This window comes from Passer montanus, unplaced genomic scaffold, assembly GCF_014805655.1.
Source record: "Passer montanus isolate IOZ18808 unplaced genomic scaffold, ASM1480565v1 scaffold22, whole genome shotgun sequence".
NCBI lineage: Eukaryota > Metazoa > Chordata > Aves > Passeriformes > Passeridae > Passer > Passer montanus.
In genome coordinates, this window is record NW_024366815.1 from 12,666,098 (window position 1) to 12,789,417 (window position 123,320).

General features: G+C 39.5%; 2 protein-coding genes across 5 annotated transcripts; both read right to left on the reverse strand.

Moving 5' to 3' along the window:
- Positions 1–17,839: 17,839 nt before the first annotated feature.
- On the reverse strand, positions 17,840–63,765 carry CMYA5 (cardiomyopathy associated 5). The gene is made up of 13 exons (XM_039709751.1): positions 63,508–63,765; positions 45,570–55,791; positions 42,742–42,837; positions 41,853–42,086; positions 40,088–40,110; positions 38,027–38,148; positions 33,954–34,103; positions 32,887–33,033; positions 29,379–29,523; positions 21,266–21,399; positions 20,402–20,501; positions 19,272–19,448; positions 17,840–18,428 (listed from the first exon to the last, which is right to left on the reverse strand). The coding sequence occupies exons 1-13, from the start codon at positions 63,663–63,665 to the stop codon at positions 18,176–18,178; spliced, it is 11,961 nt and encodes a 3,986-aa protein (XP_039565685.1). The 5' UTR covers positions 63,666–63,765; the 3' UTR covers positions 17,840–18,175.
- Positions 63,766–64,347: 582 nt separating this feature from the next.
- On the reverse strand, positions 64,348–109,972 carry TENT2 (terminal nucleotidyltransferase 2). 4 transcript variants are annotated; one of them, XM_039709757.1, is made up of 15 exons: positions 109,842–109,972; positions 108,170–108,361; positions 107,426–107,563; positions 105,941–106,196; positions 104,752–104,866; positions 104,539–104,630; positions 103,692–103,758; positions 98,364–98,433; positions 94,775–94,851; positions 91,388–91,516; positions 89,219–89,262; positions 83,210–83,346; positions 75,854–75,945; positions 70,311–70,390; positions 64,348–68,477 (listed from the first exon to the last, which is right to left on the reverse strand). In XM_039709757.1, exons 2-15 carry the CDS (start codon positions 108,322–108,324, stop codon positions 68,403–68,405), a joined length of 1,527 nt encoding a protein of 508 aa, XP_039565691.1. In that variant the 5' UTR covers positions 108,325–108,361; positions 109,842–109,972; the 3' UTR covers positions 64,348–68,402. The 4 variants fall into 4 exon arrangements, 3 of the variants coding, with proteins under 3 accessions (XP_039565691.1, XP_039565693.1, XP_039565690.1); XM_039709759.1 differs by having other exon boundaries at positions 107,426–107,554; positions 109,595–109,956; XM_039709756.1 differs by having other exon boundaries at positions 109,595–109,954.
- Between the last annotated feature and the right edge of the window lie 13,348 nt (positions 109,973–123,320).

Here is a 123,320-nt window from a genome sequence, read left to right on the forward strand (position 1 = left end):
GAAGTTAGTCTAGTAAAGTCTTACAGTGGCATAAAGGTGATACAAGAACATTGATTCTGCAGAGAAAAGAGGAGAAGGTTCTCAATGTTTATCTCTGTAACAGCTGCAGTCTGAATTTTCTTGATGCCCCTCTAGTGAGGTCTTACCCTTTTTTGTGATGTGATTGGAATGAATTTGTTCTGTTTTGTTCCCCTTTAAAATTACTGATTGCAGTAATTTTAAAGGAGAACAGAAGCAATTAGAAAAAGAAGAGCCTTGTCATTTCCCTGAGTATTTAGGCTTAAAGAACAGGATGTTCATCCTTGAAAAATGCTTCTTGAAAATTCAACTAGACTCTTCTGCTTCACTCACTGTTCTTTGCCTCAGATGAACACTTGTCCATGTCTGGCCTGTAATTACAGTCCTGCCAAATTAAACAAATTGAAGGAAGGGTACAAAACATTATAACAAAACTAGAATACAAAGCATTTGATTTGAGGAAGCATCTTTTGATTTGCAAGGTGAAGGCTCCAAATGCTTGTTTACCTCAAAATAGTCTCCCTTTGGCACCTGGCAAACAATAAGTTTTTAACTGGTGCAATTTGAAATGGACCTTTTATGTTAGTTTTAGAAGCAAACCTCTTTTTAAACGTGTCATAGGCCTGCCACAGAAGAATGGTGGGAGACCAAGCCAGCATAAATGGCTAATAACTCAATTGTTTTAAATAATAAATGTACCACAGGAGAACCACTTGCTTTACTTCCACTTTCAAAATTATTTCCATGTGAATAGAAAGCAGCTTTAAAGAGCTGTGACTACAGAAGAAAAAGAAGACAAGATGGTCTGGATTTGACACAGATTTTGTGGTGGCCACCAAGGCAAGTAATGCACTGACTTAAGACAAGTTTAGCCGGTCCTTCAGCTACCAGTTGTTCATCATTAGATGTCAGTAAAGAGAAATACTAGGATTTTTGAAGCAAAAAAAATTTCTTACAGGCAAAACATGTTTCAGTAGGGTTTACATTTTGAGGGCAGTGGTTTAAGTTAATAACAACTGAGCTTTTCAGAGCAATCTCTGGAGAAGAAAAATTCAGCTTCTTAGACACACACTGACCTACAAAGAAAATGTCTTGATGGCTGGAAACAGAGTGTATTTTAGGATAAAGAAAATAACAGATCTTACTATTTCTATTTACTTCTTCATCTTCACAACAACAACCCCTTTTCAAACATCATTATAGCAAGATTGTCTAGCTCTTGCACATATAGACTAGTAATGAAATGAATCCTAAGAGGACCAGGGAAGGCTTCCCACTGACAGTGTATTTCAGCACCACATAATCTGATTCTGTTGTACACTGGTTACTGAGAAACAAAATTAAAAGAAGCAACTATGAATTAGAAAACCCCAGAGCTGTTTTTTTTTCTGCAGACAGGATGGGCATTTCCATTCTACAGGACAATCAATTGCATTAGCCTTTTGGTTAGTCACAGTCCCAGTGCAGTGGGAGACTCATTCTAGGCTCCTTTCTTCTGGCCAAACTGGTTTTGGGTTTTGGTGGGTTGGTTGGTTGGTTATTTTTTGGTTCCGTTTCATTTGGGGGTTTTGTTTTCTTGGGTTTTGGGCTTGGGGTTTCTTGGGTTTTTTTTTTGTTTGTTTGTTTGTATGTTTGGGGTTTTTGGGGTTTTTTTTAGGAGGACCATCTGTTCTTCATATCAAATTCATAAGCAAAAATTGTTTTCAGTCTTAGAATTTTAAATCACTTTATCTCCCTCTTCTGTTTCCTTAGTATTCTTGTTAGTTCTAATTTTAGAGATATATTTGGTATTAAGACAGAGAGTATGTTGAAGTAAGGAGTTATGTGGCCAGTTAGGGAGACTGGGTACACTTAGAGTTTAAGGATATATCTTTGGACCCAAATCCTTCGGTGGCCATTCGGCTTTGGTTCTCTGCAGCCACAGCAGGGGCAGTGTGAGGGGAAGCTTTGCAAAATCTCACACAGAGGTCTCCTGAGACCCCCTGTCCAGACCCTGGTGGGAGGCAGGGACGTGGGTGTAGCCATAGGACAAGCCAAATAAGAAGAAGCAACTACTTTGCATAACATGTTACTGGGGCTAAAGTTCCAGACTAGGCTGCACAAATGTGAATCCACCTTCTCTTAAAAGGGCTCACCTTCTGTCAGCACAGAGCCTGGCCTGGATTTTCTGAAGCATTTAATGAAAAGTGGCATAAGAGAAGACTCAAATGGAGAAGTAAATCAGAGCTCCACTGGTGGTGATTACCATGCCTGGGAATGGTAGAGGGTCTGAAAACAAAAATAGGCTTTTGCTGTGCAGAGGGGAAAGGACGTTTAGCACCATGGAGTCTAAAATGTCTTTTTCTGTACCTGAAGCATTGGGGCATAAAAGAGCTTTCTGTCACATGGCCCATCCTGAGCCTTAGGAAGTTGTGCTGTTCTTCACACCAAGTTCTCCAGTTCTGAGGAATGGCAGAGTAATTGGGAGGTCATGCCTCTCTCATGCTATTTTTCAGAAAAGGAATGAATTTTTTTTCCCAAATTGATGATCAAGACTGACTCAGACTGTCTGGCATTTCAGTGATATTGGGAAGCTGGCCTCTGTAGAAGCTAACAACTTTACTCATTAGCAGAGTAAAGATATCTTTTGCCACTGTTCCTGGAACACATTCAGAAACATTACCATACACCAAAATACCTAAATAGTGCAATTTACTCAGAATATCTTTCAGATGACAGCAGCTGGAACCAACCAAAACCTATTAGAGACTTCCTTAGCAGGTGCAAGTCCTGGCCCCCAGTTCATAACTACTGTCCTCAGCTCAGTGAATCCGGTTACAGATTTACCCCTCACATCTTTCAGTCTATGACTAACAGAAAAGTAGAGACTACCAGGGTCTCCTGTGCATATTTTTCCTTCTGGAACTATTACACAGTGTCTCTTCTTACATATCCTATTCTACATGTTTTTCAGGACAGGTTATGATCACTGTTGTTATCTGTCAAAGAATGATGTAAACTGCTAGTGCTGGTGCCCATCACTGTGACACAGATAAAGGAAAGAGGATATGTCTGGAACATCATTTTTTGGCTAATCCCAGCTGTTAGGAATCAGTGGCTTCCGTCCATAAGGCTTTTTTAATTTTATGTGAAGGATCAGGCTGGTTTAGGAATAGCAAAGTCATATATGAGCTGGAAAATTATCTTTCCCTCTTCCCCTTCTATACGGAGCACTGCTATGAAAGCATAAAGGTGGATGAACTGCCAGTGAACTGACATAGATTTCCCTTTCAATACCACTGACAGGACATTCCTCTTGTAATCTCATCCACTTCTGGCAAAACTATTTTTCCAAAATTGTATAGCTTCAGCTGAACGATGTATTTGTACTACTATCCTGTTTGTCATACAACACATCAAAAAGAAAAACAAAAGTTGCCATTTTCTCTTACAAATAACTTTTCCTCTCTCTAAAGACAAATGCAGCACAACTGTCCCAACTGAAGGCCATAAGTGTGTAAAATAAAATGAGCTTCTCAAGAGCTGTGAGACATCAATAACACCATAGGTTGAGATCCTTCAAATTCCTTCCCTGATGAAGAAAAAGCGGAAGAAACTGGGTGGCAAAAATGCACCCGGTCTTGGGTTCTGACAAAAATTTTCTGTGCCGTTCATTTCTTCTTGCCACATATTGCCCTGCTATAGAAAATAGGTGACCAGAAACTAAGTTTATTCTTGAAAAAAATGTATGATTATAAATGTTTTAATTCAAAAATACACATTTCTCATCTCCAAAATACCCAGATGAAAGAAGGAATTGTGACTCCACTGCTATTTCAGAATAACTTCAGTGATTTGTATGCTGTTCCAGGAATCTACATCTGAGCCCAGGGACAGTCATGGTGGTGTAAGAGTGCTGGAAGACAAAAGCAGAGTGCAGAATAACCCTACCCTACCTGAAGAAAAAGAGAAAAAACCCTTGGGTAAGAACATATAGTTACATGTGCATAGGAAGGGAACAGTAACGGCAGCAGTAGTTCAGGAATGGGTCTGTCAGCTTCACTGTATTATAAGCTGTATTATACAAATATACAAAAGGGAGCACATTTTATGGGAGTACGTAAACATAAGTAAGAATTCTGGGCAAATACTCTTCTTGACTCAGTACTAGTTGGTCTCTATTTCTTGTATTAGTCAGTAGATGTCAGGAAAAAACCAAACTACAAAAAGAGTACAGCAGCTGGGGAGCATACAGAAAATGAAAAGTTGCTGTTCAGAGGTGTGGAAAGATAACTTGTGAGAAAATATATTACAAATCAGATTTATGCAAAGATGATATTGTACAGCGACACAACGATGTAAACAAGTATCTACAAAATGGAAAGAAATAGATCTTTCTGCATGTCACTTGCTTATAGCATAGCAAGGAACATTTACATTTGGCACAAGGAAAAAATCTGGAGCCGCAAGGAACATCAAGTACCAGATTGCTTTTCAGAGAGCTTATAGAATTTAAAATTTTATTGGACAAGAGAACTTCCCTGAGCAAAATGATTGTAAAGTCTGCATACCATCCTTAAAGACTGTGGTCCTAAAAATTGCTCCAAAATATTGCCACAGATCATATAACATGCTGGCCAAGACTGCCTTAATATTTGTAGAAGAAATTCCAAAGCAACCTCTTAATATTTACAGAAATGACCATAAGAAGATGCAGAGCAATGTAAATCCACATCAGAATGCACTTATTAAAGGACAATGAAAATGACAGAAAAAACAAGAAGCGTGAGATAAGTTAGCAAAGGTGCTATCAGAGATTCAGAATCAGCTTTTAGCATAGGGAACATCTGAAACACTGCATATTTTTTCCATTTTGTCTCCTCTTTGTATACAGTGTGTTGTTCCCATGGCTGGGAAACCTACAATAACAGGGAGAGGCAAACAGGACGTGTTTGCTATCCTCCAGAAAAGGTTCAGGGTATCAACAGGAGTCCAACTTTAGGCAGTGTTAATAACCCAGGACAAGCATCCCTTTGGTAGTGGCCGGCAGCTGTAGCATAATCTGAATGGACTGTGTCAGACAGGACTGTGACAGACATCTCTGGATGTGCCCATCACTCACTAGAAAATAACTGTTACTCCTGGACTAGTTCAGCAATTTCTCCTTTCCTTCATCTGTCCATTTGCAAAGACATTTGTAGAGCTCTGAAAAATCAGCAGACACTGCACCCTTTGGAACAGGTTTCCTGTGGTAATTTTGTAGGTGAAGGGACAGATCCTCATGGTGACAAGCAAGTACTGAGCCTCAGTTGGCCCCAGATCCCCGCTAGGTTCATAGCCAGTATTCCTCAAGGCTAGGCTAATGCTACCTGAGCTGAGGGAATTAATAAATTTTGGACAGACGTTCAGAACAGTCTAGGTTCTGACAGCAGGAGTCTGTTTGCAGACCTGTAAGCAAAGATTTTTGTAAGGAAAGAAATGAGCCTTCCTTATGTCCTCAGAGCACCAGGGAAGTCTGCAAGGCAGTGGTTGGCTCTGAGCTGTGCTTGGTTCAGATAGCAACATAGATAATGGGGTGAGGCACAAACCCATTGGTATCTTCTTGGAAATGAATGAGCCATGAGCCACTCACTTTACAGTTTCAGCTCTCCTCCTCCTTCCTGGATGGAAGTCAGAGCAACCAGCTCCCAGGCTGCAAAGGATTTGCTTTCTCCTAAAGAAGCTCTTGGTTGCTAAGCAGTATCTATGTGGGCATCAGACCTCCACAAAATCTTGGGGATCTGCCTCACCAGAATGTCATGGTGAAGCTCAAACATCCCACTGAGATGTGATTACATGCAAAGTTTCCATTATATAGTGCTAATTTTACTGCGGCAGCTTAAAATAATTTTTTGAAGGGGTTACAAAGGATACTTTTGTTACAAGCATGGGCAGGTGGATTCAGCATGGTGATCAATGGTGTAAGGTCGAGTTGGAAGCCAGTACTTGGTGCACACTTGGTGCACCTCAGGAATTCAGTACTGGGTCCAGCATTGTTAAACATTTTTATTAATGAACAGGATGATGAGGTGCTGTGTACTTTCAGCAAGTTTGCCAATGACACACAACTGGGAGGAGTGGTTGATATGCTAGAAGTAAAGCTGCTGGCCAGAGGGACCTTGACAATCTGGAGAACTGGGATGAAAGAACATCAGCTTCAGTGAGGGGAATTGCAAAGTCCTGCCCTGGGGAAGGAGCAAGCACCAGTGTGTTCAGGGAACTGGCTGGCTGGAAAGCAGCTACACAGAAAGGGACCTGTGGGTCCTGGTGGTCTCTCAGAACTGTGGACCCTCCACTGGGAACACTACCTCTGTGCCAACACCACCTCTGGAGTGAGTGCCACTGGGATCTTCCAGCCTTCCTCTGCCTTCCCTGGATGCCTCCTTCAGTACCCTTTGCTTGCTTAAGTTGTGGTGCTTTTGGGGAGAAACAGAGTGGGTAGGGGTCATGAGCTGTAAAGGAGCTGAGAAAGATAGGGAGGGGTGAGGGCAGTCCTTGGGGCTGGCTGTCCCACAGGGCTGCTTCTGCTGCACTTTTCATCCTTCAAGGAAGCTATTTGTGAAGCTTTGACTCTCTTCTCCCACCTTTTTCTGGGTCTTTCTTTGCTTTTGCATTTGTAGTGCCAAGAAATCTCTAAATACCCCTCTGGGCAGGACATGGCTTTGTGTGCTGAGAACAAGCAGGAGCTGAGCACCTCTGCTGCAGCACCACCAGCAGGCAGCTGCAGTGGGCAGGGCTCACTGCCTGAGTGCCACCAGAAGGGCAGCCCTTGTTGCTGGATGGTTCTGCACCTTCTGCTTCCACTGCTTCCCGCCGTGACAGCTGTGACTGCCCTGCAGGCAGCCTTTCAGCCACATCCTGGACACTGTAAAGGCAGTCAGCAGCTTCATGGAGCCCGTGGTCAACCTGGCCTTCTGCTGGAAAAAGGCTGTGGCCAGGGAGCAGAACCCTGCAGCAGCACTACAGCCTGTGCCAAAGGCCCTGGCCCTGCTCTGAACCCACCACTGGGAGAAGGGGCATTCAGGGAGGTGCCAAGCAGCTCCACAGTATCCCAGTGTGTCTGTCCAGCAGACCGCAGGGTAGAGTGCAGCCAGTGCAGCAGATGAACCTGAGAGCTGCTGTGATCTGCAGTGGTGAGAGGAATTTGAATAAAGATGCAGAAGCTTTTGAATAGCATTTGTTTCAAAACCAAAGCACACGCTACTGCAGGGAATGCTTTCCAGTTGCCTCCCCTCTCTCTCCCAGCCACCAGGCCAGAGCTGTCTAAGTATCTCAAGCATCTGCTGGGCCACCTGTCCTGAAGGCCTGTGAAGCAGGGTCCCCTGGACAGAGTCCATGCTGACAGCCCTGTCCTTGCTGGACCCTCTTGCTGTTACCTTTGCAAACAAATAGCTCCTGTCATCCTCCACTCACAGCCCTCCAAGCCTTTTCCAGACACTTTTCTAGAACAGAAGCCTGGCTATTGCAGCTCCAAACATTGCATGAAGGCTCCACAGGGCTAGGAGGCAGTAAACATCAGGAAAAATTTTGTTACTTTGAGGGTGACAGAATAATGGTACATGTTGCTCAGAGAGCTGGTGGGGTCACCATCCTTCAACAGCCACCTGGACATCATCCTGGGCAGCCAGTAACAGGGCCCCTGATTGTCAGAGAGGTTGGACAAGAGGCCCTACAGATGTTCCTTACAACCTCAATAACCATTCTGTGATTCTATGATACAGGTGATGGACCTTTTATATTGGTAGATCTTTGGGATTCAATAGGATATGGCCCTCTATTCCAAAGCAGAATATAGAATGAACGATATCAACCCATCTTTTTTAGGTTACTGAGTACTCAGAATTATATGGCTTAGTAACATTACCCTGTCTTCTCCTGGTCTCCCTGAAAGTTCCACACAGCCTTTTTAAAAAATTAAATGGTCTTCCCCTTTCCTCAGTCTCAGTAACAAGAACTAATGAGCTGGCATAAAATTGTCCAAATATTCATCATTTGCACCTGGGTCATTCCAGGAATGCAATCAGAGGAAAAGTGTTTTAAGCATTTGTCAGTCCTTGTGAAGCCATACTTGCATGATATACTTCTACACACGCATGCTTTGACTGTAGATTAAAAAAGAAGAAAGTGAGAGTGCTTCTCACATTGCTGCAGTCACTGAATTAGACACTTGCACAAACAGAAATCAGTGCTGTCACTACAGCTGAAGGAGAAATATGAGAGAAAATCTAAGACTTGCTATGGTTACTAGTTTCCTTACTTGTAGATGTTGTATCTACTGGCTGTAGATAGAGTCATAGAATTATTAGAATCATTAAGGTTGAAAAGGATCTCTAAGACCGAGTTCAAACAGTAACGCAGAACCACCCTCATGTTCACCACTAAACTATTTCCCCAAGTGGCACATCCACACATTTTTTAAACACTTCCAGGGATGGCAACTTCTCTATTTTCCTTGGCAGCCTGTTCCAATGTTTTACCATGCTTTCCATTATTTTTTTCCCCTAATACCTTATCTAAACCTCTCCTGGCACAACTTAAGGCCATTTTCTCTTGTCCTACCATTGTTTACTTTGGAGAAGAGATCAACCCCTGCCTGTCTATCTCCTTGTCTTTTCTTACTGTTTCCCCCACAAACAACTAAGGATGGAGATTTTCCTTGGGTTTGCTTCTGTTGCTGATGCATTTCTCAGTTGCCCAGAAAATTTGTGGATGCCCCACCTCTGAAAGTATTCAAGGCCAGGTTTGATGGGGGACTGATCTAATGAATGGCATTCCATTGCAGGGTTGTTGGATAGAGATGATATTTAAGGTCCCTTTCAAACCTTTCTATGGTTCTATTGTCTGCCAGCTTCTTGTTGTGACTTTGCAGCTGCCCACCTGGAAAACCAGTAGAAGGTAATGATCAGTGGACTGTACCAGTCTGGGGAGTTTTTTGGTGATGGCCCCAGGGAGGCAGCACACTTCCCTACAGATTGGGTCCAGTCAGCACTACATGCCCTCTGTACCTCTCAGAAGGGAGACACCAATAACTACCTTTTTTTTTTTTTTTTCCCCCCCTTAATTAAGGTGATCATGATGGAGGGGGTTGATTGCCCTGCCCTAGGAAACTCCTCCAACCTGGATGGACATTCATACACACCAGAGTCCCACACCTATTGTATAAGGGCATCTGGCGAGGTGAGTAAGATCAGGAGAGGATCTGCCTGCCATTGCAAGCAGAACCTCATTTCAATCACCTCCATCTCTGATGTCCACTCCTTCTGCCTGGTGGTGAGAGGATAGAGGATCCATTGCTTCTTGTGATGTGGATGGCAGATGTGTTTGTGCAAGGGGTGGTAGAGTACAGCTCCTTCTCAGAGCCCCCAGCCTGAGGGGCAGCCTTTCTCCTTATTCTTCCAGCTCTGCCACCAGGTTGAACAGATTGTCCACATGATCACATCTCACACAACTGTTTTCTCTGCTGCCTGCTAACAGCAGTGTCTCTTCCTGCAGCTTGAGACCTGGACAGCTCCATGTTCCATGGGAGCTCCATCTGGGCCACCCTGTCCTTTTTGGTGCACGAAGAGGATGTGTCTTTTGGCTGAGTGGAAACCAAGCTTCTTCAGTGAGAATGATGACCTCTAGGTGAGCTAAGTGTTTGAGCTGGCAGTCCTCAGCACGCACCCAGTGCACCCTTCCTTGTGAGCTGCTGCACCATGATCTGGTTGCTTGCACTCCCTGGGGGTGGCTTTTGTACGTGTGGGGGCCACTGTCACTCTTACTGCCACCCACTCTGAGTCAGAGCTGCCTGTGACTCAGGGCTCTGCTGCTTCCTCCATTGCTCAGGGCAGAGGGAGCTGGCGTGCCTCTCTCTGCTCTGTTTGGAGCTCTTGCCAGTTTAAGAAAGCTCCTCTTGCTCCTTTAGCCAAATCCTTGCCTCCAGAGCACATCTGTCCATGCAGTTTGCCCTGGAGTCTTCCAAGATATTAATATTGGTGGGAGCAAGGACATTGTAAACAGAGTAGAAACATTTAAAAGCAAAAAGCAGACATGTACAGGTTAATCCATGAAAGGTAGAAGGGATTGAACAAGTTACTGGTTGCTTTACCACACCAGCAAACCAACCAACTAGTCTTTGATAGTCACAAGCAGGCACAATTCAGTGGGGATGATGTACCATATACTCTGGTACCATACCAGAGCTGTTCTGGATTTGTGGTACAAGCACCCTCCCCACCTGGGGGAGAACAGAAAAGCTCATAGAAAGGATTATAGATGGCTAGTTGTACACCACAAGTCAAGAATGTGCTTAGAAGTATTTTTTTCATTAAAAAAACCACCTGCTTGTCACAGCTGGACTGTGCATTCTCATACATGTTGCTGTGAAATTGCTGTAAGTCAAGTACACATCACATGTAGTTACCATTTTCAGCTGTGTTTAGGAGCTGTTGCTTGGAGGGAACTAGCTGTTCCATGTGCCAGCACATTCTGTAGTCTTTCTGCCACCTGATTTGGAACTTGCCATTCTGCCATTCCCAGTTTTCTTTTACCATAAGCATAGGATAAAAGGGCTGAGCGGGGTTATTTAACAGCTTACCCTGCTGCAGCTCTGTAGAGTTAAGGAGGTGGAACTGCACTCCAGCATCCCTGTCCTTTTCAGTGGCTCCTTTGTTGGCAGTCCCAAGGAAGCCGGCCTTGCTGGCAGCATTTGACTTTCTTCTTGGTGTTAGCTTTATTTCTGCAGTTGGGCCACAAGCCACACTGGAAATCTCAGCTGAAGCAGGCAGTGAATCAAGAATGGCTGTTCTACAGTTCTCAGCTGGAGTGGGGTATCCAAGGAACCAGACTATGTAAAGCCATAGTGTGGGAACTGTTGCTCTGGATTAACTTCAGTGCCAAAAGTCTGACAAAAATGTTTGCTTTTCCAATGCACACATATATGATCCACTGGTTTCCAGTTGACAAATATGATTAACTGTACACTGAAGAGTTTACAGAATCACAGAATTATTTAGGGTGGAAAAGACCTCTAATATTATCAAGGCCAACCTTTGACTGATCACCACCTTGTCAACTCAACCATGGCTCTGAATGCCACATCCAGTCATAAATGTGCTTTTATATGTCTTACAAGTTGACAAAAATAAGACCTGGTCCAAACATCAAGCACATCTCTCTTTCCTATTTACTCCTTTCATTGTGTGATAAAAGTCAGAATTCACATATTCCTTGGGTAACATCTGTAATTCTCAGTAATATCTCCAATCATTTGCTTCCCTATGGAATATTTAAACATTTACATATTTGTGGCGCCAGTCATGGACTTATTTTTCTTTTTTTTGTTTGTTTGTTTCTTCTTGATTGTTGCAGCCTTTAACCCATTACTTCAGAAACTTTAATGTCCTCCATAACCACTGCACTGCTGATAATAGAGCTGCCTTGCAGCTACTATATGAACAGAGCGTGTGTACCACCTTAAAACCCAAACTAAACTGTAAAAGGCAGCTAACTATTTTAAGCTTTGAAAGCTAAAGCTAGCCTGCTTAATTCAAGATCAAAACTATACTAGTTAAGTGAAGAGTTTCACTAATGTGAAGATCTTAAATTATTTCTAGTCTTGTTTGAACAACAGTGTAAAAATTGTGCCAAAGACAGAGCTCTATATAAATTCTTAGGATTTCTTGTAACTCATTTTGCTGTTAGCAGAGATCCTGCTGTTTTAAAGATGAGAAATACACTACAAAGTGGTTGGAAAGACAGCATTCAGTAACAGAACACCAAATGGTTCCTTACAGTGGGCCACAACCATGAAGTACTTGGTAGAGTAGATGGGGAAAATGACCTTTTTAGTCGTTTAGGGTTTTTCCCTGGTAAATTCAGTGTGACTTACTCACCTTTGTCTTTTTAACGAAACTGTTAACTTTGGGTATGATTTAAAATGCGAAGTGAGCTTCTCCAGCTTGAATGTCTTCTGAATGCAGCAGGAATATTGTTCAGATGGATACTAACTGCTATGCTTCTTCTGAACAGTTTTCCAGGGTCCAGCAACTGTGCAAGAGCAACTGGAAGTAAAGCTGGTGGCATTTTTACACCATGCAGGTGTCCTAGAAATCTCATACTTTGAGGAATTGTTTGGTTTATTGCTCTTTACATGCCCAAAAGAGCCACACGTGATCAGCATGCCCAGTCTACTCAGGTTCTACTGAAGTTTCTGAATGTGTGCAAAAATAACTGTAGTGCCAGGCATCAAGGCTGAGCCTTCTGCATTGAAATCACAGAACATAGCACCAATTTATCCCAGAGAAGCCTATTATACATGTATATGACTCTGAGTTAAAAATGTAAATTTTTCACTTGGGGCTTCAAAATAATTTTGTTAATATTCAAAATAATTTTATTAATATTTGTTTCAGAATAAAACCCTTCACAGGAAATGGGAATGATACTGCTAGGCAGTGTGGGACAAGTGGATGCTGTTGGAATAGATGCAAAGCACCTTTCTCTTGTTATAAAGTATTCAGAGATAACTTCTCCAAGCTATCCTTTTTTTCCCCCTTCTTTTCCTTTTTTCCCCTTCTTAATTTTGTTTTGGTTTGGTGGTTGTTGTTTTGTTGTTGTTTCTTTTTTTTTTTTCCCAAAGGCTGCTGCAAGTATAATTTTTTCATTTTTATTCTTTTTTTTTTACGTGGGAAGATAAGATAATGGGATAGACAAAGATAGATATACATATCTAAAACATGGTACAGAATTAGGTAAAATAATCTCTATTGATTTTACTTCAAAATGTAATTTTCCTCTCCACGCTGAAAATGAAAATAAGAATTATGGGCCTTCATATGCACTGTGCCTTCTGAGCAGGGCTTGTGCAAGGACATGAGGCAGACTTTTGCATCCTCAGAAGGCTGGGCTGTATGAAGTCATGCTCAGAGGTCTCCTTTTGCCAGTCCCCTGTTCAAAGCTACTCTGGCTTGTTTCCTGCTCAGCAGAAGCCAGTTCTCTGCTGAGCCTGTCATGGCCAGGCCCAGCTCTCCATCCCTCTCTCCCCAGCAGTGTGGTCACAGCCTGGCAGGAGGAAGTTCAGCTAACCACTGCACTGACCGTGCCCTAAATTACTCCCCTGCTTGCACCACTGCTTCCTCAGGGTTCAGAAGACTATGTGTTAGAAATAGAGTCTGCTTGTAAAACAAGTCCTGAAAAGGACAGTATTGCAGAGGTGATTCCACAGGGGATTCCAGAGTGAAATTCACTTGAAAATTTGCTGCTAACATTAAGCTGCTAACACCAAGCTATGGCTTGATGTTGAGGAGCATCCTCTCTGGGGAGGGAGGGGATGCCATCCAGAGGAATCTGGATAGGCTCGACAGCTGCGTGAAACTCATGAAATTCAACAAAGCCAAGTGCAAGGCCCTGCACCTGGGTCAGAGCAATCCCAAATGCAAGTAGAGGCTGGGTGGAGGATGGATAGGGAACAGCCCTGACAAGAAGGACTTGGGGACATTTAAGGACAAGAAGCTCAGCATGGCCTGACAACATGCACTTGCAGCTGAAAAAACAGCTACATCCTGAGCTGCATCAAAAGCAGCATGGTCAGCAGCACACCAGGGAGGTGATTCTGCTCCACCACTCTCATGAGGCTGTGAGCACTCTGCCTGCAGTGCTGTGATCATCTCTGGGGCCCATTCTAGTGAACAGCCGGAGCAAGTTCAGAGGAGGGACACAGAGCTGATCAGAGGAATGGAGCACCTATGCTGTGAGGACAGGATGAGAGTGTTGGGATTGTTTAGCCTGGAGATGAGAAGGCTCTGGGGAGACCTTATAGCACCTTCCAGTACCTGAAGGGAGCCTACCAGGGAGCTTGTAGAGGGACTTTCAAACAAGGCATGCAGTGACAGGACAAGGGGGAGTGGTTTAAACTGAAGAAAGGCAGGTTTAGATTAGATATTAGGAAGAAATTTTTTATGTGAGGGCAAAGCACTGGAATAGGTTGCCTAGAGAAGTAGTGGATATTGTGTCCCTGCAAGTGCTCCAGACCAGGCTGGATGGAGCTCTCAGCAACGTGGTCTTGTGAAAGGTATCCCTGCCCATGGCAGGGCAGTTGGAACTAGACGATCTTCAATGTTCAGGGTAGAAATCTGTTCCATTTCCATCCAGCCTGCATCCTGCAGGAACTGTTCTGCAGAGTAATCTCTGGTCAACAAATACTACTTTTCATTGTGCCTTAAGGACTGGACAAACTTGCCATGAAAAATAGCAAAAACTTTACTAGCTCAGTATCTCTTCCATAGCACATGGCTGGAAGTGGAAGAGTTCCTCTCTATTCCTTGGTGGTTCTGTGACTGTCAACATACTGGGATTCTCTATAGCTAGTTAAATCCATCAGCAAAATGATAGTAATGCAATTGTGATTACACCACAGAATGTGATTTTTCAAATCAAACTTATACTTTAACATGCTACAGGTCCTACTTGTTAGTCTGAAGTGAGAATGGTTTGAAAAATCCTAATTTCACATTACTCTTAAATCTGTTTTTACATACCTATTAAATGCTAATATGTCACATGTGTATCACAGGCAATATCACAGGACTGTGGATTTAGCAACAATTTATGGAGTATTTGTCATACAACAGATTTAGTGACAATATGCACACAGTTTTCAACAACGATGGTCTGGAGGGGGTTAATGCACCTGTTTGTAAAACAAGGCATTACCTGACCATTTTCAGTACCAATCATAGTGAAAGAACAGCTAGCTCAAGAGCAGAGGTGTTCTGCAAGCGCAGAAGCAGCACACGTGCTGTGGTTTGCAGACGCACTGCCAACGTCTGCCTGACGTCTCATGGAAGCATGAAATTCTCTCTGGGGCAGACTGACCTAAGCGAGGTTTGTGGATCAATACCACTGATAGTAGCAGTATTTCTGTTCAGTCTTATTTTGACAGCAGAAATAAATGATTCTGTCTTTACAGTCAAGCCTATATTCTCATTTCACTGCACAGGCATTTACAAGCCTAATATAAAATCTGCTGAAGTGAGAGGAAATTGTTCCTGCTAATGAAATGTGTTTCAGGTCAGTCCAATTATTTATTTAACAATGCTTACATTGTTAGGCATCAGCTTTTGTACTTCAGAATGAAAATAAACCCCAAATTATTGGTGAACTATTTTAAAGATGTTTGTTTAACTCTTAAAATGTTGTTCTAAGCATAGAATGATGACTAGACTGTGTACAGACATGACACAACACTCTCAATCTTTTCATGAAGTCTTAGTGATTATCAGCCAAATTAAGTGACATTATTTTCTGGGTTTGAGGTATTTCTAAATGCTAAATTCATCAAGCACAACAAAAATATAGTGACTGGGAGTTTTCTGCATTTTTCTTCTAGTATACAAGATACAATGGTCAGGAAAAAGAGAGCAACAAATGTCAAAGTCTCACTGCACTGCACACTGAAATGTTGAAGGACAGTCACCTTCTGGAAAGTAAGTTCCTGAACTTGGTGCCTGCCCATCAGGAAAGTAAAATATCACAGCAGATGTACCTCTAAGCTTTCCAAGGGCAGCAGAGTTTGCACCCTACACTGCAAGTCCTAGCAGTTTAGCCATGGCTTTCAGGGTCTGCTTTCTTCATTAATATGAATGTTTTCTTTATTCTGAATCTTAACTTGTATATAGTTTCCTATTTAGTGCACACTTTGTTCCATTTTTCTGAACAGGACTTCTTCATCTGGCATAGCTTAAAGCAGACCAGATTTAGACATTCAAATGAGTACTGTTTAAGCTCTTTGAGTGACACTTTCTTTTTAAAATAACTTACCCAGCTTTCACATAAACAGTAAATACATTTTTTGGACACTGCTCAATAGAAAAGGTGGACCTTATATAAAATTCATCAAGAACACACCCATTTTTTTTAAAATTAACCAAATCTTTCTACGAATGAGATGCCTCCAATAAAAACATTTTGCCAAGCTCAGGTGCTGTGGTAGTACCTGAGTGATAATGTCTGGCAATAGACAAAGCTTTAATTTTTCATTTTAAAATCACTAATCACTACTAATACATAGTTGCCTTTGACAAGGCAATTGCTTCTTGTCTTCAATGGAAAAAACCTTCAGATAATTTCCTGTCATTTTGTTCTCCTTTTATCACTGTCTCTCTCCTTGTCAACATTGGTGTCCATGAAGCAATCCCACTTTTGGAATGGCAGTGATCAGGGTGATCAGGATGAGGAGGGCATAGGTAAGATCAGCCCAATACTGGGACATTTGAGGCTTACTTCTAAGAACCAGATTAAGATCCGGAGGTAGTCAAACCTTTGGTGAGCTCACTGGCTGCAGGAGCTTGAGGAACACACCCTGCTGACACTACTGACCTGCGTCTTAGTTTATCACCATCTGCTTTGTGTGAGTTTCCAGCCTACCTTCTGTCGCCTCCTCCGCTTCAGCCTTCAGAGTAATGCTACCCCCAATACCCTTTCTGTCTTTCTTTCCCAGTTAATCCTGGACCTTTTCTCACCATCCTCCACACCTCTACAAAACTCTCACTTGAGCCAACACGGCACAATCCCACTATTTTATTCCACTCTCTCCCTGACAGGGACTCAGAACTGGCACTGTTTTATTGAAATGCCAGTAAGAGCTCCAGCTTAAAATGAGTGGTCACAGAATCCTCTGTGTGTTGCCTTAACCAAGCTCAGGCTTGCCTGAGCTTGCTATGACAGTCTGGATTGTGGCTCTCCTGGGACAACAAGCATATAGCAGGCTGGAGCATAAAACACATGCCTTGGTGGTGTTAAATCATAAATAAACCAACAGCAGGCACCTACTCTGAGCATAAGAAGCAGAAGCTTCATGGTAATTCATTTAACTCCTCTTTTCAGCTGCAAACTCTATTACACTCCTGAAACCCATCTTAATTCAGAGTACTGCTCTTCAGCTGAGCTCAAAAATGAGTCTGGCAACAGTCTCCTGAGGCAGAAATCTCCAGAGCAGGCATAGCATGAAAATATTGCCTGCCTGCTTTAAGATTAATTTCCCTTAGCACTCACTGGAGTTCAGCACCACTGGCATTTGTACCTTCAGCCCGAGAGGCAGGAAGACAGCCATAGCACCAATGTATATGAAGTGCTTAGGGAATGGTTTGAAAAAGCTGAGGAGAAAAATCAGCATCCTATTCCTGTGCAGACATAAACCAATTTTAGCCTGCCTGTTTGGTGGCCCTGAAACACTGCACTTCACTGTCGTGTTGCTGGTCCTAGTGTGGATAACAGTAAAGAGCAGGGCAGATGCAGGAAAATGTACACAAACCTGAAATTAGGAGCATCAAATTTCTAAGAGCAAAGGTAGAAAGCAGTGACAGAAAAGTAGTGATCCACAAGGTCCTGCATAGCAATCTTCCTTTCAGTATCAAAACCACTGATCTGACACACTGAGGATGAAAACACAAGGGAAGAATTTTACCAGTACTATCAAGTTTCCTTGTATCTTTGTTACTGAATAGCTACTCACAAGTACAGTATTTACTGACACAGTCAGGTAGCTGTTAGTCTGCTGTGAGCAGGGTAGGTAGGTGCAGCATACTCAGACTCAATATGGCTGACACAGAGAACTAGCTTAGGACTCCCTCATTTTGCAAACGTGAGGATCTCTACATGACCAACTTTGCTTAATTTGTGCATTAAAGATTTGGCAAAGAATGGCGCAGGGTGTATCAATCTGAAGCATGTTTCGGTTGTTGAAATTTTTATACATTTTCCACGCACATCATCTTGGATTCAGGTTCTGGCTGTCCTGGCAAATGATAAAGCAATGACTTTCATGTATTGCAGTGAGAAATGCATTTATTTCATACACGGGTTCATAATTAACTTTAAAAAGACAGCTAGCACTATCGTATCTAACAAAACTTCTTTATCCCCTTAGAAGTACTTCTCTGTGTATTACTAGGTGCATGCTCCACCTGAAGGAGTCAATTTTCTTCCAGGCTCAGGGTGATTATCTCTCTGAGCAGAAACTACAATTGCTGATGATGTGAAGGAGAGCTGTGCGTGTAGCATTCATCAGTGAAGACTACCTATCCCTTCCTGCCATACCTCTTCCTCTTTCTATCCCCTGATGCTGTATTTGCCAGTTTTCTGGAAACTGTGAAGCAGGAGATTAGCTCTGCTTCACAAACTCTGGTAGCTCCATTCCCGTGCGCAGGGTAAGCACTCCTGCCTTCTCCAGGGCAAAGGCTGGGTGAGCAGCATCAGTGAATTTGTGTCTGATGGCAAACAGCACCAGTCCTCTCTCTGCATTGAAGAACAATAGCCTTCCACTACTATAATCCAACAGGATGCCAATCCTGGCCAGGTGCTCCGTCACATGGACATCACTCATCACACCAGTGTGAAGAAATCTGTAAAGAAAGCTGCAGGAAAATGGAAACGAGAATACAATTAGCCTCCCCATAGCAATTTACCAGAAATAACCTGCAACTCAATTCCAATCTATTAACAGGTGGCTGCATACAGCAGCCTGTCACGTGGCTGCAGCATTTTGCTCAGTACATAGGCAAAGCAAATGTGGCATCACTTCAAGCCCTGCCTGGCATCCTGACAAGCCTTTTCACTTGGCATCTTTGGACTCATAGGAAAAAAAGCCTCTCAGATGTTTCATTTAGCTAGTAATGTTCATACATCTGTATGATTTCACACTAAAAAAAGCACACTTGTTTAGATCAAGAGCAGCTTTACAAAGTAGCAGGGTGGTGCCTTACAAACCTCCAAGCAGCCCGGCACTGGTCTGCTACCACAGACTACCCCAGCACCCTGCAGTCCTGACACAGTGGCAGGTGGGGTCTATTGCTGTGAAGGACAAGGCAGGAGAAAACATTCCCTATCAAGTCTTGCCATCTCCTACAAATGGAAGTAGGTTCTGAAAAGGCTGCATTTATTGAAATAAATACCCTTGCTGGGGTTTAGTGAAGCAAATTGGGATATGAGCAGTAACAAACTAGTTCTTTAAGTTTTAGTCACTGTTTGGATAAAGGGTGCTAAAATAATCTATTTTGAGTTTATTTTTTAAGGTGCTTTATACTTTTTAAACTGAGAGGAGGTCTAAAGATCTTATGGAGATAGTCTTTTCTTATTATTCAAATTTACATAAAGGAAGCTGAAGAATCCTTTCCGCTTTCATGATTCTTGTGTCTGGCCAGCTTTATTTTCATGAAGGAGTAGTAACTTCCCAAACTACCGGACTGAATCCTCTTTACCTGGTTTGTGTAGGACAGCACCTCATGCACCAGGAGGTATCACTCAACCCCAGGACACTGCTCTGTGTTACTGCCTCATAGCAAATCCCAATCCTGTAGCTTCTGCAGGCAGAGACAACAATTTCCCAGTAATGACACCCTTGAGCAGGCAGCAGTTCACCCAGGACTGAAGGAAACCTGTTTGTGGAAGAGGCAATCAGTAAAGTGTGGTGGTATACAAACCATATTGTGATATTTCTTTCAGTCAAATCATGAAGCATCACATAAAATTACTAATTAATTGCACTCTGTTGTTCCAAGTGCAAGGTTTTATGAAGGATTTAACTGAGAGTCTTTTCATCTTTGCACTGAGATGGACTTATCTAAAAGACCTCAGATTTAGAACGCTTGTTTGAACTAGACAGTCTGGTGGTTTTATACATACACAGTACAAACATATTGTGTACATTCAGTGGCAACAGCAACAAAAAGTGCTTAAACCAGTAATTCCTCATCACATTTTAAGACGCCATATCAGTATAGCGCAAGTTATATAAGGGGACCTGTGCTTGTCCTAGGACTGATATCAGTATGTCCACCCCACTGCAATGTTCTCAATGGACAGAGCTAGCCTGGTACAATCTTGTTAACATATCCCAGGAGCAATTCCTAGTTCTCCCAAGCCACAAATACTGTGGAAAACACTACCAATAATATCCTCAGGAGAGAAGCAAACTATGGAAGATGGATTACTTCTATCCACAAAGTATTAAAAACTAAGCCCACAAAGCTGACCTTCTCAGTGTAGCAAAAAATTGCTTTGAGACTTGGATGGATTAAGTGGTGACCATGGGTTGAAACAAATCGAGCAGTCCAAGTAGGTACCACTACCTTTGACTTCCTGGCCATTCCTTAGTGTGACACTGAACTCTTCCGAGTACATCAATCCCACCACTGACTTAGTACTGGGATTTCGCAGTGTTTGAAAGTGGGGTTCAATTGCATGAAGTCCAGAGGCTGCATGACCAAAATGATTCAAAAAGTTCTACAAAAGTAAGTGTCGTGTGAAAGATGCCTATTGGCAAAAAACTGAAGTGAGGGATCCATCCTGAACCCCACAGGATGGTTTTGCTCATCATACTGGTACTCACCCAGTGAGTTTGGTTTTTTCAGGAAGGTGGATCACTGTTGCATTAGAAGAGATTTGCAATGCAGGATGTGCTGTGTCACTCAGCAGGCGAAATCGAGTTCCTGGTACAATTAATGACAAAGAAACACCAGATCTGAGAGGCTGGCTACATTAACATGAGGTGAATCGTAAAATGTTAAGCAACAATTACAGCTATCTCAGCTGGACAGGGTTGTGTCTGCTGGTGGGTAGGAGTGACAGAAAATTGGATGCAAATGCAAGGAGTCTTCCAAACTGAGACAGCAGTCTAGTATTCAGAAATGCAGATAGGTGATAAAGAGGTCTTTTAGAGTATGTAAGAAGTTTGAATAATTTTCAATCAATTGCTTTTTTCAAAACAGCAAATTTGAATTTTCAGGCTGATTTGGAAGAACCATACATAACATTATTTATCTGGAAATCTTAGAGTTTTAAAACTGCTTTGCATGCTTCCTTGCCACTCAAACTTCATTATGTTTTAATTGTGAGGGGTTTTTTTTAGGGTCATGACAACTTTTATTTGATTGTGCTCTGTCAGATTCAAGCAAACTTAGATCCCTGGAGAATACTTAATCACTTCATCTCTGACAGAATTCAACATTTTTTGCTTCTGAGGTCACACAAGTTTTACACAGGACATAAATACACAAACTTCAAGTGAAGTAGTCGTGATTATGCTAATTTTAAGCAGGAAAAACAGGAATATAAATTTGAGTTAACAAGATAAAAACTTCAATAACTTGGTCAGCAACCATATTGGGAACTTCAGGTATAATTTCTAAAGAAAAATGTTTGGCTACTTTGCCCTTCCAGCCCATTGTTTCGACATCAGGAAATTATGATCTACCTTTAGTTGAGATGAGAGCTGCTTCACTTTGTTCACTTGTCCCAAATGGGTTGACAGCCCTCAGGTAGAAGAAATAGTTCACATTGGGCTCCAGGGATACTTTCAGCTCAGGTTTCTTTATACCAGCAAAAGATCTGCAAATGTTGAAGATACATTAAAATGTATGCAGGTATCCAAACCAGGGAAGACTGTTTTATGCCAACAGTTAAGTTCCCTAACCATATTATTTATTACTGAAATAACAAACACCATACAGAAGCTCCAAATAAGAAAGACAAACATTGTTTTCACAAACAACTGGGTTATGTAGGAGCTTCAGCATTTCACTTGAGGGATTGTCTTTGCTTTATCTTAATTATCACCCAGTGTAGTCGTTAGGTGCAATGATCACTTCATGTTGGTTTTGTGGCATAATTCATCACATAAAATTTAAGCAGCACAGAGTCAAATCCTCATCTGTCTCCTGTGAAAAGTCTACTTCTTCTTTACAAAATGAGCAAGTTTCTGAAGGAAAAACCCACCTTTTAATTAATTAGTTACGACACTGAATACACCTGTGCTTTACTATCTGGGAACATGCTACAAATCCAAAAGAATTGATACCACTATCTGAGGCAGCACAGAAATCATGCTCTTCATCATAAAATCATCATAGAGTGGTGATTAACTTCTTATTAGGAACTCCTCTCTCACAAATCCTTCAACAGCTAAGCCTGGGCTCTGTCTTTGTTGTGGTACCATGCACTCTAACAGGGCAGTTTTGCAGGAGGCAGAGCAGAGGAACTACCTTCACACAGTTCCTTGCTTCGACTGCAGTCCCCAGTGCAGTGCCTCAAGAACTCCAGCCCTCACATCCTCTACCCCTGGTTTCTTCACACACTGCTAGAAAGCAGGAGTCAGCACCCACTCAAATCTGCTTCACAGGTGCTTTTAAGTATCAGTGAAATCATTTTGGAGGGCTAGAAAGATGCCATTTTATTTTCAACACTGACAGCAGATTGGCTTAAAAAATTCTCTTGCACATGATTCAAGGATCTTGATTTTCCTCATTTTTGTGCCTCTTATGATAACAGCAAAGCCAGACAATATACATGCTCTGCATTGTATGTCTGCAGGTAAAGACTGTTTATCTGTATAAAGTAGGTAATTTCCTCCCAGAAATGCTTTTAGGAATCTAAAAGGCAAGTATTTAAATTCCACAATGGGAAAGTGAGCAAGACACTTTCCCTTCCATCTCAGGAGAGTGGAGCCCACGATGATCTCCCTCCACAGTAGCAAGCAATGCCCCTGTGAGAAGCTAGACTAAACAGACTAAATAAATTACTTTTTCCAGCATAAATTGCTGTGACCCCAGAGGAGGTAAGGCAAGCGAGTCTGCAGTCAGATCAGATCATTCTATTCATTAGGGGTTACTGTTTTTACACACATATCCCACCAGAGAGCACTACAAACTGACGAATAATCAGTGCTCATCCATCGGGATTTTTCACATGCCTGCTTCTGCTGCATTTATCACATCAAGGTAAAATCTCACAGCTCTTAATACACCAGATTTCTGCTTACACCACAGAGATCTCTTTCTAGGAGGATGGCATCTTCAGAAAAGACTGGTGTGTCATCCTTATTAGTCTGTGACAGGTACTTTGCACTGGCAGTTGTCATTAAGGGCAATTGAAAGCTTCGAGAAAAATGCACTGGCTGCTTCTGGGATCTGGTCCTTCAATTTAAAAGACTTTCAGAGAGTCTCGGGCTCTGGCATGATCAGCACAAGACTATACTATTTTCAGGGAATGTGTTACATTAATGCTGCAACTAATGTAGTAAAGACAAATGGCAGAAATTGCATAGTTTGCTTCACCCTCATGACTCACCAGGGCCCTGACCACAAGACCACTTCAGCTAGACACTGACAACACAGCAGGCTGAAAGGTTTAGGGAAGAGGTGTAACCTGATGAATTCACTGATGAGAACACAACCTCTTTAGACTTGAGTATAGGGGATGAGAAAAAAAAAGATGGATTGAAGAAAACTAAAAGATGGGAACTGAGAAAGGCAAATATGAAAGGGGAGAAAGGACAGAAGCAGAGGCAGGGGAAAAGAGGTAGGCATCTAAGCTTTGAAGAAATTTGTCCATGCTTCCTAGGCAAGGCTCACTCAATCTGTTCCTTAAAAGCAGCACACTGACATCTTTGATGTGAATCCGAAGCACAGACCACCAGAGAGGAGTTTTGAGCAGAGTTACAAATGACATGAAAAGAGGATATGGTAAGCTATTCCTTAAAAGCTGTCTGTAGCACTATGTAGATCAGCATGCCTTAAGCACAGTGATGCCCTGTACATGGCTCCTTCTTCTGTCTTCTGGAAAATGTCATGTAAGTCAGTATCCTTCCAAAGAAATTAGGAGATCTTCTTTTTCACTATGTACTATTTATCAGATGATTAAATAATAAAACACAAAATCAATTCTAAATCCAATTAGATAGTTACATTGTGGTATAATGAGTAGACTTGGGGTATTCATAATCTGAAGTGTAGAAAACATGTTTGATCCAGTCATTTTCAGAATAGGATCAGCAATCGAAATTCAGACTTTGGTCTCTTACAAATACTAAATTCACCAAATCAGAATTTGGATGCATGTTTAAATCAGAGGGCAATAGCATGCTGCTTTTCAGTCATAATAGTGAGACAGAAAAATCTTGACTTCAAGCAGATCTGAACAGTAAAACGGTGATCAGAATTTTTGAAAGCATTATCTGCTTGGTAATCTATTTCAGCCAGCTTTAAGCTGCCTAAGAATAAGAGCCCATCAATTTTAGCTATGATTAAGGCTTAAAAACAGTCCTGCTGCTGCCAACTAATGAAACAGAATATGCTGACAAGAAGGAATTTCATTTGCTACATTCTGAGCCAGATCCAAGAGCAAAAGAAGCTGCATGCAAAGAAGAAATAGGTCTTGTTGTCTGTTGCCTCTCCTGTCAGGGTAGGGTGAAGGGGCAGAGCGAACTGAGGGGTCCCCAGCAATCACAGTAGTTTATCATGCTTTAATTGACTCCACAAAAGCAAGGATGAGGAGAAGGTATGATTAGTGCATAGCTTACAGCATACAGGTTATGTGTAGGAGAAGGCGAGGGAAAATGCATCCTGACTGTGTTGGTGGAAGGCTGTTTCATTTCTGATTTCTTGTAACAAGCATTGCAGATGGATCTTCCTCAAGCTCACCTTAAGTAGCGAACTGTAATTTTGAAAGAAAAAGAAATCCACCTACAACACTTCTAATGTCAGATAGTTTCTACTTTATATACACCTGCCCACTTTAGAGATGATTTGAGATGTAATAATGTTGTTATCAAAGTGTGAGGCATCCTGGTCTTTAGATTAAATGTTATCTTACTTGCACTGTCCTCTCAATTTCTTGGTATTGTTGATACAGAAATTAGTGCACAGAAAGTCAAGAAGCATTCAAAGTTAAATATTTTAAGTATCTCCTTCCAATCTCTCCCATTGTAAGATGAATCTGTAAGACTGAAAATCCACTCTTCAAATATCAGGTACACGCTATTTAAAGCAGAACAAAAAGGACTTGCATGTTCCTTCACCTTTAACTTGCCAAGGAATATTATAGTAGCAGTTTTATGTTAAATCTGTGATTTCTCTGGTTTTAGAGACATCTGATACTGTGTTTTCATGCTCATTTTTCTCATCAGCATCCTTATTTATTTAAAGGAAACAACATCTAGGGGATATTTTTTAATATTGCCTGAACCCAGCAAACGATATGCCTTGCAGTGATTCACAACACCCTCTGTGCTATAATTGTCATTCCCACCCCCAAGATCCCACTGAAACAGTACCTCCAGAGCTGTGCTGCTATCACTGATATGGAGTTAGGGTGAAAGTATGCAAGCTTCTCAAGATACATGTGGAAGCATACAGAAAGGGTGCACCATGAGTGGAAAAAGGCTCTTGAAGCTAAAAATAAAGAGCAAATAGCTCTGAGTTTGCTCCCAGCTGTGCCACATGCCTCCTTTCCTCTTCTCTCCTCTGTCCCAGCTCAGGCTGTTTGGGATTAGGTCACCAAAACACCCCCTGCTTGCTGCTATCTGCAATTGGCAAGAGTTAGAGAGAAGGAAGGCTCTGCGTTTCCAACACCCTGTTTCCTGAGCTACCATGACTACCATGTGGGCAATGAAAGAGGAGGGAGACTTGCTCCTTTTGTTCCAGCATTAGACTTGCTTCATAAGGAACCTAAAAATTTCATTCCCTAGAAGTGCTGGTCTTGCACTGTCAAAGAGGATGACATTCAGTAACTTCCACTTTCACAAGCTCACCACATACTGCACTTATTTCTGCCTCCCTGAGTCTTACGAATTTCTCAAGATGTGACACAGGCTTTCCATCTGAACTGCCTACATACCTAATCCCTGGACTACATTTCTCACAGCTTTCCATCTTCCACCCACAACTCCATTGACTTCTCAACACAAAGAGGCTGAACAGTAAGAAAATAGCAGAGCTCTTGAAAGTGAAAGAAACATTTCAAAGCGTCACTCATAAAGATTCTGGAAAAAATATTAAACCTGGGAAAGAGCTTTAAAACCACTGCAGCAGGCCAGGGACTCATTTTCGTGGAAGATTTAAGGTGATTTTATATGAAATTATGCCCCTCAGGTGACAAGCTGGCAAGAAGACAGAAAGGAGAAGGGAAAATGTAGATTTGGGTGGAGATTTTTTGGTTGCTTGGTTGGTTTTTTTGTATGTTTTGGTTGGTTGGGTGTTGGATAATACCTTTTTCTTGACTTAGACATGGGGCAACTGAGAGGCGTTTTAAAACTTTTATTCCATTTTCAGTCTCATGAGAAGGGTGAGACTGTGGAAGGGAGGGAAAATGCATCATGACTGCGATGTGATAATTGACGCCTTGTGATGTGATAAATGATTCTGACTTACAGATGTGATAATTCACGCCGCCATCACAATCAGAAGCCGATTCTTTCCTAATTACAATACACTGTGTACATTTGTACATTGTGTAAACACAATACAAGTGTTTCTTGGCCTGTCAGCTTTTTGCCACACTATGCTGTAGATGCCTTAAAGCAAATCATCTAAAACTACCCCTCATGGGTCCTACCACAATACAGCTTTCATAGTTCTATTTCTCCAAAGTATCTAGTCTTATTTGCAAGGCCATCTTTTGAAACTTTTTTCTAGTTCCATTTGTCTCTCAACAATATCTGTCCTATTCCATAGCATTTCTAAGTCAGCATTTCTTATCTCAAAGTTTGCATATGGATGCATACTGTGTGGGCCTTCTACAAATGTATTTCCCACAATTGGTGTTTTGTGGGGTTTTTTGTTTGTTTGGTTTGTTTTGTTTTTTGACAGTATTTGAAAGGAAACTTTAGTGAGGTTTCATTTCCAGATGTGGTTCATATTCTCTCCCTGGGGAGCCGGGATTGCTCCAAGGATGTTCTGGGAGTTAAAAACCTCCTGGGCAACTGGCTCTAGGGGGCCCTGCTTGATCAGGGGTTACTCTAGGTGATCTCCAAAGGTCCCTTCCAGCCTCAGCCACACTGTGATTCTGTGGCATGCTGAAGTTTACATGCTGCTGACTTAGACGACGTCTCTAGCTGTTCAATGAAGGCCTTTCTCACTCTTTGTTCCCTTGGCAGTGTCCTTTACCTTGGGTGAACCTTCAGAATGACAACTGTGAAAGCAGCCTGATGGGGATGGGACCATGCTGCCTTCTCCTGAACTTCTCTTGAGTGTTCTTCCCTGACCTCTGCTTTCACACTGTGCCTGCAGCAGCAACTGAATGAACCTTCTAGGGTTGCTGAGAAATGTGTTTGAACTCCCACCCAGGGACTGGGAAATTTCTTAGCTCCAGGGCTGCTGCTAGCACAAAAGGCACAGGCTGTGTGTGAGAGGGCGCCACATTTGGTCGATCCCCCATGTTGCTCAGGAAACCTGTGAAGGATAGACTCCAAGCTTTCAAGGAAAAAAAAACCCCAAAAACAAAACACAAAAACCCCCAGGAGACTCTACAAGATTTTAGACCAATATTCTGGGTGTGTATAGAATCAGTTTTATTCTACCTTATATAGGTACTTGGCTTCTAGTCAAGTTGATTGACTTCTATTCAAGTTAATTTCTAATTCTAAATTGCACCTTTGGGGGCCTTGGATACGAGTTCAGGCAGTTCTCCACCTACCAGCAGGCTTTCCCCCCACCTCAACTTTATCTAAAATCTTAAATACAAATCTTTAAAATAAATTTCTCCATCGCTGTAACAACTTGTGACACTACAGAAGATTTCCAGGTTATTCCCAGGGGGTAGATTTAGGGGAAAAAAGAGGGAAATTGTTTTCAGGGAAAGTAAGTGATAAAACACTGTCTTTGACATACAAAAAGAGGTCAAAGCCCTTCTACAAATAGAGAATTTTAAGCTATAGCAATTCTGAGAAAATTCATTATTTTGTCCTGTGGAAAGTTTTCACACTTGTCTCAGTTAAAGGCCAGCTTCTGCTGACAGGGAGGCCAAAAAGTCAAATGTGACTCAGAATAATTATAAACACGTTAGATTTAACACAAGGTCACTTGAGAAAGCAAAGGGGCCTGTTCTGGAACCTTTTTTGCCACATTTATCACCACACAAGCAAACACTTGGTGTTACCAACACCTTGCTCATGGATTGCAGAAATCAGCACAGTTTTTGGTTTAGTTTTGAGAAAAAAAAGTCAATTTCAATAACAGCACAGAAACTTGAGGACAAACAACCAGCATATGTTTCAGCAGCAGCTCCATTATCTTTGACCAACAGTGACTTTGGCAGGTTGACAGGGACCTGATGGCCTCACAAAATAGGTACGAAACACAGCAAGCCTCTTCAAGAAGGAGAACTGGGCGAGACCTCTCCTTGATTGCAGTAATGCAGCACACTGGTACTGCATGATAAAAAGTCTCCCACCCACACAGAAATTTTTAATTTCAGTTTTCAGCCTACTTTTGTAAGGAGCAAGGCATTCACAATTTCACAGTTATACTTTTCTCCTACAAAGCTAAGAATGCTTCAGTCCACTTAACTAATTTTGACTGCAGGGCATGAAGCCCTTCCCTCCTCTTCAAGGAGCTCTTCCCTGTCTACCCCATCTTCATTATGTCCATGTGAACTAGCTCATAGGTGAAGACCCTAATCAAGCTTCTCAGGAAGTGAAAAAGACAACCTCAGCTGGGCTGAGGCTCTTCCACAGGGCTCTGTATGGCAAGTCACCCCTCTCTACAAAACTTCTGAGACCTGTGCAGCTGTATTTTGCTGGAATATTGTCACTGTTTTTATAAGGCAAAACAAAGACTCCCAAGCCCTAAGGACATGCAGACCACCACATAATTCCCTGCCTACAGCTGAGGGGTTGGAACTAGATGATCTTTAAGGTCTCTCCCAACCAAGCCTATTCTAAGATTCTACGATTCTCCAACAATTTTCCCTGCATTTCCGCAGTTACCCAGCTCAGGGGGCCAACATCCCTCCTTGTCCTCTCCTCCATGCAGCACAGCTTAGCATAGGGCAAAGCAGAGAAGGTGTGGCACAAACAGCCACTACCCTGAATTTCAAATCTACTCTTTGAGCTTTGTGGCAGGCCTGCACAGCCAGGCAGCACCGAGCTCAGCGGTGCGTTGTGAGGCTAGACAACACAGATGGGTCACCAGTATTACTGAGACACCCGTATCACCCTTGCTACGCCCAGAGATGACGTCCGTCTGGCTCTCCACAAAGGGAAGAGCACACTGCCCATGCTCCTCCATCACTGGCCTTCCCGTGGAGCTGCCCTGCCCTGCCCTGCCCCGCGCAGCCCCGAAACTTCGGCAGACAGCGCATCATCTCCGCCCTTTTGGCCCCAGATCAAAGGGATTGTCCGGTTAAGCAGAACGAAAAGGAAGCATTTTTATGTCTCAGCCTAATTGCACAGATTAGTGCCTGCCCCTTAAATTTCTCAGCACACAGAAGCAGATTTCTTCCTTGCGCGGCTGCAGGCAGAATCATCTCCAGCGTAAGGAGCCGCGGCCTGCAGCACGGCGCTCAGCAGCCGCCCCTCAGCGGCGCGGACTGACCTGAGGCCTTCTCCTTCCGGCGAGTGCTGCCGGCAGTACTCCAGGATAAAGGACTCGGCCGACGGGGATGCGGCGCGCCAGCGGACGGTGGCTGTGTCCCAGCACACGGTGCAGTCCTCTGCCTTGATGGTGGGCACAGCGGGTGCTGGGGACACAAGGACATGTTAGCTGTGCTGCGAGGAGGGTGCCCGAGGGGCATCTTTGGAAGGGAAGGAACAGTCACCTCCGTGAAAACCCACGCGATAGATTTTTGCCAATCCAGCAGTGATCTTTTGCTTGTTTGTCTTTGAATGGCAGAGGGCTACATTACAGGGAAAACAAACAATAAAATCACGCTGGGAAAGTCATTGTGAATAGTTGTGCACTTGCCACATCCTTAGAATGGTAAATTGCTTTTCCTCAAGCAATGTTTCCTCATTTCTGCCAACCTGCAAGGAGCAGAGCACGGAGCAGCACTGCCTACAGCTCTCAGCATCATCTCAATCCTGTCCTCAGCAGTCCCTGCACCAGGAAAAAATGCGCTGCTGCAAAAATGACAGGGAGATGCTGACTTTCTGTTTAATTATGTCTTCATTATTTTTGCAATGCTAAAATTCTGTCCTGTAATTTCTCCTTTTTAGAGATTCTGTTTAAGAGCTACAGGCCCAACTGCAATATAGAAAAGGGAATATAAAATAATGCACTAGCTGCAAGTAATCAAAAGCTATTGTGTGAAATGGCACATTCCACGCTATAGGCTGAAAATGGATCAGTTGTGTTCTCTTGTTTTTTCCCATTATGGGAAATAGCATTGGAAAACACCTTACAACCTGTTGTGAAACTCACATAAACAGTCCTAATGCCAATTCTAAAATAAAGGGTACTAATTTAAAAAAAAAATAATTATTTTTTCTTTTGGGGTTCCAAATAGGAAGCCTAAGACAAAAGTAGGGACTAGATGATTTTATGACAAGATAAGTGAATAAAACTACATTCCAGGAAACATTCCAGGTGCATTCTGTTTTTTTAAAGAAAAATGGTTTGCTTTTACTAGAAAAAAAAGAAAAATACCCACAAATATTAAACAGTTTCCTTGTTTAGTGAAAATCAGGAGGTTAGCAGTTTAGGTTAAGATTTACTTATGTTTTACTACAGAAAGAGCTAATATGCATGTTTAGCAGAACAATGCATTTGTGGGATAGACCATCATCTGGTAATACCTCTTTGTAGATTCCTTAGCGATAGATCTCTCTTGGTAAATTTGATTATTGTCTGTTTCTAAATGCATCCTTGCTAAAGAAAGAAAAATTAACAGCTGAATCCCCTAATGCCTGCATTCAGTAGCTTACACAGATACCTCCATGTATGTATGTGTAAAAAGCATGTCACAAGACATTAAACTTTTTTACTGTAATTTGAAAGTATCTGTCTAAAGAGTAGCTGAAGAAAAAGCTGTTACTGTGCTTCTGAGGTTTTGTAAAAAAATTAACTGCAGCTAGAATACATAATCTAATTTTATTGTAATATTCTGGAACTCATGTAAGTGATTGCATAAGAGGCAAAGAGCCAACAGGGTGAAAATCACGCAGGTTTTGAGCAACAGCAGAAGGTGTGTCCACTTCTGTGTCTTTAGGACTGCAAGGAGAGATCACCAGGAGATCAGTTGTGGGGAGGGGTCAGGGGGATAGAGGGATGCTTCTTCCCTCGAGCATCATCCCCTCACAGAAAATACTGTTTGAAAACAGAATGTTCCTCAGTGGAGGGAAGGACAAGCTGAGTCTGAGAGGTGGAGGAGCAAGAGTCAGGGGGTTCTGGGGGGATGCTACAACAGCATCTAACTGCATTCCCCACAACTCTCCAGGCTACACTGACACTTCCATGGGTGCAGTGCCAACAGAGAAATTTTGAGAGCATTCCCAACAACTGGAAGAGTCTCAACTTTATTCAGCTATTAAGGTGTATATTCCTAAAACTGCATATATCAGCAAATTATTTCTCTTTTAATCTGAATTACTAAAAATAAACTCTACATTCTTGCTGCTGAGTTTATTGGGCTACTTGAAGAATTAAAATTTATCTTTGTATCAAAGCAGCTGGACTCCCACTGAAGGACTGGCCTCCATTACTGGTGCTCATCTTTCTGCCTTCGGTGTTGAAAAGATGCAGCAATTTTGCATCAGCCTGTCCTTAGCAGCGTCCCCAGAAGTCCATCTGGGGCTCAAGCACTCTATCTCCCTCATGCACACAGTTCAGCTGAGCTTTGAGGGAAGGTGTTTAATAAGTGCACATTTTACCCAGTTTATTTGTTTTCTTAAAGAAACGGGCTGAAGGAAGCCATTAAAGACTGATATAAATTAACTTTTCTTAGAACGATTCAGTTTTTAGGGGAAAAAAAAAAGTATGGTAAGCCTGACATCAAAAGACAAAGAGACTTCTTAAAAATAATGGTTTCAGAAGAGTGAAAACCCCCTTTTAAAATTATGATTTATTAGCTAGCAGTAACTCATAATTATATGTGCATTTGGCAGAAAGTCTGCACTATGTTCACAGTTGTATTGCTGTGGCCAAAATTTTGAATTTCTCCTTTGAGTTCTCTGGAAAATAACCTTTGTTAAAATATAAATCACAAATTAAGTATCGGGGAGAATTACCAACACATGTGAAGTCTAGTAGATTAAGCAAAAGGCTTGAAACTGTGGCTGCTGCCAAGTAATTTCAACAAGAAGCTCAGTGTGGAACAGCATTTTTTGCTATGAAATTGTTAGAAATCCTTGCCTCTATTGGTGACTTCAGGAATGGAGTAATTGTTTTTATCCTGCAGCACTGAAAAAATTGTCTGACAGGAGGGCCTCAAAGACAAGGATGCTTCTCCTTGCTTGCAATTCAAGAAGCAATAGTTTTGTCAATACAAATTATTAAAGAAATTAATGCTTAGAAAACTTAATCAGTCAAATGAAGCTCATAAGCAATACTCATCTAGTTACTCATCTCAATTTATACTACTTAAACAGCAGCAGAGCCTCTCAGGCACACCTGAGGTTTGTGTCCCACTGAGCAAGACACAGCATGTAACCTCAGTAAAGCAGTCCTTCCCTTGAAAAATTAATACTTTAAATCAATGCAACATAGATGTATTCAGGTGAATGGGAGGGAGGCAAACATGCAGCTGCAGCCATCTCCTCCACTGTGGGCAGGAGAGGAAGCAGCAGCAGGGAGCAGCCAGATGGCTTTCCCAGAGCTTCCATGGAGCAGTGCAACGCACTCAGAAGATAAACACGTAGTGTGCTGCCCTGATGCCTCAACCGTGTGGTCCAACACTGGAAACGCCTTCAAATTTGAATGCCTTCAAGTTTCCTCTCAGGAGCCATTATGCCACTATCTCTTAGCAAACAGAGCAATGACCATGAACTGCCTGCTATCTGCCAGATGGGCAAAATGAAGCAGTTTCTTCTGTGTCAGTAACACTGTGGACTAAATTAGTCTAAAGACCTGAAACTTGTAATAATCAAATGACAAAAAATGTACATACCTGTTTTAAAAATGGCTTTATCACTGGGTAGACTGCAGCCTGTGCCATTCACAGCCATGACCCACACACTGTAGCAGCGATCTGGCTCCAGGTCCTCCAGAATGCAGTGGCTCTCTTTCACTGTCACTCTGTACTCTTCCACTAAGGCTAGGAGGACACACATGCACAGGACCTCACACTTGTTGCACTGCTAAGGCTTACAACTAAGCCTTTCAAATAGCATATTAAAAACAGTCAATTGAAGAAGATCCACAAATTATTACTAGTTAAGGTCTCCATATTTCACTCTGACTGACAGAAAGCTTTTGACACACCCTTGAGTTAAGAGTACACAAATGCCATTCATGGCAAGTGGAGATTATTGCCCTCAGTCCTACTGGACTGCAAGTTTGGGACGTGCAACCAGCAGTCACCAACCCTGGTGTCACCACTCTGTAGAAACAATTCCTCATAATGAACTATATAGCACTTAGGTATAAATTACATATTACAAAAAGCCGTTAACATCCTTTAGCCTGCATGTATATGCATACATGGATTTGTGCAGAGCCTGGTCTGCTTTGAGCTTTTTAACAAATGAGCATTTCAATTCCCTTTATTAAACTTTAATTTTAATGTTTGAAATATTTTGAAAAAAATTTCTGCCTACATGTGGAAATGCCTCCTAATGCTTTTTCAAGGAAGACATATTTCTGAAGCACATGCAGGGTCCTAAAAACATAATGAAACCTCTCCTCTTGGGAGCTCTGTCTGCAGACCCTATGAGTAACAATGGGGCAGCATGGACACATCCTCTCTGGTGTCAGGCCTCTTAAGGAAAAGGCACTTCAACAGGTGAAAACTGCTCTTGACTTTACAGAGCATGATGTTATCTTGCATTTGTGGAGACAAAGGGGAGGAGAAGAACCAGCATCTTCCTCACGATCTCCCCCACCATTGCCTATCTTTGGTTTTATACATGATGTTTTCACAGCCATTGTTCTTCCCATGTCCTGGGCACTCCTCTGCAGCTCATCCTCCCATCCGCTTACCCCAGGCCAGGGCAGAAATAGCAAGACCTTACGCACCCCCTGCATCTTTGCTGGCTTGCAGCTCCTCTGTACAGTAGACCTGGAAGCAGTCAATGGTGTCCCCATCATTCACAGCCCAGTAGACGGCAATGGAGGTACTGGTGGCTGAGTTTGGCTCCTGAGGTATGACAGTCGGTGTCTGCGGGACTGAGAGGAAAGTTTCCCATGGTTATACATGCTCCTGCGTTTTCAGCCAAATTACCTACAAATTCATGAGTCAGCCCAATTGCTTATTGTCACTCAGGTTGCATATTTCCAGAGAGCAAATATAGTAGGAAATACAGAATACTGGTGCAGTCTTAGAGCAACAGATCCTCATAAACTAGGAACAGAAAAAAGTATCTGCTCAGCATTGGAATCCCCCTATTTCCCTCACAAGTGTGGACAAAATAAGATGCAGTCCTAGTACTGGGACCACCCAAACCCAGCACAAAGTGTGTGCCTATACCCTCCTCCACAATGATATGTGTACTGATCCTGGAAACGTGGGCAGTGGAAAGGACCTGCCACACCAGGAGGGGATCCATGCAGCGTCTCGGTGCCACTGACAGTAGCAGGGATGTGCTTCAGGCAGAGAAGGCTCTGACTGCACTGGGGAGCAGGAGGCTCCCCACACTCTGGGGTTCACCCCTGCTCTGGGGTGGGCTCCTACTGCACAGGCACAGCTTGGTACTCCTTTCTGCCATGGTCATTTCCCCACAGGCACAGGGGACTGAGAATCCTTGGTTTGCAGGTGAAGCTGAACTCTGCCAAAGCACCGAAACCCCATCGGGCTACCAGGATCATTCTTCACAAGTGCTTCAAAGATTTCCAAGACTCCCCAGCTTTCACACAAACTTTTGTCTCCTGATTGACACAGATCCAGCCCCAGATGAGATATTGTTCGCCTCTGTGATTATGTCATAGAAGAGAGGGAGGGCAAAGAAAGAAGCAAAAAGCCCCAAAAGATGATAATTGTTAAAATGATTGCAGGGAACGAAAATACATGGTTCTATTTCTTCACCCAGTAAATTTCCATATTTCATGAATTCTCTTAGAATTTCAGCAGAAAGCTTTAGTTTTCCTTTCAGTTATCTCCACAGTAATGATGATAATCCCCTGTGGCATGAACAAGGCAAATGCAGATGCTGGCTGTTTCCTTATGATTTATACAGAGAGCTACCAGTACAGTAGCATTACATCTGCTTCCCATTGAAAAAAAAATTATCCTTCTTATTGCTAAAAACAATCCTCATTTTGTCTTTTGACTGCATCTAGAGCTGGCAATTAAGAAATTTATCATCTTTAGGAAAATACTTCCTTTCAGTGGACATGGTGGGGAAACCATTTTTTTCCCCATGAAGTTGCCTAGAAACCACTATTTTTGATCACAGAAACCCCAGAGTTGCAAGATCTATTATTATGCCAGATCTGAACAGAAGCTAGTTTACTGAATGAAACTTCTGAAAAAAATCATAGATCAAAATTCAGTTCAGCAATACTAAGAAACATTTGATTTCTAATTTCCTTTTGCATAATATGAAACAATTTGATAGGAAGCAATTTCAAAACAAGGAGCGAACTATTCTCTTCAGAAACAGAACATTTATGCATTATCCTCTTTTAAGTGGTCCCTTTTAAATGAATTTTAATTTAAAAAAATGATCTATTTGCAATATGAGTTTGGCTACATGGTATTTTTCAACAGAAAAGTGGCATGTGTTTTCATCAGTTCAGTTTTCATTGAGGTCCTGTGGTGTAAGGAAGTTTTCCATCATGTAATCCGTGTGTTTTCCAGTGTAATGAGAAACAATATTTCCTTGGTATTGTGTACTTGAAGGAGCGCAGATACATTCCTCTGTGACTCTATTTGGAACTTGTTACTATCAGCAAAGGTCTTTGCCTTCCAGTACAAAAGGCCAGGACTTGCAGTGGGCTTTGGAAAAAAAAAATTTTTTTAAATTATTCCCACTCTTCTATTCTGAGGCAGAACCTGGGTTCCCCTATGTTCATCAGCATGCTGCAAGGGTTTTTTTTTCATGCTAATACATTTACGAGTGGAAATGGATTACATGAAAGGAGGAAGAATTTGAGGGAAAAGGGCTTTTCATTAGTAGATATGGAAAATTTGGAAATGGAGGGCATTTTGAAGGAAGATATTTCTGAAGTGGTGAAAATAATGTTCTATGAAATTGTTCTGTAAAACATGATTCTTTCTGAAGGAAAAGACATGGACTGAAGAAACCTGGCACAATCACATGCATTTCATCATATGGCTTCAGTCAAATAAAATTCCAAGTGTCTGAAAATGGTCCCCAGTATGTGATAAATTCATAGCCATTCAATTCCAAATCAAGTTTCATGTATACATGTAACTGTTTTCCTTCAGGAAGGTTGTAACCTTGAAAAAACAAACTATCAAACAAATGAGCAAAAACACATCAATTTTTACATCTACTGCTTGCCAAAGTAAAAATCATTATAGCAGTCAAAATACTTTGCAGTAAAAGTGAAGACAGAAAATTAAGTATGTTAGATATTAAGTAAGCATAAAGAATAAGGAGCTTTGAAGATCTCTTACTATGGACAATTATTAATTTGCAGCTTGTCAAAGCAAACTGGTCTGTAGCCAGCAAATTCAGTAGCCAAGGCAAACTAACCCAGAAAGCAGACTTCAGCAGTTTAGGGAAGTAAATGCTGGAGTGGCTTGTGGAAAAAATAAGTATGTGGCTCTGTTCTCCTGTATGACCCTGCCAGCAGGCAGCAGCCTAGGAGAAATGAACGACCGCACCCATGGGACTGCAAGAGGAGGTTTAGGAACTAAGCCAAGAAACACAGCACATTTACACCAGCAAGTTAACTGGCAGAGCGAGTTACAAAAATGGTCTTTTTGTCTGACTTCCTAAAACAATGACACTGAGATAATGCTGCATACACAATGCCTGTCCAGCTTCACCAGAGAAGCTTCAAATGCCACAGGCAAACTCATACACATCTGACAAGGACATTAACATCTCAGATATATTTGAGTTTCTCCAAGTCTAATAAAAGCAGTGGTGTGGAGGAGAGAGACAGTCTCCCCATACTGACACTGCTACTCTCAGCCCTTATTAGACACCAGAGAGTCAGCACAAGGTGGGCACTTCTCCAATGTCCCATTAGTCTTGAAAATTCAGCCAGTGAACAAAGTAACTTAAGGAATCTAAAGCTCTAGTTTCAGTGCTCAGGGACCAAACACATGAGAAAGGGGCTTCCCTTCACAGTCCAGGGAATGACTATGATGGCAGTGGCACATGTGACGATGAATGGGAGGGCACAAAGCATGACAGTGAGATATGAGATCCCTAAACCACTGTTCTCTTGAAAAAGAAACCCTGGAGTGGGGTCCCATTATGAAGAAAATGAATCCACAAAATGGTGCTGAGAAGATCTTTGTTGACAGCTGTTCAGCTGATAGATCTAGATAAGATACCTATATATACAGGCAGAGCAGAAAACCCAGTCAGGCTTTTTAAAGGACATGAAATATCAGACAGGGATAAGTAAACCTCTTTCTCATGTGCAACTTTTACTACCACCGTCCCCAGCAGAGCTGTAATTAATGACTTTCCCTTTCACATCCCTTGGGAATTTCAGGTGCCTCCATTCACCCATGACAAGTCCAGGGAACTCAGCCATCAAACAGCCCCCTGCTCTCATTCCCACAACAAGCATTCTGGGACTGCCACCCTCAGAGGAAGAGAGTTCAGGAGACCCTTTGATTGCTTCTTCTATCTCTGCATGCAAGGAAAAGCAACTTCTTTAGCCTTGGGAGATTTAGAGATCAAGACTTTCAGCTTGTCTGAGGTACAGATGTCTAAATGATGCAAGAATCCCCCAGTTTAGCACTTCTCCCTCTTGCTCATCTTACTGTACCTACTATAAGCCAAACACTTGTGCACAATTAAACTTCATTTTACATTCAACTCTGATTGCTAATTACATGGTTTGCAAATCTACGCTTCTCATATATTCTATTTTTAGCTTCCTGAAATTTCCAAAGTATTGCCAAAATGTTAGCTTTTGTGAAGACAATATCCGGAGTTTCTTACCAGCCACATGTTGTAAGGAGTGTTGGTTGCTTTGTCCTGGACTGTCTGCAAAGTGCTCAAACAGTGAAAAAGCACTGGGCACCTTCTCTAAAGAGACAGTGGTATCCATTGCAGAAAGTAACCTAATTGGAAGAAAACACATATATGTCCATGCAAATTCTTTGTGGTATAGCATAGTTTTCCAAAGGCCAGAAGTAAAGACCACAGAACATATGCTTCTTTGAATACTTCCTGGGAACTTGAGGACAGCATACGAGGAGAAGCTCTCTCCCTGATTTTGAACATTTACCCCATACTACAGTTTTGAATCAGGAGCACAGGGAGAGCGCTTATGGTCTGTTTACACTTAATCCAAGAGAATGTGAATATGTGGAAGCTCTCAGCAAGACTCTCAAGAACACAGGGGTTTGGGCTTGCTAATGCAGTGCCGTTAAAGGTTACAAACCTTAGAGCTAACTACAGCAGCTGACTCCAGAGATGTAATATAAAGCAGCTGCTTGTGACCAGCTAAAAAACATGAGAGGGAAGATAGATTCCACTTAATTAGCCTGTTTTTGCTGGGTTCATTATATGCAAAAAAAAAAGTGAAAATTTTTAACCCTGGGACAGAGGCAAACTCAAGAAAATGGAAGTAGTTCTTTTTTTCAAGGCATCTGAATTTTATATTTCTCCCCTTCATTTTATTTCAGTCACTGAAGTAGTTAATTGTGCATAATTTTGACAAAGTACAACAAATGTAAAATACACTTTAGAAAAACATGCATTGTTAAATGGACTTGTTCTTAACCTATTTTATGTAGACAGGTATTATCAAACTAAAGTAATAACCAAGCCCATGCACCAAGCAGAATAAACTTTATTGTGTTAAGTAAAAAAGTAAAGATAAGTGGACAGAAAGCCTTGGAAAATTGTTTTGTCTCATTTTACCTGTTCTGATCTTATGCAATAAACTAAATGCAGATACATGTCCAGACAGTTTGACTTGCAACAGGTGAATCCAGATTTATAGTTCTAATTCTGGAAATTTATAGAAGCCTTGAAGGGGTGTTTGGCACATTCTCTTCAGATCGCTCTCCTGGGGTTGTAATTTGACTGCAAACTGAAACCCTGGTGTCACTGTTATACCGCAGTCGGTGTCAGCACACATGTCCCTGTGGTGGCTGAGGCAGCACTGACAAGGGTATGTTTGATATGCACTGCACAATGCCCAAGCCCTCTGGGGAAAGTCAGGGCTGGTGGGCTGGGCAGTGTAGTTTGGGGGGCTTGCACAGGAGAAGCCTGCAGCCAACTGCTCTGAATGTTTTGCCTTTACTGTAGAGAATTTTTTTTGGGAATATGGGCTTATGGTTGAACACTTCTCTCATAAAGGATGGGACTCACCAAAATAACTGCCTTGAGAAAATCCCACATGGCAGAGAACTGTTTGTGATTGTATGCATTTACTGGTGTGTACAGGCAGATGCAGTTATGACAAGTCATCAGCCCTGTGACACACCCTGAATCAGGTAGTGCTTGTGGAGAGCCACAGGAAAACATCAGCCCATAGTCTCCTAGCCAGGTTTTGAAATCTACTTTATCTCATTTTTCTGGAGTTGTGTTCAGAAACATAGTCAAACTAGCTGTGTTGCTTTGTGTTATAACCTTTCAGAGACTAAGTGATACAGAACCAGACTAGTGAAAAAAGAAACATATCAGTGGTATGTCTGATCAGTCTAAAAGGTGGAAGCATGGTCACAGTGGTGGTTGTATATGTAGGTATAGTAATAGCTACAAGGACCATCTCTTTAAAAATGTCTGTGTAGAGATTTAAAATTGAGCTGATGTTTTTATGTGCTACTTGTTTAATTAATGTATTACAGAACATGTGCAAAACACTTCAAAACCAGTCAGTTACAGCAACAAGTATAAAGCTGCTTTTCTAAATTTCATTATTTGCAAGGTTTATAAAGGCAGCTCTGATTACTAGTGGTGTGTATGCAAAAGCTCACAAATACTAAATAACACATCCAGCATGCTAGGCCTAGTACTCACTACAGTGCACTTAACCCATACTTCATGTACCTTTTATTCAATTCTTTAGATGACTAGAGAAGAGAAAAGAAATGTGTTAACAGTTTTCAAAACCCCCAAAGTGTTGAAAAGCCAATCATGATAATCTAACAGTCTTTCTACTCTCCACAGATAAAAACCACACAGATTTATTGACTTGAGGTTGGATGGAATGCTGCTCATTCACACCAGCAGAGAATTTATTTCCCTAGAAATATTTGATTTCAAAGTTCTGGCTCAGCAGGGTATTAGAGTATAAATCTCATTTTAAGTGCTTGAGGGGTCAGATTTAAATATGGAGCATAATCAAGTACTTTCTAAAACCAGGACTTTTAGAGAAAGAAATCACTTGCACATTAAGAATAGTTAAATCCAAATTCTGGCTAAAATATGCTTCATAACTTCTTGTTACTAGAAGCCATGTGGGATTTTTACTTATGGAATGAGAGTTTGTCCCATGTGCCAGGAATCTTCAGGTAATGTTTCCTGGCCTGTGAATAAAAAAGTTCCTGTCCTTTATCACTAACAGAAAGCAACAGGGAAATCCAGTAATCTTCACACTCTCACAAAAGAATTACAGATTACAAAGTTGTCTTTTTGCCAAAGCACTGATCCTCACAAAAGCAGGAAAATAGTCTAGATTTTTCAGCCATCCCAAAATAGCAAATATACCACAACATTCACTTGGCTACAGGGTACTACAACATTTTGTGGCACAGAGCAGGGAAGAAAGCCAAATATTGGCATAATTTCTGTAGCTGCTGTGGCATATGTGGGCTGGACACTTGAATGTTGAAAGCTGGCTTATTTTGTGTGAGTGATCAGTCTTTAGACAGTAATTTGAGCTTTCTATTTCTGGCATTCCAAGGTAGTTTATCTGCAACTTCCAGACCACATGCTAATTCCATAAGGGGGGAAGATTATTATCGCAGAAACTCCATCCTCTTTGAGACTGGTAATACACTTGTGGAGAGAAGAAAGTGCTGTTGCTCACTTAAGGACAAGCCTTGCAGCACAAGAACACTGTTGGAGGACCCAGGACCAGTAACACCCTCTGAGCAAAGTTTTAGACTAATGACTGTATGAGTTAGTAGGTCTAGTCCTTCAGATTCATTGGAGATGTTTGTAACATTCAGGAAGGGCCATTACAGCCACACACATCACATGCACAGCCCTCAGCCTATCTCACTGCCATGGTTTCACCACAGCACAGCCCCTCACTGTTTTTCAACAGTAATTATTTATCACAGCCTCAGTAATTTCAGTGCATAAATACTGTCCATCTGCTCATTAAAAAACACCCCAGAACAACAACAACAAAATGCCAAAACAACAACAATACACAAAAAAACCCCTACAGCCCAGAAGCAATTTTGCTTTTCAATTACATTTTCTTGTTTCAAAGATCACTTTCTTGTTGTTTATAATTATACATAATATGTATTTTATTTTTCATATGGTAAAATACCTAAATACTCTAACATCTCTTACTTCTCAGTTATTAATTCTAGATATATTATCAAACTGTCTTTTCAACTTAAAAAATGAACAGGACCATTTTACTAGCATAAGTCATGTTTTTGTCCTGTGCATCCTCTCTGCAGTTCTCTCTGAGAATTCCCACATCAAAACCAAGTGATCCAGCAGTTTCAGAGTGGAATAGCTGAGCTAGCAGGATTTATCTTAAAAAATAATAAATTCATTGAGACCCGAGATACAGAAGTCCTTTCCTAATTAATATCATAAAAGCTATAGCATGAAAGCCAATTCTACTTACATTTAGGAAAACAAATCCATCCACTTCATCTGTTTCTTTTACTGTTGTCTCCAAAGTTTCCTTTGCTGAATCAACAGTTTGCTGGAAATTTACCATCTGCTCATACAGGTACTCCATTTTCATCTTCTTCACTTCCTCGAAGTTCTCTGATTTCTCATCATATTGTGCTACCACTTTTTTAAGCATCTCTTCATTCTGCTTTTCCAATAAGTCTGCATTTTTCTTACAGTTTTCCTGCAGAATAAAATGACAACACTTAATGAATACACAGAAATTCTCAATTACCCATACACAAGCCATCCACCATATTGATTCTAGCACATTGACAATAAGACAATTTTATTTCTGCAGGCAAACTCCTCTGGGAGAAATATCTCTAGAGAAATACATCAATAACAACAACAGCTTTTTTTTTTTTTTTTTAACTATTAGGGTTTAAAATTAAACTTCACAATCTCATCACTGAGAGAGGAAGCCTGACCGAAAAATAGCTAAAAATGCATACTTACAACTGGGGTTAAGACAGTTCTCAAGGCTTAAGAACTTGGGCAATCAGAATTTAAGATACTGGCCAACTAATTTAAATGCATTGCAAGGGATTCTAAATAAAACACTGTGTGAGCTTTTTATGGGCATAAACAAAATTAAGGAACTTTTTCCTTCAGTGTTTGACAGTTACATATTCCACTTTGCAGTAATGTGCAAAAAAGCAATCTTTTTCTACCTCCAAAGTTAACACCTTCCAGTGAACTTCCAGAGAAGTCAATTTGAGGACTGGAACAGCAGCCCATTTTAGTGGAAGCAGTAATGCTGCACAAGTAGGCAACCATATCTTTAAAGTAATCCTGCAGAGGAAAAGAAAACTAGTGTGATAAAACACTGGACTTACCTCGACTGAGTTAAATCGCAATTCAATATCACTCACAAATTCTTCAATCTTCATTGACTTTTCTTCCAGTGCTGTTAGCAATTTACTTAACTGATCCTGAAATTTAAAATGTTTCTGTAACTTAGGCAGGTTATTTTATAAACTTTTTACATAGAATTTATTTTAGGTGAATATTTTTCTTTTGCCATGAGCCACCATTGGAACAATTGCTAAGTAAGTTCAAGTATCACCCTGGCTGCAAAGACAAGCACAGAAATAGCAACTGGAACAGTCACAGAACTGTTTCCAAACCAAAACAAGTGAGCTCAGTTTGATAAGGCACTCTGTCCATACAAGCTGTTGAACATTACGAATTCCAATGCAGCTTTGCCAGAGAGTGAGGGTACTCAGAGCCTCATGAGTGTCCTTGAGAGATCACAGGAACAAGCCCATAAAAAGGAAGATAACAAAAGTAGTTGTGAGGGTAATAGATTATACTGTGTCATGGCTTTTAAAATTAGAATTTGAAAGATAGGTATCTGTCTCTATATAGATCAATATATAGATAAATAGATACACCTTTAGATATGTGTATGTATGTATATATATGTGTGTGTATGTATATATATATATGTGTGTGTGTGTATGTGTATATATATATATAAAAAAATATATAAAATTCCTGTAAATAAGAAGTAATCAAAATCATTGGTTGAGTTATGTGGAAACAAAAGCAGTCCAAGGCACAACAGACATCAGAGACAACTCAGAACTTTTTCTTAGTGCTTCTTGACCTTTTACGAAAATAAGTTGCACAATTGCTCCGGCATTATTAATAATTTATAAAAACACTTAGTTTTAATTTGATGGCGTAAATCTAAAAGGAAGGTTATCTTCCTTTCTAATGACTTCTTATTATGGCAAAATTATACAGATAGCTCTGTAGAAAAAAAAGCACAAGACTTTACATTAATTACAAATGTGCCATTCAAGAATACAATTGAAAGCTCCCTTTAAAAATATTTAGGGAAATCATCAAGATTTGGAAGCAAATTTCTGTTTGTCAGGATGAACTGTAAAATCTGACAAATGCCATCCCTAGCTCATTTAACTTACTGTGAAGCTATGTTCTCACAGTTTTCATGCAACAATAATAAAAAGAGTGAAAAAAATTAAAAATCATGCAACAAGCATTTTGCTATCTTGATGTTTTCTCAGTAATTATACAGAAGTAACAAGAGACATACAAATGCAGTCTCAAAGTAACCTGAGCCCTGAGTGTTAGAAATCATGTGAAACCAGGCCTGTGTTGCAGCCAAATTTAATACTGGCTTCATATCCGTGCTCCACAGCCAGGGAGCGATGTCATGGGATGTTTATTTGCAGCCTGACTCACTGCAATGTGGGTACATTTGAGGGGTGGCTGGGATCTGTGACTTTGTTGCTGACTTACTCATGCCTTGTTATCACTACTAAGTCAAACCTGAATGGCCTTGTACAAAAACCAACTCTACATTGAGCACCATGGAGATGGTTTGCAAGTGCTGATAATTGAAACTGTTACATTGACTCCTACTTTTCATTTTTCTCTTCTACATATGAGGTAATATGATGTGAATGCCACCAATACAAACTCTTCTGGAATTTCAGTAAAATGACACAAAATCTACATTCCTGTCAAATGAATGTGTGCCAAAAAAGTGATCTCACCTTTCATTTACTATAAATATCTGGTAACTAAGAAAGAAACATCTGTATGATATGTTCACTTGCACAAGAGCAGATCTGATATTGGAGAAGTGACATATCACATACATGTTGTTTTCACAAGCAGATCTGTAATTTAATGAGCAATAGCTTCCACAGAAAAAGCATTTTCAATAGTATTTATAGCAGTGGACTAGCTTACTGAAATGGAGGGCGTTTTATCTATTAGGGGGAACAGCTTGGATATAGTGGCAAGCAGGACTTTATAATCTCTTACCTGTGCTAACACTACAATGCTATTGGCACAGATCAAAGAATGGTTTGGGTTGGAAGGGACCTTAAAAACCCTTTTGTTCCTATTTCCTTGCCATGGGCAGGGACATCTTCCATTAGACCAGGTTGCTCAGAGCCCCATCCAGCCCGGCCTTGAACACTTCCAGGGGTGGGACATCCACAGCTTCTCTGGACAACCTGTTCCACAGCTACATCACCCTCACTGTGAAGAATTTTTTTCCTAATTTCTAATATAAACCTTCCCCCTTTCAGTTTAAAGACATTGCCCCTTGTCTTGTCACTATACGCCCTTGTAAAACTTCCCTCTCTAGTTTAAGGCCATTTTGCAGATGAAAGTGAATGGAACAGAAAATAGGTTGGCACTTCAACAAACTGCGTAGGGTGATTTGTCTAACAAGCAACCAAGGCATGTAAGTGGGACAGGGAACACTTTATGATGATACCAGTCTCCACATAGGGAGGTTTCTGTACCTTGTCAAGTGAAGTGAGCTGCTCTTACCAAAGTTTTATTTTCATAGAAACAACATTCTTCCTATTTCTCCCCCTACATATCAAAACCAGAACAAACGTATACAGATAAGACTGATAGATGGAAAGTCTGCTAACAACTACATATAAACAAGGCCATTCAAACTTCTGAATAAATTAAAATACCAGCTTAGCAAGTCTAGGACTTCAGAGATGGTCTCCCTTCAAAATCTCCAACAGGTGTGTAGGAATATTTTTATTTAATAGATACTGTATCTTAGCTTCTGGACTGCTCTTGGAAGCCTCTCTTCTTGACAATGCAAGAGAACTGGAGAAATTAGCCTTGACAGATTCTTTTTTTAACCCAAATTAATACTTACCTTCATCTTGGTTGCAGCATCATCTAGTGTTGTGACTTCATGGTCTTTATGCTCTCCAAAAAGCTTGTCAATAGCAGATATTGGGCATTTGCAGTGGTAACAATAAGTGTCTGCTTGTCCTTTCTTCAGTTCTCTTTGTGGGCTCTCAACTTGAGGAATGTTTGTTGCTGATTTTTCAGGATACATTACCACAAAGCCTGAATCTTCAAGCTCAACAGGAGTTCTTTGTTCTGGCTCATTAACAAATTCATAGCTATCAGCAGCATGATCAAAGGAGTCCCTGTCTTCAAATAATAGCTCCTCGTGTGTAAATTGAGATGATATTTCATCTTGCAAAAGCTCTTCTTGTGTAATCACATCATAGTCCATTGACTCAGCAAAATCTTCATAAACATCACCATGCTGCTCCTCTCTTTCCAAGTCTGCATTCTCTGTTTCCTGAATGGTAGGGACACAGGACAGACCTTCATGAGTAAACTGATCATCTACACTGTCTTCAGTGGGAGCCCTGACATATGGAACATACTTTTCCATTTGAGGAAATGCTGTTATATCTTGCTGTTCTTCCTGCTTATTACTAGCTTCTTGATATGCAGCCCCCTGATTATCCACTTGATGACTGTATCTTTGTTGACTCGACTGCTCTGGTGACTCTTCAGTTCTTTCTACTGGTACATTTTCTTCTTCCCTTTCTTCAGTGATATCAGTTCCTGCACCTGAAAGACCTGTTTTGCTTCCAAAAGGAATGGCATGCGTTGGCTTGCAAATTGTTGGTTGAATGTTGCTGTCAACCTGGAATTTGTCTCTCTCCATAACATCTCTTTCTGACAGAACCTCAGTTTTGACATATTGAACATCACCAGATCCCTGCTCCTGCTTATTCTCTGAACTCCAAACCAAAACTCCTCCACTAAAGGACTCATCTTCTGGTATCTGATCTTTCTGAGGTCCTATGGCTTTACTTGGAATTTCATCTTTAAGAATGTATTTTTCAAAATATATTCCAGTTCCATCATCTGTGTCTGAATTTCTACTAGGGAAAGAAGCGTTGGAATTACCACTTTCTTCATCGGAGGGAGTCTCATCCTTTGTCTTTTCTCCTACTGCTTCTGCATAGAGATCCTTGTATAAAAATGATAGAGCAGGTGGCTCCTCTAAAAGCTCTGGGTTAACTGCAGCAACAGTGGTAGGGAACAAGAGAGATCGTTCTAGCACTCCTTCTTCTGAATCGAAGAGTGGGGTCCCCGGTGACTTGCATTCATCCTCTATATTTGTAATGCTTTTACTGCTAGAATCAATTGATTTCTGCAGTGGTAAAGGTTTTGAAGCATCTGTGTAGGATTGCATTTTGCTTTCACCTTTTATGGTACCATAAAAGACTTCATCCAGGTCCTCAAGTAAGGAAAACTCTTCCAAAGTATCTACCTCAGCACTCTCTTTAAAAGATTTGGCTTCTTCCATAGATTCATTGGGGTCTTCTGTCACAGGAGACAATGAAATTCGTCTTTCAAATTGTGGCTTAATTGGGGATTTGTCATCAATCAATGTGTATTTTTCAAAGTAGTCCATATCAGCAGTACCATTATTAGGATCCAATTTTGCACAATTATTGTTTTCTGGCAGCAGGAGATTTTCTTGTTGAGTTTCTTCAGTTTCCTCATCATCATCCTTTTTGACCAATTCTGTTAGTTCATGGCTTGCAGTCTTTTCCAATACTGAGCTTTCTGAAATGTCTGTGGTTCTTCCAGAAGTTTGGGTTCTCTGGCCATCCTCAACTGATTTTCTTCTAAATGAAGGATTTGTTTCCAAGTATTCTAATTTATCAGGCATGTGTTTACTTTCTTCTTGATCAACAGAAGAAATATGTGTAGGTGCATGAATATTGAGTATTTCATAACCTTCTGAAATGATATTAAATAAATCTTTTTGTTCAGTAGTCTCCAGAGCACGCTGGCTGTCTTCTACAGCACTTGTATGTTCCATTTCTTCCTCTTCTCCTCTCAGGTAATGTTCGGGCACTTCAGACATTTTGCCTACATCCAGATGTTGCATTGCTTCAATTTTTGTAGGGTTTAAAGTACTAGTTTCGTGCTCCAGAAGTTTATCTGTACCTTGATTATCTCCTACCACAGATGGTAAATCATACCTTTGTGTTCTGGGACTAGTGTCTGAGGACTTCCTGTGAGGAAATTTATTTGACACTGATTCAGAAACTCTAAATGTATGTCCCTTAGTCTCTGTAGTCCCATGAACTGTAAATTCCGTGCAACTTCCAGATGGGAATTGTTTTGACCCAAAATCGGAAGCTTCATTTGAAGTAAGCTGAATTCCTTGCATGTCAACTTCTGCAGCCCCTACTGGACTAATTGAGCGAGCTTTCACCTCTTCTACCAGCCAGCTAGCCAGCCCAAAAGATGGAATATCTGGGTTCTGCTTTTCTTCAGAACTTGAGCTAAGGGGCTTAATCTCAGCTGAGGAAAGGCCACCCCATTCACCAGAATAATGCTGAGTTTTGTGTGTCACAGTTTCACGAACAAGGTCTGATGAAACAACTCCCAGATGCTCCAAGGCTGTATGCTTTTGGTCTTCAAAACATTGTTGCATTTCATATACATCCTCTCCTTCAGTATAAATGCCAGAAACTTTGTTAGATTGCTTTCCAAGCATGTCTGCTGCATCAGATAAAGATGATGGAATATTTTGTTTCTCTTCATCATCAGTGAGAGCTACTGATACTGGCTTTTCAAGTTCTGACTTTCCAGGTACTTTATGAAAAGGTATAAATGACTCTGATGGCATTGCTTTCTGGTCTGCTGCACCAGTCACCTTTGACTCTGTGGTCACTGACCTTGGCACTGTCTGTACATCAGGTTGCATTTTGTGCTCATATTGCTCAGTAGTGAATTTGGGGGAACTTCTGAGCTGGTCTGGAGACAAATATATTGTGTCCAACACAGAAGATTCTGGCTTGTCTTGGTCTTGCACTTGAGACATACTCTCCAAGTGCACTGTCTTTAAGCTTGCTGTTTCAGGTGAACTGAGTTGAATTTTTTGCAACTGTTGTTCATTGTGTGGTGGAATTACATGTTCACACTCTGATTGTATGGGCTGGGTAATAAATGGCTGCATATTTTGATTTTCTCTTTTGGCGAGGGACTGTGTGGGAATCAAATATTCAGAGACTGGTTTTGAAAAAGATGGAACTTCTTGCTGGCATGTTTCATCAGCTGAATAAAATGGAACTGAAGGTTCAGACTGCAGTTTTGAAGGTACAGTCAGGTAATCCTGACTTTCTAGACTTTCTCTTTTGTCTGTAGAATATGATAAATTTATTTGTTCAGATTCTAATTGTGTAGCTGTGTGAAAGTAATGTGGAGACTGCTCTCTCTCAGCTTCAGGTAAAATTTCGCATTCAGACTTCGACTTTACAGCTACAGGCAAATATTGAAGACTTTCTGTATTCTCTTCTTTTCTTGCAAAAAAGGACCCTGCTTCAGGCAGAGCAGTTTCTGAGTGTTCTGTTTTACACCTGGAATAAGATATATTTAAATGCTTGGGGGGTGAACCTCCAGTTACAGGTGAAAACTTCGGACTTCCTTCAGGGCTTATTTCAGAGACAATGTGTGAAGCACCCAAAGGTACAGGCACTGTTTGTTCAGTAAGAGATGAATATGGTTGGATTTTGTGGCTGTCTGCTTCCTCAGTGGAAAATGATATATTTTGTTGTTCAGTTTCCAGCTGAGCACTTTGAGATGAAGGAGGACCAGTGTCTTGCTTCTGTGAACATCCTGCTCTCAGTGGGGCCATTTCCCGCTTTTCTGCTTTGTAAGTAGGGCTTAATAAATCTGATTGTTTGAAGTCTGGTTGCGCAGTTCCCTGCTCCTCACTCCTGACAAAGGTATGTGCTACAGAAGGTGTTTCTGGCTGGTCTGTTTCAACATCAGAGGACTGCAAACTAACATGTGGCTGTTCTGGTTGGACCCCATCCCTCCACTTTGTTTCACCAGTGAAATATGGTTTCTCTGGATGCTCCAGCTGGGCAGCCTGTGGTTGATCTGCCTTGCCATAGGAATATGATAAATCTAGTGGCTTTATTACACGAGTCTCTGCTTTGCCAAGAGAGTATGACAAATCTGGATGTTTTGCATTTAGTTTTTCTGGTTGCAACTGCTCTGATTTTCCTGTGGAATACAAAATATCAGAAGGAGTGAGCCCTGCTTGTGCAGCATCCTCTTTTTCTGTTTTGCCAGAGGAATACAAGACATCTGGGAACACCTCTTCCACTGGGGATGTATCTGGTTGCTCTTCTATGCCATGAGGACTTGAAAACACTGGTTGCTCCAATTTTAGTTGTACTGTTTCCTCTGGGTGTAATGTATAGCTTCTCCTCTCCTGTTTGATCTCCAGCTGTGCACTTCGTTTTTCTTCACTAACAGAAGAGGATGTATCTGTGTGCAGTACTTTGCCTGTGGCATCCATGACATTTGCATGTTCAGACTCTGGTAGAGCAGCCCACGATGGCTCCGTTTTGACAAATGAATGCAACAAACTCTGTTCTTTCAGCTCTGGCTCAGTTGTTTTATGAGGTTCTACTGTGCCAACAGAGAATGACAAATCTGCATATTCAGAGTTTGCTTGGGAATTTTGCAGTCCTTCTGTATTCTCCATAGAGCACTCAGGGTGTTCTGCCTGCATTCCTGCATCTTTCCATTTCTCTGATTTTTTGAGAGATGATGAAAACTCATTTGTCTTTTCTTGCTCTGGTTGAATCTTTTCTTGCTGTACTGTGCCAGTGGAATGAAATAAATCCAGGTCCTCCAAATCCTCATCGGCAATTTGAGTTTGCTGTGTTTCACTAATTGAACATGATAAATCCATTATTTCTGCCTCTGGCTGTATGATTTCATGGTGTTCTAATCTGCCAGCAGATAAATCTGAATGGTGTGATTTTGCATTTAAAGTTTCTTGTTCTGCCTCACTGAGAGAATGACATAATCCTAAATGTCCCAATTCTGTTCGTGCTTTCTTGCCTTGTGCCTCTTTTTTGAAAGAATGCAAGAATCCTGGCTTCTCCTCTCCAGCAGTTTGTCTTTGCTCTGTTGTGCCAGGCCAAGATGACAGATCTGGTTTTTCTAACACTGGTTGTGTAGTTCTTTGTGGCTTTCCTTTATCAATGGAATGCAGTGAATCAGGATGCTTTGGCTCTACTTTTAACATTTCTCTTTGCTCTATTTTTCCAGTCAGGGATGGTGTATCTGGAACTCTCTCTTTCTCCTTTGCAGCTTGTGAATGCTCTGCTCTGCTGACAGACTGTTCCTCTTTAGAGCATTCCACAGCTGTGTGCTCCATCCCTTGTTGCCCCACTTCCCTGGCCAGGGGTGCCAAGCTTGCATGGCCTTGCTCCAGCTGTGCAGGTGGGATTTGCTCCATTTTGTCATGACCATACAATGAACCTGGCTTCTCCAGTCCTAGCTGGATTGTTTCCTGCACTTTGTTGAGGGATTGTGCTAGCCCAGGGTGTTCAGGTTTCAGCTGTGATGTTTGCAGCCCTCCTACTTTGAAAACAGAGTAAGGCAAATCAGAATGTCCCTGCCCTGGTTCTGCCATTTCTGTTTCCTCTGCTGTACCCACAGAAGGTGACAAATGTGAAATTTCCACTTCTGGCTGAATTGTTTTCTGTTCCATTTGTCCAAAGACATGAGTTTGCTCTGTTTCTTGTACTCTTCGTTGTACCTCTGTTTTGTCCAGAGGAGATATGAGATCAGTGTGCTCCACCTCTGGTGGCATCAGTTCGTCATCTGGCCTATCAATGGAAAATGATAAATTTGGTTGTTCCAAGCCCTCTTGAGCATGTTCTGAAGTGTCCTTTTCATTGGGAGAATGTGTTAACTTTTCTTGCTCTAACTCCTGCATTGTGGCTTTCTGCTGCTTTTCTTTGCCAGAAGAAAGTTTTCTGTGTTTTTGATCCAATGGTGCTACTTCCTGGCTTGTCTCACCAGTGGAATGTGACAAATCAGGATGCTTCATTTCCCATGGTGCAATTTCTGGATGTTTTGACTCTATTTGTGCAGTTGCTGGAGAAGCTCTTTTTTTACCTACTTTAGGCAATTCTTGATGTTTAGGCTCAAACTTTTGAGTTGATTGTTCTTTGCCTTTACCAAAGGAAAAGGATGAATCTGGATGTTTTGCATCTAGTTGTGAGCATGACTGATTTGGGTATTGTGATTCTACTTCCATACTTTCTTCTTGTACTGCTTCACTCAGACTTCCTTGTGAATCCAAATGTTCTGATTTTTGCTGAGTTTCTCCCACAGCGTATGACAGCTCTGGATGTCCTGACTCCTGCTCCACAATATCAACTTGTTTTGATTCACCACTGTCCCATGAAACATCTGGATGTTCCACCGTTACTTGTTCAGTTTCTTGTTGCTTTAAATGGAATGGTAAGGTTGGATTTTTCAATAATTTTTCTTGCTCGTGAGAGGAATATGGCAAATCTGGATATTCTGAAGTCATTTCCAGTGGAGCTTCTTTTTCACTGGAAGAAGGCAAAAATGTCTTCTCCAGCTCTGGATGTACTGTTTCTTGTTGCTGTGATTTGTGTTTTACAATTTCCTTCTTTGTTTCTGTACTTACATAAAATGTTTTTTCTGGATATGCTGGCTCTGTTTGCATTTCTTCTTGCATTTGTTTACTGGGTGAGTATGGCAAAGATGGATGCACTAACCCTGGCTGAGCTATTTCTTGCTGTGGCAAATTAGTTTGGTCTGTGACCTGTGGCTCCTCTTTACCTAGGCTTTCTGAAATACCTGAATACTCTGTTTCCATTTGCACAGCTTCTTGTTGGTCTGTTTCCTGCTGTTTCACCTCTCTTTGTACCATATCTTGTTCCATTCTGCCAAAGGACCATGAAACATCTGGCTGGGGCACATTCAGTGGTGGTGTTTCCTGTTGCTGAGTACCAGCAGTGGAACAGGAAGGAAAAGACTGTTCCTGCTCCATTTGTGTTGTTTCCCAGGGCTTTGCTCTGTCAGTCAGTTGTGACCACAAAGTTCTGGACTCCACTCCTTCTTGTGTCGCTTCTTGAGTGATAAATGAGAAATCCCTCTTTTCTGAAACTACTTGTACATTTTCATGTTGCTCTGCTTCACTAACAAAACATGATGACTCTGGACATTCTAAGCTTCTCTGTGCAGCTTCTTGTACTGTCTCTCCCTGGGAATACAGTGGATCAGTTTGTTCCAGCTTTGGTTGCAATTTTTGATGTTCTGTTTTGCCAGTAGAAGATGTTGTCTCTGGCTGTTTCACCTTCAGCTGTGAAGTTTTATGTTCCTGTTCTTTTCTGGTAGAATGTGGCCAAACTGGATGCTCTGACTGCAGTTGAGTAATTTCTCCTTGCATTGTGATGGCAGAGGAATCCAACTTACCTTCAAACTGTGAATCCTGCTGTACAGGCTGTGGCTGTTTTCCTTTGTCAGTTTGTGACAGTTCTTTCTCCTTTGTTTTATTAATGGGATACGGTAAATCTGAAAATGCTGTTTCCAGATACCCAGTTTGTTGTATCTCAGCCCTTCCAGTGGAATCAAATCTATCTGGATGTACCAACTGGAGTTCTGCAGTGTTTTCTTTCTCTGTTTCCTCCATCAAACATGATAAATCTGAATGCACCTGCGCAAGCTCTTCTTTTTCTTCTTGTTTTTCTTTTTCAGGGGAATAAGACTGTTCCAGTTCAAAAGGACTGAATGCTTTGTTTTCTGTTTCATCCCTGGAAAGCAAAACCTGATCTTCATTTTCCAGCTGTGCACTTTGCATTTCCTTGACTACTTCCTTGGTTAAAGCAGAGTCTGGATGACCCATCTGCAGCTGTGCACTCTCTGATTCCACCATTTTTTCTCTGGAATATGATAGATCTGAGGATCTATCATAGCTGGAGACATCTGCCTCCAGCTGTGCACTGTCTGATTCTTCCATTTCTTTCCTGGAAAAACAAAAGTCTGGATGCTCCATCTCCAACTGTTCACTCTCTTGTTCTTTTGTTTCTTCCTTGGAAGAAAATTCTGGTTGTTCTGTCTCCAGTTGGGATCTCCCTGATTTTTCTGTTTCTTTTGTGGAAAAAAGCATTTCTGGATAGTCTGTATCTGGTATTTCACTCTCTGATCCCTCTGTTTCTTCCTTGGAAAATGAGAAATCTGGAAGTTCTGTATCTAGCTGCACACTTCCTGGTTCCTCTATTTCTTCCCTGGAAAAAGAGAAGTCTGGATGCTCCATCTCCATCTGTTCACCCTTCAATTCTGTTTCTTCCATGGGAGAGGAGAAGTCTAGATGCTCTGTCTCCATCTGTGTTGTCTCCGATTCCCCAGTTTCTTTGGTGGAATATGAGAGGTCTGGATGCTCCATCTCCATTTGCCCACCTTCAGCTTGCTTGTTTTCATCAATGGAAAAATAAGGGTGATCAAAATCTACTTTATTTATAGCTGAAGTTTTCTGTATTTCTTCTGATTCTGCATGAACAGGATAAGAAATGCCAAAATATTTGGAATCTATATTTTCAGGAATTGGTGGTTTTAATTTAATTCCTTGCTTCTCTGTTTCCTGAAGTGAAAAGTCTTGTTCAGACTTTGTTTGGTTCTCCAAATGAACATTTTGAGTTTCTGAAGGTGGGGTCTTTTGACCCTCTTCTCTTTCAGTTGAATACATTAGACCTGAAGTTGCTGACTCTGACAGTGCAGTTGATGATGGACACTCAGTTTCCTGCTTCTCTGTTTCATTTCCAGAATATGATAAAAGCCCGTGTTCAGACTCAGACTGTGCAGCTTCTGATGACTGAGGAATAATATCTTCCTGTCTTATTTCAGCTGAAGTGGAATATTTGGATTTAGCTGATGGAACATCAGGTAAGTAAGACTTCTCTGTTTCACTCTCAGGATGTTCTGATAGAGATTCTGTAGGTAAAATATGCTGGGAACTTGGTCTATCTAATTCACTGACAAAATCTGCTGAAACAGACTGTGGTGCGGAATTAGGCTGAACTTCCTGCTTCTTCACTTCATCCCAGTGATCGGATGCTGTCAGCAGGGATTGGTCTGGCTTCTTGTTTGCATTTTCGGCTGAGGGAAGCAGCACTTGTTTCTTGTCAGACTTGAGTGGTGTGGAGGTTGTTGACTCTGTTATTGATGTTCTGGCCGTGGCTGAATGACTTTGCTGCTCCCTGGCTTCTTCTTCATTCTTCAGTAAATGTCCTGAAACTTGATTTGGAGTCTCTAAAGGAGGTTGTCTCTCTTTTCTTTCTTCATGTTGAAGAGTTGATTCTTTCATTTTATAAGGTTCAGTATTTTCAGATGAAACATCTTTTTTCTTAGTAAGCTGTTTTTCAAGAGGTGATGTTGGTGAAGAAAAGCTTTGATTTGCTTGTTCTGCGAGTTGTTGTCTTTGCTTCCTTCTTCTCTCTGAAGGCGTTTCAAGAATTTTACTTCTTGCTCCCTGGAAATGTTTTGGATATGTGGAAAGTGAACCGAACTTCTGCAATCTTTCTTTTACTGATGTTTCAAGGAACTTTTCAGAATCTCCTGAAGCTGAGCTACTTCTCCGGATTCTGTTTTTCTCCAACGTTTCAGGGGCTGGCCCAGTCCCTCCAAAAATTGAGTTGAACAGCTGGATTCTAGCTTGTACTGGTCCTCCAAGAATTGGACCAACTTTTCTCAGTCTGCTCTCCCTAAATATTGACCTTATTGGAGCACGTTTTACGGGCTCTTCTGTGATATTCTCTTGATCTTCTTTGTTGTCCAGCATTTCCTCATCTGTGTCTTGTGCTTCCACCTGCTCTACATTCAACATGGAGGCTTGCACATCTCCTAGAACAGTTCTTGGTTCTTGCCTTTGCGTTCCAGAAGAGTCACGTTTTTTATTGCACTGGCCTCCCTTTGGTCTTGTAGCCATCGGCACCCTATTTGAAGATTTGCGTGTCCTTTTCCGAACGATCTTGCCTTCATCCATAATAAAGATAACTTTTCCTGGAGGAGAACCTACTGGTGAACTTTCCATACTGTAAAGATCAGAAGCTGTACTAGTTTCTGAGGTCCAGGGAGTAGAACATCTGCTTGAGCTGGTTTCCCAGGTTATTCCACTGTCTTCACTTTGGCATGTTACCATAGAAAAGGAAGGGTTAGTCATGATGTACTGCAGCTTGGGTTTCACATCTTCACTTTGGATAAGATCTTTTAAACTACAAACAAAAGAACAAATAACAAAAGAAAGCTGTAAAAACACACAAGAAATTAAATTATTGGAGGAAAAAGCTGAATTTATTCATTAAAATAAAAATGGCTTTCAAAGTTGTAAAAATACTGCATAAGCATAGATTTTGAAGTACAAGCATAAGAAAAGTCCTATTTCATCTCACAACTATATTTTAGATGAATTTGTGTAAAACTGCATGTTGCAAGGTTAGTTCAATGAAGGGGAGGTGTTTAAAAGATCTTGACAATGCAGGAAGAACAGTCTTCGATCTGACCTTGTTTTGCCAGTGTGAGGTTGAGCTGATTCTGGGGCTATTCTCCAGCATGTGTTTATCTCACAGTATAAATTAAACCTTTCATTAAACACTTCAGAGATACTGTCAGTGTTTTAATAGCGCCCACACTTGCTTTGCGCAAGTGTGAATGATTATACAATGCTCCAAGCAATATTCTATCCACTGGTTTGTTACTGGCTTCTCATGTATTTTATCCTCTAAGCACTCTAGATACTTAACAAAGTAATTTAGAATACATTCAACAATTAAAATATACTGACACCTCCCCAAATTAAACTGCAATGTTTCATAAAGGTAGTTTTAAACCTTACAATGTGTAATCAATACACTATCATTTACTGTAACCAAATCTCTGAGCTAAAATAGTAAAAATGCTGGAGAAAGGTTTTTCTGAGAATTCAAAAACTTCAAATTCTTCAAATTCTTCAAATTAAGAGTGTAAAGATTAGCAGAAGCAATTAAAAGACAACAATGTATGGAGGGTTTAGTAGTTTTAGTGTTGCAATATTTACTTAAAACAAACAAAAGGGAGAGCACAGGAAAGGTAATCAAAGCTCAACCCTAATATTTCTTGAGTAGACAGTAGTTCATTTAAGGAAATCACACTTGTAGCTGATGGAATGAAAGAGAGAGTATTGGCTGGATAAGAGGTAGCCTTCAGAAGAGCAGAAACAGTGAAGTCTCTGTTACCCCTATGGAAGAATGCACATCTATGGCCACACAACATCCTCTTTCCACTGAACAGAGGGAAGAGTCACTTTTCCACTGACTAGAGAAAAGCGTTTCAGCTAAAGTGAAGAAAGCTAGTTACTGATCAGGGATCAGAAAAGCAGAATCCATCTGACCAACTGCCAGGGGCTGTGGCCCTGCACCACACGGGTGCCAGAGATACTGCAGGTTGCAGAGGCAGGTGGACACCCCTGAGAAGCAGGTAGTACCATGCCAGAGGGTGCTGAGCACCAGTCAGAAGGGAGAGGTCTTTGAAGGAGGAGAAGAAATCCTGTGGAAAGTCATAATTACTTAATTAAGCAAACACTCTGAACTGTAAGTTTTTTGTAAAGACCACTCAGTGAAAATGCTCAGTACCTAATGGAAACAGAAATGTAATCCTGCTACTGGCAGTGCTACCCTTACCTTGAATTTCCTTTCCAGAGCCCAGAACCAGGAGGGCTGTGCTGGGCTGGTCCATGCTCAGTTCTCTGCAGACCGAGGCACAGATCATTTCTGATCTCAGTGCTAATTGAAGGCTGAAGTCACCCCGTGGGACAACAGTGTGTATCAAGCTTCAGTAATGGGGCTTAAACCCAGTTGTGATAGGGCTGCCCTGGAATTGGTGACTGTTAAGACAGCTTGAAGGCCCACAATTCAAAGCATGTCTGAGAGTGCAATACTAAATAAGTGCATGTTAGCCAATCCCTTCCTGCCCCCCAAACCAAGCCCTCAAAGAGATGTAAGCCCCTGCATGTACAGCTGATTATTTGCCTTTTTGTAGTACTCTCTAGAAAGGCTAGCTCCATAGGTGAAAACTTACAGGCTGGAGAAAGCGGTACAGCAGAACACATTCATACCAATTTTTCTCTTAGTTTTTCCTTTGCCAGTTCCATGGCTTGGCATTGACTTGGACATAGCAAAATAAAGAAAAAAGAAAAATCAATAGCAACACTACTAAAGAAGCTTCCAGTTATCTGAGTCCACAAAACCAGATGAATAGTTTTTTTCTTTACATCTTTCAACTTCTAAATAATTCTTATATTTTAAACCTATTTCTGCACTACATTGTGCAGTTAAATAAACCTTCATACAGAACAGAGCAGCACTCCCACTTGAGCTGATATTAATGAATAAGTACGGGTTGCCCTGGCCCTGCCTATGCAAAAAGTTTGAATTATATGCATCATTATCTCATTGTTACAGTTACAGTTACAAACTTGTTACAGTTCACATTTCTCTACAGTGTGAGGAGATAGTGCTTTACATTTTTAAGACCACAATGAGAGATATGGAACTCAAACATTTACTTCCAATGCACTTCCAAATGCTGCACTTTGTGAACTGTTCACAAGATGCACAGTAGTAGGTGAAAGACCTCTCTCTTGTCAGAGGAAGTTTGTCACTGGAAAAATATGTTTGCAATATTTCAGCTCATAAATGTAGATACGAAGCCACTGACATCCAGGGCAAAATCCAGTGCTGTCTTTTTTCCATGTAGACATTTCATACCAATTCCTGTTGGCACTTATATTATCAGCATGTTATTTCACTGCTAGGACCTTGATTTAAACCCTTTCCTAGTCTTGGAGACACTGACAACCAGTTTTGTGCCTCTTGCCATAACAGCTCAAACCCAGATTTTCCTTCCTGCCTCTTCCTGCTTCTCACAGGCCTCTGCTACTCACTATTACTTCTCTGCTGTGTCCACTAGGATTTCAGGTTTCTAGTCCAACCTGGCAGGCTACACAAATGTTCCTTTATTAATCATATGAGGGAAGAGTTTTCACCTGCCCAGCTGCTGGACTGGTTGTGTTTACACAGTGTGTGGGGTCTACCCACACGCACACACCACTACTATGAGATATACATGTATATCTCATAGCCTATCAGCTTTCTAAAATTGTCCCTAGCCTCTCTTTATCCTCTTCATATTAGACCTTGACACTACTGATATCATAAAAATGTGTAGCTGTTTGCTGCATACACTCATAAGCTGAAAATAATACAGATTAAATGACCAAGATGTCAACCTATGTCTATAATCTGCACTGACAAGATCTCAGTTTCTGAAAGCTCCTACTTCAGGCACAGTGCAGGAGTGGTGGAAATTGGTATTGCCAGCTTGTCTTCCCAATTGAAGGAAACACTTCTCTGTGCTTGTGTTCTTATTCTGTACATATCTGTAGTTTCTGCCTTTACCGTGGTGCCCCTTTCCCCCTACAGCAATCAGTATGCTCAGCAAGGTCTCTGCCTATTGCTCTGCATTTCCCAGGGCTGCAGCTCATCCATCTTTAGGCTAAGAGAACTGGCAGTTACAGAGAGACCTAATTTCAAACCCCGCCTTCCACCTTTGACTTCTTTCAATTAATGATGCCTCGTCTGGCAACGAAGCGTCTCACACATCTGTCGAAATTCAAAGGAACTACTATCTAAAAATAGTAAGACAGCTACTTAGCTACAAAGCCGGGGTTTATGATGAGTAGCTTAGAGCCAGGAGCTGGGCTCTCTCACACATTTTGTTCCATTGCTTATGAAGGAACACAGCCTAGTCTGTTTTCTGGACACCAGCTCATGGCATGTCCTAGTGGCATTGCCATTTGCAGGATCAGATGCTGCTTGAGAAACCCACAGCACCTCCATGCCGAGGTCTGGCATGCTTCTGCATTCTGGATTCTCCAGCCTGTTGTAGAGGGAGCACAGGTATCAAACACTGCAGTCTAGGAGGGTCACTTCTTTTACACAGTTACATAATCACTCTGTTGAGACCCAATGGGGAACTTCTTGAACTCTGAGAGCCCTATGCAACACAGGCTTTTATTAAGGACTCAGTTTTACTCAAAAGACTGAAGAGAAACAAAACATGGACTGCCCAGCTGCGGAAGCAAGTGGGGGCAAGCTGCACCCCTCCCCTCTGCAATGCCCCCACCTCAGCATTCTGCCCCATTCAGCTGCTCAATTACCTTTTGCTCAAGCCTCTGACGTGAGGTACTTGAAATGGCGTGCACAACTCTGTTTCCTACCTCTCTCCTGTTCCCTGCTAATGCTCCTGCTGCAGGTGGCAGAAGAATAGCCCTGCCACCCCCTTCCACCCTGGTCCACGTCAGATGGGCCACCTCATTGAGAGGCATCTAAAATCACACACGCTTTCCCCATGTCTTTCTCTGCTTTGGATAGGCTATGGTAACTTTTATTTTCGGAAGACAAATCCACAATACTCCCCACCTCTTCCTTCTCATCATCCATTTGCTATCATTCCAGTCTTTTGCTCTCCTAGATGCTGCAGCATCCTCCACATGGCAGGAAGATGCCTTCTCCACTGTGTTTCCCTTTACATTCATTTTCATAAATGACACTTATCTCTAGAGCTTACACACTTCTAATCTTTTGGAAGGACTGCTTCATTAATAAAACAAACAAACTCAACTGCTTCCAGAACTTAAGGACTTTCTCCCCATTTTTCTCCCCTCTAGTTATAGGTAAACACTAAACAAGCAGATAAAATGCTATTTACCTATTCCAGGCAAACAGGCTGTCTGGAAACACTTAAATTGGCTGCAGAGCAATTTTTATGTAAACTCTGCACACAGACACATCCAGAGACCTTCCCACTGTAGAAGGAAATCAGCTGAGAATGGTTTGAAAGACAGAACTGTGTCAGAACAGCTCACCCATCACAGATTTGTTAGAGACACAGATATTCCAGTGGGTATGTAAACCAGTTAAACAGTCAACAATTTTACTTTAGTGAGACTTAATTTTCACCATTATCAATACAAAAATTAAAACCTGTTAACATGCTACGCTTGCCTTAACAAACACAGTATTCAGAATATTTTCCCTGCTTAGGTGATGAATTGGATACATAGAGCTAGAAACAGAAGCCATCTAACACAATCACCTATCCTAGATAGTAAAATGCCCAAAGGCAAGAAAATATTGTAGGGGTGCCATACAGATCAGTGGCGTTTTTGTGCTGACAAGGTTATGAAACCCTTATGCCACCTTTTTAGTAGGTTCTGATGCTACATGTTAGTCTCATTACTTATACAAAAAAAGTGTGCTAGGAAACCAAATTGTTTAAACATTACATTAATAAGGGTAATAAAGACATGAAACCCAAACTCTTCTGCCTTTTGCATGCATGCCTCGTAATTTTGAGACAGTAATTATTTCTGCTGCAGCTTTTGGGATTTTATTTACTGCAGCTGCTGCACAGTGTGGAACCAGAGTGGTTTGGTCAGAGCTCAGGGCCTGGTGTCTCAGAGGAGTACCAAGGCTCTTCTGCTTGTTTCACAGAGGCGCTTCCTGACCTTGGGGCACTCATCTTGCTGCATGATTCTCATATAAATTAGGTATGAGGCTATTTAACATACTTGAAAGGCAGAAATAGGAGTCAGTGGGGCTTTTCTGCTGATTTGCACAACTAGGTGCTGTTCAACTGCACCTTTCCTCAAAGGAGGAAAGCAAAAGCAACAGAGAACTTGGGGTTGTTAAAAATAAATTGATGGCAGCAGGGTCCAGGACAAGCTGCCTTCAGCCAAGTTTGCCTATTAGTTACATCTCCTCTAAGTTGTGTTTTCAAAGCCCATGCACTCAAAAAAATCTGTTCAGCAATGGGGGCTTGAAAACCTGTTTGTCAACAAATAATTAGCTCACAGCTTGAGTAAGTATGTCCCAGGGGTTCAACCTGTCTTGTCTTGCCAGGAGCTCTGCCCAGGCACTGACCACAGGAGGAGGCCTGAAGCTCAACAACCATGTTGACATTTGCGAAAACATCTAAGCAATTAGAGTCAGTTTTATTTAACTTTTCCAAGCTACTGCTGAGTGCTTGGTGCAGCCACCACATTTGTGCCAAACCCAAAATTTTACATCTCCTTTAACCTAATTAAATTAACCAATTTAAATATGCTCAGTTACCACTTAGCATAGCTGTTAAAAACCTCTCTAGTAGACTATGACCTGTTTATTAGTAAGACAGTTAAGGACAGAGAAAAACTCTGCTGTGTTTAATATAACTGGCACTAAAGGGAATGCTTGCTATGATTTAAGTAAGTGCTGAGAGGCAATGCCCAAGTTTGCATTGCAGACGTTGCCAGCCAGAAGCAAGGCCCATCTGTGAGGAGCTGCTAACAGGCACCCATGGAAAAGTCATCCTCTCATCACAAGCAGTAAATAACTGTGAGGCTACATAGACTTCACTCCCTTTTTAGTAACTCCTACTTGTAGGAATTACTAAATTTCACATTTTCATAACAAATTTTACAATTTCAGTTTTACTATTAGCTATTTAATTCCAGATTCTATTAAAAATCATATTTCTAAATCATGGTTTAGCTGTGTGCAATGAGCACTCCACTCCATGGACTGCAGCTCGTTTTCTTGCAGGGACACAGCCTGTGTTTTATTGGCATGTAATCCGTCTCTCTGCCAGTATAGGACTGAAAAGCCAACACCTCCCTTAAGAATAAAGCAGCATTACACACCAGGGGTCCCCTCACTGTGGAAAACTAGCTCTTTATTTCCTGTGCAGGAAGGTTTTCCTACAGTTCTAGGATACATTTCCCCATTTGGCTTTTGCTGAAGTACTTTGGGTGGGTTAGGCTGCAGAGAGCTCCCCACCGTCATACCCCGTTGCCATCTTTTTTGTCCAGTGACCATCAGCAGTGGTCAGAAAGCACTTTGAACTGTGATTCACACAGAGTGATGGTAAACGCAGATAGCTTCACAGCAGAGGTATTAGGAACCATATGACACACATTTCTTAAAAAATTGGATTTCTGGAAAAAACTCAAGCTAACAATATTAACATCTTAGGTTCTTCTACAGTATCCACTTAAAATTGATGGGGTCTATTCAAGATAAGAAAGAAATCTTGAGACTTGGTATGTGCCAGGGGACTCTCAGGCCTTGTGGTCTCTGTATGAAACCAATGGTGGTGGCACAGCCAGGGTCTGTCTGCATGGACCAGGTTGCAGATGCCTTTGCCTCCTGTGCAGGACCATTGGGCAGGGCACTGGGCCACAGCCTTGCTCACTACATTCCTAATGGTAGGAAAGCAACAGCAGGACAATAAACTGTTTCTGTGGAAGACTTATTAAGAAAACAAAAATACTAAGAGCAAAAAATTAAAGATCAAAGGGATAGAATATTTCCCATTCCACCACAAAAATCAGCCTTACAAATCATGACCAGCAATAGGAGACATGCATAATGAATTTTTCCTTTTCAAGGAAAGAAGAAACTGAAGAGGGAGGAACAAGTGGGAAGGAATAAAGGGCCATAAAAAGGAACCAATTTTAATGCACCATTATAATCTTTGAGCATTTTCTCCCTGACAAGCAAATCTGCAAAGCATTTAAGATCCATATGTGACAAAGAGTCAGCCAGAGAGGGAGGAGTGGAAGGAGATGCCACTTGAGCTGGCACATCAGAGGATCTTTAAATAGAAAAGCTTTCAGGGAACTCAGGGTAGGCGCTTACCACACAAAATTTAATTACAGCCATACTCATCTGTAAAAAATATTAAGCCCTCTTACCCCCCTATTACTCCCCCTTTTTTTTATCTACAGCAGTTGGGCAAGGGAAGGGGGAAAAGGCAATAAACCAGCATGGGATTCCAATCCTGGCATCTCCTGGGGGATGATGCTTTGGGGTAGAGCTGCCTCTCTGGGGCTATGAGTCCCTGGGGAGACATACCTATTAGTCAGCTCCTCTGCTTCCTCGGTGTCCACGGCCTCCTCCTCCTCCTCCTCCTCGTCCTCCTCCTCTTCTTCTTCTTCCTCTTCTTCTTCATCTCCTATGAAGGATGAAGTCTCGGATGCCCTATCACACTCGGTGCCGCGGGAACCCTCCATTCCCTTCCCTGCTCAGGCCCTTGCCGGTGATGTTTACCCCCAGCCCTGTCCTCCCCAGGGCTGCCTGAAGCAACTGTCATCCCCAGTAGCACTCACTTCTCCTGACTCAGGGCAGTCTTTAAATAGAAGGCAGCAAAGTTACAGCGCAGAGTCGCTGCTGTTCCTACCCTGTCTCCTAGCACCAACCCAGTGCCAGGACACGTGGCTCTGTGGCCATCTCTCCAGCTGCTCTCCCCCTTCGCCTGCCACCGCTGCCCGTCACTTGTACAGCAGACAGGGCAGTCAGGCAGCAGAAAGGAGGAAGGGGGCCAAGCAGACCTTCCCCAGTTACCTCTAGCAAATTCGGGATGGATGGTACAGATGAAGCAGAAGGAGAGTTTATCTGTGGCCCCAAGAGAAGGTACATTTCACAAGTTCTGCCCTTGAGCACACCCAGAGTGCCTCAAGCTCGAACTGAAAAGGTCAAATACAATAACTAGTGGATGAGCCTCCAACAAACACATTTAATTATTAATACCATACTGTAAGAGATATCAGATGCACTGTGGTATTTAACCATGCAAAAGGAATGTATTTAAGCCCTTGATTTATCAATGTGCTAAATCAAAGACATTTAAAACTTCCTATTTGAGCAAACTTGAACCAATTATAAAGCGAAGACAAACTATACTACCATGCAGAGTTTAGGTTAAGCCACATTTATGCTTTATTATTCTGCATTTTACAGAAAATGCAGTGCTTTTCACAAACAAACATAAATATTTCCAATCTGTATTACTCAACATAATGACTTTATTAAAAAAAAAAATTAGAAGAGGAGGAAAAGCTCTAAACCCCTGATTCTAAGTAAAGAACTTCCAAGATATCTCAAGTATAAACGACTGTTTGCACAGTATAACTCCAATGCCCCCAGCTTTTTTTTTTATTGTTCTTCAAATAAATATCTAGTTATAAATCAATCAGCAAACTCTTTCTTAAGAGTGCTATAAGTATAGAAACACCCAGCCATGTACTTCTGACTACAAGCTATCTCTGCACACAAAATAGGTACAGGTCTTCCTACTCTCCTGACCCACGCAGTGACATACAGAATTTACAAGGTGACAATGTAATTTTTTGAAAAGTGTATTTGAAACAGATATTAAACTAAATTAAACTCTACATTTCATCATGAGCATAGACAGTGTACACAGCAAAATGTAAAGAATATGAAGTACTCTTCTTTAAATTTCATGTGGAAGGCAAGAGCTTTACAAGTCTTCTAGAAACGCTTATAGATGAAACATACATACATTGCACAAGATTTGATTCAGTCTTCAGCACAGCAAGAGAAAGGCAAGTACTCTTTTACCAGAAACCCTTCAACTCATTTCCATCTTACTTCTCACAAGTGAATCTGACCTGTAAATGGACCAAAATCGAACACGCTCTTCGGACAAGCATCATACTCAGTAAAATCAATGAAAATATTTATATCTGAAAACAAGGATTACAGAGAACAAGGCAGAAAAACTCACAAACCACAGGACAACCGGGAGCAAGTACAGTACAATAAATCAAGAGTGACATTCTCTGATGGACTTAAATTTAACATCAAACATATTGTGACTCAAGTCCAGTAACACAATTTCAAGTAAAGCACTAGTTCCAAATAAATGTTTGGGATTCACAAATATAATGCATTCATAAATGCTAACTTCAGGTTTTATACAAATCATCTTACATCCTTTTATCATCACTGCCTGTTTCTCCCAAATGATCAAGTCACCCAGTAGTGTGTGTCTTAAAATTGATTTATATTGATTTCTTTGTGAGGGATTTTTAAAAAGTAACACCTTATACTGTCAACACACCTAAAGGTACTAAGAGTTCACATACACATTCACATTTCAGGACAAGTGAGAGCAAGAGCTAGAAGAGAAACTTTAAGTTTCACAGTGCATAGCCTATGCCAGTTCTGCATTACTGTCACCAAATGTGAAGCTCTTGCCAATGTTTGGTCCTACTGTGCACCTCTGAGGCTGTTAATTTAGTCCTGAAGGACTAAATAGAGTTCTTAAAATCCTAGAGAAGACACTAGTGGTTTCTGACACATGAGGTGAGAACAGACAAGAAAACCCACTGCCAAAAAGAGTAGTCAAGAATAATAATTAAAAAAATTAAATAAATAAATGCGCTGAATTAAAGCAGTTTTATTTCAAGGCAGTAACAAAATCCAAAGACAGCATCTTGCTCACACACTGACATCTCGGTCAGTTGTGAAAAATACCTTTTACCTAAGAGCTCTCAGAAAAAAATATTCCTGCTAGGATGTATGCCAGGGGTTAAGAAGGTAAAAGTTTTTATTTTTAAGCCAAGGAAAGTTGAACATTTTACCCTAACACTAAAATTTATGGTAGACATTAGTGAATATTTTACTCTGAATACTTGCCCAGAGTAGATGAAAACACAGATCATTACACCTCGAACAACTTCAGACTATACAGAACTGAACCCAAAGTTGATGTCCAGCTCCTACCCACTCTCCCCAAGCCATTACTGTATGGTATTAGATCTGAAGTTTTCTGACAAAAGTTGCAGCCCACTATTAATGCCATCAACGGTTCAGTTCGAAAAAAATTGGGGAAAACTACCATCTAGATTTTCTGGTTACATCAGGACATAAACTGAGAAAAAAATACAAAAGTATTCTTTTGAAAGACACAGACTATTGTGGTTACAGACCTTAACTTGTATTAAAAATGCCACTTAATTCGTAGGGTACTTTTTATAGAGTAGCTCAGAGATACCACAATGTTTTAAACTAACCTTTTAAAAACAGTTAGGAATTAAATTAAACACGAAGGATTAATTTAAGTTGTAAGAAATGCTGACACATTAGGTGATGCAATACAAACTCATAAGGAAGTTTTATGCCTTTTATAAAGTTTCGTTTCTCACATTCAGCTCACTTAAAATATATTTTAACCAACTTTAAACATTTATGTCCCTTCTCATTTATCCTAGGTTGGGAAAGTTTTAAATTTTCTAGACAAAGGTATAGCCAATATGTTTTTTAAGAAGATATAGCCAACATTCTCTTTTCCCAGAATCTACATGGAGCTTGTAGAACATCTTTGAATCCAGACATCATCCTGGTTTAAAATCTTGTGTTTCTATTTTACATAAAGTGAATCAAAGTGAATGTTTCACTGACACTCAAGTCTACCATCCTATAGAAAAAGGGCATTGAGGGTGAACATATGCAAGGAGGAAGAATATTTCAGTGGACTGCTAGAGTCATATTAAAACTGAAAGACAGTTAAAATTGAGAAGAAAAGTCAATTACAGAAAAAAGACAAAATTCTACATAGACTAGACCATGACAAAGTGTGTAGGAAGTAATCTCACATCAGGCATATAGTTTACAGTACTTAGAACTTCTAAATAAACTAGAACTTAAAAGTTTGCACAAGAAGACATAATGCTTGTTATTCTACAGTTAAAAGAGTTTTTATAATCTGTTTAGAGAAAGTAATAAACCAAACTTTTGCCTATTCACAGATGTACTGCAGAATAGCCATGACAGATCTTGGTGAATTACAACATGGGCCTTACCTCATGGGGCATTTTCTATTCTACTTAATTATAGGAAATATTTTAAATATGCAGTACAAAGTAACATAAATTGGAAAAATAACCCGTATCTTCCATATAGAAACTTTATTTCACTGGACACCATATAAAATAGTAAACTTAAAAAAATGGAAGTATGAATTTGACTTCAGTGGTAAGTACCACCTTAAAAATTAATTGGTCTTCAATAACAAATATATGAGAGATACAAATTGTGCTATAGGAGGTCTAAGAGAAAGTTTGCCATTTTTTTGGAAGAGCTATAGTTGTCAGTATTACTTAGATTCAATTTACAGTGGCTGATCAATTCACAAACATTCACACAAAATCAAATGAGAAGCCAGCTAATTTTAGCACTGATGTGAGGTGTTTTGATTTTGATTTGGTCTTTTTCTCTAAGAGAGGCACCACTATTACTTCAAATATGTAAAAGGAAGCACTAAAAATTTTCCTTCCTACTCTGTGTGAATAATAAGCATTTATGTGCATTGAATTGAGCTTTTTTACTTCAATTTCCTCATAGTAAAACTGGTGCTTGAAAATTTTGGTTTAGATTATAGTTCTTGATATTCAGAGTACTACCAACCATAATCTATCTTCATTGTCATAAACAGTTGCTTGTTATTCAAGTAAAAGTGAAATAAAACTGGAAAGTCCTAAGTTGAGCAGAAGTGCTTACTGCAATTCAGCAGATGTAAAGCACAGACTCTGTTCATCAAAAAGTTGGTAGTGCACAGTGCCTTAAGGATGTAGTCAGATTTGCACATGGTTTAACTTTGAATGTCTACTTTTCATGGTTAAATCTGTCTGAAATAATGGTTACACAGATCACACAAGAAACAAGTCAGTATATCCCCATACTTTGCTTAAAATAGATGTATTCTTCTTGTTTGCTGTCAAGAAGTCAACAATGCAAGCATTTTCAGAAAGAAACAGCTGTATCTTGAACAGCTGTATTAACAAATACTGATAATAAAATATGCCACATCCTTATAAACATTTCCTTAACAAAAGTTTACAGAGAAAAACAGGTCATAAAAATCATGGGGTGAGTGCCTCCTGATTTTGACACTGTTCTTTGTTTCAGCAGGATCCAAAAAAAGGGAAAATGAAAGAAGCTAGTTATCTTTTCTGTACGACTGCTTTGAAAGGCAATATATAGTTCAGATCTTTCTTCTCTCGTAATAACCGCCAAGCCTGAGGAAAAAAAACCACAAGGTTTTTTTAAAAAAGACTATATAATCTTTGCCATTAAAACTTAAATACCATTATAAGCAGTAAGCATCACAGTGCCACAAAATTAAGGCTGATTTTTTCCCCTTCTTGAAAAGAAAATTTGTGGGTTGAGGTATTTTTTGTTAATTTGTTTTTGGGATTTTTTAAGGGAAGCAAAATCCAAGAAGTACACAAAATGCAATGAACTAATGAGGAAGGTCAAGAACAGACCAGACTTTTGGAGATAGAGATGTTAACAATATTTAAGTATTACACTGGTACTGTAACTGCAAAATAATTGTCTCAAATTCACACATGTCAAAGTCCCCAGTAAATGATGTTATTTCCAGAACTCAGATGTGTCTCTAAAATAGGTTATTTCAACTTTCTTCTGTGTTCTAGTGAGAGTTTCAAGACATCTGCTACACCACGAGCCTGTAAAGAACTGCAAAGACCCTCCTGTGTTTATACAGAAGTCATTTACACTCCAATGCATAATGAAAACCACAGGAAGAACAATTCTCTCAAGGACAAAACAGATTGCTTAAGCTTTTTTGAAAATAGTGCAGGACATTAAAAAGTACTTGCACTTTTAGAGCAACTGTCATTCTTATGGTATCTGGTAAAAAGGATATTTTTCAGGGCTATATGACTCTAGTATATTGCTTCCAGACAGCTAGGATCAAATGTCTGTTTTTGCATTTTTCAGAAAACCACAGAAGTTTGAAAGGAATTTTGTTAACTGAAAACTGAAAAGAGAAGTTCTCTCTGATTTCAGAGTACCACGAAAACCCAAACCACTTCATAAAGGTGACTTTAGCATATTCACAAAATCAACTATTTTATGTACTAGTATATGAACAATTCAGTATTTTGTATGCTAACATGGTTAAATAAAAGAAATACTAACATTTCTGAATAGAATTACGAAGAAAATTACTAAGGTGTCTCTTTTAGCATTTGTTCTATTACTAGTATCTGGAATTGAATTAGGTGTTGCTGGGGAAGCCTTCAAGGTTCTTGAAGACAGGAATAACTGGAGTAAACATTAACCTCCAAGGACAGCTTACCAGGGGAGTCTTAACTGGTTAAAGCTGGAAGCCAGTTCTATGCACTAATCCCTAGTCATAACTACATAAAAAATAGTCAGAGATCTCAGAAACCTAGAATTTGAGTTGCAATACCTATGCAATGCCTATGATAGGACAGAAGCATAAAAGATAGTTGATATGAAAAAAATTTCAGAAAAATTCTTAACCAAAGTCTAAATTTTTCTTTGTTTCAAAGTGTCCTTTCCTCTCCTGACTGGGACAGTGAAAGTCCATGTTTGAACTACTCATGTTCTAAAATTATGAGGATGGTCTCCCTAAAGAAAAGTACCCATCTAAGTAAGTTATCAAAAATCAGAAAACACCTGTTATTTTGGTGGTGATATCTATTTAAAAAAGGGATAGTAAGAAGTATAAAATATTATCTATTAGCACTCAAATTCATGTAGGAATAAATAATGAATGAAGTTGTAACTTTAAAGCTCTTAACCATTGCTAATTTTACACATACAAGAAAATCTAAGAGACAGGGTTTTTACTAGTTTGAGTACCCATTTCAGTGGAAACCTGAAGTTTAATGGCAGACATTAAAGAATATTCTTAAATTATTTTCCCACATATTTTTAAAAACATGCATTTTTACTACTAATAGTACAAACTAAAAAACCATCAAAATCAGGCAGGTTTAATGACTAGCTTTTTCAAGATAGTAAAACTATCCTGAAAAGCAAAGTGACCAGAAAAATTACATGAGATTAGTTTTTACCTGCGCAAGTTCACCTCTGATCATATCAAACTTCTGTTTCTCATGTACAGCTCTAGCAGTATTTGTTCTGTCAAAAGGCTCTGCAAGATCAAAAACAAACATGAAAACTGTTAAAAATATCTAGAGTTAGTTGTCTCTGCTAACCAAGTAGGGTCAAGCATATAACTGCTTCCCAAAAGTGTTTTAAATACTCAGTTCCTCTTTGGTTCTCAAGCTTTCTTTCTACATAACATTTATCAAAAAAACCCCAAACCAAAACTAAACTAAACCAAACCAACCAATAAGACAAAATATCCCCTCCTACAAAAACAAGAAAACCCAAAACCAAACAATCCAATAAAAAGGAGGAGGGGGAAAAACAAAAATACCCCAAAACAACAAATCAACCAACCAACTAACCAACCCCCAAAAACCAACCAAACAAAAACCAATAATAACCCTATCACCATCACCACCAAAACAAAAACAACGCCAAAAAACCACCAAAAAAAAAAACCAAAAACCACAAACAAAAACCAAAAATAACCCCTTCACCATCACCACCAAAACAAAAACAACCCCAAAAAACCACCAAAAAAACCCCAAAAAGCAAACAATAAAAACCCCCCAAAACCAAAACACCCCAACAGCTGAATTCTCTGAATGCCCTGAATGGAGAACATCATCAGGGAGTCTGCAGATGAGCAGTGCAGTTGACACTACAGGACAGGCTGGCATCCAGAGGGACCTGGACAAACCTGTGCAGTGGGCCCATGCAGATCTCATGAAAGTTCAACAACTGCAAGTGCAAAGTGCTGCATCTGGGTCAGGACAATCCCAGACACAATTACAGATGGGGAGAAGTCACTCAAAGCAGGTCTGCCCAGAAGGACCTGGGGGTGCTGGACATGACCCAGCCATGGGCACTCCCAGCCCAGAGAGCCACACGTGTGCTGGGCTGCATCCAGAGCAGGGTGGGCAGCAGGGCCAGGGAGGGGATTCTGCCCCTCTGCTCTGCTCTGCTCAGACCCCACCTGCAGGGCTGCAGCAGCTCTGGGGCCCAGCACAGGAAGGACATGGACCTGCTGGAGGGAGTCCAGAGGAGGCCACAAAGGTGATCAGAGGGATGGAGCACCTCTTCTGAGAGGACAGACTGAGAGAGCTGGGGTTGCTCCACCTAGAGAGAAGGCTCTGGGATGGATCTCATAACACCTTCCAGTATGTAAAGGGGGCCTACAAGAGAGCTGGAGAGGGACTTTTCTTAACAGCATGTCATGATAGGACCAGATGGAATGGCTTTAATCCAAAAAGGGCAAGCTTAAGACTAGATACTAGAAAGAAATTCTTTACTGTGAAGGTGATGAGGCACTGGAAGAGGTTGGTTAGAGAAGCTATGGATGCCCCATCCCTGGAAGTGTTCAAGGCCTGGTTGATGGGGCTCTGAGAAAAGTGTTCTAGTGAAAGATGTCCCTGATCATGGCAGGGGAGCTGAAAAGAGATGATACTTAAAAGTCTCTTCCAACCAAAAGCATTCTATGATTCAGTGAATGCTTTAGTGATATGTAATTCCTAATAAACTCAGCTTATTATTATCTGTTGAAGCATACTATGATTGTGCTGAATTTATGCAGTAGTAATTATCTGCTACAGCTCAATAGTCTGTGATAACATATCAGACTATGATTCTGCATATTAAAATATTTTGAAACTTATTACACATCAGATTCTTGGAACTATTCACTTTAGATCCATCTCATTCAACAGTTTCTCAGTGAAATACTGAGAATATAGCAAAATATTTACTATAATTTTAATATAAGACATATCAACTGCTCTAATGTATACTTTATCACTTCATACCTATTCTGCAATATTTGTTCATAAGTTAACAATTTGGGGGTTCTACTTTCTAACTGATGACAAATCAGTGTGATGGTCCCCCGCTTTTTTGTCCTAACTTAATTAATAGTTTGGAACATTTTTAATTTCAATATTAAAAAAGTACTTCTTGTATTTTTTTAAAAATATGATACAGGGACTATGCATTACCGTGTGCCACAAAGCAGATTTTAAAGTCTTTTTATTCCTTAATAGAGAACTGCTTAAGTAATATTGTGTATTTCACACTGGTAGAATGTATGGAAGTCCTCAAGGACCACAGAACCACTGAAGTATTTGTTGATCTGGTAGAAATTTTTTTGTCTAGTTGGTTATGAATTACTTTTATTCAGATAGTGATGTATACCAAAATTAAGCATTACACAGACATCAGAAGGGCTTGTGCCTTTATGGAGACTGGAATTTCAAATTTGGTACATGCTCCATGGCTTTAGGTTTTTATTTCTGCTAAATATTTAAATTCACTAAGAAATTTTTTCATGCAATAGATATTGTATTTAGCAATATTCTAAAAGAATTATCTTCAAACTACCTAGTTTTCAGTGGACAGCTACAGACAGATTCTGTTTCAGAATGCGTCATACTTTTAGTTTAGAACCAAAACTGACAACCAAATAAAACATACACAGTCCCCTAATACCGGTCCCATTATCTGAGAGAGTGATCTAGTATAATTAAGAACTCCATGTCCCTTACTATGTGAACAATACAGCATTTCATTTGTGTATCATACATGTGATGGTAACTGCTTTTTTAGTGCTAGGACCTTCATGTTGAATCAAGTAATATCTATATTTTAAAGCAACAAGGGCTGAAGTGTATAATCTTCTCAAACCATTAGTGGAAAAAAAAAGGCATTCCAGTCACAAAAGCTAACTCACATCTTCCCTTTAATATTCCTGGATATTTACTGATTGTAAAAAGACAAACTGATTCTCTGAAGCAGAGCAAGAATAATTTTACAATCAGCTACTCTTTACACCACTACATTTTCTAACCATCAAGACAGTAAGAGCTTACTGTAAGTTATTTTGTTCACACACAGAGATGAGAATATTAAAGAAAAAAAAAAAAACAAAGCCAAAAAACCCCACAGCTTTAACACTGCTGCTTGAGGGAAAGGCTAAAGGGAATCATTTTTCCAAACAAAAATACACAAAAATGATATCACAGTACTTCAGAACTGCTGCCAACCAAGCCCGAGGAATTATTTTTAGCATGTGGATCTGAAAGACTTGAAACTACAAATATGAATCAGGTGCAGCTTAGATGGCTTCTGATTCGATTTCCCTAAATTATTATCAATGTAATAATCTCGTAAAATTGCCACGTTTCTAGCTTTTCCTATTCTCCAACAGGAGAGTAGTTATTACTTGATACAGAGAAGATTTAAACTGAAACAAGAATAGTTAATAGCCATTTAGAGCTTCTGACAAGGATTGTTCAAAATATAATCTAAAAGCAGGCTTCTCTGTATCTCTGTATCCCTATCATGGTAAAAGCCTATCATATTTTAAAGTGTCTGGAAAGCATATCCCGACTACATTTGTTTCTCTAACAGCAGAAATACATGTGAGAATCAGCCTTAAGGCCCATAACATTTAAAACAGAATACAGCTTTTCTTGAACTAATCTAAATACAGTACTACATGCAGAATTATCAAAACTTGCAGGCACAGACTTGTGTAATCTATCAACAAATATATTTTACATATTTTAAAATAAATGCAATAGTACCAATTACTGAAATTTTATTCTGCGGACAGGAAAATTTGACAAAGACTTGGAAAACAGAATATACTGGCATGTTTACCTAACTTTTGCAATCTTATTCTCAAGTACACAGAAACTTAGGTACATTCTTTGTTAACCTAGTTCAGTTTAACAGCTGTTATAAACATGAAGTCTACTTTGAGCAAAAGTAGATTTTATTTTTCTCTCCCAAATCAGAAGAAAAAACTTGGTATGTGAGGCTAAACCCACTAAGTCTTGAACCAAGGAAGGAACCAGATATGTTATCTATAGAAAATTTTGACTTTTTTAATAGTTCAAAGGCAAACACATTAAGGAAAAGTTCTATGTAATAAAGACCATTGAATGAGAAATCTAGAGTGTCTATTTTGTATGTTGATGTGTATTTTATTTTCCAGCCTGGTAGAAAGAGAACCTAATTATTCAACCACTTTGTAATGTCATAAAATATTTGAGAGCTTGAAACACACAGCCCCCTGCAACACAGTGGATCAGCATCATGTGACAGCAGCAAACATAGCTGCCCAGCATTCCCACCTCCCACATTCAGACCAGAGCCTTGGCAGTGCCTCACTTTGCTATTCTGAATAATTTCAGCTGTGCAGATACTCTAATTCTCACATTTCTCAACTCTAAGACCACAGAGTCCAGTGCAAATATATTTCAATGTATTCTTCTTCTCCTGTAACTGTTGATTTTTTCCCAAAGGGTCAAATAAAGAACAGGAATCCCATCATGTGGTTGTACATTGACATTCATATGACTGTGGCAAAGTCCATGAGCTCTGTACCACAGAATAACCAAGTTCACCAAGGTGATTCAAAGTGATTCTCTGCACAGAGCAGCACAAATGCAGCAAAGTACATAGATACCACAACCCTAAACCTCATCAATCTAGAACAATGTCTATTCAGCCACAGGACTTCTGTCTTATTCTCCTCCTCCCCCAGCAAAATCTTCCCAGTGTCTAATAACTTTCCCCATACCATTTGTCTCCTGTTCAAGTTATATTCCTCTTTCATCCTGTGACGTCAAACCTTGTTATCCTAACAGCCTTCGTTAATTTGCAGCCAGGGCCCAGGCCTCCTCTCCCTTTGTGATAAATGTTTCCAGTTACCCAGCAACTCTCAGTCCCTTCAGTCTGTTCTCATTCTCCTAGTATCTCAATCCTTCTCTTGGTTTATAATCTTCTCTTTCCTTAGTGCACGCTTCATCTCCTGTGCATGCTTGACTGCTCATTTCTCCATGTATGCTCCCCACGGCAGCTGAAAGGTGTCACTAGCACTTTAATCTGGTTGCCTGTATAGTGTTCCTACTCAGTTCTGCACTGAGACAGATGAGACCTGCAACTCCAACAGGTAGCCTGGGTTTACCCTCCAGTTCTGGAAGGCATCATGTAGTCTCTGAACAAAGCCTGTGTTCACCAGCCAGCCAGAAATAGTACCCACAAGAAGATCAACGTACACATAATCTAGTCAGTGCAATGCTAGAGCATTGCAAGAACAAAGAATATTCTTCAAGAATAATCTGAGTATGTGCCTGCTGTGTTTTTTCCTAAGTTCAAACTTGGCAAACTGACAACTATTTTGGTGGAGCAGAAAAACACACACTACTGGCATAAAGGCCATTCCTTATCAAAATCCTAAGCCTATTCCAAAAGTAACAGGGCAATGAGTGCTCTTGAAGGAAAGGTCAGGAGTACTATTTTTAAACACTTTATAGCTTAAAGCTTCCTTCTCAAATGTTTTTGACAGGACTGTTAACGAACTATTTACACTGGTTAAGCTTCCTTCTCTACATAATGCACACATGCAATATATTTCTCAAAACACAACCAAGGTAAAGTCTAATTGATAGATTTATGTATTTAATGCCTTAACAATCAAAAATTATAATGCAGCTTCACATATTACCTTCTACACAAATAAATTTGTTTCTCCATTCAATACCATCAGGTCTTGCAATAGCCTTGGCCTCACGAACTGATATCATCTGATGGCACCAACTAAAAAAAAGGAAAACAATTTGCAAAAAATTTTAACTCTTAGTTCTAAATTCAAATTATCAGTTTGCATTAAAAAAAAATCAGATTGCAATGTTATAAGCCTGGATAACGCAGTATTTTATAATAATGAGTAATTTAGTTTAACATCATGGGTAGGAAACAAGAAAATTTTTCTACTAACAGAAGTTCAAGTACAGAAAAGCATCTTCAAATCAGAGCATCACAGCTATCCATGAGTAACATATATTCACAATGGAAATTTTTCTACTAACATTGTCAAACTTTGTGACAATTTGCATTGTGACCTACATTTATTTCTACGTTCAAAATAAATTACAGAATCAAAATTTTCAGCATTTTCTGTAGGAAGAAAAGAAATGTAAGGAATAAGTGCAGACGAGTCACACACTGCACTCCATAAACAATACACAATAGTATAAAGATATGTAGAAATAATTTGCTCATAGGCTTTCCTTGTGCAAGGAACCTGTTACTAGAAAGCTTCAATAATTTATATATGCTGAATTTTAGATCTGCAAGTACAACTCTCTACCACTTTATGCAGGCAGCTTTACAACAACAAGACATGGAAATTATCACATTTAAACAGGAACAGCGGGCAGATTATAGGGCAGTCTTTATGATGTGCCACCATCTTTATAACACTTGGCACAGCAATATCCCAAACATAATGGAAGCCAAAAAAAACCCACTTCCAGTTTCATGTTCTCATCTACCCAGCTACCTTTCAGCTGCTTTCAACTAAAGAGAGCAGCTCATCCTGCATGCCAACATGTCCCACATCCAAGACAGTCCGGGGACTGAGCCCCAGCCAGCAGGGGTTTATGAAAGGCAGATCCTGACTGACCAACCTGATCTCCTGTGGCAACATGGATATGGGAGGGCTGTGGATATAGTCTGCATGGACTTTAGCAAAGCCTTTGACACCATTTCCCACAGCATTTTTGGCCCCTTATTACACTGAAACACACTGATGTTTTTGGAAAGAAGAGCTGAAGAAGAGTCTAGAAAACATGTCCTATGAGGATCAGATGGAAATGGCATTTTTTATTCTTGAGAAATGCAAGCTCAAGGAGGAACTCATCCCTCTCCACAACTACAAGAAAGTTGTAGCCACGTGGGGGTCGATCTCTTCTCCCATGTTCAAGGAAAAGAAGAAATGGCCTTAAATTCACCAGTAGAGGTTCAGATTAGGTATTAAAAAATTATTTTTCTCTGAAAGAGTAAACAGGCATTGGAATAAGTTGCCTAGGGAAGTGATGGCAACACCATATCTGGAAATGCCCAAGAGATGTCCGGATGTGGCACTTGGGAATATGTTGTAGGGGCAGTTACAGTGGTGCTGCATTGGTAGTTGGATTAGATGGTCTTAAAGGTCTCTTTTAATCTTGATTATTCTGCAAATCCAGGAGCCACCACATCAATGAAACAGTTGGATCACCAATACATCACCACATGTCCTGACTAAATGGGTAGAAATAGCTGGGTAATATGCTTCCAGCTGTACTGCTCTGATGTACACCTGACAGAAGAGCTGGGCTGGGTATGTCAACCACCAGCAGTAAATCTGTACATATCAACTGTAAATTAAAATACTGTCATCAGTTCATTCATCAGTTAAATCTGAAAGAATTCTGTCCTCCCTAGATCACAGATCTACTGTTGTGACTCCATTAAGTCAACAATGACAAGACAGGTAAAAATCCTCACTGTAATTCTACAAATTATCTTGAATACAACTCATCATTAAAGCCGCCTATGGAACTTAGTTATTTGAATAACTGTAATTCCACAAAACACGTATATTTAACACTATGAATAGGGCCTATTTTAAAAAAAATGCAGGACACAGCACATGAAGAGATCTAGGATACCTCAGTGTGTATATTTGGCTTTCTGTTAATATATTCTTTATAAAATTAGTAATGATGATGATATTTTCTAGGATTCAATGTACCCTAAAGCCTCCATTCCAATTCATAATCCTTCCTCACCTTAATTCCCACAGTAGACTACTTTTGTGATAAACAGAGATAATGTCAAGCATCAAATACTTGCCTATCATGCCTTTTAAATAATCAACCATTAACACAGGCTTAATTCAGATGAATTGCTCAAAAAACCTCAAACACACACACAAAGATAAAAGACAAAACCCCTGTGCTTAGAGTCAAACAAGCTTAAACTGCAGCTCAAGAACATACGCTGCGAGCAGAAGCTTACGGTTTGCATTTTTTAAAATCTGACTTAAAAATCAGAGATCCAGGCCAGTGGAGAAAGAGACAGAAAGGGATGGAAAGGGAGGGAAAGAGAAAAAGAAAGAGAGAAAGATAAAGTCATGCAAAGAAGTATTTGATCTGTGTTTGGTTTAACAAGGCAGTGCTGTTTCACTTGCAACAGTAATTCTTCTCTTTAATTCTTTTCTTCGTAGGTTATACTTGATCCTTCAGCAAAAAAATAAATGCATTTATAATACACTGGTTAAGCAAAAAGCAAGGAAAAATTGGCATTTCTTCCTGTTTAAAAAGCCTTTTATTTAAACTTGAAACTTAAAAGCCTTTTATTTAAAATAAAAACTTAAATTTGAAAACAACTCTTTTATCTGACAGTCTTACAGAACCACCTTGGTATCAAGATCATACTGAATTAGAAATTAATTATGAATAGCAAATTATTTGTGTGTCAATTTTAGCCACTTTGGCTTGCATATAATAACTTCATTGTTGCCAGCATAAAGCAGATATTCTCCCTGCACACATTTTCTATCTGTGAGTTAACACTGCCATTTAAACTATTATTTCAATTTTAATTTCAATCATCAGTTATTTCTGTTGTCACTGAATGCATTAGGTATGTCATCGTCATGGCAAAAGCAAGTGTTTGAAAGGAGGAGACTAGGCATTTTCAGATGTTTGTATGACTACAGTACAAACAGAATAAAAAAAAGTATCTTTTCCAAAGCATTCTTACAAATCAAAGCCATTTGTATAAATGGAGTAAGATGGGTACAAGTTACAAATATATTTAATTCAACATAGTATTAAAAATGATCCCTTTATTACATAACCAATTCTATCATGAAAAGAGCTAAAAGCAAGTTCTTGATGAAATTTTATGTTTTGTCATTCAAAAGTAAGCAAGCTTTTACCATGTGCACCATATACAAATCATTGAATGATCTTAAAGAACTGCTACTTAACCTGCCATTGTAAATTTAAGTGAAGTAATCACAAAGCAATAAATTCAGGCGAGCAATGCCTTGCTTCAAGGTCTCACTTTGTCAGGAGACAGCCAAGTGAAAACCTGCTGCTGCCTTCACTCACAGCTGCAGTATTGAAATCAGACACCTCCTTCAGATGGGCTGGTAAACATGTTTCCAAATACTTGCTTCGGAGAACATCTACAGTTTTTTCTTGATTACATTCACTGCTTAATCAGTGGACAATTTTAAATAGTTAACATTAAAATGAAGTCACTACCATAGGCAGCTCTATCATAAGAAGCATTACACAGACTTGAACTCTTATGGTAAGATAAACATACAACCTTAAAAGGCAAAACAGGCTTTGCCATATGTTATGCGCTATTCCAATACATGCTGCAACTTCCAAATCACATTTCTTTGGGGACAGGAATGAAGTGGTACAAAAATTACTTCTTATGGACACACTGAAAACCCTACAGTAAGACTGTGGAAAATGTACTGTATAAATACATAGCAATAAACAATTTTCTGAAACATCTTACAGTCTAAGTAAACAAAAGAGTTTAAAAGCGTAAGGGAAAATAAATACAGCACAAGGACTTATGCATAACTGCACAGGACGCAAAGATCCTATTTCTTCCTTTGCTATCCTCTTTAAGCCCATCCTCTCCTAAATAAAGTAAAAAAAATCACAGATCTTAACTGAAATACCTAATGGCCTTTGCTAGAGTGAGGGAGAAATTTAAAACAATATATCTCCATCTTCTCTTATCTTCCTGATGATTACATGTAAAATAGATCAGTAGTTAAACATTCTAGACAGGTGGCTTTAATGATTTATTCTGCTCAAAATTATGATTTGCACACGATCTGATAATTGTTAATTGCACGCTGTTCATTCAGTAAAACAGTTCCTGTGTATCAGATCTGGTAGTGCATCCTAGTCCACAGATAGGAGCTTACAAAAATTGAAGTCACACTCTCTGTAGCAATCTTTTCATCAAACACCTGACAGTCCAATAAGGAAAGTTCAGTGGCCCAGTACAGATCATAAAAATATAGCCTCATTTAACAGGCACACTGTCTGAAATATAGTCTCAGAATTTTGGTACATAAAGACACTAGTAAATGTTTCACAGGGAAAACAAACAGTGAAAAAACTACTTATTACAGCAAAGAAAATATTCAACACACTCTAGTTCTTCCATGAAAGACAGAACTAAGAGAGCCCTGTGTTGTGTGTATATGGAAGCTGAACATGGTCAGCAGTGCCCTGGCAGCCAGGAGGGCCACCTGTGTCCTGGGGGCACCAGGGACAGCGTCACCAGCCAGGCAAGGGAGGGGACTGTGCTGCTCTGCTCTGCACTGGGGCAGCCTCACCTTGAGTGCTGGGGGCAGTTCTGGGTGCTACAGTTTAGGAAAGACATAAAGCTATCAAAGTACAGCCATAAGGATCATGAAGGGCCTTGAGGGGAAGTTTTATGAGGAGTGGCTGTGGCCACTTGGTCTGCTCAGCCTGGAGAAAAGGAGACAGGGGAGAGACCTCATTGCAGTCTGCAGCTTCCTCATGAGGGGAAGAGGAGAGGCAGACGCTGATCTCTCCGGTCTCATGACAGGACTTAAGGTAACAGCAGGAAACTAAGTCAGGGGAGGTTTAGTTTGGATATTAGGAAAATATTTCTCACTGAGAGAGTGGCTGGGCACTGGAAAAGGCTCCCTAGGGAAGCGGTCACAGCACCAGCCTGACAGAGCTCAAGAAGTGTTTGGACAATGCTCTCAAGCACAGGGTCTTAGGGAATGAATTTTAGGGATGATCCCATACAGGGCCAGGAGCTGGATTTCAACTATCCTGATGGGTGCCTTCCAGCCGAGCATATTCTATTACTCTGTGATTCTATGTATTTAATTCTTACCCTCATTCTCATTTATACTGTTGTTCACATCAGCAACTTCAAAGGAAAGATAACAGGTCCTGTGGCTAGCATGAGACTACTTTTACTTTCACTGGCTGGCTACCACACACAAAACTTTTTAAGCACCATGTTCATGTTCCTCCCTAAGGTGCACTAATTTGTCTTCTCCAATCAAAGAAACTACATGGAATTTTATTATCAGTCCTATTCCTTTCAAAGAGGATTTATAGTTCACAGGGATACACAGATAAACAGTACACTTGACTAAATTTTATTTCCATAGCAAAAAGAGTTAAAAATAATAAAGGCTGCTGCATTAAGTGCATAACCTCATCAAATTACTTCTCAGCTATGTAGTAGCTTTTTTTTTTTCAACACAGGAATTCTAATGGCTGTTTTTACTGGTATTCTTTTTTATTTTTTTAAACAGAATATCACAAGTGAAATTATTAAATACTTAACAGATACTAACACTAGAAGAACACATCAGGTATTCTTTTTATTCAGCTTCTTTTTGAAACATTTTCTTCCCTTGACATCAGCAACTATCCTACCTAGACTATCTACTTTTTCAAGCTTTCTTTTACCAGGAAGCTCCTCTGCATGTCTATGAATAAATCTAGACAGTATTTTTTCCTGATTTATACTCATCAGAAAAATAGTATTTAGGGACTGCCATCAGCTCAAACACTGATATTGCAGAATTTTTGGTCTGCATATGTCTTAGTATATCCTTTCTAATAGCAGACAAAAATGAAGTCATTCTGGACCAGCCACCAACTTAGGCAGAAATCTGGTCTTGACTATGTTCACAAGTACTCAAACCCAAAAAAGTGAAACTATGTGTTTTTGCTGTAATTATACAAGATCACCTCTGATACTTTGCACAGGCAAACCAGAAAATTCCTTAGTGGATAAGATATTTACTTTCATATATAGGAAGATTAACAGCTTGTACAGTCAAGTAGTAAGAGATTCATGTAATATCCCACACAAATTAAGAATCTGAGGTTATCCTCCAGCGTCTTCTCATTTTTCTCTTTAGTAAACATCACCTTGTCAGCTGAAAAGACAGGTACTCAGGAGAAACATTTAAGACAAGACCATTCTCTTATCTGCAGAGATCATTGAAAGAAAATCTGTTGCATTAACATCTCTCTGTCAGATGAGCACGTGCACAAAATGCAGTTGGTTCATACATTACTACAGGCCATAGGGATTTAGCTTACATATTTCACATGTGATGCACGCTCCAGAAATACTTTAATGATTTTATAGTCTTTCACTTCTTGTATTAAATTATTAACACTTCAAAAATTATGAGCTGTATGTTTTGTTCTCCTTCCAAGAAATGGAGATGATGCACATACACAGGACACCAACATGCATGAAACAACTGCCTCAGAAGTTATTTAGAAGATCTTTGAGCTAACTGAGATACAACCATTTGATATTTTACAAGAACAAGCATTTTTTTCTAAGAAATTCAGAAATACACAAGTAAGGATTTGGCAAAACAGTTGTAACTTAAGGCTTTCTCAGACGTCCTCACAACTCAAGCTTCCCCTCTTATATAAGGAAGTCCAGATGCCAAAATTGAACTCAGATTCCAGCAAACCAATAATGTGAGCCAAACAACTATACCTGAGAGAATTTTTCACTAGGTGAGGCCTATACAGATGTATATTCTGGTTGATGTAAGGAGCCACCTGGCCAGTTACCTCCATTGACTCAATGTGACAAAAGACAAGCACAGCCCTTAAGGCCCAAATAATTCATAGTTGATACCTTAAATGACAGCTAAGAACAGATCTCACACATGAATAGGCAGTTATAGAATAGTGTAACTGTATAACAAACTCCAACAATTTTTAAAGGACAAAGCTCTCTAACTTTTGGGAACTATTTCACAAGAAAGAACACCTAGCTAAGTAGAAGATACCAGACAATTTACTGGCATTCCTGCTGTCATTTAGCTTTTCCACTCATAGCCTTCCTTTCCCTCAGTTACCACTCCTGCATTGCTGCTTTTCTTTCTTTCAAGGGTTATAAAGTGTTGCTATATTGAATAGAAGGAATCAAAGTTTCACATCTGCTAAACCACTAAAATGAGCTTATTACTTACTCAAATTCTGTGGCATAATATTTGAAGAAGCCTATTAGCAAATCTCCAAGGCTTGATCCATTTTTTGAGACGTAAGGAGGAATGGTACGTGGCGCTTGATGAACAAAATGCAACTGCATAGTAGGATCAAAACATTCCTGTCAAAATAAAATCAGAGTGTGTATATATATATATACACAGAGATAGCCTTAACCCAGATGCATGTATTTTCCACAATAAGAAAGCTGCCTATTGTTTGCTTATTATAAGTTCAAGGACAACTTACAAGCCAAAGACTATTTCTCTTCTGCCCCACTGAATACTAGTTACTCCCCCTGAACTCAGGGAGAATCATCTTGCACAGGAGCATACAAGATAAAGAATTTTAACATAGGAGAATCTTTGAACTAGACTTGCATTTATAACCAAAAGAGCAAAAGCTGATCCTGCACTGAGCTGACTGCAGTTCAGCTGAGAAATATGTAGGTGAAGTTAATGCACCTATTGTCAATTTCCCAAAGCTGAAGTGAAGTACAGAAATAAGCCAGAGGGAAGGCCTAACATTGCTCCCAAGCACCAAGTTAAAAACTGCATATGAATGAACCTGCATCTACCCACAAAATAAGCATGAAGACTGGAGGTATGACTTCCTCTAGCCAAGAATGAAAACAAACAAACAAATAAACAAACAACAAAAAAACCCAACCAGCAATGAAGTTATACAAAACATGTGAATACACAGAATGCTGCATTTCAGCTGAGTATGCTTTTCTGTAGGGGAAGAGGGTGAGTATAATGGGGTAAGAGAAAATCAGCTTTGCTATGAAAAGAAGGCACTATTGCCAGCTTTAAAAGGAATATATACAAGAGTAAATACACATGGTTTTAGCACTGCCCTGCTGTTTCAGTGTCCGTTGCATCCTTTAGGTTCTTCTGATAGACTGGGGTATAGAGAAGTAAATATATCTCCTCTTGCTATAGGAACAATTTTTATAACTTGCTAATACCTGGTTTTAGCACCATTTTACAGCAATGTTTTGTGTTTTACTGAAAATTAAATTGAGATACACAGAAGCAAACATTACATTCACATAAAGATACACATTTATGTAAAATTGGGAACCTTTTCACTCGTTACTGTATCTTCTTTCCCCTCCCCACCCATTCATTTTTTATTTTTAAGAGTAGTATCAGGCATGATTCAAACTTTATAGTACTAGAATAGCACTAGAAGCACTACATAGTGTAGCATTATTTCCATGTCCACAACTGGCACTGCTTCCTCTGAGAAAAGTACTGTTAAGTGACAAAACCAGTAGGACTGGAAAGTTTGAGACTCCCATCTTTCTGTCAGCTCCAGCAAAACTTCCTGGAACCTTGTGCAACACTTTTTGGGGAAAAAAAAGCCATTCTTCTAGAGATATAAAAATTTCAATGGTTGATCTCATATGATAAAATGCTGTATGTAACAACATTTTTATTTCAGAATTTAGCTCAGAATTTAACAGGTTATAGTTCATCAGAAGATACCAAAACAATGGAGACACAGACATAAAAAGCAGATATGCAGTATACAAAGATCTAGAAAGGAACAGTTGTTCCAATGCCATACAGTAAATACAGTTTAACCATAAAGTTAATCAGAAAGGTACTACAGTGAAAGTCACTCCTTGCCCATCCCCACAGAAAGCTAAGGAAGAGTCAGAACAATTGAATTCAGAATGAGCAGTAAATCAGCTGATGAAGAAACATACAAGGGAGGAGGGAAAAGGAAGAAGAAAATGGGCCACTGACCTACAAAAATACTAAACAGAAGTGCAATGAAATTACAACAGATGTCTACTATGACTGGTAAGTGTTTAGAGGCAGTAGAAAAGGAAGACAAGATTAATTTTTTTACACTTTGAATATTTAATTGCCTGAGAACTTCCAAATTACAAGACAATTCTTCTGTCACAGTGAGGTTGATATCCTCAGCAACTAAAAAGTTAGGCTTCATTTTATTATTTTTCATAAAAACAAGCTATTTTTTTACTGACAGACAATAAGATATCAGACAAATCAAAGATTTTCTTACTCAGAAAGGCTCTTCCTTTCAAGAAAATACACACATATTATTCTAGATGTGTGCATTAGTAAAACCACAGGTTACAGACTATAGCAGCAATTAAAACTCCCAACCACCTAGTTTAAGAGATGTATGAGTGATTCTCATTTCCACTTGGTTTAGTGGTTATGCCACTATAAAAACTGCTCTTAAAAGACAACTGCGTATTGCAAAATAGAAGGCATCAATGATATGACTTTTCTGGAAGAAAGTAAGACTTATTATGGGAAACTAAAGCAATGTATTAATCACATGTTTGTGATACTGTTAGTAGATTTATTTTTTACACACTGTGGGTTGCTGATCACCCCACAGAGAAGGCAAAACCAAGTGTTTAAGCTTTCTGAAATACAGAAAATTTGTTCCGTAAGAAGTCGCTATTAGCATATTAGAAAGTTCTACACATAAAACCAAATTAATTGCTACGTAAAATTGGCAAGATTTAGTGAAGGCTTCTGTCAAGATATACCAATATTCAATTACCAACAATGTAATTTAAGGTAATTTCTTAACAAAGGAATCACAGTGTCCAGTGAACAAGAGGTCGGACCAGCTAAGGGATACCTAGCTATTTTTTTTTCTGCTTTGCCACAGACAACCCATCATAATCCCCTAGCATCAACTCATCTCCATTCACCTGCTGTAAAACAAGGATAACAGTATTTTCCTTCCCACTAGAGGGATTCAGGGAATAACTAGACAAACAAAACAAGGTATGGCTTACAGATTCTGCACATAGGTGAGGTTGCTAAAAAAAAGGAATTACAAAGCACCTTTCAAAGTATGTTTTCTTAACTTGCTCTAGAAGGCAAAAGATTCAGCTTCTATTAAAACTAGTCCCTATATCACTGACTGTGTCTTTGCCTCAAGCCATCTTAAGAGACAGAAATTAGATTCAGGATCTGACTGAGCAACAAATACAAATGAGCTCTACATTATTTTAAGATACCCCAGAAGAGAGACCTGAAAGTCTTTTTCCTTTTTTGCTGGATCTCTAATTTTTATCTTGATTGGCTGATTTCTCAAGAAAGACCAGTTTTCAGCAACATGCTTCATGTTCAAGCTACATATTGCTTTTAAGTATGCCCATTCCACCTTACACACTGGAAAGGAACACAAGTGTACATCAAAATAAGATTTGTATTTGAGTATTTTGATATATATTGATCCTCTGTTCAAAAAAATTTAGTAGTAAAATCAGCATAATGTCTTGGCACACCTAAAGTATTCTCTTCCCCAGTCCTACAAATGAGTACTTAACTCATGTTTATATTTTTTTAAAGTGCAACTGGGTGTGAAGCAAACTGTGTCTTCCCAAGGGCTGACTCCCATGTTAAGGACCATCCCACCTTCTGCCCCACCCTTTTCAAGACATGACATGAAGCTGAGGCAGCAGAAACAAAAATGTGCTGGAGTCCTTGAAGTTCACCATCCAGAGCACTCATGGAAACCCAATTTCATCTTTACTTCAGTTAAAACACCAGACTTCTTGAACAGTGATGAGGCAGGCATTCCTTCTGAGTGCCAGTGACAGCTATGTTCACCAGCCACAATGGTTTAATCCACCACAGGTTCTCTAGAGCTTATCCGTGAACTCCTGACATGGAAGCATGTACTATATAGCCTTCAAAACTGATGAACACACTTGGCGGGCTATTGTCATCTACCTTACCTGGCCAGGGGGCATGGGAAGCCACAGAATACAACCCTGCATTTGATGTAGTCTGACACTGCCTCTAAACTAGTGGCTGCAAAACACATCAGCCTGGTGCCAGATGGAAACTTCCCCATGACAATAGAATGCAAAAGTGGACAAATCTGGTGGCTTTCCAGGACTTCTCACCCTTCACATCTGTAGTAAGGATTCACTGAGACCCAAAATCTGTCTTTTGTTTCCTCCTCAATGTAAGCATGGCTCTCCTATATGGTACCAACGATTTAAGATAACCAGTTTCCTCCAGATCACAGAAGTATTTTCAGGCTGCAGATTTTATTTTGAAAAACTGTGGGTAGGTGTATATAGGGAAGATGCAGTATGTTTGTATAGTTTTTGTTTAGAGACACAACTCTGACCAGCTACAATCATTAGAAAAATATATGGGTTTTTTTGATACTGAAATTTGCCTGTGCTTTTTAATTATTACTGCAAGCCACAAGACCAAAATTGCTTTATTGCTTTGTATATTTCATTTAAAATTCCTTCAAAATATCAGTATTCAGAAATTTCAAGTTTCAAAATTTTTAAACATTTAATTATATTTCTGATGGAGACAATAGATCGAAAACGTACTTGCAATTTGGTTTGCAGTAAGCATGTATAAAATATTCTTCTGATTTTGTTAGCAATTCTAGAATATTTCGTCCATTTTCCAAATAAAAGAAAGAACAACAAAAGCAAGTATAATCTGTATCAGAAGAGGGCAAAAATGCAGTTCTTACAGCAGTGCTCACCTGCAAGTGATTTACCATTTTCACACAATACAAGATAAAACTTTGCATTTAGATTAATTAGATTTTTCAGCTTAAGGTACTGTATACATTTGCTTTAATGATTGAAGGCATTAATATTTGTACAGTATTCTGAAGGTCTCTACAAAGTTTGAACATGACAAATATAAATGTCTGCTTTATAAATACAGAAGAGTCAAACGTTGCCAGTTCTAAACACTTTTCTCTAAATAACATGCTACACAAAACTTAGAATACTACAGCACACAAACTTTAAGGAAATGTAATTAGCAAATCTAGCAATTCAAAAACCTATCAGATAAAGGTAAACGTACAAGAAATGAAAGATTCAAAAGCTCTTCAGGACTCCCAATGAAGAAACTAGAAGGTATAGAGTACCATATAAAAATAACAGGAAAAGATAAAGACCATAAAAATATAGCACAGGTATCCCTAAGCCTATTTACAACAAATAAATAAAACTGCAGTAAATTACTGCCCAATGCTTTCTTCTGCATCTCAATTATCTCAATTCCCAAAATGGCTGTCACCACAGTATTTTCTCCCTGATGTTCAGCACCACTAAATATTCTCATTTAAGCATTATGGGAAATATAGGAAAAAGACAGAATGGCTTTCTTATACCAGCTCAGAACAATTGCCCGCAACCAATTAAAAACCCCCCATATGTAGACAGGAACACCAAATTATGTCAACTATGAATAAAGAAAAAAATTTAAGTAAGACATATGAGATAGGAAAGAGGAAGGAATCAAGGAATTTTTGTAAATAAATTATGGCATAGAGCTATTCAGCAATAGCACTTCTGTGCACAAATATTTAGGAGGGCAGTTCTTACTTCTAGATAATTATTCATACATTAAATCTCACTAATAACACTCCTAATTCTGCAGGGACCAAAGCATACTGATGCATTGACTTCTCCAGAAATGAACGGAGTATGACCTGACTACAATAGCAAAATTCCAAAAAGGTGTTTTCTTTTTGGACTTAAGTCAAACTTTGTGATGTCTCAAGTTTCCTTAGTACATCATGTATTGCACTTTCTGCACATGGAAATATCAGGTAACTCAACAGCTGTAGGGAGGTATGGCATTCTGATGCAACAGAGCTGAATGAAAAAGCACTACTTAACACATTAAGATACAGGAACCAGAAAGTTACAGCTGACACAGTGATATTTCCAGACCATCATAAAGAGAATTAGGTCAGTGGTTTTCATTAGCACTTTCTTCTAACTGTGTGTCAAATCTTCCCTATATAACACTATTTTCATTAAAGAAGTTACCATAAGCAGCAAATAATCTTTTTCACACTTAGGTCTGGCATATCAATGACCTGACCTACAAGCTGTTAATTCAACTTAATCCATTAGAGATAGTTAAGAATTCATATATTTAGATAAGCAGGGTCACACACATATATGATGTAGTAAATCAATAAGAAACACTTACTGGATAATTTTTTTGGAGGGATGGAAGGATGGGTTCAGGTAAGGCTATTAAAAAAAAAAAAAAGGTCAAAGTTGGTGTGATTCATGTAATTCACATGGAAGCAATATCATATCAACTACACCAAAGAGTTGCACTGAAATTCTGTCTTAAAAACATTTATCAAGAATTTCACTTTCATGCATTTTGTAAAATAAGTTATTTGGCAAACATTTCTATTACTGTATTTTGTATATGCAGTACTTCAGGAACTTTATTCAGCTAATGAAAGTTCTTACCAAGATACTACTATATGCAAAAGGCATGAAAAATTCTATAGCAGCTGGGTACAGCTTTATTTCTGAAATTCATATTCAGAATTCATGGCTGTAAGAAAATCATCTAGATTCCCTAAATTAAAAAATAGAGCTTCACTCATCTTTTTTCCTTACATCTAATACAATTCTATGAATGAGTCTATTTACTGCAAAAGAACATGTTTTTCATACTGAGAACATACTGAGTCTCCAAATGTAACCTATTAAAAAATGCTCAACACACTTAGTAGGCATTGATAGCAAAATCCCCATAAAAGCCACAAATACAGTATGATAGTGTTAGCTGGTCTGCTAAATGGCAAGTATGTTATGAAGATCATGCAGTCGTTAACAATACTAAGAAACACAAAATTATCTAAATATTGGTCGCTTTTATGAAAACCATGGATTGGGAGTGCAACTATTGAACTACATAAATCAGATACATTAAAAAAAAATCACCCAGATTAGTTGGTCCTATAGACAAATCAAAATCCCAAAGTATTTACATCCTACTGAAGCAGCTATAGAACTGTCAGAGCACTCCTCAAACTAAGGCTTTAACATCATGCCTTCAGCATGGTTTAAAAAATGGGACTACATCATTCACTAGGGAAAATAATAAATCAATGCAGTACATAGGTCTTGGACTTGGGACTTAGTTCACTGTTCCATAAGGTCTTACAAGTGAAGAGATGTCACAGAATCCTTTTGCCATAGGGACTAAGAATCAGAACAGCAAAATTCTTAGAATGTGCTTGAAGTATCTTCAAAGAGTAGAATATACTATCAGGACTGCTAAGAAAATTATCACAGCTGCTTCAGTAACATTTTTGTTTGTGGGTGTCCAGGTTTCTGCAACATCTTGGATACTTTCCAGTTCTCTACCACACTAAATTAAAAGGCAACAAAATCTGAGCAAATAATCAAGGTGTAGTACCTAGGTGTGTATGCTTTAGTAAGCTTTACTAAGAGGATGGATGGGAGGGGAAAAATTACCACTAGCATTTGCTCTATGAGTTTCCTTTTCTTACTGTTCAAGTTAATTAGACATATTATCTGGAAGAAAGTTCATGTACAAAATACTGATGTATCTACAAAATAAACTCAAGCCACGCTAAACTTGGATCCAAAGACATCCACATAAAAATATGGAAATAAGTATAGAAAAGAAATTTGCCTAGCGAAGGCAGGGACGCTAGTGCAAAAGAAAGGTGTTCTTTTTTTCCCTCCACAGTATCAACAAAAACACTATTAGAAATTCTGGGAGAGGCTATTTTCAGGAACATCACATGCATATAGTAGAGAAAAATGCTTAAAATCTGCATGAATAAAACATCAGAACCTAAAAATCTGGTGCTTAGATGCATGTACAGTGTACAGGGCCACAACTCAGATTTTTTTTCATGCCTTTTTTTTTCCCCCCACAGAAAAGGCTGAGGAAGCACAGGTAGAAGGCTCCTCTGTGGTTTCTGGACATGCTGATCTTCCCAAGCTGACTGATCACAGTTTTGCATGAAAAGGATTATTTGAACCCATTCTGCCTCTTTCCTAGACAGCTGTGGCAGCTGCCAGAGATGACTACAGTAAATGTCCTTATGCAGTTTCATGAAGTTGTACTTGAGTTTATTTTCTAGATACACAGTGTCCTCCAGATACTTTTTTTTTTTTTCAAAACCTTTTTAAAGGTGGTAACTCTGCCTCCAAACAGCAGGTCCACTTGTTAAAGACAAATGCAACACTAAGGAAATGGAGAAAAACTCACTTTACTTTTAAGTATTTCTGTGTAGCAGATGCTTGTTTTATTTCAGTAAAGAGGAAAACTACACAAATATGAACTTAAAAGTGACAGTTTAAACATGTAAAAAATACTTACTCTGTAAATAGTGCAAAACCATCAACACAAGACTATAGCTGTTTAAAGTACCACGACTGGCATCATTTATCTCATGAAAACTTGCCCACTTCTTAACAACAAGTACTAATGGACGAACTCGATTCTCAACTGCAAGTAAAATAAACAGACCTCAGAAAAGTACATTTAACTAGATAGCAATTAATCAACATTTGCTCTTACTTGATCAACGTGGTAGTTTTGTATTCTAAGGTTACATTCTGCAGGCATTTTATAGAATTCTACAATTACTACCCATCTTATAAAAATCAAAATATAGTACTTGCATTTGCAAACAGCCTTTTGAGTAGTAAACTCCACAGACACATCACAAGAGGTATACTAGGAAATATGCAAAGCATCTTTCTAATCTAAGGTCTCTCCAGTTCATTGTACCAATTTTCCTTGGAAAAACTTGCTGCCGTAAGGACAGACCTTATGTTATTTTTTTATTTAGGCATACAAACTTTGAAGGCAGGGAAAAGAATTATTGCGGCTGGAGGACACAGCTGATTCTAAAGTTTACATCACCATATATGACAGCAGTAATCCCTGCATACAAACATAATTTTAAATTTGCCTTGTGCTCAATAGCTTTTTATGCAAATGACATCTTACATACAATATATCTTTAAATTAATACATATGCATTTCTTAAGGAAAAACATAAATACAGCCATATGCCAGGTATGATCTTCTGAATTTCTGGTGAATATAGATAACCTTCTAATTAAAGTATTAATCTATTGTAGGTAGACCATCCACCACAAACTCCTGGGACTCTGTAGAATAATTTATTATTTGCAGGTATGCAGAAGCAGATAATCAAAAAAAGATTATACATTCTGGACTATCTTTTCTAACCTGACATCACTATACAAAGTTTTGTATTCTGCTTATCAGGACACAAGGACAAACGACATCCTACAACTGGATCAGCTGGGGTGCTCTCTGTTATTCTGTAAAACTATCAAGCATGATTTTCTCACAACATGTTCAGAGTTGTTCAGCACACATGCCCATGTAAGTGGTACTCTTCTCAGAACGAATGTCCTACTAGATCTTATATTATAGATCATCTGGAATATATTATAGATATATATCTATATCTATCTATCTATATAGTATAAGATCTATAATATATTACATTATAGATCTTATACTAGATCATTTGGAAACAACCAAACTCCTTACCACTAATCACCTTATTCCTAACATTGTTCACCAATGGTTAAACTAAAAGATATAACTTAGTACACTAATTGTGAGTTGCCAAAAAAGTACTGTACAGATACCACATGAAGATACACTAATTGGAATGGAATTTTTCCATGAGAGAGAAATGCAAATAGGTTCCAGTTTCAAACAGCTATTTTGTGTCACAGTAGAAAAGATCTTTTTTTAGTTGACCTCATTTTGAGATGTTAACTTCTGTCTGCTGGTGCCTCTAACTAGTATATAACAAATATAGGGTGCAATTTGGCCAGTAAACTTTGTCCAATACTTCGATACAAGCTGTCTCCCAAGAAAATGCTCAGTAATGTTATTTGCACAAAGCTAAAAAGTCCAGCCTCCGCTAACAAAAAAATATCTAGCAAAAACTGCAGATTAATCACAGACATCCCCCTTCAACAAACCACTGGTTTGCTGAAGACTTCACCTTCTAGCTCTGCTTAATCTACCTACATTTTCTGTGGATGTTTTGTGTCAGCTTGCCTCATCATCCTCGATGTTTTCAAGAGCACTCATGCACCAGCACAGAAGAGTTAACTTCAAAACAGAAAGAAGAGCATCCACAGAAATTTTTGACTTTTAGCTTTTTTATCATGTTCACTAAGATAGTTAGTCCTTTGTTTGCCCGAGCATCTAATTTGTTCCAATGGAAAACAGACAAATACATCCTCCACATCAGAGGTAATTTGATAATTTTTTTCCCCCATGCAGGTTGAAGACCTTCAACTACACATAGACCTTCAACTACACATTTAAGTGAGCAGGATAATACATATAAGGCTAACCACCCTTGCTCATATGACTTATAAAAAGTTTGGAGACAGTCTGATAAAAGCGTCCATTTAGTTTTGTGTGTCTTATGTCACCTGAGTTTTCTGGTCCAAGGAAGACAAGACAGACAAGCTATATGCTGTATGATACAGTTTGACTATTTAGGAAGGTCCAGAACATTGAGAAGAATATTTTCAATCACAGGTCTCCCTTTGCTACTGAGGTCATTCCTTGACCCTATTTAGCCTTCATCAGGAAACATGAAGTTAATTTTGCTTGCCTTATAAAAGTGAGCACCACAGCACAACAGAAGAGAAGGTGGGATACTAGGACTGCTTCCACTGCTCTTTTCACATCTGGTCTTGTCTGCCCTACAGTGATTTTCTGAGAAATGACAATCTGTGACAGAAGTTCGAAACAGTATATCAACATTAGACTTCATGAAGTGACTGCCCAAAAAATGATTACTTCCTAATAGTTTTAATACTTGGAAGCAAATCCTTTTCCAGCCATAAACTTTCTTGAATGTATGAAGAAATTACAGTTAACCAACTGATCCAGGACAAGTTGTAGACTCTCCTAGTAACATGAATATGGAACACAAACTACTTTGATTGAAATATTATTAAAAATTAGCTAGTGAAGATAGCTTCTATTGGTAACTCCCTACCCTAAATAGAAAGAAATTACTTTCTGCAAAAACTGAAGAAGAGGGTAAAGGAATAAATACAAATGCCCTAGAAGAAAAAGGCTGAGGCATACTCCTTTATGTACTTATCTGACAAATGACATTGCAATGCTAAGAAAGAAACTCTTAGTTTACCACTAAGAGGGCTGTTGTTATTACCTTCCTTTCACAAGGCTGTTTCACAATCTCTCCCTAAAATGCAAACTCCTGAGCAGACACAAACCAATTTTGATTTGCGATTAGTATAAATACTGAAGGAGTATTTTGGATTTTCCAAGCAAAGACTCTGCAACAGCATTCAGATATAGCTGGCTATCAGCCATCCATACTGTCACTGGCTGTAAGGAAATAAAAGAAGCTGGAGATCATACCACTAGATAACCATTACTATCATGATCTTATTATCTGCAGAATACCTAAAGTAGCCCTTGTAGTAGATATACGGACCTGAATATGAGGAATCTTTTTTATCTTCTCAATATTACAATATTCAATTAGAAACATACGGCAATTTTCTCCATGTATTTAGAATGAGCAACAAGAATTTATCTACTTAATGTAGCTAAATAGGTAATTATATATACAGTAATATATTAAATTTTCATAGCATATCAATACCAAAATACAAACTCTAAAAGCAAAGTTTAAAGAAATAAGAAAATACAATAAAAACTTACTGAATGCATAGCTTCTCAGAAGGAATGTATTTCTTATACCTATCACATTGTTTACATTCAAGTCGAAATCCACATTGCTATTAGGGAGGAAAAAAAAAATTAAGCATCATGGTATTCAATTTCTGAATGTTTACGACCTAGTCTATGACAGATATGGTGACAAGTAATTTAAATATAAAGCCCTAGAAACTTTCTTCAGAGTTTTAAATGCCATGATTTAGTTTTGTTGATAGCACCTGAAAAACGTATAGTCTTGAACTCCTTTGTTATAAAAATGTTATTGTTGTTTTACATGAAGAATGCATGTAGATACAAATTTAGACTTTAGGACAACTTTAGGATATATTTTTTAATTTTTTACCAAATCTTTTTCCCAACTACACTTGCACTACATGATTTATTACATTTAAGTTTTGATACCAGGAAGGATTCTCTGAGTTATTAGTTTAGGAAATTATGCCAATGAACTGAGAAAGAGAACTGGAAGAGGTCAGAAGGTAAGAGCCATTTCTGCAATGACAGTAAGAGAGAATCAGTATGTAGGAACAAAACAAATTCTGATAAACAGCGCATGTTTTGCAATAAAACAGTTTTGATACTTTTCATTCTGTTAAGATTAAATAAGGCAAACAAACACTAAATGCTTTATTTACAACTCGACCTGCCCTTAAGTTTGAATTTCCTACTGCATATAGAGCTTAACTACTCACAGAACTCAAGAAATTATATTGCACTCATAGTCAATACTCCATATCAACACTAACTTGCAACAAGATGAGCCTATTATTAGATAAAGTAGCTCTATATGTGCTATACAGCTGTTTCCATTTTACATGCACGAGTTTCATTTACATAGCATTTGTTCACCCAAATACTTTGGATTTTCTTGATTATATAAGGGGAACATGGACCTGAAATTCATTAAGTTTGTAAAAGACAGTAATTTGAGGCCTACAAGAACTTTTTAATGTATTTTGAACATTTTACATTTTTTGCATCTTTTATACGATTTTTACATCAAAATATTCTTTGCATCAAAACCACTGCATAATTTTAAACCTGAGTTAGTATCAAGCATAATCTTCTATATGTTTTAAGAATATAGTACATAACAGTATAGGAAATAAACAAGCTTCAGCTACCACATCAGAGTTGTAAATATAAGCATGAACACCCAAAAGAATATTAACTGCATGTGCAAATGTCAGACAGCATGTGTAATACCAATTAATCCATGATAACAAGACTATTTACCAGATGCTGATTGAAGCAAGTTCTATTGCATGTTTACTAGCTGGTGCAGTGGTGGTAAGTGAAAAAGATTTTGTACTGCTTGGACTCAGGTTCTACTAAAAAGCACTAAAGGAGAAGAAAAGAGTCAACTGCACATCAACTGTAGCAGAAGAGGAAGTTTTTTGTATCTTCTGTAGTATAAAGATCTTGATAACTGATCAAAGCCTTGCTAGGAAGCAGAACCAGTATTACAATAATTTCCTGGGAAAGACTACCAAAAAAAAAAAAGATGGCAGTTGATTTTCTCTTACAGCACTATAAACCCCAAGTTTAAAGGCTATAAAAGAGAACAAATACAAACTGAATGCTTTCTCATTCATTGAATCAAAGTAAGGGGAAACAGTAATTTTCAGTTATATATGATATATATATATTTCAGTTATTGGTAACACATTAGAATGCTCATCTCCAGTACAGAGATAACAACCACCCTCTCCCAGCAGCTGAGAAAAACTCCCAACTAAAAACCAGCTCTCACAGGAAGCTTGTAATCTTTAGTTTCAATTTTGGCAAAGACAGGCTTAGTGCCCTGGGTACAGGATATCCAATCCAATTTTCAAGACCTCTGTGAAAAAATGCATGCATATGCATTTTTTGTACATCTGAGGCTACAAAAGACAAGAGGCCAGTAAGAGACCAGAAAAAGACAAATGCTTAAATAAAAAGGCAAAACATGGTGGTGACAGGTTATGTAAGAGTAAGATAACCGTAAAGACAGAAAACAAAACAAAACCAAATTTCAATTAAAAAAAATCCCAAATCCAAAATGACGTTCACTGCCACTCCTCTCTCCACAAAACCAATGTGGAAGATGGAAAACCATATGATGGACCATACTGCTTTTTACTCTGCAAAAATATAATGTGCTGCTTCTAGTCTTAGAAGATCATACTTTGATTTAGTGGGAAATAAAGAGTTCTTTAAATCCTACCTGTAAGGTATACAATTATCATGACTTACTTATTGAAAGTGATCTGGTACTATGGACTACAAGTGCTTACAAAAAGACTTCCGTCTTCTCACACAATCACTTCTATCTGTTCCATATTAAAGGTCTCTTCAAAGTTTATTTTCTCATTTTAGACTGGGGAAAAATATTCTTGCTATAATCCCACAACTCATTCAATATTTGGACCAGGAATGTATAATTTCATTTATATAAAGACGAGCATTGCTATATGTAGCTAATCCAAATAACCCAAATTTTAGCTTGCCAAGTACCATACGTTCAGGAACCATGGAAGAAACAACCTGCTGTAGTATTAGAAAAGAAAGTAAAAAAACATTCCAATTTTTTTAAAAAGTAGGCAGTTATACTCAAGTAAATATGGGACTGGGCTAAAATGAAGAAAAAAGTGTAAAGCAAAAACCCCAACAAGTGTGTATAATCTCAGATGAAACAAAAGATTAAACTGACGATATAGATTAGTTCAAATTGCAAACATGATAGATTTAGTTTTATCAGGGCAGGAACCTAGCCATGATAAAGTTATATAATGATAAAAACATTCTGTATTATGCTTTCATAGCAAGAGGCCAGAAAAGTATGCCTATTTGTTTTTAAAAGACAGGGTTGCAAAATTTTAGAACTGTACAGACAGGTTAAGAGAGCTACATTAAAGTTCCTCAAAGTCCAATTTACGAAGAAGGATGATGTTACTACAGGACATGATGTTACTATAGGAAACCGATACATATCAGTGTTACAAAACTAAGCCAATGAACACAATGAACTTTACTCAGACTGTCAACATATTTCAGTGTTTGCATGACTTTCTCCTGTCAGACACTTTTACCACATACAAAAAGAAATAAATAATTATCTGTCCTAGTACATCCCTCTAAATTATTCTCATATCTTCATAATGAATATACAATAAATACAAGGAAACATCACAAACTAGTTTGTTTCAATGTTGTATGTATAGCTCAACAGTTATGTCTGCATAACAAGTGAAAGTATATTTCACAACAGTTCTCTTCCCACCACTGTTTTTCTGTCAAACCATTTGTTAACTGGGAATCCACTATGTACAAATAACCCATAGAAATAAGTGAGATACTATTTCTAATTCTCATCACAGGAACTGAATAGCATCTCAACCACAAGAGGAGATTCTGACCATCAAGTCAATAAGCTGACTGCCACTGCATGCTAGCTCCACAAATTTGGGATAACAATTACAGTACCACACAAATAAACACACAAAACAGTGGGACTACTTGTAAGGCAGCACACATATAGAATACTTTCCCATGTCAAAGTCTAAAAGATTAGGCTGAACAGAATACTTGCCTGACTTTATCCCTGAATTTCACTATTGGCACTTTTGCTCTGATCAGCTGAGGTCGCTCAATGTAGCTTGCTGAAAGGGAGAAAATATGCAATTAAGTTTCATGCAAGATGCAGATCTTAGCAAAAGATCCTGTAATAGAATCTAATTGACTGATTTATAGCAAATAGCAGCTTATTAAATTTAGCGAGGTTGTGCTAAACTAAGCAACCTTTAGCAACTGTAGTAAAAAAACAACCTATGAAAGCAGGTGGAACATCCCTCACACTAAACATTAGAGAAGAAGTAAGTAGAACATAAAGTAGAAGACTTTTCTGAGAGAAATATATTCCAGAAATTTTAACATAAGGAATGCAGTACTAGATGGGTTCATAGAACAGTACTTGAAATACAAATCCTGCATAGTTATAATTAAGGTACAAAAATAAAGGAGCAAGAACATATCCAACCAGGATGGGCTAATGATAGGCTTAAAACTTGTTTTGAAAACTGTTCATTTGAAATGCTACTGAAAACACGATAACATTTTCATTCTTTCTTTCTATCAAAGATAGGATAACCTTTCTCTGCCTTTTGTTTTAATATTGTTAGCAATAAATCCAAGCAATAAATCCACACTGATAATGATGACGAGATGATTACCTACACAGTAGGCTACCAAATGCACCCTCCACACTCAGCTCCCCAAAGCTGTTGCATCAGCCACAATGTTGTGAATTCCCTAGACTTCATGATACCTCAGCCTATATTCAGTAGTTTCCCATAATCCTGAATGAATATTGTGCCCAAGAAAGTATTAAAGAAGAAAGAAAGGTAGAGCCTGTAGGTTATATGATATGAATTTGTACATAAGGTGTGATTTTAGTAATTACTTCTGTTGCCAAATCTAGGACCACTTGAATTTGTCCATACCCAACATCACACATTTTCCCATTGTTTTTATAAATTAACCTCTGATTAGCATAAATAAGCATGCACAGTACAAGTAATACAGACCAAAAATAACCTTGAATAAAATTATTTTTTCTTTCCCTCCAGAAAAAGCAACAAGGTACTTCTATCAGCTGAACAGCCAGCTTGATTAAACAGCGTAATCTCCATTGCTTTTGGATGACAAATTCATATTTGGTGAAACAAAATCTGTGCAATACTCAATTAAAACAAATTTTTTTTTGAGACTTTCTGAAACTGTTTTGTGTATATGCATATTCAGACAGATTTGACCTGAGGCAATCTTTTATCTGCATCTTAATGCATTGCACAAGCCTAAGCAACACACAGACTGGCACTCAGAATAAAAGACAATCTTACTAATTTACTGATGTTAAATGGAGAAACTTAAATTCATGCTCACTGTCTGCTAAATTAACACAAGCATCCCCTCCTTCTAGCTGCACCTTCCGATACACCCAGGCATGTCTCCTCCAGCATCCCAGAATATTTTTAAAGTGAGAGTCTAAAGCATGCAGAGCTCTCTGCCTCCTCTCTATTCACTAACAAATTTACAACAAAGATTATGTGCACTAACACATGGTAGGCAATGGTAGACATCTATCTGTATGCCATAGCAATTCAACTTTCCTCACTATGACCCTTCCTAATGCTCTTTAGAGGTTAACTGACCTCATTCTAGGGACAAGCCTCTTCCAAACACATACTTGTGTGCAAATGGCTCCCTACACTTGATGGATGCTTGTGTCAAATTAGCTGGCTAAGAAAAAAAGATACAACCCAAAACATAATCTCAACCTGTTTCACAGGGTGGTAAAAAGCAAGGAAGAAGACAGAAAATCTAAGACGAAGTTAGAAGGCAGTAACTTCCTGCCAGTATCCTCTTTCCTGGCTCAGACCAATGATGCTGTTAGCAGAATTTGTATTGTACCTTACATATGCATACAGGGGAAGAAACAGTCACAAATACAGGGTGTGGAATTCTTGAAGTTTGAGTAAGTGCCTTAGTAAACTGACTATGTGATCATGAAAGCTATGACCAGAGAGGCTACACGAAAATACATGAAAAGAAATCTGTACAGCTGCTCCACAGTTTTAGGCATGTCTATGGAAAGGTCAAGAACACCACTTCAGGTCAGCAGAAAAGAATATAAGTGGCTTCAAAGAAGACTAAGCATTGCTTCATATATAACTTCTTCATGCAGAATTTCAGACCGAAGAGCTTAATTCCCTCTCTTCTTTTACATAATGAAGGATTAAGCAATTGTACAGAATATTGATCCCAAACATGATATATGCCAAGAAGATCTTTGACATCCTGGGCACGTAGCATGCTCTTATTGACCTGGTTATACTACAGAAGGAGAAACACAGAGGTCTGAATCCACATTCATGAAGAATCTAGGAAGGGACAATCCACCACAGGATAACTGCTGATTTTTTGGAATTCACTCAATGATCTGCATAGTCCTTCAAAGTCATTCAACTGAGTTCAAATTCCTTTGCTTATCCCAGCTGTTACACATTTCTCACTAGACCACCATTAGGCACATTTCACTCTGATACCCTAGTCTCAATGCTACTGTACCTCTTTGTAAATCTAAGGGAAAATGAGCTCTTTGCTATTTATGCAGACCGTAAAGACCTGTCAACCTAATACTATCAAGGTGTTTTTCAAATGAGTCCCACACAGATGAATCTGAAGTGAGGAGTCAGTCTGACATTTACTCTCAGTGGTTTAGATATACACAAAAACAATGAATAAAATATCAGAAGCTTTTTCCCACTTTTCTCTGTTATTAGACTATTCAAAAACAGAACACATTTCATTTCAGTTGGTATTCCAGATGCTAAATGACAACAGAGAAAAGCCTCTGCTATAAGAATTAGAATCTGATAGACTATAACTCCTTGCTCAGACTTCTTACCTTTTACAAATCTGAAACAAGACAGAGTTTATACAAATTTTGAATCCACTTCCCAAAACTCCTAATCTAACAATCACATTAAACTCTAAATGAAGGATAAAAGAGATGGCACTTAAAGTTCTGAAAACAAAACAAATTGTGAAAGGGACTGATCTAATTTGCACTTGGAGTGCTTCTTAATTTATCCATCATAGAATTAAGGTGAAATAAGCACAGAGTCACAATTTTACTGTCCTTATACTGGAATGCAGAAGAAGATTGCAGAGTACAAGAACAAAGACAGATGTTGCAAGAGGCACAGACAGAAAAAACTTCTCCCAAGTTTCTGAACCAAAGTGATCTGGAAGAAGGCTAAAAAAAGCTCTAAAACTTTACCTATGCCACAAATAGCCTCCTTATTTCATTTTGTCCTTCAACTCTCTCAAAAATCCAGACCAAGAACTTATTTTAAATAGCATCTTGTATTTTCTCCCCATTGTTGTTTTTCTTACATCTTGGCACACACTTTTCTAGCTTTCATGTTTGGCCCAAACTATGTTTATTTCTGTTCTCGCCTGTGAAACAACAGTAAGTTTTATGAGTGCTCACACACTTGTTAAAAATATGCTGCAGTCTCTCTTCTACAGAAGAGAGAAAGAAATACTTAACTAATATTGCCAGAGAGGTATTACCTTAAAATTATAGGATAATATCATAGATGCTAACAGGGCAACAAAAACTTGAAAATAATTACCAGAAGCAGCTTCACACATTTTAAGTACACAGGCTCTCCTTGATTTATAGTAAGCACTACTGAGAACAACTAAAACTTCAGTGTGTTACCAATGTTATTTTCATATTAAATCCAAATCACAGCATTTTATCAGACACTAAGAAGAAAATTACTATCTCACCGGAAACCAGGACACCTCCTGTCCCAGAAATACTAAACCTTGGCATAACTGAGATATAGCGTGTAAGTTAGCTAAATCTAGCTGTAACTTAGCTAAATCTAGGTGTAAATCTAGATTAGCTAAATCTGTGTCCCGAAGCCTTTTGGTTTTGAACATTTTTAACCAACTTTTGTGTATTAGTTCTATTCACAAAACATCCACACACAGACGTAGGACACACTGCTACAAATAGGAATTAATGCCATAGTGATGTTACGATTCTGAAGAGGTGATAGGTAAGAGGACTACATAGCACAACTAAGCAAGCCTGACAGGAGTGGTAATCTCACCAGTGCTTTGTCCTGCCTTACCTTCCATAGAATATTTTGATTAAATCAACCTGACCAAATACACTTGCAAGGTATCAGAAAATTACAAAATCAAAAATGGACAAAGGCACAAATCACTTGGGGATCACTTGCACATGCCTATCATTATCTTTCTGATACTGGTAAACAAACCTGATTTTGTCTAATACTTTGTCACAGAAGAAGAGTTCTTGAAAAAGACTGCTCATTTAGAAGCTTCTTGAACCCTGAAAACACACCTATGTTATCACTGTGCTCTCAGAAAGCACTGGAGTGAGCTGCACCACAGACCAACCCAGACTAATTTTCAGACTTATGCAAAGTCAGCAGTAGTATTAAATCAGTAGTAATAAGCACTAAATATCAGATGCCTACTCAGCAATGTATCAGGTCCTTCTGCCATGTGAGCTGTTAAAATCTGTGCGTGCATGCTTCACAATGAAGAAATTTTGAAGTCTGCATTTAAATTTATGGTTTGTTCCTTCAGCACTGCAGGACTCTTCAGAACATCACTATAAGGAGTACCATCAAAGACTATACCACAAGCCTGGGAAGCAGGGTGATGAAGTCATTGATATCAGTAAATGTTAGAGTATTTTATAATTCAAAGGAAGATACAAAAGCCTCTTTGAAGTAGAAGGCTTTCACATTTAAGTCAAGAATTGCCCATGTGAATTCTTAATCTGAAGGGAGTCTAAACAATAAGTTAAAGAAACTATGAATTGACACATTTTATCTGTATGTGCTGGTGTTGTCAACATTTTTTACTTTCTTCATTAGGCACCTATGTTAATTACTTCTCAAAAAAAAAAATCAATTCTACACAGTCCATTATGAATGACAACTTATTTTACAAATTCTTAAGAGTATTTTTCCCAGGAAGACACTGCAATGTAAGATATTAGCAAGAGTTCACTAATAGAGGCTTCCCAAAAAGAACTCTACTCCCTCCTCATTGTGTTGCAACTCAAAAGTCATCTGAGATATTACCCATTACTGAAGTCCAATAGTTTTCAAGAAAAAAGGTTGTTTTTTTAAATACCATTGATCAGCATCAAGTAACATTACTAAATATCTATAGCTTTTCTTCAAAGAGTACTGTAATTAGAACCTAGACAAGATGCAATTACATACATTAGTTGCAATTGAGCATCAACACTTCTTCCAGACTTGCCAATAATCTTACCACCTCACTTTAGATGATAACTTACAAAGTTTAGTACTGAAGAGCTTTTGGACTAAGCTGAGTACACGTCTTGCTTCAGTCTTCTGATTCATCTGAAATGTGATATTAAAATTAATGAAAAAATTTGGTATCTCTGATTTAAATATTCAAAGTAAGCATGCTTTGCTTTTAAAATTAAATTGGTTCTCAGAATAATATATGAACGTGTACACCAACACATTCTACATCCTACATACACATTTATCACAGTAAATGCCAGACAGAAGAACCCATAGTCAATAAGTGAAGTGATTATCAGACATTCAAAAAATCGCAGACCTAGATGAAAACCTGGCCCCATTTACACAAAAATTCCTTCTTTTCCCCTTTAAATTAAGCTTCTTTCAAGATTATGGTCTATTTAAATTTCTTTCAGAGATCCTTTCTGATTACCTAATTTCTACTCATAACATTTTTCTCACTAAAAACGTTTAAGATACTAAACAAATTTTTATGCCTTATCATTAAAGTTGGTAGCTATGAATCTAAATAATATGAAATTTTACTTATTAGAAGTTATTTCTGCATCTAAAAGATGCCGAATTCTCTTAGCAGTTTTCTTTATCATTCTAGGCATCTGCTTCCCTTTTGCTGTATTTTTGCACTAATGAACTGAAGGTAAAGCTTTATAAAATAAGTTTTGTTAGGTTGATAGGGTTGAATTCTTATCTGCACATTACTGAGCTCAAAGTTTGTAGCTATTATGAATGCAAAACTATGTTATTAAATAAAAAAGATTTGAGTATTTTTTTCTCATTTTAGGATCCAGCCTTTTAACGGCATATACATAAAACCAAACTTTGTTTTAACTATGTATATTTTAAATTACTTACTGGTTCTTCTTTAATCACTAGGCACAAATCAGCATCACTAGTACGAGTGCCAAATCCATTCAGTGAGGACCCCACCAAAAAAAGTCTACTTTCTGTAACAGAAGAGTAACAAAAAATAAACATTATATGACATATTACAATTTGAGAGGACGGAAGAATCACGAACTTGAACAACATGCAATGTGATATTAAGTAATTAGATTCAAAACATACGTGGAAAAATTAGCTGAATTTCTCTCTGGAGTTCTGTTCTGCAAAGCTCTTTTCTGTCCAAATCAGAGGCCTGTTGCCGACATGCTTGAAACACCTCCAAAACCTGTTTACTTAACTGGAAACACACATACAAAGAGTAAAGATACAGCAAAGTGAACATTCTTTCTTGTCACAGATGCAATTACATGAAACACAGAAGGCTGGGTTTTTTTAATGCAAAACCCCCAGCACCATTTTACACGAGCATCTCCATTGTCTAGAGTTTTACTCCATTTAAATTCACAAATAATAGTTCCTTAAAGAAATTTCTGCCAAGTTTTAAAATTTAAATTTGTTCCATTGGTTATAAAATGGCAAACCAGAGAAAGTAATTTTTGCATCATCAGTATATGCAGTATTTCAGGGAATAAGTAGTGAATGACCAGAGATATCTTCTGCTGACTTTAATGTCAACAGTTTGCCTACCAGGAATGGGGAGAAAAATATCATTAAAAACCTGATTTAAATTAGCTTTCTTTTTTGTCACAGATAAACTAATTATGAAGTCAGGTCTTTGTTGGAAGGAGGTACTGACTGTTTTCCCTTCCCAATACTGTTACATTCTATAATCAACAAGCATATTTACACTAAAAACCCAAAACCCTTCTGTCATGTAGGTGCAGAACAAGAGACAGTTCTGAACTCCACTCCATTCTCTTCTATATTCCAGAAAAGCTATGACAGTAACTTTTATGCTTTCCTGAAAAGAGGTAGCAAACATCTTTACAGGCCAAATACTGCATTTATTCAGAACGGGCTTCTCTCATATTAATTACTACAGTGGGTTTTTTTTAGTCAGGATTTTCCCCACCTCGTATCATGTGTGAAATGGACCATTCTCCAAATTTTACTTCCTAGAGCAGATATGTGGTTTCCTGACATTAGGATGTGAATAAACAACACAGGGAAACAATACCTTGACTTCCCCTGCTACCATAAAAATGCTTCAAACCCAAGCACAGACAAGGAGGTGATACAGAACCACAGCAGCAGCTACACTTGTCAATACTCCTTCTAATGGCAGCTTACCAATAGGTATCCCATGATACTGTCAAAAACCCTGGCAGAAATGTCTGTGGTCTCCTACAGTACCTCTAGATTCTGCACACTCAGAAGGCAGAAGTAAAGCACAGGTACAGAAAGCCATTACCTCGTCCTTGGCAACTGGGAGCCCGGTTTCCGTGCAATCTGGAAACAAAGTATCTTGCAAACGAGGTACACATCCAATTAAGGCCGGTGAGCCACCCGCACGCAACACTGGAGACCGAACTGAAACTGACGCTGGGAAGGAGCGTCTATGTTCTTTTGGCAAAGGCACTGCTTGGTTAGCTACAGCAGCATCAGAATCATGTGAATGAATCCGCTGCCGTTTGGCATCGTCTGGAACACTCTGCTGACTTTGTCTCCTAGGGAGAGACACTGTGTAATTCCTCCAGTTCACAAGCTCCAACTTATGATTAAAAAACAGTTTCTATAAAGTTCAAATACTAACAAGTAATGACATTACTTCACTAAGCCCAAGTATGCTACAGGTATGCCCATTCTAGGAACTATGTGAAACAAACCTGGAATGGGAAAAGAGAACACAAAATTGCAGAAATGAAGCTACCCAAAAATTGGATTGATGCAATTATTTAAGGCAAGTGTCTGCACTTAACCAACTGAAACCCAAATGACAAGTTTGTTTAAGCTGACTACAAATCTCCCAGCATAGCATAGTTTGTCATAAAACAGACTGCTCAAGAGGAAAAGATGCATGCACCATGAAACCAGGAGCTTCCTTAGTCCATGGGATAATTACACACTCAGCTATAACTTAACAGCATCTATTTGATTGTGCTTATTTTTTTATGTTAGATTTGGCAGAGAAATAGCATTCAGGAGATAGTACTAAAGACACACTACAAAGAACCTCCTTCCAATCAGCTGATTCCCACAATTACTAGAAACATGTATCAACTAGTATATCTGAACTAATAAAGAGAACTGGATTTTTTCTAAAGCATTAAAAGAATATTAAACTCTACATTTATGTAAATTTTTCCTTTCCGTGGTAACTAAACTAACAACAGTAGCAATACAAATCCAAGTTAATTAGAAAAAACCTACAAAAACTAGGTTTCCATAAAATCCTTAAAAAAAGAACTTACATATGCTTGAATTTAACACATTGTAATTGAAAAACAATACATCACATAGTTAGGAAAATTAGGAAAAACACTTAATGTGTCATCCGGAAAACAAAACAATTCCCATAAAACTTGGAGGATGCACTCTTCTTTTTAACTTGACAAATTAAAAGGAAGAAAACATTTCTTGACACAAACCAGCTTAAAGTCAAGCCCACACAGACCACAATTCACTGCAGTATTACAATAACTCACTCAGAACACTTCTGCAAGGCTACAGATGCTGGAAAAGAAAAACTAGGTACAGGAAGTCACTTCCAAGTACTAAGATTCTCAAATAGGTACAATGCTTTAAAGAGCCAATACATGACCTGCTTCCATCAAAAAGAAAAAATATTCAGTATTGCAATTTCTAACATAACTCAAATTGCATAAGAAATTGATATCAGACAGCTTCAGGTTGTACATTACAACCAGTACTAGTAACACACATACAAAGAACTTACTTCCTTCCTTGAAATGATGTCTGGGCATCTGATTTAGACACTGGACTGACACTTCTGTAAGTCACTGGTTGCAGTGTAACAACTGGATTAACAGCTGGAGTAGCTTCAGCGTTCCCACTCACAAGAGCTCTAGAAAGACTACAGTCCATAACAATCATTCATAAGATAACCAAGATACTTTTTATGGGTTGGTAGTTGTTGTTAACTCAATATAAAATTCTATAAGTCCTGTCACTTGGGTGTTTTTTCAGAAGGAATACATCTTTCTTTTCTATTCAACATGAAGATATATTACAGTTTATAATGTGTATTCCATTAAAAACAGAAAAAGCTCATTCTTGACAGCATATATGTAAGAAGGGGTTAGCAAGCAAATTCACTTAAGGAACTTTTAAATTCAGAAGTCCAAACAACACTACAGTGCCTTCAAATATAAACCCGAAAATAAATTTCTCCCCCTTCTCATCTCCTCCCTGTTCTCCCCAATAAACAAATACGATTGAAGATCTGTGGATTAGTGCCACTATCAGTGCCATTACATCTCATGCATTTTGCATCGCAGGCAAGCATTTAGATTTGCAGGTCTATAAGGGAAAATTATTTAGCTCTTTTTTGTATGCATGACATCTTCACGTTTTGTGAAGATCAGTGCAGTTCAATGTTATAAACAGTGAAAACCATCCTCCATAAAGAGACGTATTTCTTTCAGACCCAACCCCTACTACCAAATCTTACTGTACTTACACTCCACTGCGAAAATGAAACGGAGGAACGACAATTTGCTGGTGAGAAAGAAGAGTAGGAGGCATATTTAAAGGAAGTTTAGTGAAGAAAGTACTCTGTTGTTGATATTTTGGAGGGAAGGACGAACGACCCACGCTGGAAGAATTTGGGAACATGCTCCTTTCTACTTGAAGTGAACATGTATCCTTTTATCTATTAAAAAAAAAAAAATTAAAAAAAAAATTAAATCTGCAAAAAGAAATACCAGTTACCTTTTGAGCTCTTGGTTTAAAAATTCAAGTAAGCTAGAATATACTTCCAGGAATTGCTTAAGAGAATGGTGATCACAGGATTTACCTTCAGCATAAGACACTAAATAAAAATACTGCATACTCTGAAGTTTCATAACTACTCTTTATTTATGTTTAAAAGTGAATTTTAGCTTAATTTTTTAAAAAAATTACACGTCACAAGATATAACAGTTTTCGTGGCAGGGAAAAGTACCATGTAACAGTGGAATTTGTTTCATATCTGAAACATTCCGCAATGAGATTCACAACATAAGGAAAGAAATGCTTGAGTACATGATAAGAGCATGAAGATGGAGCTAATCATGAACTACAAGTTATGTCATGAAGTTAGTATTGTTTCACAACATGACATGTAAAAAAGCAGACAAATTATGACACCAATTGCAACTAATCTAATCATGCTTTATCACACATATACAGTATTATTTTACTGAACAGACTCTGTCATGGAAAAATATAGGTTTACTATCTTTTCAACTAAAAATTGATTCTGGTACAACTAGTCAGTTCCAACTGTCACTGCGGACAGCATTAGCACAAAGGACAACAAAATCAATAATGAGGAGTTTTTATATGGTTGGGTTTGGCTTTGTTCCTTATTTCCTGTGATAACAACCCACCCACACTAGTGAATAGTAAAAACATGTACATTGCTGCACTAGCTCTAAGAGAAAACCACTTTTTTTTTCTCCCCCCTTTAGATGGGGTGGGTGAGGGGAAGCATTATGCATTGTGGAAGTTACTATTTGGATATTCACTTTCAGTGCTGCGGAAGAAATGACACCATGTGGCATAACAAGTAAGTCACTCGACATTTAGTCTGGATGAGTATTTATGTGCTGTCCCAACTTTTCCATCTCTAGTAGACAGAACAACTGTTAACATGCCCCATTCCCCTCTGAGCAGACCAGGCACTCTCCACAGCACACCGTACACATAAGCAGTTTATGGACACAATTAGCTACTAACAGAACGGTGAATGAGAATTCAAGATTTAGGCGCAGAAGAAACACATGTTCGGTTTAGCCTTTGAAGCTGTAAACACCAAGAACACAAGCAAAGGCGCAGTTACCTTCCCCAACCCAAAACAATGCGGCAACACCGCTGTCTCACAGCGGGGCAAACAGCCCTTACCGTGACCGCCAGCACTGGTTACCTCGCCAGGCTCTCCTAAACAACTTCACGGCTTACAGCTCAGGTACCTCTGTCCCTCTGGCCGGTGTTTCCAAACAAGCCGGTATTTCCCTCAGAGCCCCACGAGCGAACCGCGCAGGCAAGCCCGTGCGCACGGAAGCCCGCCAGCCCCAGCCCCGGCGCCGGAGCCCGGCACCCCGACGCCGCTCCCTGCCACGTCCACGCGGGACCCGCACAGGACACTCACGCAGGGCCTAGCGGAGGCAGGCGGGGCGGGCAGCGGAGAGCAGTTCCCGCAGCTGAGCGCTGTCCCGTCCCCGGATGCAGAGACGCCGCAGGAAGGGGCCGGGATGCGGCAGGAAGGGGCCGGGATGCGGCAGGAAGCGCTCCTCCGTCAGTTCCTGCGCCACTTCGCGGCGGCCTCCCGCCGCGCACGCCCCCTAGCGGCTTGGCGGGACGCATGCGCGGGACGGCCCGGGGCGGGGGCGGCGGTGAGGGTGAGGGCGCTCCGCCGGCTCCCGGCCCGGCCGCGCCGAGAGACACAGCGCGGTACAGCTGGCTTGCTCTCTGCAGCTGGTGGCAGGCTGTTGTTGAGCTACTGTTCAGAAGTGTGTCCAAACTATTGTATTTGACTAAATACTAGGATTTAGCCGACACCTATAACAAGCATGCAAGGATTAATCTGGAGTTACAAACATACTGAAATGCTTGCTCCCTGACGGATGTCAGAAGCAAAATCATAGAATTATCAATGCTGGAAGGGACTTTTAAGATACATGCGACTGCATGTATCTTAACATCAACCATCGCTCCAGCACTAACTGTAATCCTATAACTACTAAATTATCACCAAGCACCAGATCCAAACACCTCAAGGACATCTCGAGGTGACTCAATTACCTCCTTAGGCAATCGATTCCAATGCTTAACCACCATAATAATAGAGAAAAAATAATGCATAATCTGAATGTTCCCTGGTTCATTTTAAAGCCGTTTCCTGTAGTCCTGCAGGCACTGTAGGAGAGACGAGCTCTCACCTGGCGCCTTCCTTTCAGGGAGCTGTAAGAGCGATGAGGTGCCCCCTGAGCCTGCTCTTCTTGAGTCTGAACAAACCCAGCTCCCTCAGCTGTTCCTCATATGACACATTTTCTAGTCCTTTCACAGCCTTGTTGCCCTTCACTGGACACACTCCAGCACCTCAATGTCTTCTTTAATGTGATTCCTTCTTGGGGAGTGCACTCAGCATAACTGAGCTCTTGGCGTGAGCAGGTACTGAAACAGTGAGTTTGTGCATGCACAGGCACACTGTTGGAGCTCCCATGTTTGAGAGGAAAGGGGTAAGTTGAAAGCTTGCTCAGCTTAAAAATTCTTCCCTAAGGGCTTGCTCAGCTGAGAGCAGGCCACAGCTGGAGTTGTTATGGTTTAAGTTTCTGGCTACTCAGAGATAGACTTGACAGATAAGAAAGTGACAAAACCAGGGGCCTAGTGAACTGGGACTGCAAATAGACTGGAAAAGGAAAGTTTGGGCTGTGAAAGGACTTTATTTTCTTGGCTATGAAATGGGATCTTCATATAAGTGTCTGTTTGTGGTTGCCATTACATTTATGAGAGACAAATTGTAGTGGCATACTTGGAATGAAGAGGTAAAGCAAAGTTCAGCCACAAAGAAATTTCCTGGAATAATTTTTTATTCTGGTGAGCGGACTGAGTATGCTTGGGAGGCTGGGATGAGACACAGCTGGTCACTGACCCAAAATGACCAAAGGGATATTCCAGACCATGTGACATCATGCCCAGTATATAAACTGGGAGGAAGAAGGAAGAAGAGGGGGCATTTGGAATTGCACTGTTTGTCTTCCTGAGTAACCGTGACTTGTGATGGAGTCTAGCTCTCCTGGCTGAACATCTGCCTAACCATGGGAAGCAGCTAATAAATTCCTTATTTTGCTTTGCTTGCATGCACAGCTTTTGCTTTTTCTATTAAACGGTCTGTATCTCAAGCCATGTTTTCTAATTTTTACCCTTCTGATTCTGTCACAGATCCTGCTAGTGGAGAAGTGAGGAAGTGGCTGTGTAGTGCTGGTTGCGAGAGGGGATTGAACAATGACAATCTTTCTGTGCTGTTTGTTTGGAATCAAGATTTAACTTTCTACTTCCTACTCAAGACAGAAACTTTGTGTCTTAACTTTTAGAAGTTTGTGATACAACTCCTTGTAGCTGCAGTTCCCCAGCTGCCACATTCAAATAGTGTTCTCCAGATCGCTTGACTGCTTTTCTCACCATAATCTATCCATTAACCAAAACATGTCATGCTTCTAGGTTTCTCACATTTACCATGGAGTCTACAATAAGTCTAACCTAACACAATCAATATACTTGGCAGCAGGCAGTGTTTAGAGCAGGGTATTAAAAATCAACATCTTTTTATACAACAAAAATTTAAAAAAAGAAAGGAAAGGAAACAAAAAAATACTTAGGAATGCCTTTACTTATTGAAGTAACTTGTGTTGCTATTTATTTTCCTGCTTTCCTTTCCTCTGCTCCTTGGCACAAGGCACCCTGATTTTGTGTTTGCATCAATCAAGATACTAAATAACTTTTCTTCTTTCTTTTTTTTTGGGCACAGACTGTTAACTTAAGGATTTTTTCCCCCCATGTCTTGCCTGCATTCACTTGTCAACCTAGCTGCACATTTCAGTGAGGCACCTGAAATAACCTGACATTTTACAAATTGCCAACAGCCTTCTGAGGCAAATCTCTGTGCTTTGATGTGCTGAGAGCTGTTCTATTTTTTCAGTGTGTAGCTGTCTTTCTTCCTGACCCTGACTGTGATCTCAGACAGTTTACAGATACTCTTCTGTTAGAAAAGACATACAAAGCCTTACTTCTAGTTTTAATCAGGAATCAGACTGCTGGTCAACAGACATTCAACTGAACAACTATACAACAAAAAATTGGAGAACTTGCACTAGTGATTCCAACAGATTCCCCCAAACAGAATGGCATCAGGACTAATCTTGTGTTTCTGCCTCAAAATATGCTTGTATTAGAATAAAAATGGTATATTTATTGTAAAAGAACTGTTTGTAAAACTAAATTATTTGAACAACAGCCATGAAACCAAGCGATCAATGAAGGAAATGTATGACCTGTAATAGAAGCAGAGTCTAAAGTCAGCCTCTATAAACTACAAACTATACTTAGTTCTGATATGCAGGAAAGAGAGTGGTTTCCAGAAGTAATTGACAAAGAGATCTCTGATGAGCCATCTGCAAGCTCTCTCTTAGAATGAAAACCATTATGCAACATAAGAGTTCCTATTTAGTGCTTTTTGCAATTTTCTGAAGGTTTTGGAGCTGAAGTGCTCCAGCTAGTTAGTCTCCAAAGGTAAATAATGATGGAAAGTTTGATCAAAGTATCTCAATTGTCAGTAGTTCAAGAAGGAAAAAATTAAGAATAAAAGTCAGTTCCTCTATGGAAACCTTTGTTTGATCTTTGAAAAGTCTACAGACTTTTCTTTGTCCCTTGGTACCTCAGAAGGCCTATGGGAGTTCGGACAGGTGTGTGGTTAGAATGTGCTTTACCATAGCAAACAGAGTTATTAAAGGGCACCTATACTACTGCACTCATTAAGAGTGATGAAAAACATGTATTTGTATACTCTGTCTCTATTTACTTGTTTAACTTACTTGAAACATTTTATTTTAGTTTCAAAACCACCTGTACTATATGATCATTTATGATGTTGTTAGTGTCCAGGACCAGGTCTGAAATAATGAAACTTGTGTCAACACAGACCTTCATTTTAAGTACCTTTTTTTCATATTTGGTACTGAAACCAAACATAGAACATATATTGAAATAAAAAATGTAGCTACAATGAAATAAATGGTATAACAGGGATTAATACAGTGCAGGATCCACTATGACGATCGAGTCTTCTTAGTCATGATACCCATATGAAATGCTTTGAATTTCATTTAGAAATCAGGATATTCTGGGACTGAAGCCAAACCACAGACTTAGGTCTAAAGCAAATTTGATGTGCTAGGAAAAAAGCAGCTTTCCCCAGGAAAACAATACAAGATTTTAATAATAATACAAAGAACATAAATTAGATGCCCATTGGAAAACAATATTAAAAAAGGTATAAAGGCATATAAGGTAAGATTCAAAAGTTTAGCAAGTAAATACTAAATGAAAAATTAATAATTAATTACATAAATGCAGTATTTTTCCCCACTGTGCAGCATTCTTGTTCTGATGCTCAACCTTCAGCCAGATTCAGTGATGCTCATGTATGCCCTTATATGATTTCTTCAGTGCTTTTAAAGTATTTATTATATACAGTGTGCTGTGTGCTAAATTTTATATGCATATTGGTATCACATAATATAAAGTACAGAATTTATTAAATGTAATTAATATCATAGGCCCCAAATAAAAATGTGAGGGAACTCTGAAAACATGTTGGTTAAATCTGTGAATTCCAATTTTAAACTGTAAAATCCAGATAAAATACACATTTATAAATCTATAATAATGATTTATAGCAAAATATGTACTTACAGTTATCTTCATTTGGCATGTCTATGTGTGAATTATCCCTGTATCTTCTTCAGATAAGTATTTTGTAGTGCATCATTTAGATTACCATTTAAAATGTACTATATGGATTTGATGAGAGTTAAGGTGTTATGATACATGGTTAATGGTCTGCTTTGGTTAGATTAATTGCTAGTCATTTTATTACTTCTGTCTTTGTTTCTGTAAATTTTGTAATTACACTTCTTTAAATACAAGTGTTTTAAAGGAAGGTCTAAGTTTTCTTAAATTTTAATATTTTCTCTCTTGCATGAAGAGAGACACGTCTTAAAACACAGGGTCATGAATTTTGATTGAAAACAGTGGATGAAGCAAATTTATTCTGCACAACTCTACAAAACTGGTTTTTTTTCCAGTTTTGCATTAGCCCATTGTACCCTTAGGAGAATATTCATGGTCTTCATGCCCTAAACTAGTCAGTTAAGTATTTGAAAGACATGCCTGATATGTCAGTTTCTGAGGGTTAAGATTTTAATAAGAGTTTTATTGTTGCTGCAAAGGTCTAGTAGATAATCCACTGTTGCCCAGTTTTTATAAGGAGTTGAGAGACATGGATTTAAAGTTAATGGATCTGGAGGCAATACCCATCAACTTATCTTCATGCATATGGTAACATCACCAAACTCCCAGACAGATAAATTTTTTTTTCTCTACTGAATTAAACATTTCATAAAGTCAGTATTATCTCTATTTTATATTTGTTTAAAAATTGATACATTTAAGCATGCACTTAGAATTTATGAGTTCTCAATGAGCATACTGGGACTTGAAAAAAATGCAAAGATTCTGCTGTGGATTAATAAATAAAATATAATTTCCTACCTATGTTCTGTTTTCCTAACATCTTTTGAAGGTAATGCCAGAGGCTGAGTAGGGTGAAAGTAGTTGGTGGCCAACATAAATTCTCTTGTATTATATTTCTTTATTGTGTCTTTCAGGTTTTTACCTCTGGTTTTGGTTGCTTACTTGTTTGTCGGAAATGCACCTGAATGCCCAGTTTTATTTGATTAATGAGCTTGTTTATGTTTAAGAACTAAATTTCATCATTTGGATGTAAATTATGACAGCATTTTATAGGAAAAAAAAAAAAAACCAAAACCCTTATATAATGTCCTTATTGTCAAATATATGTACCTATCAAGTAAGAAATTCCCGTGTTTTAATCTTACCACCACGGAGCACATTGTTAATGATGTTAATATTCTGAGTATTACATGTCTACTTGCACAAAAGCTATTGTAAAATTTGCCAAATCTTAAATACATTTCGCAGAATCACAGAATGGGTCAGGTCGGCAGGGACCACAGTGGGTCATGTGGTCCTACCTCCCTGCTCCAGCAGGGTTGTCCCAGAGCACATGGCACAGGATTGTGTCCAGGCAGTTCTTGAATATTTCCAGTGAGGGAGACTCCACACCCTCTCTGGGCACTCTGTTCCAGTGCATGGTCACCTGCACAGTAAAGAAGTTCTTCCTCATGTCCACGTGGAACTTCCTGGACATCAGTGTCTGCCCATTGCCTCTTGTTTTACTGCTTAGCACCACTGAGAAAAGCCTGAATCAATTGTCTTGACATCATTCAGATACTTATAGATGAATGAGTAACATTTTCCTGTACCATAAAAGTTTTGAAATAAAATGTACTAGTGTTTAGGTTTTATTCAAGAAATCAGAACATTTTTGTTAACAAGAACAAGGATTACCTTAAACTTTGCAATATGATGCAAATAGATGTTTCCTTCAAAACTTTTCTATGAATCCTTATAATAGGAATAACTGAAAACACAGTTTTTAATAACCATTTAAGTAAAGTGTCCTATAAAGAGCTGATCCTATGTACTTTGTCTCTGAAAATGGAGTGCCTATCTCTCAAGGCAATAGCATTTATGTTACTAGTAATCCATAAAAATTCACACTCATATTAAAATGCAGGTAGCCAAGATATGGACACATATATCTGTGCCATACACACTTCCTGAAACAAGTTATAGAAGTCTAAGCAAAAAAGTTAGACATTCAAAATTGGAATAATTTTAAAAAATAATCCACAGTGTTGCTTATATTCACTGCCACACCACCAATTTTCCAGGTGTATTTGTTAATGTTTTTCATAAGTTGTAATTAAAATATTTTTCTAATTTTATATTTGCAGGCATATTCCTTCTCATCTTCAGTTTTAATATGGTGTTTTTCAGGCCAGATAGTTCTTCAGCCAGTGTCACAGAGGCAATGAAACAGAGATCCAAAGGGAAGCTGCCAGCACCTTATCTGTGAAGAGGATCCCACATATTCATAATACATTACACCAGCTTAAGGCAAGTTCAGTCTTTTTTGTACACTGTGTATTAGTGCAGTTTCTTCTGAATAATTTATAGTTGTTGCTGTGCAAACTGGATTAGTATTAGGAGTCCTAGAAATGTCAAGTTTCAGAATAACCTTTCTATGGTGAAAGTATTCAGTGTGAAATACTATATTAAAGGAAGAGTGAAGCTAAGCTTTTGAAATCACTAAAAGCAGGAAATGCAGAGTTAAGGTTGCCATGGAAGCCTTAACTCTACACCTTTAGGTAAGTAGTGTACTATGGTTTTAATTACTTCCCCTTTATCCAACTCTATGTAAGTGTCTTTTTAAATGTGAATTCTAATTATATTGAGTGCTACTTACAATGCCTGTTAATGGCCCTGGCTACTCAGCAAACATCAAAAATCAGATGTTAACTGTGGCTGACTCTATCTATCACTCTCATATTAAAGTGACTGTATGATGTGTATCTAGAAAATAATATTATGGCTAACTTTTGGGCAAGGAATTAAAATGCGCATCTTCTGAGTTAGAATTGCACAGTATGACCATCACATTTCAAAGTATTATCACATGAAGAGCAAAATCTTAGAAAAGGTAATCTACAAGAAGTAAACTGAAAACAGTTAGTATACTTGAACTTCAGGTAGTATACTTGAACTTCAGTATAGTTCAATTTAACCAGTATAATGGCACACTTCTTCAACAAGGTGTGAAAATAAAATAAAAAGTTTGTGATGTGCAAATATGTCTTATTCCCTGCAGCAGTTCACATTCTACTTCACAGGACAGAGCTCTTGCTCTTTCTCCTCCAGTTTCATTCCCAGCAACTTGGTGAGCAGGGTCAAGTCTCTGCAAATCTTGCATTTGACTACAAGCCTGAATATTCTTTTGCCCAATTCAGAATTCCTGCATCTGCCAGATAAAGGGGCAGATTTATGTGAAGTTTTATCTTCTTTTAATTGGCTATTCTCAAATCATATGCAAGGAATGCACAGATGTTGAACATTAGGAACCTCAAGGCTTAAAAATGCTTTCCCCCATTTCTCCCTCCTTCTCATACATACTCTCTCAGTACTCACATGTAAAAAACACAGTGTTATTTTACAATATTTTAATACTCTTCAGCTGAAACTGCAAAAACAAAACTGAATTATGTCTCTAAATAAACTTGGTGTAAAAAGACAGAAATGACAAGTTGACCTAATCAGTCTAGTAGCATAAGGTGTGCTTTCTGTATGGCCAGAAAAAGCACTGGAGGAAATAACAGCCACTGATAAACCTAAGTAAGAAATAAAAGCGTTAGTCAGGGATCAGTATCTTTTAAAAATTCCAGTAGGGGTGTACTGCCACAGAGCTGTGTAGGAGATGCAATATATTTCTGGTGGCAAGACAATGAAATGTTGGAAGTGGGTGCTGGAAAACTAGCATTCACTGGCAACAGCACAGAGTTAGAAATATTGGACCATAAGGCATCTCAGGGAATTATGTCATACAGTTGCTTTCAAAATCAAATCTAGTCTTAGTTTGGGAGTACCACATTTACGTGAATATAAGGCAACACTTACATTTCTTTATCTATTCCAGCAGAAAAAACAGTGGCTATAAAATTGGTTCAGAATCCCTCCAGGTCCACCTGATGTAACAGTGAAGTTTATTCTAGACTCATAAAAATGCTGACAAAAACCTTGGGTTCAGGGAAGAGGATGACATTTTCTCTCCTCCCCTCTTTTTTCCACTTATATATTAAATGCAGATCCTGCAAGGAAAAATGATGGAGAAGTGATCCCACTCACTGAAAGAATCATGTGTGTGGGGAGGGAAATTTGTGATTAGACAGGAGAAAAGAGGGCAAGAAGAAGATATAAAGGAGTAGGAGCAGGAAGGAGACACTAAATAGCAGCAACGCATGAGAAGTGAGGCAAGTGTAAGATGCTGGCTCACTCACCTTCAACGGGAATAAACATCCTTGGTTTCCTTAGGGATTATAGAATTTAAACTCACCTTGTATTGAACAAACAGTACAAACAAACAGAACAAAATAGCTGATGTAAGTGAGAAGTGGTAGTACCCCACCCCTGAGCCACGGAGGAAGTAGTACCTGCAGGATGTGAGCTGCTGTAGCAAAGATGTCTATGTCATTAGTTACCTCTATCTTTTCCCAGATGGAGGCAGAGATGGCTGCCATCTGTGATTACTTTTCAGTCATTGCTTCTTTTGCACCCAATCCTTGTTTAGGAAGGCTACTCCTGAATGTATGATCTTGAAGAGCAAGAACCTTTTGAGTACCAGAAAAAACATTTATGGAAGGCTTACACTTGTTAATTCTTTTGCCATTTAATAGATCTTTTTGCTCCCTTGCTTGTATTAACGTTACCAAAAATATTTGGAGAACATAATAATATGTTATATTGGATTTTATTTTCATAAACTGAACAAGCCAATTTTTAGTTTTCTATTCTCACATAATTGCTCTGAGGTTCCCTAAACAACCCTTAAACAGTTTCTGGTTTTGCTGCAGCTAGAATTTTTTTTTGTTTTGAGTGTGTCAATTAGACCTGAACAAACAATTGCAGTTCAAATATTTTCACTGCTTAATATCATTTAATGGGATTCCCCTGTCTTTTCCATAGGAATGGTAGCTCCTAGCCAGTGTGCAATCAAGTGGTACGGATCTGTTTTGACATGGAGAAAAAACAGGTACCATGCAAAGTTAGGCAAAATGCAGACCTTTGTAGTGCTTCTTGATGTTCCAGCTCTGTACTTCGGCTCTTCCAGGACTTTGAGCAGTGGCCATGTTGATACACAGCAGGCTTGAGATTCAGACAGCACAACCATCTGGGGTTTTTTTCCATCTATAGGTATCCCACTGAGAGACTCAAAGCAGCATTCCTTTTGGAGATACCAGTAACTGCTGCCAGGTTTACAGGTGTTGCCCCAGCTGGTTGGCCATCCTGGGCAAGGGTGTCAGAACAGGGTTTGGCAGCTCAATAGCTGGCTACAAATATACACACCAGGAGTATGCTACTTCAACTCTGCAAAATAACACTCTTTCTCCTGCACCACCCTGTGCTTTGCCTTGCCTGAAGCCATCCATCTCGTATTTGATTGTGGCATTACTGGGTATTTTTGTGAAGGAGCAGCCACTGAGCTGCTGCTGATTTCCAGGCATGCTCAAGACTGCCTCCATCAAAGTGCTCTAGACAAAGTGTTCTAAAATACCATGGGGAAAAACCCCAAAGCAACTAACTTAGAGCTAAAAGTCTTGTCATCACTATTAAAATTCTCCATTTTCTATCACCTCAGTCTTCAGGATGAGGTGATTGTGTATTTCTGCTGTTAATATCTATGATTAATCACCCAACTTGCTTACTTTGTATCTGTATGTACAGTTCTGCCTTAGCTGACATAGATCACCAGGCTTCTGTATCATATATTAATGTGGGGAATGGCAAGACAGAAAAGGGATTTTAGTAAGGTTGGCAAGTATAAACAGAGGCTTTTCCCACAAGACAAATAATGTTAACTTGACAAAATCAACCTGGAAATTAATCAAGATTGTAAAAGGGTGTAATTGAGACAAAGCTTAAATCTTAGAGAAACCTGTCAGAACTGGAGGCAATGTAACAATAAATATGGAAGAGAAGTAATCAGTTAGGTGGACTTTCTGCACTTAAATGTAATAATAAATAAAAATTGTTTAAATGAAGAATTAAATTTTTTTTAAAAAATCAGATTTACTTGAAGTAAAGCTTTCTTTGTCCCTACAAAGGATGTTCCCCTACCCAGGATTTTATCTGTCTCAGTACTCATATTTTATTACTTAGAGAAGGGCGTGAAATATACAATTCATTTATTTCACAAGTTAATAAAGGCGTTATTGATATTCCACGTTTCTTTGTCCATGATTCTGTTCACACCTTTGATTCTCAGGTGAACACACTATTCTTCACCCCAGGGTTCAGTGTGTATTTGTCTATTTTTATATTTTTCTCTTTTATCTTCATCCTTGGGATTTATGGTTCTGTACCCATGCTGTAGAAAAGTATACTTCATGCAAGACAAATATGTGAACAGGTTGAAAGGCAGAGACAGATGGAATCATCTTTCTGATATCTAAACAAAATACTGTGAACATAATGAAATACTAAAGCATTTGCATTAGTGTGTGAGCTTGAGCTGAAAGAACAAAACTGATGCAACAGTTACTCATATATGAAATTAAGGCCTTAGTTTCCCTGCTGTTGACCTGCCATTACTGCAGGTCATGCACAGCATCATTTCAGACTTTTAGAAGATAATGAATATAGACTCCTAGCTACTTGACACCAGTGAATACGTACATATAAGCTACTTGTTGTTTATGCTTGCCTAGTTGGCATTAATTTTGATCTTTTTCACTCTAATCATACAGAAGAAGGAATAGTTGTGGATCTCCGTCTTCCCCCCCACCCCAACACCAGAGAGTACCTCCATTTTATGATAGAACCCTGCACACATAGTTTGATTTTTAGTGGAAAATACATAGAACTTCATATTTCAGAGCTATCAGGTGAAACCCAACCACAACAGTTGCAGTCCAGTGAAATAATGCACCCTCATAATAACTATGTAGGTTCTGAGCATTGCACACAACAAACCTTAGACTGTTGTCACTCAGACTAAAGTTTTTTTAGCTCAGTGCCTTTACTGTAGCTTATGAGGTGGTGTGTGGGAAATGAGAAATGGGCAACTGAGGAAGCTGTTCTTTTCTGCCTTGTGAAGAAGTATGCCTTACTGCTACTCCCATAGTAATGATTCATGCTGGGTTTCCTATGATTGTTTGTGACTGGGGGAGGTTTGCCTTGATATTTAATTTATCATCCTTGCTTTTCCCATAGCTGATTACTTTTAGAGGTCAAAATGTTGAAACAAGAGTCTGTAAAACATGCATCTGTAAATTAAAATAAGTTTTGGAAATGTGCATCCTGACTCTAGGAAGATCAGACTGTTAGGTGAATGCTTGAGCTGTCTTTTGTGCCAGCTCCTTAATGGGATACACTTGGTCACAAATAATAGAGGTTCTATAAGAGGGCAAGCAACCCTTTGTTAAAGCAACAGCTTCAACGTGGTTGGCTTTATCATGCTTTACAATTCTGTAACACACACTGGTAATATTCTGGGCTTCTTCAATTTTTATGTGTGGATTGGTATCTAGTATGGTATGAATATCTTCCTCTTATGCTCATTGTAGTTTGCCTCTGGTAGCTACAACCTCACTTAAACAGAAAATGCCATGAAAATACTGAAAGACATGCTAGCAAGGAGCATGTTCCACCTGGGGCATCCCAATGCCACTGGCAGTGTACTGGAGTAGTTAAACCTAATGTTTAGAAATTGAAGGAATCTCAGGGAATTAATGGAAGTATTTGCAGAACTTAAGATGAGGTATATCCCCACAAGATAACACACGGTGCTGGAGCTTGGGCAACTGTGATTGATTAGAAGCTTGCTCTTTGCAAGGCACAACTGAAGAACTCAGCCAAATATTGTAGGTCCTATCCAGCTTACAGCGCTGCCTCTTTCTTTTCGATAGTACTACCGTGGATGTGCGGGAATGTGCGTTTTTGGGGGGACAATTTTAGAACGGCTGCCGTCTTTCTTCCCCGTTTTTCCGGTAACGCTGTCTGTGTTAAGTGTCTAGAGAGTGTCTGCAGAGCATGAGGACAAGGGCCTGTGTTTTGGCAAGGCGGAGGGCTGGGAAGTTGCAGTAGCCACGTTCCGGAGAGGGCTCCGCACCGCCTTCGCCCGCGACTCCGTGACACCGGCTCTCCCCGCCGAGCCGCCGGGCGCGGCGTTGCCGTGGAGACGGCGCCGCAGGGGCCGGGGGCGGGAGGAGGCGGCCCGGGCGCCGCCAGCACCCCGAGCCCTCCCCGCCCCGCTCCCCCCGCCGCCGTTCCCTATTATAGAAGAGCTTCCGGCGGCGTGGACCACTCTGACATCATCCTCCGCACCCCGGTGACGTCAGCGCCGGGAGCGGGGCGTGACGTCGGTGCGTAGGGGAGCGCGGTGACGTGTTCTATTTAAAGCTCCCCGGGCGGAGGATGGAGGCAGAGCGGGCAGGTGCCGCCGCGGGCAGGAGCGCGCTGGCCGCGTGCGGCGCGGGGCTGTAGGGCAGGGCGCGGCTCCACTCGGCTCTTCTCGCCCCTTCCCTTCCCGTTCCCCGGGAAGGAGGAGCGGGACGGAAGCGGGCTCCGCGCGGCGGCTGCGCCTATCCGCCGCGAGGGGACGAGCGGGCGGTGGCGGAGGTGTGAGGCGGAGGCGGGGGATGCGAGCAGGCACAGGCAGCGGCTCGGTGGCGCCTGAGCAGCCGGGCACCGCCTGAGGCGGCCATCGCTCCCTCCCTCCGTCCCACCGGCGGGGCTGAGCCCACGGCCCCGCCGCAGAACAGCGCGGGCTCGACGGCGGCAGCCCCTCCCGCCGCCCGCTGTCAGTGACCGATCCGCCGCGCCCCAGGACGATGCCCGCCCGCTCGCTGCAGAGGAAGGCGTGACGGCGAGGAGCGGGCCCGCCGCCGCGGGAAGGAGGAGCGGTGCCCCGCATCTCCGCAGCCGGGGGTGGGCGGGCGGGCGGATCGGGGGAACGCGGCGCCCCGGTGCCCGCGGGCGACGCGCGGCCGCAGCTCGCAGTCGGTAGCGGCCTCTCGCCGGGAGTCCGATGCCAGCGCCGGTGCCACGGCTCGCTCTGCCTTCTCGGGAAAATGCAACCGTGCCCGCCACGCTGCTGGCGGCGGTGCTAGGGGGAGCGTCGGCGTGGAGCTCTGTGCGCACCGCCTGCCCCATC

What these genes read in the sequence shown, in the direction of transcription:
- CMYA5 (XM_039709751.1), bottom strand. Translation starts at nt 63,665, where the DNA reads ATGGAGGGTTCCCGCGGCACCGAGTGTGATAGGGCATCCGAGACTTCA. An exon ending in CTCCTTACAACATGTGGCTG is followed by an intron (nt 34,104 to 38,026) that starts GTAAGAAACTCC and finishes CTTTCCTCTCAG; the next exon opens with TCCCGCAGACACCGACTGTC. An exon ending in TGCTGTCCTACACAAACCAG is followed by an intron (nt 18,429 to 19,271) that starts GTAAAGAGGATT and finishes ATTTTCCTGCAG; the next exon opens with CTTTCTTTACAGATTTCTTC.
- TENT2 (XM_039709757.1), bottom strand. Translation starts at nt 108,324, where the DNA reads ATGTTCCCAAATTCTTCCAGCGTGGGTCGTTCGTCCTTCCCTCCAAAA. An exon ending in TTTCATTTTCGCAGTGGAGT is followed by an intron (nt 107,564 to 108,169) that starts GTAAGTACAGTA and finishes TATGGACTGTAG; the next exon opens with TCTTTCTAGAGCTCTTGTGA. An exon ending in GGTTTTGCACTATTTACAGA is followed by an intron (nt 89,263 to 91,387) that starts GTAAGTATTTTT and finishes TTTTTTTAATAG; the next exon opens with CCTTACCTGAACCCATCCTT.